Source organism: Ammospiza nelsoni, chromosome 6, assembly GCF_027579445.1.
Source record: "Ammospiza nelsoni isolate bAmmNel1 chromosome 6, bAmmNel1.pri, whole genome shotgun sequence".
Classification (NCBI taxonomy): Eukaryota; Metazoa; Chordata; class Aves; order Passeriformes; family Passerellidae; genus Ammospiza; species Ammospiza nelsoni.
This window is the reverse complement of record NC_080638.1, coordinates 14,163,761-14,307,939: the sequence shown is the minus strand read 5'-3', so window position 1 is coordinate 14,307,939 and position 144,179 is coordinate 14,163,761. Positions and strand designations below refer to the sequence as shown.

The 144,179-nt window shown below is 41.5% G+C and overlaps 2 protein-coding genes across 9 annotated transcripts; one reads left to right on the top strand and one right to left on the bottom strand.

Annotated features, from left to right (window-relative positions):
- The first annotated feature begins 25,861 nt into the window (after positions 1 to 25,861).
- Positions 25,862 to 99,985, top strand: TUB (TUB bipartite transcription factor). Of its 7 annotated transcripts, XM_059473693.1 has the most exons (14): positions 25,862 to 26,088; positions 53,305 to 53,356; positions 54,685 to 54,847; positions 65,820 to 65,957; positions 66,171 to 66,239; positions 74,305 to 74,472; positions 78,237 to 78,308; positions 79,225 to 79,346; positions 80,396 to 80,587; positions 81,163 to 81,275; positions 82,269 to 82,383; positions 87,125 to 87,223; positions 87,626 to 87,797; positions 88,212 to 99,985. In XM_059473693.1, exons 1-14 carry the CDS (start codon positions 26,051 to 26,053, stop codon positions 88,343 to 88,345), a joined length of 1,647 nt encoding a protein of 548 aa, XP_059329676.1. In that variant the 5' UTR covers positions 25,862 to 26,050; the 3' UTR covers positions 88,346 to 99,985. The 7 variants fall into 7 exon arrangements, with proteins under 7 accessions (XP_059329676.1, XP_059329678.1, XP_059329677.1 ...); XM_059473695.1 differs by lacking the exon at positions 66,171 to 66,239 and having other exon boundaries at positions 65,823 to 65,957; XM_059473694.1 differs by lacking the exon at positions 66,171 to 66,239.
- A 2,963-nt stretch (positions 99,986 to 102,948) lies between these two features.
- RIC3 (RIC3 acetylcholine receptor chaperone) lies at positions 102,949 to 120,101 on the bottom strand. Of its 2 annotated transcripts, none has more exons than XM_059475216.1 (6): positions 119,972 to 120,101; positions 114,114 to 114,337; positions 113,431 to 113,509; positions 111,888 to 111,981; positions 107,056 to 107,204; positions 102,949 to 105,943 (listed from the first exon to the last, which is right to left on the bottom strand). In XM_059475216.1, exons 1-6 carry the CDS (start codon positions 120,099 to 120,101, stop codon positions 105,456 to 105,458), a joined length of 1,164 nt encoding a protein of 387 aa, XP_059331199.1. In that variant the 3' UTR covers positions 102,949 to 105,455. The 2 variants fall into 2 exon arrangements, with proteins under 2 accessions (XP_059331199.1, XP_059331200.1); XM_059475217.1 differs by having other exon boundaries at positions 107,056 to 107,201.
- Positions 120,102 to 144,179: the final 24,078 nt, after the last annotated feature.

Sequence of the window (144,179 nt, the reverse complement as noted above, 5' to 3'; positions counted from 1 at the left end):
CACTTATTTTCAGTATTGTAAATTGAGAAAATTAGCATCCTGAAAAAAAAGTTTAATTACCTTATCTATGGAGAAACATTTAAAAGAAGGTACGTGAGGAAAATCCCAGAAGGTTTCTGCTGAGAAACAAATCAGAACTAGTTATCATTAGAAACCAGTAATAGGCAGTAGCACTGTGTAGGAATAAAAGCAAAATTCACTTACAAAAGCCTGTGTCTGGCTTTTCAAGATGCCTGATGCTGTTTTCTTTCCTTTAGTATGCTATTTCCAAAATCTTCTAAGCCTTTGGAATTAAAGGCCATACTTTGGCTGATAGCCAGATTTTTCAAAATACTGCATGTTTCTGAAAGTATCAATATTATGTGGCCAGTGGCACTTTACCATAGGATTATCTAGATGAGGCTCTTGCCACTTTAAACTGAAAAAGCATGAGAACAGCTTGGTAAAGTGATTCCTGATTTATGTATGCATGTCAGCACTTCACAAGTACTAAAATACAGCATTTGCTGATCTGCATGCTGATGCCTGAGCTGGAAGATATCAATTTAACTGCCACTGCTTTATTGGCTGCTGGGTCAAGCTTCTCAATACGTTTTATAAAAGTGAAACTGTTTTATCAGTCTGCTCCTTTTTTTTATTCACCATATGGAAACTAATATGATTGTTCTCTTCAGCACAGTGTCACTGTGTGCATGAGCATTGCCTGAAACACCCCACACCTGAATTTTGCAGCTGACTTGGCTCATCTTTGTGTCTAAATTTGTGCCCTTAACCAGCAGTCCTGCTGTTCAGAGTCATGACTGGGCAGGTCACTACTCCAGCTGTGTGGGTATCTTGTCACAGGTTACTCAGAGCACAGAGTGAGGTTTTCTTGCTCTGTTGCTCCCTTTAGAACTCTGAATACTCCCCAAGGAGGTGCTTTGCAGCAGTTGTGCTGCACAAGGTTGGGTGTGTAATGCAAGGGAGCTCCTGTTTGCTGCTTTTCCAGAAGAAGCCTCCAGATTTAAGTACTCTGCTGATTTCATTCAAGCACTAGAAATGCTTTCATCTCTTTGGCATCCAGCCTGTTTTTCTCTGCTGTGCCACCTGATGGTGCTTCATCAGGCGAAGGGCTGAGCTGAAAGGATGTGAAGGAGGTGCAATTAAACTGTGCCACAAAAGAGTATGTTCACTGGGCTGAAACCAAGACAGAGATTTCAAAATAAAATATCACCTGGGAGCTGGGGTGTTGCAAGAGCTGGTATACCTTTATTTCTGAGGGAATGCACGGCATCGTGGTTGCCAAAATAGTTTGAGTTTCAAACTCCAGAGTTCAGCTGAGCAACTCACGTGGTTAGAGGCTTTAAAAATGTATGATAGAACAAACTCTACTGGGTGTTCCTTATTTAGAGCTAATTAGGCTACCTTGACCTGCAAAGAAATTAGACTAAGAGTTGCTGGGAACAGAGAAAGTATTTTTGTTTCAGTTTTTGTCCTGGAGGGACAGTTTTTGCATGACACCCTTCCATAACATTGATCTTGTTGAATATATTCTTTTTATCATGCATTTATCATTCTGATTTACTAATTAGATTACTGTAGCTCTAGAAGGTAATCAAGCTGCCTGATTATTCACTTTTTATAGCCACAGTAGAGTTTGAGAGGAAGAAACAAAACCCTCAAGCAATCTGTAAAATCTTCTGTGCAGTCCACTTTTTCTCCTGCTCCTATTCCTCTTTGCAATGCTGGCAGTGATAAATGGGGAGCAGAGAAATTAATGAAACTGGGTATTTTTGAGAGCTTGTTACTCTCTGTTACACCCATCTGGATTGCTTAGTGTGGCAAAAAATAAAAAATACTGGGCTTAAACTAGACAAGTTTCAAAAGTGGAATCATTTTACAGTCAATGAAAAAAATCGGAGTGCAATGCAAAGGAGAAATATTTGCTGACACATTTATAAAACGCAAAAAACCAACCCACTAGTAACAATGTTGGAGACTATACATACATTTGTAGTGATCTGTTCTCGTGGCTAGTTGACCCATCTTTAAAATATGAATAACTTTTTGGCTTGGCAGAAGATGTGAAAATATTTGGGTTTGTGTGTTTTGGGTTCATTGCTTTGGTTTTTTGTTTTGTTTGGGTTTTTTTCCCATTTGTCCTTGCTTGGTTTTGTTTTCCAAATTACACTGACAGAGGACAAATTCTCCACTTTGCTTCATTGTGTCTTTTCTAAGAAATCCTAATCCATTGTGGCACGGATTTGCCACAAATTTATATTTTTTTAGCTGTCTTTCACTATTTTTGGAGGCGCATAACATCATAATGATAAACATTAAATTATTTTTTCTTAATCAAATTTTTAGAGACAGAGATCAGAAACAGGTTCTAGTGTTTTTAAAATCAAACATTTTTATTTTGCCATGAGGGCTTCCCTTCCAATATCTTTTCCAGTTTGCTGTGTGCTTTTGGAAACAGGAGAGCTAAGACTGAGCATGGTATTTGCAATATGGGTGCAACATATATGGGGTTATTGAGGTAATGGTGTTTGTACTTTCTAATCTATTTATTTTCTTTTAAATTCAAACCATCTACTGACTCCTTCTTTCACAAAGTTTCTTGGAGACTTCACTAATTTATAATCATAAATTGTTGGTGTAAGCAATGGATTATTTTTCCAAGTTGAATTCCTATTCTAGGGCTCTCATTCCTGGCTTTTGTGGGCTGTTCTGAAACCCAAGAGACTGCTACATCTTATCTTGTGCTCACCTGAGATTTATTCTGTGTCTAATGGATTTAAAAGCATGGCTATGAATTTATTTATTCCTGAAAGTGTTAGTTAATCCATAAAATTAGCATTACTTTACTTGAGTAACATAAAGTGACTGTTTTTAAGCAAAAAACAATTAAGTATTTTTGTAACGCTAATGCAAGCAGCAGAAACTCCTAATGAGTTTTTCACAGGAAGGTAACTGACCAGGAATGAAATTCTTGGCTTGGTGAAGGAAACAGTGATGTTTCCATTGGTCTCTGGGATGTGTTCCCTGTGAGCTGCTGAGTAATTTCAAAATACTAAAAGGGTTTCTGAACTTTGTGGTTGTCAAATGTACCTTTTGAACAAGGAAAAGACAAAATGCCCAAATTTGTCTGTCTCCCCCATGGGCCCGTGGTGAGGGCACTGACAAAGCCCAAGTGAAGTGGTCACAGTGCTCCCCCCTCTCTGTAAACTCAGTTCCCAAAAACCCAATAGCTGAGCATTGTCAGACTGAGCCAAACTGCAGTGATGGGGTGATATTTATTTAGGGCAGCTCTTGGCACCCTGTCAATTTATATGTTCTCCTACTTAAGGATATGCTCTTCAGTAGAAAGCAGCTCATTAGAACACTATGGGGAAGATTTTGTGTTCTTCTTTGAAACATGTTGAACATTTTGAATAAAAGAGTAATTATAGTTGTTAGAGTCGGCAGAACAATGTGAAGTCATTTTACTCAGAATGATATGCAAGCACTTGTCAGCTTGCCATTCAGAGGAACCTCTTAAAATGCCACAGTAGTTACTTTCTAATTGCATAAATATTAAGTCACTGGAACACAATTAAAACAATCATATTCAGGGAAGGATTCTTGTATTTGGGTTTTGACCACAAAATCTGTGGCAGAAAATCTACGTGTTTCTAGAAAAGCACTAAAATAACATTCTATTTAAGACAGATTTCTTTCTTAAATGGCTGTTAAAAAAAAAAAAAAATCTCATGCCAATCACCCTCTCCAGTTCTGCTATAATATTGTACTGTCCATACTAGTGCTTGACAGTAACCTATTTTAAAAAGTGGGTAAAATAGAAAAGAAAATCCTTATGTCAATGCATCCATTGTAGGAATGTCCACAATGTGTAGGAAAAGCTGTAGTTTGTTCCAGTAGTTTGAGGGTTCTCTGTTTGCAGTTTGCCACCTCTGATGGATCCCTGCACCACACTGAGCCAGCATTGGGAAGCCCCAGGGTACTGAGCCATGTTGAATGCATTGTGCTATTAGATTCTAAAATGCTTAAGTACCAAAATCACTGCTGGCCCTCATTTTCACAAGTCAGGTATTTCTGTGTGGTATTATCCCACTGATTGCTGCTGAGGGCACATAATACAGGAGGATGGATTTTTAATCCCCATTATGTCTGTGTAAATCCAGCCAAAGTTTATTGAATTCAGTGGACTTCCTGGTGAGATTTTCTCTTGTACAACAGGGCAGAATTTGGGTTATGTTCTCATTTCCTGCAGGCTTCTGTGCTGCTCCATGCTGGCTGTAAAAAAGGCACTGCACCGCTCAGGTAGTGCATCCCAAAGGCAGAAGTGCTCCTTGACATTTGAGCTCCAGCTCATGGAGGTTTTGCTGCCTTTCTGCTCTCCAGTTTCTGCAGGCTGACTGCATTCATCAGGATGCTGTATTATAAAAATAGACTGGTTACTAACACATCCATAAGTCACTTCATTTAGGAACAATACATGGACTTTTTTGGTGGGGATTTTGGGTGATTGGATAGAATTGCATGAGAAAACCCCAGGGCTGTTTTGGTAGAGTATCAGCTTGGCTTTCAGCCAGACACTCCTGAGACTGGAGATGTAAGTAAAGCTGCTGAGCTCATTTTTCTATGAAATATACTTGAGCTTGTTGGCTCTTAGAGGATGTTTGCCAAAGCCCACTACCTTTGGATGAACCCTTGCCAAACCCACCCTGTTCTCAGCTACACGACATCACGTGCAGTCTTTTCCCCAGTGAAAAAGGAAAATGTGCAGTTCAGACATCCAGAAACCTTTCAGCACACTGTCAAGGCATTGCTGTCATCAAAAGTTAAACCAGCTCCATATCCAGAGGGAATGTACCCTGAGAATGAGGTAGTTATTATGTTTAGTACAGTATTGTTTTTATCTTGAATGGTAGCACTGAGTTACTGGTCTGTATTTATGCCCAGGTGTGAGAGTACTTTTTGGGGGACAGGGTAATCTGTGGGTAGCACGGATAGGTTTGCATGCAGGTGTTAAATATTATTTCTTACAGCACACACACACCCCAATAAACGTTGACTGCAGGAATGAGGAGGTTCTTTGTGAAAACACGTTGAAAAACTGAAGAATGTCTTCCCATTAGAGAGCCTACAGCAAATTACCTGACACCCAGGCTGTTAATTAGGAGTCTGAAGCAAGGCACTATGTTTAAAATACTAGTCATGATATTACTAACCTATTTTTTCACACAAAAAGCTCGAGGATTTTTCCTATTCACTGAATAGATGAATGAAAAATCATGCTGTTTGAGGTTTACACTCATGCTTTTTTTTGCTGTTAATTAGAAAGCCACATCACACTTCAGGATAATTTTCATAAAATTCCCTGAAATTCAGCTTTAATGATTTAAAGTTCAACTAGGGCTTAGTTTAAATTTGTGCTTTTTGGGTCTCTGCAGGAATGTTGGGACTGATGGGAAGGGATATGAGAGCTCAATCACCAAAAGAAATAGAAAAAGTGGCTGTGGAAGCAAGAAAATTATTCACTAAAGAACAAAGCAGGGTCAACTTAGCAGGAAGGTCAGAAAAGTGCCCTTTGAGGGATTTGTTTGACAATGGCATGAAGACAAGTCCTTGTGAGGAATACTGAAACCTAAGTGTGGAATGTTTGTACAACACAGCAATTTCTTACATCAAAAGTGAAAATGGTGCTTTTATCTTGGGTGAATGTGTTTTGATTAATCAAATTTTTTCTTTACTTCACTGGCACAGTATCTTTCCACATGGTAAAACTTGACTGTGTTACACAAAACAGCAGGTGTGGCAGGGCATTGGGAATATTCAACTCTATAAAAGCAAGGAAGATCTATAGTTTTAAGCTTTATAAGAGTTCTATGGGGAAAACAGTGTGGCAAGTGTTTCTGGTTCTGGAAAGTATGTGAGACTCCACCATTTTATTTATTTTTTAAATGGAGAATGAAATAGGCAATCTCACAGGTGTAGTTTGTGATTGTATGTAGGGACAAAAAGTGTATCCTGCCACCAACAGTTCACCAACAGTGGTAGATTTATGTATTTAATGCATTGCTTTATCTGCCTCAGGGGAAAGAATATAATAAACCTCAAGAATATAATAAACCTCATGTCTTTAAAAAGAACATGCCTTTGTATTTAGCCCACAGACAATCCCCTGAGGTCTAACTTCATCAGAGGCTTTCAGCTGCTGGAACATTAATCAGGGCAGGAATGAACCCAGAGCAGAACATAAGCAAATGGGGAGAGTCTGAAATATTCAGGGTGTAGTTGGGAAAACAAGATCAATGCTGATGTCTGTGGCACTGTTAGCTTCCCTCAGTCTGTCTCTCTCTTTTTCATGTTTTTTGTTCTTATGGCTTCACTTTAGGTCAGAGAATTCTTTTAAAAAAAGAATCAAAACCTTGGCCAAGTTTATAAAGGCTTTATTTGAATTATTCCTTTAAACAAAATATTGTGCTTTAGATTATTAAGGTTCATGGCCATTCTTTCTTCTCTAGCCTGTGGAAAATTGTGCTGCCTACACTTATTGACCTGTCTGAAAGTGGCATCAGCTCTTTTGGGATCATGACAAGTAAATTCAGAAAGCCCTGAATAAAGATGAAATAGTCTGGTATTGAACATGATATTCCACATTGTATCTTTGCCACCAAGCTCCTTTTCCACTTGGTCTGAAGTGATAAAACTGTAATTTTGACAGAACACAGCTGGTGAATTGATTCCCAGTCCTAGCTGTGGATCCAAGGCACAGCATCACAGTGGGCCCTTGAGTCCCTGAACTGCAGCAGCAGCTGCTGCTAAAGGAGGCACAAATTCTTCTCCCTGAGCTTGTATGGACATTCCTTTCTGTAGTGCATTCAGTATTGCTGCTCCTCCTGCATATTTACAGCTTCCCTTAAATCCAGGTTACATAAAGCAGTGCGCACCTCATTAAATGCAGGAGGAACCAACCTGGTCCTGAGTGTGCAAAATGGGCACACAAGGAGTAAAAACTTGTTCAAGGTCAGTGTCAGCCTGTGGCAGAGCCAAGATGAGAATTCAGGTGTCCTGATGCACAGTGCAGTGCTTTTCCACTAGGATGCAACATCATTGCTGTGCAGATAATGCAGTGAGAAAATTAAAGAGAAAAGATGAATCACCTCTTTTTCAGCATTAGATGAATAGCAAGGTACTGCAACAAGGCAGTGAGGCAGTTGCCCATGCTTTAGGTGTGTGTGTTACTGCTGGTGCTTTTAAAATACAGAAGAGAAAGGGCCATGCAGACTTTTCTTGAAGCTTACATGAATATTTTATTTTAATGTCAAGTGCACGTTTTGATCTGTTACAATTCAGCATCCACTTGCTGATCTTGTCCTTCATACCTTCTCAAAGACTGATGGGAATACCTTTTACCACAGTATTGCAGTGGGATCACACTACCACAGTATTCCTGGATGATATTATGGGATCTCAATAAGAACATGGTCTTCCTTTCACTTTTTTTAAATAGAACAAAATTCAACAAGAGCAACTTTATAGCAGTGATGACATTTAGCCAACATTTTCTAGGCCTGTGTCCTCATCAACTTGACATGCCTCAATTTGAGCAGAAATTGCTCTTCATTAATGGGATTGTTTGAGGTTAACTAAGACAGACCAAAGTATTTGAAAATGACACTGTGGCAGCTGAGTCACCTGAGGATGTCTCTGTCTTTGACCATGTGTTTGTCACAAAGAGACACGTGAGGCCATGTTGTAGGTGCCCCTTATAGTTTTGAGTTTCAAAAGCTTGTGTCCTGAAATGGTCTATGACTCACCTGTATCTGCAATGCTTGCCCTTGTGACCAGAAGATTTTATTATTTTAATGTCCTTCTAAGAGAGCTGCCAGCAATTCTTCTTCAGAGTTTCTCATTTGTCCGAAATGCAGCTGTCTGCTTCCTTGCTGAAATCAGCAACTGTGCCTGTTGTGCTGTTACACGGACAGATTGCCTTTAAGCTGCCCCTTTGTTTTTTGAAGACCTTAATGGATATGCCACTTGGTTTTGTTTATTTTTCTTTGAGCCTTTTGCTTTGAGATTTGCCTTCTAGCGATGTCAGAAGAGTTAAGAACCTAAAGCTGTATTTTGTCTTCTGTAGCTTCTAGGAAATTCATTTCCCTTCAACACAAATGTTGCTGTATTCTCTCTGCTCTCTGCCTTACACTCTCCTGCATCTTTCCACACTGATGATTGCTGAATGTGCATCAAGTTTAAATGTAAAACTTGTGCTTTATTCACACTTCTCTTCGACAGGGAGGTGTTTTAAAAACAGTCATTACACTTCCTAATGGTAGAGTAGGCCAGAATAGTCCTTCAGGCCAAGAGTATGAAGTAACCAGAACTGTTAGTTTAGAAAATGGGCCATGAGAGTCAATTTTGACCCAAGTTTACAAGAGGCAGAGTGCAAATGTGTTACTAGATGTGGATGTTAGCCTCAGAACCTGGAACTTCTGGAATCATTCTAATCTTAGAACAATTTACCGTAATTTTAGAACGTGTAGCTCTTTAGGAGAAGCAAAGTTCTTCTGTAGTATTTTGGTTGACTGATTTGGTAACAATCTCAGGGCCTGGTTTAAAGGGGACTCCGAAATTCCTTATCCTAGAGCAGGCAAGAATTCGGATTCAATTGTCCTTGATTGTTCAGCAGCTGAGCAGGTGACAGGCGCAGTCATTACCACCTTTCAAGTTTTCTCACCATGTAACCATCTCAAGTGAGTACCAGAAGTGCCCACTGCCTTTCAGGCTGCCTTTGTCTCCTGCAGTTCCGCTCAGCTCCTGCAGGCTTCTCCTGAAGCTTGGAAGTGCCTCGGGCTTCCAGTACTGAGACTGTGCTATCGAGATAAGGAATGAGAGTAGAACAGCATTTGAACAGCCAGATGACTTCCAAGTTTAAAACAGGAGTGTTGAATGTCAAGATTGGCAACCCTTGGGAATTTGGAGGTGAACCTCTGACCTGCATTGCCTTTGGGGAGGCTGGCACCATCGCATTGGTTTTAACTAAAGCCTACCAGTCCAACGCCTGCCAGTGCCTGTGTTCTACAGAGCAGGAGCCCAGCTCACTTCTAATTAAAAATCAGGATTTAATCAGAGTGCAGATGAGCCAGAACAGTCTTCTTACTTCCTTTCTACCTTTAGTGCATTTCTCTTTCATTTACTCTCATGGGATCTGTTCAAAGGTGAAGCAGGTGGGTGGCAATCGTGGGATCCCAGATGTGCATTTTATTTGTAAATATTTCCCAGAGTTTTGTTTATTGCTTCATAGTTCTACTGCAGGAGTGCCTCCACTCGGTTTTCTCTTTAGGAAGGGGACAATCAAACTGCTTGGTGAACAGCTGAAGGATGCTTTCTTTGTCAGTGCAACTGTACCCACTGAGAGAACCAGAGCAGATTGAGAAGTGACCATATTTTGAACATGTTACCTATTTCTTTGAGCTGTGAGTAACCTCCTGAGGGGTGACACACTTACAAAAGTAGCTCTCCATCTTTTTTGCCACAAGCACTGTCTTGCTGAAAATAGAATCCTTAGGAAAAGCAGAAGACAGTGACTGCAACTGCTCGGAGCCGCCTCACGCCATCCACAGAAAATACAAAACCCACAATGTATGCTCAGCTGCTGGTACCAGCTGTCACATTCATTATAGTAATTGCTGCCATTAGTGTGCTATTAATATTTCTCTTACAAAATTGTTCAAGAAATCGAGTGAAAATGCAAAGTCTGCTCTGTCTGCAACCATTTGTGTTCTTTGTGGGTCAAATCTCACCAGCCACAACTCCTAGCAGTGCTGTCCTCCAAGGAAACAGTTCTTAGGAGGAACTTCATTTCCCTGAGTTGCTGGTGCAACTTTCATTTTGTGCTGCAGAAGAGAGGCAGCACAAAATGTACATTTGGGAGGGCACAGGGATAGCTGCTGCAGGATCTGCTTGTCTGTTGCAGCAAGGCTGTCACCTTGCAACAAGCAGCAGGGAGATTTCTGGGCCTGTTCTGCCTTTGGTGTAGCTTTTTACAACTTGAAGACCCTGGAGCTGGCAGCAAATGCAGCCTTTTACCAAAAGGGCCATAGGCAGGTCTGAATAGGTGGCTTAGCCTCCAGGCTGGAGAGCATGCCAAACCATCCTCAGATGTGGATCTGAGGTAATGTCAATCTGATCATTGTGAAGTACTCCTATTTAGCTCCTCAATATCAACATATTCCTAGTAGGGCTTTGTTGTGGATCAGGATTTGGCCCTTTTTTGGTGGGATTTTATCTTCCCTATCTCTGATCATTCTCATTTCTTTGGGGAAATTCTCATCTATGAAAGTGCCATTGAGTCAGCGCCTTTCAGCTCATGAGTGCTAGCACTTGACAAAAAGTAGCGGAAAAAAAAGTGTTCATTTCAATTTTCTTTTTTGATATGAAATATTACAATGGAGAAAATTGCTGACCTAAATGACATGTTCATCTGAACGATGAATGTAGCTGAGAAAAGACTAGTTAATTTTTCTAGTTCACTTCGCAAGAAAATGCAAAGTACTGGAGAAAGTTGCTATATTGGTGGTTTGTGGTCTGCGCCACTTTCCACTGCTGTGGAAAAAAAGATTTGATCAGAAGTATATTGGAGGTGAATATTAATTACTTTGAGATCAGTTAATGACTCAATTAGGTAATCAATAACTCAATCAGTAGTTAATGAATTGTCTGCTGTGGAATGCATGTGCTAATGCTGCATCCATGTGGCTATAACATGGCCAGTTCAGGGTGACTCTGCATTTGGGTGCACTTGTGCTCTCTTAAGCCTGTCCATTTACAGGGAAAATACTTCCAGCACTCCATGTTGTTCATAAAATGTGAAATGCTGAATTCTAAAAATAAAATCCAAGAGGCAGATCAAAACAGCCTCAGTTTATTGGGGAACAATAAAGTTTCCAAAGCCAGTGCTGCAGCATAGGAGAAGCATGGCACAGCTTAGGGATGCACGGGCTGCTTGGTGCAGCTGCCATTTTCACAGTGCTGCTTCCAAGCACTAAGAAGCAGTAAGTGTGATTTTATTTCTTTTAACTTCTAAGGATGATTGGAGCCTGCTTAAACAGTGTGCTTACTCCTGCACATATAGGTGTCCATCCTTTATTTGGCAGGGATACTGTGTCTCCAAGGCGTGTGAAAGTGCCATTCCCATGCTCTTTTCATTCTCTTCTCCTCTCTGCCTGGAGGGCAGAGGAAAGGAAAGGAGAGGAAAACTGGTTCTGGGAGTTACCTTCTTCATTATTCTGGATTTCCCCTCCATCCTCGCCCAGTCAGCTTGTTCACCCTCTGGGCTCAGTGAGAGGGAACTTGTTTGCCCATCAGATAACCCAACTCTCACAGGAATTTCATGCACCCTCAGAAGTGGAGGAAGGCTGTACTCAAAGAGACCTCTAATCTAGGACTAGACCTGAGTACATAATTTGTCCCAGCCAAAAAGCAATCACCTCAAGGAGAAGCAAAATATAAAATTTGATGGATTCGAAATGAAAGCAGTTTATTCCAGAAGTGTCATACATAGACCTGATTGAAGCAACAAGGTTTGAGGGAGACCCTGGTTGAGTTTTAGCAGCTCATCTTTAGTACTGCATCTGTCATGTTTTATGATGACTCAGTATTACAGAAATAAGGGACCAAGCTCTCAGCTGATGTAAATCTTCACTGCTCACTCCAATTCAGTGAAGTTCTGCTGGTCCCTTTGGAAATCTGGAGTTTTATTTGCAGTTTTATTGTTATACACAGTATTTTCCCTGCTTGCAGAGGCTTTGCAGTATGTATTTCAACTAATATAGACAATGTTGATAAATTCATCTGAATGCAGAATCTTCTCTGCACATTAATAACATTAATTTAATCTCACCAAAGGAGTAGTACCTCACCTTGCATTGCTAATGCAATTAAAAATACTGAAGAGATCTTGGTACAGTATTAGCTGTTAGCACTGCAGTTCTTCCATCAAAAATGTAGCATGATGTTTATGCTGCTGCAGAAAATTCAGTTCTATTAATTCCCAAGTTACATCCTTTCCATGTGAGAATGCCCATCAATTTGTCTTTGATCATCAATTTGATGATTTCTGCTTCCTACTAATATTTATGTGCAGTGTCTTAGATCCGAGAAGTTGAACTGATCTGTTCATTTGCAAAATGACATTTGATGTGACCTCTGCTTCACTTCTGTCATTATATTTTCATCCCACTTCTTCCTACAGTTCGTTGATCTGAGCCAGGATTGTAGAGCTTGATTTTCAGGGCACTCTGCTTCTGAGATGAGAGGGGACAGGGACATTGTCAGTCACCCCTAGCTGGGAGTAAAAGGAGGAAAAACTCAGCAACATTCACAAATTTGGCCTAAAGGAGAAACCTGAACATGCAATGGTGTGCCCTGGCAGCCTGTCTTCAAATAGATCACGCTGTCTTAAATCCAAATCCTGTGTGCCAGCATCTTAGACAAAGAAATTGAAAAGCTTTAGGCTTTAAATCTGATTTAAATTTAAACCATAATTGATTTTTTTTCTCATTTTGATTTTTATGAACAGATGGACTATAGCTAGCAGTTGCCCTTGAGGAGTCTTTAAAAATGTAGTTCTGTGAACTGTTTCCCTGAAGATTGATACAGCTGCTATTTCTTCAGCTATCTCTGAATCATCCTCAATTACTATATGTCTTTATAAAATAATTATAGGTTTTATCCAGGAACTGAGCTTGGCTCTGTACTTTTCATAAAACACTTATGCAGAGTTGGTTAGCAAAAGAGATGATTTAACCCAAGTTTTCAATTGCTTAGCTTTGAATTTTATTCTCTTATTCAATGTTTTGCTATTATGTAGAAGCTATATTTTCTTGAAGCTGAAATGAAAAGGGTTTTGGCTCCTCTATCCATCTCTTTACACTTACTAATTTGTCTGTCAGAGTAAATCACATACAGAATGAACTTTGGAGAGTTATTAGTTCAGATGAAGTTATTCAGACTCAAACGAATAAATAAATTATGATCTTACCCTGCAATGTCTCTGCTCGTGCAAACGTCAGTCCACTCTTCCCCTTTCCCTCTTCATGTATAATAGGGAAATGCTTTGTAGAAAAAGATCAGCTGTAGGAAAATGCAAGCTGAGAATGAACACAATGAAAGTGCTTGGCATTAGCTGTGGATGACAAGGTGATGGAAGCTGGGGGGCAGCCATGTGAAAATGTTGTACAAAGGTGCAAACTCAGTTCACAATTTCATCTGGTCCTTGCCCCTCTGTACTTCCAGATACATCTTTGACAGTGTCCTGGGCAGTGACAGAGGGGAGGGCAGCAGGTGAAGCCTCTGACACAGTCAGATGTCCAGGCAAGACAGCTGCTCGCACATTAAGGCTGGCAGGCCTCTCTCCCTGCAGGCACCCTAGGACATTTGGGCTGGAAAGCATTTTGCTAAGAAAATGTTTTGTTCCCTCTGCACCTTCCAGTTTTTTGCTGCCCTTAAGGACATCTTTTACACTTGGCAGAGATTGGGCTAAAGCACCAATCTTTCTTCTGGAGAAATGTGAGGAATTTGGGAGCCATATAGCTTCCATGAGCCTTTACAGAACGGCACAGTGGGGATTGTTCTTATTTCAAGGTGAGTTACAGATTATCAGAAGTGTTGTCAGTAAAGGAGATTTTCAGCTTAATAGAAGTTGTATCTCCATCTTTGTTTTCTGTATTATTTTGATGCACATAACCTGTAATTTACAGGCACTGTTAAGGAGGATTGCATGTGCTAATCTTTTGCCTGGAGGAATTTTCAGCGTGTATCTCACTGAAATGAAGAATGGAAGGAGTCTAATCCCTAGCTTGCTTTCAGTCCATTGTGCCCAGTGGCTGCTGCTGGAATTTTGCAGGGCTTCTTAATGGAAGTTGCCACTTCCATCTGTGTACAGATGTGTACAGAATAACCTCTGGATTCTGGTTTCCAGTATCTGCAGTCCATCAAGAGTGAGTGCTCAAAAGGGACATTAGTGATTTAGGCCTTCCTAAAAACCTCACAGAATTTACTTAAGTACAATGGCTTACAAGTTCATCTTAGCATAAGTGATCCAGTATATTTTCCATGTTTGCTTTTTGTTTGTTTATTTGTTTTGCACAGCTCCTCCTCCAGATAATGGCACTGCAAGGGTAGACAAACACATTTGGGGGCTGTCCTGCATCGCACTTTGGCTGCCTTGTGTGTTTATGCTGTAAACATTGCACAAGGAAAGAGAGACCTAAGGGTGAGGTGCCTTGTTCAAAGTCACATAATCAGGTCCTGGATTCATTCAGCTGAAATTCAATCTCATATGCTCCTGCAATTAAATTGCAGTTTGCTGCCTCCTTTGATGCTTTACTTTGATGCCTGGAGTTCTCCTACTCTTCAGGGACTATAGGTGTTCATAACACTACCTTTGTTCATTAGTATTTTCTTTTAAATAAAAGGGAGATAGATTGCTTCAGAGATGCAGCTGATCACAAGATATGAAATGTAACTCGAGCACCTTTAGAAAGAAATATGTGATGTTGAAAACTTGGCATTTTTCAAGACAAATATATTGAATCAACTCTGCTCTTGAGATTGCAATTGAGACAGAGGCACATCTCCCTCTGTACCTGCTTAGAATTCATTTCATGTCAGTGGGGAATGAAAATAAGTTATGTTCAGGGCCTCAAACCATTGATTGGTAGGTGTTAAAAGAGCCCAGGCTTTCCATTTTAAGTTTGGTCAGAATGTGCCTGTGTCATGTAAGCAGGCAGGAGTACTCATACCACTCAATAATTTTACAGCTGCTGCTCTGCAGGAGTAAAGTACACTGATCTCAGGGTAGGAGATATATGCACAGAGGCACCCTCTGTTTTACTGACACCCTAAAATCTCACTGGTGGACAGAGAAGTTTTGTTAAACAGGATGCCAATATGAAAACCTAAAAAATTTCCAGTATTCTTTTTCTTATTTTCATAAGCCAAAGGTTTCATTTAGAGGAAAATCACATTTGCTGAATCTTCCAAATATTTGAATTCATTAACAATTTTCTCTAAATGTTCAGTGTTAATTGCAAAAAATTAAAAATTGTATAAGGGAAAGATGGCACTTACTGATATTAGGAGAACATGGGGTAATATATTTTGAGTTGGGGTTTTCCTCCTCTCAGAACCCCTACCCTGATCATGTCAGGCCAACCACAGGCTATATTTGCAAAAATAATTCCACCAATTCCAGTGGAAATTCTGGAAATGTCTATTTATTGGCAATTATTTCCTTACAAAACATAATTGTCATCTGAGTCTGCCCTACAGTGTCTTCTTTCAATGTTATAATGCATTTAGGTCAGTTGAAATGCCTGCACACGATGTGAGTAGCAAAGGGAAAGCCAGGAACTCTTCAAGTGTTTTTTGACAGCTGGGGCAAACAGCAGGGAAACACGTGGTACTCTGTGGGGCTGGGAACTTTCAGCAGAAGTTAGCACCAAAATATATTTTTTTACAAACTGTTTTGTTTTTAGATGACAATCTGAAGTGAAATCTGCTGTTCAGAAAAATATGCAGTATGTTTCCTTTCAAGGGCTGCTCATTTACTGTATGACTGGCACGTGCTGTGCAACAAAATTCATTGCCATAAAGCAGTAAGAAATCAGAAAATAAGAAAAGAAAATATCAATACCCATCAGCTGCTTCTGTCTAATTCAGGTGCCACATCCCTTTGCAAAAGTAATCTGTGACACTTTTCTAATTGAATTACTTACTCCAAGATCCTGTATGTGGTGTTCTTGGAGACTTTTCATTGTTGTAGGGTTGTTGTGCATTTTTTTCCCCCCAGCCTGCTGATATATGGACCTTTTGTGTGTAGTTTCTGTATTTAGTCCATTAAATCCCACCCTGTCTTTTAGATCTGGGTCTCCTGTTTTCTGTGTTATTTTTATACAATTTCCCTCTCTGTCTTATTCTCTCCTTTTCCACAACAATTTGCCTATTACACCTTCATGAACTTTTTCAATGTTTTCTGGATTTGCTGAGTTTCTTTCTGTTTCTCCTTGATTTAACTTCCTCCACTGAGTCTTGCTTTTGCTTTAACATTTCTGTATACAGGAATGCTCTTCTTGTTGAGCTGGGTCTGGTAGAGAGTTAAATAGGAAAACAAGCCAAGAGGCACAGAAGAGAATTTCTCCAGGTCTGTGTGTCTCAATACATCTCTCTCACACTTGAGTACAATGCAGCACTGGCTGCAAACAGGCTGTTCCATTACCACTCTCCTCATGTAAAGGAAGACAGCATGGACAAGGATCAATAAATAGCAAATGTCAGAATGAGGAAACTGCTCAGCATTTCCTGAGGAAGAGGCTGTGCTTTGGGCACAGTGGGTTCTCAAGGACACTGTTAAATTTGCACTCCATGAGAGGGAGGAGAATCACACAGCAGGTATAGCAGATTACATGTGTGTGTATCTATCTATCTATCTATCTATCTATCTATCTATCTATCTATCTATCTATCTATTGATCTATCTATCTATATATATATGAATGAATATATCAGGTATAGCCAGTGCCATCCACTACGTACAACTGCTTCATTATGGCTGCTAGAGGTACAACATGTACATACATTGTATGTATATAGAACACAGCTAAATATACTACTGCTTTCTGGGAAAGGGTCCATCAGTGGTTTTTGAACAGTTTCTTAGTAAATGCAGAAAATCTGGTGGCTTCTGTAATGCCTTCTTCCCCCCAGCTCTTTGCTATTCCTTCTTGTTCCTCTTCCAGTCCAAGCCTGCTGACCTTCAGAGGTTAACTGTGCTGTGCAGAGACCAAGAAATCCCTTCCTAAAGACCTGAACCTCTGTCTTTCCTGAAGAATCTTAATTCTTTAGATCCAAGAAAACGGGAGAGAGCTGTGAAAGGAAGAAATGCAAACTGAGACACTCCTACACCAGTCATACAGGAATGGGAATGATGGGTGGTACCAGCAGGAAGGCAGTCAAGGGTTCTGATGTCCTGAGCTCTCATGCCCTTTACCTTTGTCCTCCTCTCCTCAGCTCTCTCACTAAATCCAGCCTTGTGGCTAAGCTTACATAATTATTATGTTTTTTTTAAGTGAATACATCAGATCTTTTCCCAGTTCAGATCATCTCCCTGGTTTCTTATTCTCCATCGCATGTATCTGTGCATTCACTGAAGGAGAGTTGCATTGTTCTGAGAGTCTCCTTTTGATCTAGTCATAAATAATACATTTTGTGTGAAGCTGGAATCATCCCTGCTTTCAGGCAGGGATAATTTGTAACTTGTTGCACCTGAAGGGGGATTGAAGGGCATGGCTGCCATCGTTTTACCAATGTTATGACCCAGGCTGGAATAACAGTGTTTGGTGCAAGAGTGAATTAGGTACATGAGCACAGTAGGAAGGATGGAAGGAAAAATGCAGAATCCATGCAAGGAAAGTGTAGCAGGATTTGGCTTGAAAGAAGAACAGAGAACTGTTAAAGGAGGTGCAAAGAAATCCCAAAGAGTCAAAGTAGCAATTCCTGAGTCGGATATTAAATAAAATATCCATAAATATCTATCCACAATAATTTTGGATAAAGTGGATGTTGTCTGAAAAGGTTCTGAGAGGCCAAAAAAAAGATTGGTTTATGGAAAGCAAAATTAAGAAATATATGTCACACATTCACCTCCTTGTATAATAATCTGCACGGGCTCAGATAATTTTGTATCCATGTAATCTTTTTCGGGTTTACTAGAAAGATATAAACTGTTTGCTTGACCTTTGGTTTTAATTCTAATCCCAAAATTACATGAGAAATGTTGCTTTAGGCTACCTTCTGCTATGGAGGAGAAGTCTCTTTGAAGAATATAATTTTTTAAAGTGGAAGTCTTATTTTAATGCATCTCTGGCCAAATGCTCTGGCATTCTCCAGTGGAAATGGGGGCTGCCCAGCAAAGAGCAGTTAAACTTTGACAGCCACACAGTTTATTTCAGTAAACACTGAAATAAAGCATTTTATAAAAACATGCTGAAACACAGAAAGAAAAGGGCTTTTTAGGCTGGACCACATTATTGAACACAGTGTCTCACATTTAGTTTCTGCTGAGCTATTTGGCTACTGCTTCAGTCATTTATCGAGGTAAAGTGAAAAACTGTGTGCTGAAATCAATAACATTAATAGCGTTTGCAAACAGAAATTCTCAGCCAGCAGTTTAAGTTAATTTAGTGTATCTGTGCATTTGAAATTATTACCAGTTCCATTAGATTTGTAATTTAGGGAAACACTGAGTAAGCAACGAGCTCTCATCCTGTCCTTGTTCTGGTGACCATGGAGGGCTCGGGAGGCGCCTGGCACGCGCTCCCCAAAAACTGATTTGCATGCACTGGGGATGGGCATTCTGGGGAATCAACTGATCATCCCCAGCCCATCCACAGGCTTTCTGTACAGCTGCAGCCAAACCAAATCATCCAGCTCTTGCCTCAGTGTGTCACCTCTAACGTGAATGTGGCATTTTATGGCATTGCAAAGATGATGTAAAGCACTCATATTACAAATAGTGTCACTGATTGGCCAGAAGTGCAGATGATTGCAGTAAGCCAACTTAATAAGTTGCATAAATTCTGAAGGAAAATCAGGTGTTTCCATGGCAAGATCAAATATATTTAGCCCATTCTACTAGAAAGACTGCAGAAGGACAATAATTTAAATACTTATTTCTGGTCCTTTTGAGAAGTTTTACCAGCCAGATAATTTTAAAGACAGAAAATAAAAATAATAACTTGATAGTATTTAATCTTAAATATAATCTGAAGACTTTGAAGACTGTAGAATGTTTTCTCACTATAAAAACACTCAGCTATTCTAGAGCTGGTTTCCAATTTTCCACCTGCTTTGATTCCAAACAAAACCATTCAAATCTTTTTTCTTTGTACAGTGAATTCAACCTCATTTTAATTTGATTGCAGCTCTGTGCTAAAATGTAACGGAAGGTTAATTCTCTTAAAATCTGAGGCTTTTTTTTTAAAAAAGAAACTGACTTCTTTGAGTAATCATGTTTGATGGAAGAAATCTAGAGGGTATAAAATGAGAAGGTCATTATCATGATGTTCCATCCAAACACCTATGGCAAAGCACTTCTGGTTCTGCTTACAAGTTCTGCTGGGAGCATTCCAATTTTCTGGCTCATTGTCAGGTGAAGTTAACAGCTTTTAAGGGCAGATAAGTCATATCTGAATTTGAACTATCTGTGAAATGGAAACATCCCAGAAATTAGGCAGGATTTTGTCTGCTTTTTTGTTTCACTCTCCCACAGCTAAATATGAACATTTAGAACTAAACTTTCAGCTGGGTAGACAGTTTTAGATGTATAATTTCAATGTTTGGGTGGGGGTTTTTTTTGGGGTTTTTTTTTTTTTTTTTAATAATAACTGGAAGTAATTCCTATGTATAATTTCATAGAATAGTTATGAAGGATGTGCTTAGCTTTAGGTTAATCTTGGGGTTTTGCAGTACTAAGTACAGATGCTTCCTCACCATGCTGCAAAGGGAGGAGTGTTTAATATGAAGAAACAGTCTGAGATGTATCCCTTTAGCAGGATAAATCATGCTACCATTTGCTAACAGCTTGCAAGAATTTCAGCATGGCTCTGCCAGTCTGAGTTGGAAGATCCTACTTTTGTCCTGGACAAGGACACCTCAGGGTCCTCTACACTTGGGACAAAGGGAGATGCAATATTTTCCCTCTTGCTGGCTGAGTGTAAAATAACCTCCAGAAATGAGATTCTTCCATTGCCATATATCCTGTGATTCCATGAAAACAAAACAAAAATTAATATGATTCTTGACTTTTGGAAGGCAGAAACCTACCCCAAATGACACAATTTTCATGGACAGTAAACCTGCATTTGGTTTCCTATGAATTTAGACCTGTCTTATAGGGAAGAGACATGTACTTTGGGCAGGAGGATTTTGTTAAAATACGTCTTTTTTGTTTGGTATTATAAGTGCCTTGATTGATATGTAAATAGTCTAAATGGTTCAGAAAAGTCCAAAGAGCATAAGTGCTAGAAATGAGAGCAAAATTACAGTGCAAAATTTGGTGTAATCATAAATAAAGGAAAAATAAACCTTTTAAAGCAAAACTTTAAAAATAGTATGCTGAAATGGCATAGAATTATCCAATTTTGTATTTAAGCACTGTCATAGAAAATTCATCCTTCATGAACAATCACTTTAGGTATCAGGATGTAAGAATTGTGTTAGAGGGCAGTCAAGCAGGGAGTCTGAAGGGAATATGAAACAGAATCCACTTCTAGTGGCCCCACTGGATTTAGGTAATTGTTCAATGGGACAACAATTCCAAAGATGACAGGAGCTTTGACTATGATGATACCAGATTCTCACTCAATGACTGCATGTACAGCACTGACATAGTTTGGTTCCCTCTCAGTAACAGGATTTTTTACTTACACTGGAAAACAAGAACACTGGATGTACCCAGTGCGAGGCTTTGAGAGAGATGTTGAGTGTGTTACAGGATGTGGTATCAGACTGAATTAAAACTTCTTTAGAAGGTGTTGAAAACAGGCCACCATTGTTGAAATCAGACCACCCACACAAGGACAGTGACATATGAGGTTTGATTTCTAGTGCTGGCAAAGGGAGCTTAACAGCTTTCCCTCCTCAAAAGTTAGCATTTTCTCATACTTTCCTATTCTATAGGAATGTGTAGATGTAGGTGTCAGCTTGATGTTTACAGTTAAAGAAACTGGTATTAGACAGGATCTCCTGGAGCTAGGCAAGCTCAAACTGAAGTGACTAAAGTGAAGAATTACCCTAGGTGGCAAGGGAACTCTGTTCTGTTATTGCAGAATAGATTTTATTTCAGGGTGTTACTGATAAGTATTTATACTTCACAGCCTCACAACAAAGAAGCAGGAATGAACTTATTGGAATGAGAATAGATGAAATACAATAAGAAAAGGTGAGCTTTTATGGAGAGATGGAGAAGATCAACCATGTAAACACTGGAATTAGTCTTTCATGTACCAATCTGCTTCCTCCCCAGAGTTTCATCTCCAAATTGTTCACCTTTACAAAAAAAATTTATTCTTACTATTATTATTATATTTGACATTAGGATATCAAAAATAATGTCTTTTTATTTTTTTCTTACTAGGGGAACAAGATCTAACCCGGGCTTCTTTCTGTTTAAGGCACAAATGACAGTGAACTTGGTGTAAGCCTCATCCAAAGACCACAACAACAGGCAGAATTACCTCTGTCATGTCTTTGGTATTACTGAAGTGTTTAAGGCCAAAATTACTACTTAGGGCTATGCTTTTTTTCATTTTTTGAGAGGATTTTCTTAGTTTTTGATTTGGGAAAATGTTAACACCCTTACTATCATCCCAAGGGTTTATTCTGTATTTGATTCAATGCATTTCAGGACTCATTGGTTGGGAAAAATTACACTGACCCTGATGAATATCAGCTTCACAAAACCTTCAGCTTTTGCATCTGGTCCTGGTTAGTTCCACAGTTTGATTTTCAAACAAGCAAACAAAATATCCTACATATTCTCACAACTAATCTGAGCTTTATACAGAAAAATCCATGAACATTTTTAGGAACTCTCAGTTTGTAAGGAGTACAGATAAATTTTATCTGGTGTGGTTTAACTTCAAATATGATCACTTGATACATTGGAATGGAAAAATCTAAACACAAGCACTTCTGTAGGCATGCCAGCACAAACACATCCTTCATTATTCCTTGTCAGTTGGAGCTTAAAATTAGAAAATTTCAAGCCAATAAATGAAAGCTCAGAATCTTTACGCATTTATGCTAAATCTGTTCTGTTTGTGCTACTACAAGATTAAAAAGGCTGGATAGAAGTGTTTCTGCAGTGTGCTTGAGCTGACCCAGAGGCAGCAAACTGGCACCTCATGCCCTTTTAAGAGACCTCAAAAGTAAAGATTGTTTTAGTCTCTTATGTGTCTCTTGAAAGGGTTGGGAACTGTGAGTTAGGATGTGTGTTACACCCCAGCTCAAACTGAGGGCAGGTTACTGAGTTCATTAATAACACTTTCCCTTTGCTAAAATCAGCCTTTGTCCAGGTCAGCTGAAAAGGCAAACAAGGCAGGAATTTAATTCAATACATAGCCTGAGTCTATTGTAGCAGCTCTGAGGGGTAGCGAACCTAAGGCACAGGACGTGCAGACCTTTCTCTCTGCAGCACACGAGCTCTGAACAGTGCCGTGCTCAGCAGTGCAGATGTAACAGTGGGCCTAGAAAGAAATACAAAAGACTATAGCTAGATAAAAACCACTCTATAAAAGATACTCTATGCTCTTTTTCAAATCAGTATATACATTTGCTACTTTTTTTAATGGGCTAAACAATAAAAAAAAAAAATTATTTCCCCATCATGGGAAAAATAGACTTAAAAGAAATGAGTCTGTGCATTTAGGAAAGAGCTTACATCAGTTTCTTATTTTACTGCTTTTTTAGGTTCTCCAGGCTTCCTTTCAACAGTGTTTCTGCTTTGATGTCTTACTCTCTACCCAGATTGCCAGAAGGCTTTCTGTTGCAAATGCAGGTGTTTTCAACTGTTAGATACAGTTGTGTTGTATTAATCTTCACCTGGATATAAAAATGTATTAGTGGGACACTTATTTTACACAGAGGACAAAACAGGGATAATTGGAAAGATGGCAGGCTGTATATAGAGGAAGATGTTGCTTAGTGAGACATGTTTGGCAGTGGAGGAGACAGGTTTGCATCTGCCTTGCTGCTGTTTCATGTATCAGTCCTTGAACCTTTAAAGCACAGCTTTTCTAACAGGCTGCCTTGCCCATCAGGCTGGCATCTCAAACTAATTAAATATGGCTTTTGAGAAGTACAGCTCTATTCACAGAGAGCACCTAGAAATCATGGTATGTCAGGGTTATTTGTTACATGCTGGTGCTTTTTCCTGGTTTTAGTGCTTGGTGAAGACCTGTGTGTGTGAGGCCAGGACTTCCTTGAGCTGCTGGGAATTACCAGAGATGCCAGTGATTGGATCTGCATGTCAAGGGCAATCTTGAGGCTTGTTACACAGTAAAATGAACACCTCAGTCCTGCTCCTGACAAGGATTTCTCTGTAACACTTGCCCTGCCATTCAGAGATAGCTCTGTGTGCCACACAGACAAAGCAGAGGGACATCCAGAGAAGGCTGGCGAGTCGTGACCCTGCTCAGAGTTAGAGAAGTGCAATAACCTGCTCATAACATCGTCAGCTGCAGAGGATTGGTATTCACCTTTCACTCCTCTCAGCTTCTTCAGAAATGGAGGCAGAATTTCTCACTCATTGCTGGTGAGAAAGAACCAAACCTGGACAGTGAAACCATATAAAATATATTTACCAGAGATGGTAAAGGGATGAAGGAGAATAAGGTGGGGAAGGATGAGGAAAAGGGCTGGGGGCATAAGTAAACCATTCAAAAGCAGATAAAATGCCAGAAAACTGTTTTCCCTTTCTTCCCATAAAATATTTCTTATCTTTTTTCTCCTCTGCCAGCTTTCCCTGGATGGACATTATGCTTGGTGCATGTCCATCTTTCAGGGCACCCTGGCAGTCTCATTTTGAGCACCTGGTAGCTCTTTATGCTTTGTATCTGTGAATCCAAACATGATCTTGGGCTGTTCAATGGGCAGTAAGGCACTTTCATGTTTTGTATCACTCCAAAGTTCAGAGGCATCTTTTTGATGTGCGTGCATTTGCTCATCTACCAACCTTTACACTTGCGGCTTTTTGAAAATAGATATTCTAATCATCAGTCCTGAGAACTTTTGTCTCTGAACACAGGGAGCTCTTCTTTTGTCTTTCATCTCTTCCGAAGAAGACTCAGTGCTTAAAAAGCAGGCAGCTTAGCACCAGGAGCTGGGAGTCTCTCCTCAGCCGCCTCCTCATGCTAATAGCACTGCCAGGTGGTGATGAAGCTGTTGTTTCACAGCTCCAGGTTGTGCCTGACTGCAATGGAGAGAGGGAGGTCTGTCAAATCCAAAGCAGCACATTTTATTTGTATGGATAGGAGAGAATTCTTCCTTAAAAGCAGATCTTGTTTGGACTTCTGGAACAGGTTGAAATTCTGGTTTCTGGATTTAAAATAGCCTCTGACAGCTCATGAGAGTGAGGAACATGGTAACGTTTGTGTTGCCAGCTAAGCATGCCATCTTCTGTTGACTCTGCTGGCTTCCTGGCCCTGGCCATTATCTTTGGTAGTGCATCCAACCCTAGAGTTGAGTGAAAAAGTATCTCCTTCAATCTGTTTCTAATTTTCCAAGCTATAATAGTCTCCTTGCTTTTTATGCTATAAACCCAAAATGAGGGTTCTTTTTCTGGTCAACTCTACCATTTCACGTACCTCTAAACTCCCCATCTCTATTTTCTTAGATGAAGCTTTTCTTTTTTCTTTTTTTTTTTTTTTTACTCTCTGCTCAGATGAGCATCTTTCCAGAGCCTTAATCATTCATCTTTCCTTTTAATTCTACAGTCCTTGTGATGGGATAACCTGTACTGTAACCTTCTTCCAGATGAGTTCACACATCAGGCAGAAGAGCAGTGTTGCAATTTGGGTATGGCTTAGCAGGTCAGAGCTTCACATGTTTGTCACTAAGGTGCCCCTTATTATCTAAGCCTTTCCAAGGTACAGTGAGTGCCACATTTAACTCTTTGGTTGTTTATTTCCCAACACCTGTTTTGGGAGAAAAGATGACTTCAGTTAACTTGTAAGTTGTCTTTAAATATCTCCCCCATATGCAGTACAAACGTTACCTACAATAGAAATTGTGAGATACTAGGGTCCAGACTGGCATTATTCAAAACAAATAGAGTTAGTATTTTTCATTAATCCTTATTTTTCACTAATTTTTTTGCTCAGGTCATGTTTCTTCCATGCAATCAGTAACTGTTTCTATAAGCTTATAATCTGACACGGGATTTACATGGTTTAAAAGGGTTTACTTCTGCTGTGGCTGTAGTGCTGGAGCAGAGCTGGTCTTGCTGTGCAGAAAGGATGGGGTGGCCTGTACTACACCCATCCGTGTAGCAAAAGGTGGGTTCCTCAGGGCGCTGGGACTGTGCTCTGCTCCCGCCAGCCTCAGCTTCCCACCATGGTTTTCCTAGGAGAGCTGCCGGCACTCTCAGCCGTGCCAGGGCCAGCAGGGGCGGCTGCGACCACCAGATCCCAAAAGCTCTCATCACCGCAAGGCATCCGCCCGCTGTTGGCAAACCGAAACCACGGATTCTGCCTTAAGGGCCGCGGTAAGCTCTTACTGACAGCCCCCAGGCCGTGCTTCCCCGACCATTTTGGGCTGAGTTGCTGCAGTTCATGCATTTTGGCGGTGGGCCGGGCTGAGAGGAGCCTGCGCACCGGCTGCGCTCTCCTCGCACCTCTCCACGCCCGGGTCAGCCGAGAGCCGCCCGGCCAGCGCCCGACTCATGGCTCGGTCTCTGCCGCTGCCAGGGCTCGCCGTGCCGAGCCGAGCGCAGCCCGTGCCCGTTCCCCGCGGCGGCGCGGCTGACGGGGCAGGGGCGGGCCCGGCGCGGAGGGCGGCTCGGCTCGGCTCGGCTCGGGGCGGCAGCGGGTCCCGCCTCGCCCGGGCGATGCCTGAGCGCGGCGGCGGCGGCGGCGGCGGCGGCAGCGGGGGGGCGGGCGGGTAGCGGCAGCGGGGACGCGGCGCTGCTGCCCTGCCTTTCCCTGCCCGCCGCTGGCCCTTCCCCCGCCCCTCCCCGCTCCGGTGCGCGACTCAGCCGCCGCTCCGGGCAGGGAGGAAGGGCTGGGAGCCGCCTCCCGCTGCCCCCGGCCGCCCCCTCCCCATGCAGCCCGGCCCGCCGCTGGCAGCCCTCCCCGGGGGGATGTTTCTGCGGCCGCTGCCGGGATAACCGGCGCGCCGCCCGCCCCCGCCCCGGACGGAGGATGCTGCCCGCGCCGTGGCGGGTTCCGACTCGGGCAGCAGCGGCCGCGTCCGCCTCCTCGGCTCCGGGCAGCGTCGCCGGGGAGAGATGAGTTCGCGGCACCAGGCGGACTGGATCCCTTACAGGTAGGGGGAGACCCCGGCGGGTGGGGCGGAGGTACCGGGGCTGCCCCTGGGCAGGAGCCGCTGCCCCTCGGGGGTCCCCGCCGGAGCCCGCGGCTCGGTGCTCGGTCGCGGGGCCGGGGCGGCCGGACCCTCCCGGGGCGCGGCGGGGCGGCGGTGGGTCCCGCCGGGGGGAGCGGATCGCGGGCCGGCCCGGGCGGGCGCTCCCCGGAGGGGCACCCGGTCCCGCCTCCCAACTTCGGGCCGGTGCCGCTGCGCGAAGTTCGGGGGCTGCTCTCGAGGCGAGCTGTCAGCCCCGCGGGGAGCGGGCGGAGCGCGGAGCTGTCCTGCCCTGCGGCCCCGGCGGGCGGGCGGAGCGCTGCGCCCTCGGTGGCGGCTGCCGCCCTCGGGCTCGGCCGCGCTGCCCCCGGCGGCGGCGGCGGCTCCGGGAGCGCGGCTGCGGGCGGGCGATGCGCGGGGCGGCCGCGGCCGGCGGTGCCGCCATGGCGGGGAGCGGGATCGCCATGGCAGCGCCCGGCCCGCCGCTGCCATTGGCTCCGCCGTTGCCATAAGCTACGGGAGCCGCGGCACGGGAGCCCCGTGCGTCAGCGGAGCGGCCCCGGTGCGCGGAGCCCCCTGCACCGCCAGCACCCCAGCCAGGGCGTGCAGCGGGAGCACCCGCGGCTGGAACGAGGGAATACTTGGTGTCAGACTTGCCGGACCGAGGGGAAACCGAGCCAAATATTTGTAACAGACCCCTTTCCGAGCCTGCTATCCAGAGTACATTAACATTGTGGGCTAGTTTGTTTGTTTTTATTTATAGTTTTTGTTAAAGTGTCTTTTTCAAGCTGAATTTTTACAGACGGAAATCACGCGGCGTTTAACAAGGCGCTCTGAAAACGACAGAAAGCATGTTTGTTTCATTTGTTTGGTTGTAAGTGAAACAAGGTAGATACAGTAACAAAGGAAACGAGGACAGAGGCTTATGGTGCGGCAGGGGAGGTTTAGGTTGGACACGAGGAAAAAGTTCTTCGCTAAAAGGATGATTGGGTATTGGAATGAGCTGCCCGGGGCGGGGGTGGTGGAATCACGGTCCCTGGAGGTGTTTAAGGAACGACTGGATGTGGCACTCAGTGCCGTGGTCTGGTTAACACGGTAGTATTCAGTCATAGGTTGAACTCGATGATTTCAGCGGTCTTTTCCAACCTAGTTGATTCTGTGATAAACCTTTTATTTTTGTTGTCGGTAGAGAATAATGAAATTAAAAATATGTACAGAGTGCGTTTTTAAAGAAATACAGCTGCTTGAGCAGGTTAGTTTAGTTTGCCACATTCTCAATGACAGTGTTTGTAGCAGAGGTATGCCTGCCACAACAAATGCAACGTGAGCACAAATGCATCACTCCTTAATACAGAGGGGAAAAAAAACCCCAAGACAGCTGCGCAAGTGAAAATCTGCTATTTTGGTATGTGCACATCATAGTTCAAATCAGTAGAAGAATTAGAAAGAAAGAAACATGATTACAATGAATCTGAGAATATTGCCACTCTCTCAGCAATAGCACTTTCAGCCTATGCGTTTTGAAAAGATGTAAGGAATTGGCAATAAGGCTTCAAAAATGACTAGTGGATGCATTCTGATGCAATTTGAAGCCTTGTAATGAGGACAGAAATACCAGAGGAACAGCTGTTCATGGCTCATCCTAGCAGCAGTGGAAGAGTTTTTCTGTTCTCTCACTGTACACAAGGCTCTGCAGAGGCCAATGCCAAAACTTTGCTGAGGGGTTTTATAGCAGTGGTCCCAAAGAAGGAAATAAAACATCTCTACTTCTGCTCAGTGCAGCACAAACAGAGGGAGGCAAAGCAGCAAATCTCAGATAAATACAGATTTAATGATACTCGTATCTTTTCTAATATGATGTTATTCTTGAATGTTAATGATGTGTTTATGGTCAGAAACTGCTGAAGACTGCTTAAAACCAAATGGCAACCAAACCACGGTTCTGCTCTGAAGTGTCTTTATTTAGGCTTCTAGCAGTGTTCTCTCAAGAAGCTGACTTATTTTTCAGTCTTCAGAGGTAATTCTTCATCTAGAGGTATATTGTTGCAAATCTTATTGGACTTGAGTGTGTAAAGCATCCTCCAGGATCCCCTAAACATGCTTGCCTGGGAAGCAGTGATTTGTGAATGCATATGTGACTGAATTTACACATGAAAGCACTGTGTGAGTAAATTAGGTCAAAGTACCATTTCGAGGGAAGGAAATATGCAAGGAGGAGGAGAGACCTGATGTGCACCCCTTGGAACAGATCATCTTCTCTCTGGGAGCAAAATGCCCCGTGCTTATCTGCCCTCTTGCTTCACATTCCTGTTACTGTGGTGAGTTCAGTGGTTGCTGACTCTCAGAGCCTCGAGGAAGGTTCAGCACCTTCTTTGTGGTCTGGGTGGCATGTGACAGCCAAGGGTGTCACTGCTGCTCGTGTGGGGGACAGAGCACGCTGAAGTCTGTAAAGATGTGTCCTTCTAGCAGTGGAACATATGTGCAGCTATATACCTGAATTAACTCAAGCAGAGAAGGATTGTATTTCTGCTAGTAAAATGTCATAATTTTCCTTTGAAGTGAAATGAGCCAGAGGGAGTCAGTTCCACGTGTACAATTCAGTAAGCAATCCACCTGCATGTCCACAACTCACAAACTTACACTTCCCCTTTTAAGGTGCTGAGAACATTTTGAGTGAGTTAACAAAAAATAGTAATAGTAGGCAATTTTTTCAGTGTCAGTGCTAGCTCGTGCTGAGATCAATAAAAGGTTTGTGAGTTTGTGATTTCAGTGTTTTGCCCTTATCTATTTTCATCCTCTCTTAAGTATTCTGCTTTTGACATACTGATAGTCATAAGATGAGATTTCAGTTCGCTAACATTATGAAAAATAGTTAGGAAGCTGTTTTTAAAAAGTAAATATATTGCATTTATTTTTATGGAACACATCATAGAAATTTAAGCACATGATTAAGCACTTACTGAAGCTACACATCAGGTACAATGAGCTAGGAATTCTTTAAATTGTACTCATTTTTAACAATGTCTCTGCTCTTTTATTATAAAGAGTCAAAATAGTTTAGACGCAATTAAAAAAATAATCATTTGCAGTCCATGTAGCTGCCCCCAGCCCAAAAGTGGTTTGCAATGGAAGTTAAGAGTAAGATGTAGCTTCTTGAAGAATTATGTTCTCAAGCACAGTAGTGTTTTCCTTTGGTATCCTTCAGCAGTTTCCAGTAGAAAATACAATGCAGAAGTGTCTGGGAATCATTACAAATTCACAGGAGTTCCGGTTTTTTATTCAAAAGTATGTTTTTGTTTCATATCTTTTTCTTGAACTCATTTTTAATTTATAGCATTTCTTAAATATAACATACTCATTTTTATTTTATGCTGGTGTGTCTTGAATAAGTGAAGACATTCCTCATACTATAAAACTGCAGTCAAATAAAACTGCTGCTAGGTAGGATGAAAGTATCAGTAAACTCAGTTACAGTAAGGCCTCTGTCTCTATTATTTATTCTTATGTTTTCAGCTGCTTCTTTAACAATAAATCTTGATCCTGTAACTATAAAAGCAGCATTTACACAACCAGCTAAACTGTTCCATGAGAAATATCTGAACACCACCAGCTGAACAGCCCAATCCACACAGGAATCAATTTAATACAAGTCCCCAGGGTTCTCTGTGAAGTGTCTGTGTGATGCTTGGTTTGTGTGGATCAACCTGCCATGGCCAGAGGGGACCCCATGAACTGTGCCCTGGGGGGGCTGGCACTTGGCACTGAGGGCACTGAAGGCACTGAAGAGAGCAGATCACACAGCCTGCATTTGCAGTGGCATGATATGTCTTGATATGTGCATGATGGTGGTAATAATGCACATTATTTTTGTTTGTGACAGGATTTATTATGCTCAATTTTTGTAGCTTTCATGAATTTGCTCTGAAGTTTTAAGGCTGTGCTTAGATATTGCAGCTATAAACAGTCACAAGTTATTTACTTGCACAGGGGAGGATTACAGTTGGAAGAAAATTGTGGAGCACAGCTGGGTTGTAAATTCATGAATCATCACAATTAGGGCAGATAAGAAGATTTCTGAAAGTGTGATGTGTAAACAAGTCCTGGAACAAGAAGAGCCTTGAACACCAAGGTATCCCACACTTGTTTCTGAGCATGTTGTTGAGGCAGTGGGATGTTAGAAACCCTGAAGTTTTGGCATTGTGAAGGCAGCAGTGCAGTGGAGGCTCACCTTGCTGCAAGGTGCATCTGTGACTGAGAGCATCCCACTGCAGGCAGGCTCTCTCCCAGCCTCCTGCCGTGGGGAATGGCATGGATAATTCACAAGAGCTGCTTTTTTAAGGAAAAGAGTTCAAAGACTGTGTCTGTCCTCTTCTCTGAAACAGGCTGTCTTGTCTCAGGCTATTCAGTGTATAAAATTAGCCTGGTCATGTGCTTTTAAAACATTTGCGTTAGAGCTCTCCTTTAATGGAACTCTGTGCTCCTGCATGGAGTGCTCCTGCAGAGATCAAAGGTGGTTTGCCCAGCATCAGTGTGAGGGAGATGGCAGAGGCAATTGCTACCCCGAAGCTGGTAGCCTAAATCAACCAGGCAGAAAGGAGAGGTGAGGAAAATAAGTATCCCAGACCCTGGATGTTGGGGGGTGTTGGTTTAAATGGAAATGGGACAAGGCTTAAGGGAGATGAGCTGCAGAGCCGGGTGTGAAACCTCGCTGTGTTGTGCTCTGCAGTGTGCCAGAGATGGATTTAGAAAGGGGCTGAAGGGGCCTTGCCACCCCTTGCATGGGCATTATGACAGTGAGTGATGCACCAGTTGTCCCTGAGCTCTGCCACCCCCCACCACCTTTGTGGTCTCAGCAGCCAGATTGAGATGAAAACTGATTTTTTCACAGGCCAGTGGGTTTCTGGTAGCAACAATCATTTGCAGGTTCCTGGCAGTGACAATCATTTACAAGCCATCTGTGCCAGATTTGGATCACAGCCGGGAAGTGGATATGAAATGTAATGTCTCTCCTCTTGCACCTCCCTGAGTTGGACAGTTTTGATTCTCATGCCTGAGGGTGTTTGGACATTCCCCGGAGTGGCATCTATTTAGACATGCAAGCAGCAGTTTTTCTGGAAGGTGGTACTTTTTATTTAGTAACCAAAAATTGCCATTCTAGAGAGCTGGATTCTTTTCACACTTCCTCCTCATTTTTCTTCCACTCACACTAATGACTTATTTTCTAATTCATGCTTTTCTGTTCTTTCAACTGATGAACAGATTTCTTTTTGCCATTTTTCCCTACATCAAGCTCTTCTTGCCTCTTTTTCTGTTCTCTTCTCTTTCCTACTTCAAGATTATTCACAAAAATAGAATTCTGTCTTGCCAGCTGTATGGTGCCTGCAGAAGATACCCTTCTCTGTAAACATTTGCTATTTAATTTTTATTTTATTGTTTGTAGCTTTTAAAGAAATCCATCCCAACTTCTCATTGTGTTACTTAAGTACTTAGTACATCTGTGAATTTTAAAAGCTGAAATTATTTATTTTGCAGATTATTGAGAATTAATTTCAGTGTTTGCAGTGGTGTATTCAAAGATTAATGCCTTAAGCATGGATATTAAAATTGGTGTTTATTTTGTATCTCACTTACTGTTGAACATTTTGTTCCTGTAGTATGTGAAGGCCAGTCACTGGGACTAGGAATGCCCTTCTTGGTGACAGGTCTGTGTCATGCACAGGGGGTGGCAGGGATGGAAGAACTGTTTTCCCACAGTTTTGCAATCTCTTTTATCTTGATGTAATGTCAGGGTGATGATGATACCAGTAAGTTCTGAACATTCTCAGCTGGGAATGTAACACCTCTTTGGGCCCTGCTGTCATTTACATAATGCTAATAATATGCAGGTATACAGCAAGGCAGCATTCAGGCTGGAAAATTTTCTGTTTAGGAGGCAGGCACAAGAGAGGGGCACAGAATGCAAATGGAAAGCTCAGGGGTTTTTGTTGCTTTCATTTTTGAAGCAAGCATATGATCATTATCTTCTTTGGACTATCTGTTCTTAAGAAAATGGGAAGTTAGGGGATATTGACTTAGAGAAGGAAATGTGCTCTCAGGGAAGGGTGTATTGAGTGTACAAAGGCAACAGTGGGAGAAGGTGGAAAGACTGGAATAATTATTTTGGATGAGTACACATCATAGAAGATGAAACTTTTTTTCCTGACATAGTTATTTTATGCCAGGTTGTTTCATCTACCACTTGATGGCAATGTAATTTTTGTAGTTTATGTAGCTTTTGTAGCTTTGTGACACTTTAAAAGCTCAGTTTGCTCCATAATTAAATTACTTTTTAGACGGTTTTGTATTTTATTCTTTTATGTTAATAAGAAGTGAAATGATATCTTTCCCTTCCCTTTCAGTGATTACAGCAGAAGTATGTTTCATACTTTTGTATTGCTAATAACTTGAGGGATTACATATTTATATATTTTTTATCCCTAAAGAGAAATGGTGACCCAGTTGAAAACACTTCCTCCTTCAGGGTAATGCAGTAGGCCCTAGAGAGCAGAGGACAGTAACTGCTTCTGCCAGGACAAGAACTCTGCAGCTTTGGGTGCTGATTTGGTGCACTGAGACCAGCATCCTTCTCCCTGAAAGCAGGGATGCTGTAGAGACTGAGGCTGCCCTCTGCCATCCGTGCAGTTGTGTGGTCGCTTGCAGGGAGCTGTCACAAAGAGGTGGCACCAGAGCCTTTCTAGTGACTTTAAAGGAGGTTGGATTGGTGCCATCCCCTTCTCTGAGCTCAAGTTTTAGCTGAGCAAATAAGGGCAAGCAGTGTGTAATGCATGAATATGCCAGTGTGCTTGTGAGTGACACACTTATCTTTGTTTCTGACAAAGCAAGTGCCCCAGTCATTCTTTCGTGAAGTTGAGTTCTAGCTTGGATTCTCAGATGTTTATGAAAATTAAGTCTTGAATTGCAAATTTCAGTGGAAACCTCGTGATCCCTGTTGTGATGCATGTTAACACAAGCCTGTGAGTATCATAATTCATGATTATTGTAACTCATTTGACACAGGTAATGAAACCACAGCATGAAGTTTTTAATGGTAATTTCAATTCCAATCACAGTTCTAACTACCGGCAGATGAGATATTACAAGATGAAGAAATTCCTTGATTAGCTGCAAATGATGACTAAGATGGAAATTGTATTTGCAAGTGAAATACAAGTACATTGGTATTTGATCTACAGTTAGGAAAGGGATCTGAAGAGTTCTGTCTTTCAAATTTGGTATCAGTTGGAAAGCAAAATGAAGTTAAAGGCTAGGTATTTGCATTAGTTATTCCTGTTCCACAGCAAGAAGCATAAGGAAAACAGGTCTGTTTTTTTTCAGAGCAGGTTGTTGCTAGCCCATATTACTACAGCAGCATTTTCACTTGGCTGCAGTGACAGCAGCAAATCAAATTACATTGCATCATGTAGCAATTCTCACTTCTGAAAATTTGAGGAAATTATTGAATGCACTGTGGAAATTAAAGAGTAGATAACTTGTCCAGACAATGACTGTTCAGATCAGGTTGAGTGGAAACCGAAAGACTAAGACACATACTGTACCCTGGAATTCATCCCACTATTTTTGGCAGATATAAATCCCAATACTCAAGCTAGGAGTGTGAATTTCCATTAAACAGTGTTTTGCAAACCTAAGGATTGCTTCAAGTTTTCTGTGCTGAAACTTAAGCTCAGTTGTATGGGTGAATAATGCCTCTTTTGGGACACTGCATCTGTAGAGCAATGTTAAATTACTTTAAAGGTGCCTCTACACACCATTGAGTCAGACCTTGATAATTGATTCTTCCAGGTTACTGAATCTTAAATCACTCCACTGGCTATTGCTGCAGATTTAGAAAGTAAAGTGTAAGGTTTTAGAGAAACTTTCAGTGCTTGCCCTAGAATAACATTGACATTGTTTTATTGTCTGTCCTTAAGGCAGAGCTCATGAGCCTCTGTGTGTGGCATGCTGTTACATCTCTGCAATCATAAAATCATTTGGTCAGAAAAGATCTCCAAGATCATCAAGTCCAATCATTTACCCCACATTGCCAAGTCCACCACTAACCCATGTCCCCAAGGGACACACCCACACAGCTTTTAAATACCTCCAGGGATGGTGACACCACCACTTCCCTGGACAGCCTGTTCCAATGCTTGACAGATGTTTCAGTGAAGAAATTTTTCCTCATATCCCATCTAAATCTGACCTGGCACAACTTTGAGGCTGTTTTCTCTCATCCTGTTGCTAATTACTTGGGAGAAGGTGCCAACCCTCACCTGGCTACAGCCTCCGTTCAGGTAATTGTGGAGAGCAGTAAGGTCCCCCCGAGCCTCTTCCAGGCTGAACACCCTCAGCTCCCTCAGCTGCTCCTCACAGGACCTGTGCTCCAGACCCCTCCCCACCTTTTCTGCCCCTCTCTGGACTTGCTCCAGCACCTCAATGTCCTTCCCAAACTGAGGGGCCCAGAACAGGACACAGCACTTGAGGTGTGGCCTCACCATGCCCAGCACAGGGGACAATCCCTGCCCTGCTCCTGCTGGGCACACCATTGTTGATCCAGGCCAGGATGCCACTGGCTGCCTTGGCCACTTGGCTCACGTTCAGCCTGTGTTGCAGCACCCCCAGGTCCTTTTGCACTGCGCAGTTTTCCGGCCACTCCTCCCCCACCCGCAGCACTGCCTGGGGTTGTTGTGGCCCAGGGAGAGGATCTGGCACTTGGCCTTGCTGAACCTCCTGCAGCTGCCCTCAGCCCATCGATCCAGCCTGTCCACATCCCTCTGCTGAGCCTTCATCCCTCCCACCCAGCTTGGTGTCACCTGTGAACTGACTGAGGGAGCCCTCAATCCCCTTTTCCAGATCACTGGTAATGGGCCACATCAGAAATGCACGAGTGATTCACTCCTTCCAGCAATGGCGCAGTTCAGTCTGGCAGGAGCTGGGGACTGCCACATTGAAATTGTTTCCAGTACATGTGTTAGATTGTTCACAGCTAGGAGTTGTTTACAGCTGGGAATCTGCCACAGCACAGTTCACAATGGGCATAAACCTTTTAATGTAGAATTCATTATCTGATCTGAAATAAGAATATTAATTTTTGGCTATTAAAAGGGGACCAGCCACCTATGAGCCACCTAATCTAGGCTTTGGCTTTTCAGAACACTAGGATAATTCTTGGATCTACCAGATATATTAATTAAGAAATACTTTATTAATACCCAGAGAAACTTGGCTATGGTATCAGAACAAAAAGATTATGACATTGCTAGAAGTCTGAGGCATCCTGGAAGATGCCTTTGAAATGTTGCTTATTTCAAATAATGATATACTGTAGTATTCTGGCAGTATTGATGCAGCTTGAAAAATTCTTAATTGCCTCCTTGGGGCTTGAATGTCATTCTCAGATTTTGAAGATCAAGAAAAACCAGCACAGGAGAAATTTAATTGAAATTAAAAGTCCTTCCTAACTTCCTTCCTTCCTTTCCTCTGTCCTTCCTTTCCACCCTTTTTCCTTCCTGTTATTGTTCCTGAGCACCTACTGGTTTTTATTAATTTAATGGTTTTTGCCTTAGGATTTGCAAGATGTAGGTTGTTCTGAGTAGTGTTGGAAGGAAAAAAGTTCTCCTATCCTGTGCACCTTGAGTCAGAGTATTCTGTTGGAAAAAATGTGAAGGTATCTTTGCATAAGATGGAAAGTGAGATAAGCAAGTTCAGGTGTTCAAGTCTCTGCTCTTCGTTTCATTCTTTAGAAAGGTATTTCTAATACCTCAGATGAGGGTCTGGATTTTCAGGTCATTTGTTGGTGTGTGCTGGGCCTGTCTCCCCAAAATTTTGGTCTGAAACTGTGGAGGTCATTAAGTTTATAAATTAGCATTCTTTTACAAAGACTTCTGGTAAAAGAATCCAGTGGACTCTAGACTTAGAAGAAAATATTTTAAAGCTTAGGAAATTAATTTTCCTTACAATAGCTGTAGTTTCTGAAAGCTGTCCTTTCATTGATATGGTATCAAATAGTGTAAGGTATAACCAAATTGAAGGAGATAGGAAGGCAACTGGGAGCTCACTGGGAATGACTATCATGTTTATTGCTTGTTGTATTCTGTTAAAATAGAAAGGTTATGAAACAGGAGGTTTTAAAGCCACACAGAATAGCTGTATTTTATCTTTAGGCCTTTCAAAGGATGGGATAATGTGAACCTGTCTATTGCTGGATTTTCAGGAATGCTCAGATTCTGTTGAAAATACTTAATGTGGTGGAATGAGAAGGGAGGAGGAGAAGGACTATTGTGCTGCCTATTCAAAATGAGAAACAGCATGTAACAGTGTAGTTTTTATGTGTTCTTTGGCAAAAACAACTAATTTTCTTCTGAAAAAGCTTATTCTGAAAAAAAAATAAAATGTAAGATACATTAGAGGCACAGAGATTTTCACTGCATTGTGTGATGGACTGTAAATATGCCCAGTTGACATTGTGAAGCATCCTCCAAGTCAGTGTCTGTGTGTTGGGGTGAAAATTCAGCCCAAAGGGTTTTAGTTTACAGCCAGCTCTGCAATATTGCATTTGCTGTGGTCTTGGATGAACAATGCCAAACATGAGCACATATTGCAATAAAGAGTGAACAGAAGGTTATTGTTCTGTATGGTTTTCTTTTCACTTTGTACTTGATGACATCTGTCTTGTTGCTAATTTTTCATGACATGGCTATGATACTGTTTCTGTTTTTTATTTTCATACCATTAGAATAGGTCTATAACTAACAGTGATCAAATCATTATTAATAAATCCCTGAGTTATTTACTTTGGGAAGTGAAGGCATCTGTTTTCTTTTTACACCATTGAATGCCTGCCTCTGTTTCCTAATGATACTCAATACTTAAGAACACTTGTTTTCCTTGTTTCTGTGGTTCTTTCCTTTTTTGTGTGTGTCCTCTGTACCTGGCTGATGTTGATTTTGGGAGAGCAGTTGATGTGCTGCTGGGAGAGTGCCTGGACATAGTGTGGCTTGTGCTAAATTTGTCAGTCAGTGGCAGTATTTTGTATAATCTTCCAGCTCTTCTTAAATTAAATCTTTTAATAATCACAAAGCAGATAAATATTTGAGCAGGATTCCAAGTCCCTGCTGCCATCCAAGAGCTGTCAGCAGCAGTCTTTCTGAAGTAGATTCCAAACTCGGGAGGAGGTCCTTCTGTCACCAGGTGGGAGAGGGGAGAGCAGAAGAGTTTCCTGGACAGCAGCCTGGTTTGCCAGCACACAGAGCTTCAGAAGGGTGGGTGAGCAGTCTCTGGTCACTGCTGTGGGCTGGCAGTCTGGACAGACACCCTGTGCACTCCCCAGTGTGACACCAGTGAAGATAAAAGAGTGTGCACTGGTAGTGTGCAACGCCATCCCACAATGGTAAACACATTTGGAGGCTCTCATACAGGAAGCTGTTCCTGTCTTATAAATTTCTAGCTTGCTTGTGCCAGCCAGCTTTCTTTCTGTAATTCTGCTGAATCTCCTCACCTTGTTCCAGTTTTGGTAGGTCCTGAGTGAGCAAGAAAATGGAGCCCTCTGAGTCTGACAGAATGAAGCTGAGTGACATTCTGTGGATGCTCCTTCAGGCTGAAATGGCTCACCTCGTATCTTGCAATAAACACAAACTCATGGGTTGTGCACTGAAGGATTAGAGCTATGAAAAATGTGCAAATAACAGTGATCACATGCTGCATCAATTAGACCTTCTGTGCAGTGGGCAATTAGTGTTTCATAAAGAAAGCAGAAGCTACACAGTCATATGTATTTATCAGAGAGGAGAAGAAAACATCTGCTGGTGTATGTTTTGATTAGACCCAAAGGGGAATCTCAGCTTCACTCCTTTTTAATGGTCCAATAGCTAAAATCATTCTTTCTGCCTTACTTAAATGCATTTGGAAATAGCTTCCCAGAGTGCCTGAAGTGGTTTAATTACATCTGACATGGTTAGAAGAGGTCTCCAGCTTTGTGTGACTGAGCTTCCTCTAGCTGAGAGGATGCGTGCTCGCTGATTACACCTTTGGTTGTCTCCTTTGCCTGGCTTGCTCCTGGTGATTTACAGCGTGGCTGTGGCTCAAGAGCTCAGTGGGACAGGTCCCTTGGTGTGCTGGATGCCCCTTGGCACTGTGCTGGAGTGCACTGCCAGGCTTGTGTCTCACTGCCTCGTGTCCTGCTTGGTGTGGAACTCCGTGAGAACTTGCAAAGACAGAAATGTATTACCCCTGTGTGACTGATAGGGACCCTGCACATACAGAAATGTGGGTTTTCCAGGATGAAAACTCAGCAGCAAGGTTGGGGAAGGAATTATATTCCTTTATCTTCCACCCTTCCTTCCCCCAAATATGATTCTCTTTTTTATTTCACTTTTATTGCTCTTTGTCAAATCCAAAGTGGGACGTGAGAGCTATGCATTAAAAAAATGAGCCCAGTCAATTTTCTTCACAATATGTTGATGGTGGAAGGAATCTTCTTATATATATCTGTAAGAAATGGCTCTAGGATCCATATGAAGACTAGGATCCCTGCATTTTAGAAAGCAGAATTCCTATAGGTGTCCTTTATAATGTTCCCTATGTGGATTCTCATTGCTCAAGTCATATTATGGAGCTGAGCCCCAAAACGTTCTCTTACAGAGAGACTGTTTAAAGCCTTTGCCTCTATCCAGCCACCAGCTTCATTATGAAATATGTTGCATTTAGAAATATTAACAGTCTTTCATTTTAGTTGAAATTAATCAGCTGAAGAAATTATTATAGGTATTATGAATGCATAAATCTTTCTTCATTGCAAAACCAGGCAGGACCCCCTCATTATATGAATTGTCAGTGAAGGAATTTGAAGTTTGAGTACTCTGGTCTAGTTTTATTTTACACGACCCACAGAAATGAGAATTCTTCCTGAAACTTCCAGAGGTTCCCTGCCTTCTACAAAATGTGACATTAACATAGGTGTTTCATGAGAGATAGATAACTTTAATCCTTCTCTGAGAAAGACCCAAATATTTTAAATTTAATTTTAGTTGTATGGTATGATCTGCTTCCTGTTCTAGGAAATCAGCAACCAAGCTGATAATCACATATTTCTGTTCACATTTTACCCTTTTAAACTGAAAATATTTCATAGGAGGGAAGTAGCAGGCTTACAGGTGTGTCCAGAGACAAGGCTGCACATCAGTCCCCAGTGGAGATTCCTTTTGCTGTAGTTGTTGCTAACAGGCATTCTACCAGGTGAAGTGGAATAATTAAAATGGCAACTTCAGCCAGGTATTAAAAAGATGAAAAAGGTGGTGGAAGCCCTTTCCTGTAATGGTTTGCTATGGATGCCGCAGCACCTGGACAGCTCTTTGTTCAATGAAAATGTGTTACATCTCATTCTGCCAGCCTTTGCTTTGCAAGTTAAACACAAGACAGCCTCCTGGCAAGTAGGCTTGTATGTTTTTGCTGTGCCTTTCATATCCACAAAAGGTGTTGGTAAACTTTTCAGTGCAGTTTGTCAACACAACCTTTCTTTAGCAGTTAATCTGATCTACTTCAGCTGTGATCTGCTTAGTTACGTTTTTAAATGGCACACGGGAGCAAATTAGATTAGGCTTGTTTTCTTTGTTGAAAAATGGAAAGTACAAAATCCAAGACCTGTAATATCTTGAATTACCTCAGGACCTGTTTCTGTCACGCTTAAACAAATCTGCCACAAGAGCATGGCTGCATCAGTGGTAGCTCTCTAAAGCTGTGCTGGTTTAGAAATCAGAAATTGAAGTGCATTTAAACAGATTTGTTTTTTATTTTATGATCAAAACATTTGGGCTAGGAAACAATTTGTACTTTTTCTGAATACATGAAGAGTGGCATTTGTTAAATTCTACATTCTGGTTATTCTTTCTATCTTGAAGCTTTTTTATTAAGTTGCAACCACATAGGAGGCAATCATTGTCACAATATAATTGCATATTGGAGATTTGTGTAAGCTCCATACCTTGAATCCACAAGTTGGAGTTCAAAGTGATACTATAGTTCATCTTCCTTTAAAAAAAAAGGAAGGGAATAACACAAAATCACCCCCAAAAGTATCCAAACCCAGTGATACCCAATTATGCTCAAACATTTGAATTATGTTTTAAAGAGGAGAATTTGTCTGTTCTATGCAGTGTGAGAGTCAGTTGGTTTTTCCTATGTTATTTCTTATCCCTGTCTTTGTGTGGGTTGATAACATGCCTGAATCTTAGAGAAAGAAGAAGAAAAAGACAAGGAAAACAGATTTTGTGTTAATTGGTAAGTGAACTGCAGTATCTGTATCTAGCATGAAAGCAGCCATTGGAATTGCAGATTTGGCTACCCATTTTGTTTCTAGGAGCTGACAAATGTACAATTTGCAATCCTATGTAATTATGAGCTGATTCTAGAGTACTGTAATTTCTACCAGTATCTAGAAGTATATAATTTGAGCATAAAGTTTTGGTAGAGAATGTGCAGGGATTAGTGACACAACCTTAATGAGAATTACACAGCTTAATTCCTTGGATATGATGCTGGTATTGTGTCCTTTATTTATTTTGAGAGGTCATGTTAAACTGAAAATCTGTAGCAGTACATGAACAGCAAAGGATACTTATGGCTTTGTGTGAGATCAGTTTATAGAACATGGTACCCCTTTTGCTTAGCCACTGGCACGTGGTGAGGGAAAAAATGGGTGCTTAACTTAAGTAAAAACAGTTTAAAAAATAGTAGATTGAATAGATGCTGAAGTATTTTTGATCTAGTTCTTTTGGATATTTTGTTACAGTCACAAATGACAGCTGCTTGCCAGTTTAAGAAAAACAAATACTTGGAACTGACACAGCTTTTTAAATCTAATTATTTTATGTGTGCTTTGTTTCAAAGACTAGGTTATTCTTTTTGCATGTAATATATTTGTGCAAATCTTAGGAGTTTTCAAAACAACAATAAAAAGCATCTTAGTGTCTTCTTTGTTTTTTTTTTTTTATTCCTCCTTGGTTACTGTTTGATGGCACTGTGAATATTTGACAAGCAGTTTAGAAAGCAAAGATAAAAATGAATGATTGTTTTATCAGCCATTTATTCTGGTGTTTAACATTCTGTGTGCTATAAGTTTTATTGTGCAAACACTTAGCCATTTGAGCAGGTCTAGATGGCAATATTTATGTCCAGCATTAATAAGTTATGTTAGTTCAGGATCAGAACCCTAAAAATTAGGTGGTGTGCATATATCAGACCCTATTTTCAGTCAGATTCAAATGAAGTGAAAATGATTTTCCAGAGTCTGAAATGCCTTGCCTGAGGGACTGACTTTGCTCTCAAGCTGTACCACACAGACTGTTCATGTGACAGCCTTTTAAAGCCCAGAACAATAATTTGAAAAAGGTGGTTGCAGTTAGAAATATGAATTAGTTGGGTCATGATCATTAGCTGTTAATTTTTCAGTAATTTGGTAACTGTATCAGCTATAAGCTGCATACGGCAGAGGAGGTTTTCAGGTGGAGACCCAAGATTTTTGGGGACACAGATTCCATGTTCTCTGAAGCTGTGAGTCTGGATGCTAGCTTGACTCCTCTGCCACAGCCTTTCTCATAATTCTCAATTCTTGCTGGCAGCACACATTTTTGCATTTTGTATACATCTCATAGAGCAAAATTGTATGTCCTGAAAGGAATTGCTCTATCAATTAACTGCCCAACGCTGAAAGAATCCAGATGTGAGTCATACCAGTTAATGATGATAATTTTCCAGACTGTATTAAAAAAAAAAGTAGTAGTTTTCCAGTTTTTCTTTTATGTGTATATATATACACACACACATATATCTATGCAGATATAGTTAAACATGAGGAAATAATGTTTCGTCTGGTTCCTGTTGAGACATCAAGCTGGATAGAGCAGATGATGTATCACTTTTCTCAAGTTATCTCACTTCTTAATAATGAAATGCTTTTAAAATATTTTTCCATTTATACATCACTGTAGCAAGGCATTTCACTTAGCTTTTTGCAACACCACACAATGTACTATGAAGTGTTTTCACTTAGCTTTTTGTAGCACCACACAATGTACTGTGAAGTGTTGAGAGAATAATCCTGAGTAATTATTAGACTAAGTGATAATTTCATTGGAGGCAGTTAAAGAGAACCAGATGAAGATGATTGTCAGATGTAACAAAAATTGTCACAGAGTAGTCAAAAAGAAGTATAGTTGGGATTTTGATAATTCATAATGAAAATGGAACTAAAAATGCCGCAACAACATATACCTGACCTGTTTTAAATTTCACTAATTTATTTTAAATACTTAAAGCTGATGTGCTAAGCTAGGTGTATAAATTCAAATCAGTGAGCATAGTTAATGTTTATGAAAAACAAAGATGATTGAATTTTGTGCAATGTACATATCTTAGTATGCTACAAAAAGAGGTGTGTTGCATAAGAATACTGAGACTGTTACTTGATGTGACACTTCCAAGTACTTGTAAATGTAGTGAGATCATTTTGCCATTAAAAGGGCTATTTTCTTCAATTTGAAACAGAAAAGGCATGCCAGTATATGTGGAGTTAAAGTATAGCCGCAGTAAGTAAATATGGGTTGAAGGGGTAAGTTAGGTTTTTCCCTGAATGCATCAAAAAGTAAGAAGTTTTTTTTTTCCTATTACAACCTATGGCATGTGATTCTGTATAGTATCATCCCATGTTATGTTGTTTCCCCTCCTGTTTATTTTCTCTCTGCAGTTGTTTTTACTAGAGAAAGCAAACTCCCTTGGCTGGGAGTTACACACAGATGTGGAGAAAAATATTTAATGTAACAAAAGGAAAGAAAAGCTGAAATGTGTTCAATGATGTTGGAAGGGGCCTTTAAAGGACACATTGGAAAACCGAGCTAGAAAATTGGCTTTCCCTGTACACAAACAAGGTGGGTTCACAGCTGCAGCAAACTCTGACTGTGTTGTAAAGTTTTTCTGCTGCTTCTTGGGTCTTGAGACTAGATTCTATTTACCACACTTGGTTGCACACAGAAGCAAAGGAAAGGGATTAGCTCAGTTTTGAAATGGAGAACAATGCTCTTCAGGTTGTTTACTCACAGGATCATCTTCACAGAAGGAACTGATAAATTGGAAGATTAAATATGTAACTTGTTTTGAAATTATCTTTGAATGCCATAGACATCACCAGAACTGAATACTTATGTCTCACTAAAGGGGAGGAAAATCACCATCCCAGCCTTATTATTACTATGGTTTTCTAAGATTTATTAAAATCTGAGAAAGAGTCTCTTTCTGTGCAGGCACTGTGTATGCACACTGTGAAAATAATCCTCTGTCTTCAGGAGTTCATAATTAAAAATCCCAGCCTGGAGGGATTTATACATATGCATCTTTATGCATGTGAAGTTAGTGGCACCATTCTCATGAGATTCAATTCATGGTTTTGGGGATTCAGGGCCCAGGAATAAGGATCAGGCTGTATGGAATACCTCATCTGCATAGAGTGCTGTTAGAAGCAATGACTTCGTTTTCATTGTAGGGAACAAAATAGAGGCCAAATGGTGTTTGCTACTTTTGACAGCCATCAACATCTTGCCAGTCTTGAAATCCCTATCCATGTACTTAGGCACCAGGATCTGAGAAACTCATTTTCTTCTGAAAATACTGTCCAGAATTGTCAATATTTGCTACTAGTGTAGATGGTAATACAGAGAAAGAACTCAAACCAAAATGAAAAATCTGCTTTCCTCAGTTCTAGCAAAAGAGTACTAGGTTGGATTATAAAGATAGTATGTGTGGGGGGGAAAGTGACAAAATATTTTGTTTCACGGTTAGTATTTATCATGAAATGACATGTCTTCCCTTAGAAACTGTATTCCATAGAAACTGTAAAACCACCTGTAAAAAGGAAAAGGGAGCTTAGCTGTTTCAGTTCACTAGCATCTATCAGAGTTACAATTCTTGCTGAATTTTTGTTCAGTTTTGATTGTTAGAGCAGCAAAGGTAAGCTAGGTAATCTCTTTCACCTTCATGTTTTCAATAAGTGGATAGCTTAATTTTACTATTGCTTTAAAAACTCAGTAAATACAACTCCATCTTTTTCCTAAACACATGCACAGGCAGTAGCACCCGTTAATACTTTGCTGCATTAGTGAATTACCTCAAATCTAATCCATTTCAGCAGCAGCATGTTTGATCTATATATCCATGCCTGTGTTTGCATGCCTGCTGCAGGGAGAAGCCTCACTGAACACCTGCCGCAGTGACCCTGTCGTTGGCATCAGTGTTTTGTTTGTTAAACACTTCACCATTAGGCTATTATTTTAAAGGCCAGCATTGTTTCTAGGTTAATTACTGTACCTGTGAGGCTTCATTCTTGCTTCACAAAGGTGTTTCCAAGAGGGGTTAAGGCTTGTTTGTTACTCTCCTTTTACAGGTGTCTTGGAAGGTTGGACTGTGATGTACAATAGGCTCAGTGGCTGCCAACTGGACAGAGCCATGTTTCATAGAACAGGTAGAGGACAGGGAGGGAAGGGAGCCAGAAGTTATCCTGTGCAGGTTTTCTCTTCATCACAGTGGCTCACAGTGTTTTCCACATCAAAAAAGCAGAGATCTGATCTGGGTGACACCTTTTACCTGGTCAGCAGTAATGGGATGGGAGAATCATTGTGGTCCAGGCAGGGAACTCTTGTTCTGCAGTGTATGTATGTGTAAGTGCTGTCTCCTTATCCAGACAATACTTTACCCTAGTTTCTGCTTATTTAATGTACTGTTTGTTGTGGTTGGGTGCTTTGTACATTAAGGGGTTTGGTTTGTTTGTGCATATATTTTACTGTTCTAACAGCTGAGATTGGCTGGGTTTGGGTACTGAGAGAGAAACCTGGCTGCTCGGGCTGGATCTTTCCAGTGCTGGCAGCGATGTGTTTTCGATAAAGGCACTTCCTGAAAGTCATGTCATTTGTCATCTGGATCCATCTGCATTGCAGGTACTGTATCTCCAGGTCACAGTGGGGTTTTTTTTTCTTTCACAATTTGCTTCTGTGCAGGTACTTCTCGTCAAACTACTTTAAATACAATTTTAGCATAGATCACCCAAAGGCTATTGTGTTTTACTGCTCCATCATTCATGTTTATTAAATTCACCTGTCTCTTTTGGGACATAGATTCCTTCTCTTACGTTTTGTTCAGAGTTTGTGTGTGTTGAGGAAGGGTGAGAAATAACCCAGCTCTTGCAGTAGGTGATATTTTCATTACCTGCATTTTACTGCCATATGCTATCTTGTTCAGTTCTGTGTAATTGCAGAGAATGAGTCTGTACAAATATTAGTTCAACTGATCTTTCCAGGGCAGTAGTGGCAGCCCTGTAGTTCAGTTATTTAAAACATGCAATGTGCTGTAGGGAATAGTTTTGCTTTTCATCTCACTAGATCTTTTCCTGGCTGCTTATCATCCTCACTGAAAGCTGTCAGCCCAGGCATTTCAGGTCCTAAACTGTAGTTTCTTTTCTTTCTGTGACTGCATTTTTATTCTGATTTTACTCAAAGCTGGATCTCATTACTTCAAAGCATATCTGAAATATCTGCAGAACTCCTGTTTTTCCCTTCAGCACTGAGAGTCTGTTGGGTCATTTGCTCAGTGAATGGTCAGTGTTAGTTTTAATATATCCTGTAATACATCTGCATCTAAAAATGTATTTTACCTGACTCTGACCCAGCTGCAGGACCTTGCTCTTGGCCTTGTTTAACTTCATGAGGTTCATACAGCCCTACCTCTCCAGCCTGTCAGAGTCCCTCAGGATGGCATCCCTTCCCTCCAGCGTGTCACACACCACACAGCTTGGTGGTGTTGGCAGATTTACTGAAGGTGTCCTTGATCCCACTGTCCATGTCAGAACAGCTGCACTAGTCCCAGTACTGACCCTGGGAATGTCCCTGCAGGCTGGTCTCCACCTGGACACCAAACCATTGACCATGACTCTTTGACATTCACCACGAGTGTGACCATCAAGCCAGTTCCTCATCCATGAGGGCTTTATCTGTTAAATCCATGCCACTGCAGTTTAGAGACAAGGGTGTTGTGCAAGACTGTGTCAAATGCTTTGCAAAAGCTCAGGAAGATGATGTCTGTGTCTCTTCCCTCATCCACCAGTGCTGCAGCCCTGTCACAGCTGGCCACCAGATATTTCAGGCATGATCTGCCCTTGCTGTTGCTATGTTTGCTGTCACCAACCATCTCCTCATTTTCCATGTGCCTGAGTTCCATAGGACCTTCCCTGGACTGCCACATCTCAAGTATGATGTGTGGTGGTTTAGCTACTCCTTCTGACAATTCTCTCAGGACTGAGGATGCATCTCATCTGGTGCTGTGGACTCCTGCACCTCTAGCTGCCTGAGGTGGTCTCAAACCTGGCTTTATCCTGTGGAGAGCAGTTCTTCATTCCCCTGGCCCCTGCATTTCCCTTCTGCACTCAGCCTCTGTGCCTGGAGCACTTGCTGGTGAAGTCTGAGTCAAAGAAGTCTCTGAGTACCTCAGCCCTCTCCATGTCCCAGGTAACCAGGTCTCCCATTTCCTTCTGGAGAGGGCACATGTTTTCCCTCATCTTCTTTACTCAGCAGTGTACTTACAGAAGCTTGTGTTGCTGTCCTTGACATCTCTGGCCAGATTTAATTCTATCAGGGCTTTAGCTTTCCCAACCTGATCTCTGGCAATTGTGTGGCCATGCTGAGGATTTGGCTGGAGTTAATCTTAACAATTATCTACATGGAATTAAGGAAAAAAAATATGAACGTGTTCCTGTTGTTACATTTGCTCTCAGTTAATCTGCAGCACTGTTGCCAGACATAATGAGTGTCATAAATCTTAATGTACAAAGGACATTTAGATAAACCTTACTGGAGCAAATAGTACCAACAACCTTTCAGGAAGGTCTCATTAATTTGCTGATTTTTAAACTAGTTTGCCATCCAGGATTTGAGAAGAAAATAATGTGTTTGGTTCTGTAATTATTTGTGTAACTGCAAATGCAGTCTGCTATCAGCCATCTGCCCTGCAGGCATTACTTTCAGTGCCATTTGGATCATCAGCACAGTGTATGATCCTCTGCATCTTCTGTTGTATGGCTGGCTTGGTGCTGATACTTCTTTCACAAATCTGTTTCATGTTTCTGCCTTTTTTTCCTTATCCTTTTCCTTATTATTTTCAGTCTTTTTAGGGGTCTTCTGCACAGGCAGAAGAGGTGATGCCGTACTCCTGGACTGGCATGCTTTTATTTATTATGTGAGAGTCACAGTGAAATACTTTATTCCTCTGAAGCTTTGCCTAAAGAAATGCAATTTCCATTACTCCAGGAGTTCCTGGTATCTGTAGTTTCCTGGTCAGTTCAGTGGTGACTGAGAGGTGGCCTGTAAGGGTAGGTTGTTGCCCTCTCTACCCTCTGAATGTGGCATAGGAGGAATCCAAGTACTGTTGTTGCTGATCTTTGCAGTAGAAGGGCAAAATAATATTCAATGTCCTTGGGTTGCTCCTCAATATCCAGACTTCTGCTGGTTTAGGTGACCCAGCAAAGCAGTCACTCATTTTACTGTAAAGAGAGGGCTGCAGGTTTTACTGTAAATCAGATGACTGAGCAGCTGCTTTAGGGTCAGAAAGCCTTGATGATTCCTAGCATGAGGAGAGCCCTTTCAGAGTGCTTTATCTCATTTGTAAGTCTTTGATTAGCCTATGTGCCTGATACAATAATGTTCTCCCAAGTGGCTTCTGGTGTGCTCAGTTTGTGGGCCAGCAGATCTTGTTTTATGTGGGGTCTTGCAGGTGTGGGGATTTGCAGGTGTTGACATTTCTGCTGACTTCACTGCTTGGGAGTTGGTTGAATTTCCCTTGTTTGAAGACCCTAAATGTGTGCCATTCCCCCCAGAGCATGAGTTCAGCCTGCAGGTCCCTAACCCCATTAATGGCATTTACAGCAGCATTTCATCAGTGCTGCAGGAAAGCTCATTCTTAAGGACTTAACAGTAACATTATTGAGAGCAGTTGGGCTTTATGGAACTGCAGAGACTTTACAGAGATTAAGAGAAGTGTAATTGGGTGAATATGACAGATGGTATCCAGTCAGATAAGTGCTACCTCTTTACAGGAATTTTATTTCCTGTTTTTGGAGACTGTAATATTCAAATGGCACATTACACCCATTCTTGTTCTTTTGAGTGTGTTGTGCTCTTAAGGATCCCATAACCTTTTTGTCTTGACACAGCAACATAGCAGCTTTCTTCACAGCAGGAGTGCATGGAAAAGATCTGAGTGATCTTGAATATTAGTCTGGTATGGTGTATTTTTTTTCTTTCTATCTGGTTTGATCATCTATTGTTTTTTGAAGTTCACAATATGGCAGAAAAAACTCAAGATGAAAATACCCCTTCTAATTTTCCATTTGCTTCTGGTTCAGTGTTCTAAATGGGAGGAAAAATTTCTTATCCAGTTCTTCATCTTTTATAATGTGGACTGTTTGTTTCAGGAATTTTCTCTGCTTATGTATATTCATTTTGCTTGTGCAAAGGTCCCTGATTTCACACAGAGTTTTTGGGTGCTGCTGTTCATAATAGATTATAAAGCAACAAAAAGAGGAAGTACAAGGGTGACACTTCTCAAACAGTGTGTTAAAGTTTAGTGTTAGTATGAGTCTGCTTGTTTGACCAGCTGCATGTTTTGGTGCTGGACTGTAAAGATGTGCTAGGTGAGATTTTGGACCTTTGTCCTGGTAAAAAAAGTTATTTTCATGAAAAATGTTCCTTAATGAAACAGTGTGTCAGGAAGGAACAAAAGCATTGCCTTGTTCATCAGGCAGAAGCAATAGAGCTGCTTTACTGTGGCAGACTTTTTCTTTAAAAAAACCCCTTAAATAAAAGCAGTGACTACATGCATTTTGGACATTCTAATTAGAAACATTTCTAACATTTCTTCTTAATTGTTTTTTCTTGCAATGGCTTCATGAAATACAAGCAGTTTGCATTTTCAAAGAGCAAAGGCGAAGTACTTGCTGTGAAAATAGTTATTTGAATTAAGTCTTCTCAGATTTTACTTTAACTGAAATGATCTCATGTGGAATTACAGTAAAAATTGAGCAAGATATTGACTTACAGAATCTTCTGCCTTCATCTCATCTCAGTGAAGTGCGGAGCTTTCTGTAATCATGAAGTTCCATCCTTAAAACCTGATTGGTCTTGGGTTTTTCATGAAATTTTTTTTAAGGAACAGACATTATTAAAAACTTAGAATACCAAAATCCGTTCACATGTTTTCATCTTTGTTATGACATGCAGTACTTTAGTAAGCCTGGCTTACTATAAATTGAATTCAGTGTTGAAACTGTTTCTGCAAAATAGATTTTGTGTCTTAAAAGGGTGGTATGAAAAAATTATACTTTGACTAAAATGTGATTTTACTTTAATGTTATTCCCTTTAAAAAACAGGAGTTGAGATGTTTGACTCAAATGCCTTTATTGAAATTTTAAAATAATGCTATCTAAAATAATACTTAAATCTCTGTGGGCCTTGGTCCAAGCAACTGATAGGAATCTTTACAATAGGCTTGACTTCATAAACCCAGCACTAGTAACTTCTAAATGGGTGGACTGTTCAAGTTCTGTATAGATGGATGTTTTTTTCCTGAATCTGCTTGGAAATATATCCAAGCTCTGAATTGTCAGCTGAATTTGGACTAGATTATTACTGCAGAGCTGAAAGGCTGTTTACAATATTATGTATAGTGTAAAATTGCTTTTTGTTTTAAGTGGGTCAGAGCTATAGCCAAGATACCAGGCAGATGCATGATCCTTGATCTAATAGGAGCAAAAATTAATCTTACTGGATCTTCAGGATACTTCAGTGTGCTGAGCAGATTGCTAATATGTATGCATGCTCTTCAATAATTCAATTTTCATGAATTATAAAGTTATATTTCTCTATTAAATCTGACTGAGTTTCATGCTGCTCCTGGGATTTTCTAGCATCACATCAAACATGTAGGCAGAATTGTTCTAACAGCCTCTCTCCCTCTCTCTCTGAGATTATTTCCTGCCACCTTTCAGTCACAGTTTTTCTGCTGCACTGGGCCTTTAGTTTCTGACCATCCCAGTTATTTGAACCAGAGTGCAATGAAAAGACTGGGCAGGACAGGCTGGGTCCTCACCATGTGTACAACCTTTCCAGAGGGATGAGCAATTGATTCCTGCTCTTTTGAGGAAGGGCAAAGGCTGTGCTTCTGCTCACACTCTTTTGTGTTTTCCAAAGAAATAAAAGGCAGAAATCCAGAGCTGGATTTCAGCTCTTGGACCCTGGAGCATCCGAGAGAATGCCAGGTGCTATGATGAGATGATCTGCTAAATCTTTCTGCAAGGACTCAGTGAAGTGTGAGAAAAAGGGTCAGTGGCACTTACACACTTCATCTCAGAGTCCTCTGCAGATGTTTTTCAAGGGAGCCAGAGCGAGGGCCTGATGGAATTGCTATGGAAACAGAGCTTATATTATTTATTTACTTACTTACTTACTTATTTATGCATGCATGTATTTAAACCCTGACTTCCCTTAATGGCATATCTTGGAAGGCACCCAGTTTCAGGAGACTTTGTTCATTGGAAATTGGGGAATGTGAAATGTTGGCTGCTGGTCAGCAGCTCCAAGGTCCAGCAGTTCTGCAGAGAACTCTGACAAAGTGCAGTCTGAAAGTGGAGTGCTCTGTTGTTGTAGCAGAATATATAGGCTAAATTGAACCCTTTTTGTATTTGGAGTTGCATAAGTGTTGTTGGACATGAAGAAAGGACAGAATGCAGCTTTGCAGTGATACTGGAACTGAGTAACTGTTAAAATAGATAGAGTTGGTGGTATTAATGCCTTTTTTAACATTATTCTGTGAAGGATTCAGAAGAGTGGTGGGGGCAAGGCATTCTTATACCAGTCCAGCATCCTTGGTGTCAGTGAAGAAAGCTGGAATTCAGTTTTGTTTGTTGAATGTTAAATGCGAGGCTTGTCTTTTATGCATGCCTAAAAAAGGTTGTGGAAAACTACTCAGAACTTTATTAAATATGAAGTGGATAAGGACAGAGCTGGAAGCTCCAGATGACATTGTCATCTGGTTTTCAAGGTATGATGCTCTCAGTCTCAGCTTTGATTGCATATATTCAGAAGCTTTAAGAAAAAAAAGTCTTGCAGTAAGAAGGACAATGTGGAGAGGTGTTTTAGCATTGCAACATCCATAGTTTTTGGATGGAGTTTTATATTTTTTTGGCAGTCCTCTGGTATATCTGATAGCTGCTTTGCATTCCTGGAACGCTGAATGCAAATCTGTTTGGTGTTATTTAAACTGCCATGTTTACCATGCTACAGCTGGGCATTAAGAGACATACAGGAGCTGTGCCTGAACCTGAATTTGCCTTGTTGTGGCTTCCCATGCAGGCACAGGACATTTTCCTGCCCCCATATTCCCTGCCGTGTGTCATGCCAGGACATGGATGCTGGGATGGTGTATGCATTACTGCCTCTGCAGTTCTAGGGGTCTCTGTTAGCATCACTGCATGGTTTTGGCTTTTTCTCAGGCATTGTCTGAAATGAGGAGGATTTGTTCAGGCCATTGAGCCTGAAACTTTACACTTAGGCATCTTTTACTCAATTTTTTGGCCGAAAATCTCCGTTAGGGTAGTTCTGCTTTCTGGCAGCCCAGCTAATACTGCTGCAGCCATAGTGAAACACTCTTCTGCAAACCTGATATTGTATACCATGGAGGAATGTGTGTCTTCCTTTTATAACTTCTGCAATTTATAAAATGAAGTATGCTTGGTGTAAAGCAGAACATTGTTATGACTGAGGGTTTTTTTTCTTTAATCTTTTTTGTGGAGTATGGGCAATGCATTACTTCTACAGGAGATGGTAATTTCATACCTGAGGTACTTGAATAGCACAGTTTCAATCTGTGGAACATCAGCCTTTTGTAGCATATAACCTAATAAAAATTGTAAAAGGCTGATTCCACCAGAAATGCTTAATTATAGGTCTTTGATAATGCTGGCATTGGAAAGGGGGCATTATGCATGCCTTTATTAGCTGTTCTAACTCTACTAGTGTTACTGTCTTTTAAAGACTGTGAATTAATACATGAGATTCACATTTTAATGCAATTTCCATTGCAGTACTGTTGGTTTGTATGTAGGTCAGAATCCAGGTTTGTTTGTCCTGGATCTTTTTTTTTGCTCTTTTTGATTGTTAAGAGTGAGATAAGAGAAGGGGCTAACATTTTATAAAAGTGTATTGTAGGAGAAAATTAATTTTCCTTGTAAGAGGCTATTGTTTTTGTTCTATAACACTATTTTCCCTGTAGATGACCTATTACTGTTTAAAAGATTCAATTATCTATGTTCAGTGTTTAACTATAGTGTCCTTACAATAGAGACCTTTGTTCTCCAGAAAAATAAAGCCTAGTCAGTAGTTTGCTAAAGTACTTTGCAAAAATAGCTTTTTGATTTCAATGCCAGTCTTTAATATCTAATTAATGAAAGTGATTGAATTCACAGGAGCATTCAGTGCTCCCAACAAGCAACAATTAGCAGAGAGAAATATGGCACTGAGCAATGCTGTTCATATTGCCTACCTCTAAATGTTGAAGTGTGTGGCACTAAGTGTGACTTCTGAGGAATAAATATCCAGGAATATTCAGGAATATATTATGGTTTTCAGTGTGCAAAAGATTAGGTGGTTAATTTTCCTACCATAATTTTAAATACTGCTGAGTTGCTAAGCAGTTCACTTACACTCCTCCCTTTTTCTAGGCTTTATATGCAGTTTTTCAATTTCAGTGCTCTATGCATTGATGTTTTGCAGGAGAAGAGAGTGGAAAAGAAACCAAGTTGTAGATCGTGGATTTTTGCATTTCTTTCTGAGCTGCATGATTATATATTTTTGTTGAAGTTTGTGTGAGCCAGAGTTTTGCAATTTTTTGTGGACTGCATTTAAATCCTCTGAAGCCAAGTTTTTTCCAGTTAAGGCAGAGTTATCCATACACTTTTTTATATGGATAACTCCTGTGAGAGTTTCCTCCACTGTGTGCTGTTAGGTGTTGTTTTGAGTGACAAATTTGTTCCAATTATGTACTCTTTGTCTTTGCAGTGTTCTGGATGATGAGGGGAGCAGCCTGCGTCAGCAGAAGCTTGACAGACAGGTAAGATTTTGGAGGAGGACTTTGCTCCTTAAAATCTGAATCCTGGAGTAATGAAAACACTGATAATTGATAGAAAATGGCATCCTTTGATTGGGAGATGCAGAAGAGAGATCTGTGGAGGCTGAAGTTAACAAGTCTAACTTTCATTAAAATTTGTCTTCTGACTGTGGTTTGAGTGATTTCCACTGCCTTGGACTTGTTTTAAGCTATTGTACAATGTATTTATTACCCCCTCTATGGAGCAGTCACACCAGCCAACAGAGGTTAACCACAAAGTTTTTATTCAGTGAATTTAGCTCTTGTGGCTGTAACCTAGTGGCCCTGTGTGCTATGTTGCCTATTTTCTGACTGCATTCCTACATGTGCAAGGGAGTCAGAACATGAAATTTGAGGGAATTGTGTCATCACATTTTAATGGGAGTTGAGGTTTCTGATTTTTTTTGATTTCTGTGGTCCCCTTCTCAAAAAATGCTGTCATTTTTATAGTTACACCTTGTGAGTAATTTTATCCTTTTCTATTGCCACTATTTCATCAGCTTGCATGTCTAACAGCATCTCATTTTCAAATTCAAGTACTATTTATGCCATAATCCTGTGCTTAATTCTGATTATGGTGGAGTCATGTTGAGGTGTTAACACAACTTAGGGAGCTGAAAGAGTTCACTCTCCATTTTTATTCCTCAGTTTTATTGCATCTCCTTTCTAGAAACTAAAGTATCACTGTACAGAAGCAAGGAAAAGGTAAGGTAATAGATAAGTAAAATTAACAGTTTAGTTCTCTGAGGTTGTGGAAGAGGGCTCAAATTAGGTCCCCATGGTGCCACTGGATGCCAAAGGTTTTGGTTTTCACCAGGTCTAGCTGAGAAATTTAAGTGTTTAATTAAAGTTCATCTATTATAGCTGTTAAATTAGGCTTGTGTCCAGTATTATCACTTGATTCTAGTTTGCAATTACCTGCTTTTAATTTACAGAAACTGAAATTGGCATCTCTGCCTCGTGCCCTTGCTTACCCTCCCATTGCTTCACAGCCAGTATTCTCACACTGTTGTTTTCCCAAGGGTTATTTCCAAGCAAGCTCTGACAGCTGGTGGGCTGCTCAGAAAGATGTATTTTAATTATTTGCTGTTTTCAGCAGAAGGTGTTTCAGCAGTGGGCTGGTTGTGGTGCTTTTTTGGAAAGGTTTCCTGTAACCCGACGTCCCAATCTCCTGCCTGCCAAATGCTGCCGCTGTAGAGCCGGGGAAGGGGTAAAGCTGACCATGGTTTTCCAGGGTAGGATGCTGCTGTTTGGAGGGCAGTAACAGATGCCTTTCTCTGTCTTTTCTCCAGAGAGCACTGCTGGAACAGAAGCAGAAAAAGAAGCGCCAGGAGCCACTGATGGTTCAGTCCAACGTGGACAGCCGGGCGAGGACGCGCAGGACGAAACATTCGGAGGAGCAGGCCCCGCTGGTTGAATCCTATCTCAACAGCAACAGCAGCACCATATATCATGGTACAGAATGCCACCTCCTGCAGCTGTATTTGCTCAGAGTCCTGGTGTGGTGCTCATTTTATGCTCAGGAGAACAAAAGCTCTTGTTTTGCATGTTTCAGTAAATCATTGATATCCTTCTCTTGTGTTTGGGGATAAAACCGTCAGAATTTGCAATTGTAGCCTAACAGGAGGGAGCAAGGTACCTAGCTGCCATTTCAGTGCTGAACTGGGAAAGAGATAGCTTGTCCCTTCTGCCACGGCTATTTAAGTGTCTTCAGCCTTGGTTCCTAAGTAGAGCTGATGGGTTCCACTCTGAATGTTCCTCTGCGTGTAATTTTGCTTAAACCTAAGAGAGGTAATGACAAATGTGAAACCTATTAACTAAGTTCAGCTAGGACTGAATATAGTAATTTTAAAGATTCTGTGTTTCTCCAAAGTCCATTAAAACAGGTAGAGAAGAACATTTCAAACTCGTACAATGTCTCCATTTTCTCATTAAAGATTACAGGATCTAGTAGGAATAGAGTCACTTAAGGCATCACACCCATAGGGGAAAAAAATTGTCATTTCTTTTCAAAGACATTAATAATCAGAAATAAATCCTAAGGAAACCAGGCATTATTTAGTTCTGTCCTCATATTGCCCATGCTTTTTGGCCCTCTAAAATGGTATGTACGTACTTTTCCTCAGGATTTCCTAAGGGGCAGCTTGGGTGATCCTTGTCAAAAATTTGACTCTTGTCAAATATCATATATTGATATATATATCATTCCAGGTTGGTAACACCTCCCAGATCTATAGAGAGCAGTAATTTTCCAGTTTTCTTGTTTTGCAGATCATTAAGTTGAATGTAATTCATAGGGGAATTCATAAGCTTCAATAGCAAAAGGCTTCCTTCCCTGACTATCGATGAGTTTGTGGGACAGAAGCTGAATCAGTATCTACTGATGTTGATTGGGAATGCAGCTGGCAGATTTCTGGCTGGCAATGGTGTTAGGTGGGAGAGTACTTTGGTTTTGGGGTTTACACATTAAATCTTAATATGCTTTTGTGAATCTAACTCTTTTAAAAGAACCAATAACAACCAGTATCCTTCTCTTATACAAACAAAAATTTAACCCAGCATTCAGTTCAAATTTCTGTCAGTTTTACTCACGTGCTGGACATTTTGTCTCCCTGTTGTTTGTTTTCACTTGCTGGTTTTGTTTTCCATAAAAACAAGGTGGGTATTTAGTATACAATAACAAATTCTGCTCTGAGAAGTGCAGGTTTCAGTCTTTCCTCCTGGTTAGCAATTGGTGGAATTTTTTAGCTGATTACAGCTACAGAATTTACTGTTAGAATCTGGAAATTACATTGTTTAAATGTTGAGATTTTGGTAATAATGGGCCTTTTAAATCTTTTTTCTATAAGCAAATAGGATACCATAAGTGGTTTCAGATGGAGAATTATTTTTTCAACTTAGTATTATTTTAATTATTTTTTTCTATTAAATAGTAACATTTCTCTTTACTGCCTGTTTCTCAGGGTCTGGGATGTAATTTTTAAAGATTAAACTGAATGGCTTTCCAGTCTAAATCAAAATATTTGATTTAGCACAAACATTTAGTGTGTTTATTTTTTAATCAGACAAAATAGAAATTTTCTCTTTTTCCTCTTACACTCAAGAGTTTATCAAAGGTAAAAGCTATTCTGAGAAATAATATAGCAGAGAGATAGTGCTGTTTACTAAACCCCTTATATTGCCAGTTGATCAAGGTTTTAATTTTCACAAATCTGAGAAAAAGATATTATCATCATCACATAATTGCTAACAAATTTCATATATGTACTAACTGAGCTAAATTGTACACCAATTTGCACCAGAGTGGATTTCCTCAGTATATGAGTGAGATTAACTGTGCTCTTAAGGTAAAAGTGACCCTTCCTGTCATATTATACCACACCATTCACTGGAATACTTAGATTTTTTTCTCCCTAAATGAGTTTGTTCTAAATTTGTCTCTCAAACCCTTTTAATATTTCACAAGGTTTCAGAGAAGCAAAGAAATATAATGTTTCTCATATTCAACATGACATTTGTTAATCCCTTGGGACAGCTCTCCTCGCAATAAACCATGCAGTTTGCCAGAGCCAGCTTAAAAGAATTTAATTACCTAGTAGGGTGTTTTATGGCCTTGTAAAATCCTTTGTTAGGCACGTTGCTTTTGAAAATATTACAAGAACTTTCGAAGTGTCCTTTTTTGGTGTGGCCTTCTCTGGGAATGTGCTTAATGTCTCCAATTCCCCAATTTGCAGGGAACATTTTGGGGTTTGATGACCATTTTTAACTGTGGCATTGAGCTTCAGGGCTGGCAGGTTTTTTTTCCCCCTTCAATGAAAACATTTGTATGTGGCAGTGTCGGATGCATGAGACAGCTGGGCTGTTTCTAAAGAACTATTCTGCTCTTTTCCGTTCATTTGTGGCTGTTATGGGCATGCTGATTCCAAATTGAGAATGGCTCTTTGATGGGACTTGATGCTCTACTGAATGAACTACAATGCTTGGATGAGCATGTTTGTGAAATCAATTCCTGTGCTAGCAAATGCTACAGAAAGAACACTTCTTTCCACCTATCATCCTGCTCCACTCTCTCTTTTAGCTTGCACTGGTTCTGTGTAGCACAAAAGTACTTGTTGATTTCAACAAATAATTGGGTGCCTGTGTGGATATATCTCTATGGTACTTTGAGCAAAGTAGGTCAGAGATAGCATCTCAGCAATTCTCAGATGCTGGGAAATTCTCCTTCATACACTGCCACTGCTTATTCTGATGCCATTAACTGTGCTGGGAAATTCTCCTTCATGCGCTGCCATTGCTTATTCTGATGCCATTATCTGTGCTGCAATGGTTCCCTCATGGGCAACTCTACTCTGCAGTAAAAACTCTTTTAATTCCAGAATAATTATCAGAGGTTGGAGTAGAAAGTCAGTAATTCTTGTTCTGGAATAGAGCATCAGCCTGGTGAGCTACTTGTGGGTAGATAGAGTAGAACACCTTATTTTGCTAGTTAAGCTAACTGTGGATTGCCAGAAATGCCATAATTTTTTTTCTTAGATGACTTAAAGGCAGAGAAATGACACATTGGTAGAACAAAATGGTATTTATGTTCCCTGCCAAGGGTTGCCAGCAATTCCTCTGGGTACCGTGAGTCTTTTAAGGAGATGTGTGCTCTTCCAGTGAGGAGGTGGCTCTGCAGAATTCACCATGCACGAGTCTCCACACAGAACGTTTCTTCTCATCTGTCCCATGTTTCACATACAGATAAAAGTCTTCAGCTACTGTACCTTGTAAATGACTTGAATATAGCGTATATTTTTAAACCTTTTTGTTGTTGGCATAATGCCTAATTAACTAATAACAACAAAAGTTACCTGCAAGAACTGAGATGAATTAGGCTGAAAAGACCACCATGATATAAAATCTCCCTGGCACTCAGGTCTATGAGGGATTGGTTTGAGCTGGAGTCCCGGCCAGTGCTAACACAGCCATCAGCACCTGCAGGTCAGGTAGGTAGGGTTAGGCCCCTCATTTGTCTGCCTGCCATTTCAAGCAGTAGGTATCCTTCCACTGACTTCCATGATGTTGTTCTATGGCTCTATTTACAATAAACCTTCTCTCTCTCAGCTCAATTGCTATTTCATCATTATAAACAGCCACGTAAGAACCAATAACAACTTTTTGTATTGCTAATAAATTTAAATTCTAAATAAAAGACAACAAAGGCATTCATTCACCAGAAGAAATTTAATCCTTCTTTGTAGGAGAGATCACTTACATTGTCTTCTCCTCATGTGTTCTGGTTTATTTTCAATTCAGTGTCCTTCATAAGGACATATTGCTTCATGTTTGCTTAAAGTTTTTTTTAAAATTTTATTTGCTGTTCTGAAATATGTCACAGTTACATCTACTTTCTTGTTTTCATGTATTTCTACTCAATTTTGTGAAGTTTGTTGAAAACCTGAACAAACATTTTAGCCTGATTTGACATTGCAAAATTCTGCTACAAATACAGTTCTTTTCAATCTGGATTGCAAATACTGAGCATTCCTGGAGCCAAATAGCATGCAGAGATACACTAATTACTGCAACAATTTAATTACATTATTTAATTACATTTAATGCAAATGCTGAAAGCCCATTTTTACAGAGATTTTACTTCTGTGAAAATGGTGAATTTCCACTGGGGAGTGATTTTTTCTTTTCACAGCACCGAGGAAGGCAGAGATTTGAATGAGTGCCAGATATGCTTTCATTAATATTGCCACACTTTGTTGCAGCTGTGGTGTTTTTATATAAGACTTGAAATTAAAAATGTTTTCAATTAGATACTCTCAGAGTAATTTCCATTGCAACTTCCAATTTAGATTAACCATGTGTAAAAAGGCAGAATGACTTTTTTCCTTTTTTCCTCTGGCATTTGGCAGCACATCTAGGTGTAATGGCTGTGTGGTGTGTTAAACAGACCTCTGATGACAATTCATAGCTTTGGTTGTTAAATTTGACGTGTCATTCTGCTATTTACCATGAATGATGAGAGTGAGTTTTTTGATGAGCATCCTTAGCTGTCAGCTTTAAAAGATGACATCAGTTAAGTATTAATTTAAAAAATCATATATTTGCCTGTTCATCAGAAGAGTGCCTCTCCATCCCTGTTTTCCACTGACCTTGGAATGAGCAGGTATTAGTTTATTTTTTGAAGATAGCAAGGAATGTTCTTTGCAAAGGGCTGTTAATATTGAGAGATCAGGCAGCACTCCAAACATCATGTGGGCTAAACACTTAACTTCCAATAAGCAGATATTCTGAAATCTTTATTTCAGCTGCAGTCTCTTCACCTTAATCTTTAAAGCATCTGTTTGATTTGTCAGCAGTCCTTACTGCACCAGTGCACTTCCAAAATAAACAAACTAACCCAGCAGCAAGGAGCAGAGGGCAGCGGGTAGCAAGTGTTCCACAGGTCTTTTTGTGGTTTTTGGTATTGAATTCTTTGAGAGGAAAGTTTAGAGGAAATGGCCTGAGAAACTCCCTTGTCTTTCCTTTGATGTCCCACTTGTAGTGTATTTACTTTCAGTTACTAGTGGATATTTAGCTGTTTTCTGTCCTGGGCAGCATCTCAGGAGCCAGGAGGGAGGGTGCCCCCAGCACAGGAAATGCCCTGGCAGGCAGAGCCCCATCCCAAAGGCTGCAGACAGGGCAGGCAGAGCTGCCAGCAGCATTCCCTGCAGCCCCAGACATGGCAAGGGATGAACCAGGGCCAGGGCCCTGCAGGGCACCAGGCAGGGTGGGAAAGAGATGCTGCAGTGCACACATCTCCGTGGGGCAGGCGAGCTGCCTGCAGTGCCAGGATGCTCCCAGGAGTCAGGCTGGGAAGCAGCACCTCCAGCACAGCCCTGGGCTCAGCTGGGGCAAAGCCCATGGGCAGGGTGTGGGTGGAACCCCCCAGGGAAGCTGGTCAGGGCAATTGAAGCCTAGTCCTGCCCTCAGGGCTCCAGTATCACAAAGTAATTATGTAATTTATCACTGTCTTTCATCTTCCTGGCATGGGTTTTCCATAGATCATTTTAGCTTTCCTCATTAGTTGTCTGCTTTCCCAAAGTCTGGTTCATTGCTATCAACTCTCCATTTCACATGCTGCCTTTGCCTTCCCCGTCCCCAGGATTAGGCAGCAGGTATGTGGGGGGTTAGAAGAATCTTTTATTTAATTCCTTCTTGTTCTCTCTGAGGAACTCTTAGACCAATGAGCTTTTAATAATGTCCTTAAGCAGCACCAAGTTCCCAAGTACATTGATTCCTTTATTGGAGCACTAAAAAACCCATCCCATTGCACTTCTGAGCATTTTCAGCTTTGCAGCATCAGCCTGGTCATCACATCACTGTTGGAGGCATAAACTGCAAGGAGCCTTAGGGAATTTGCTGTCAATACGGTTTTGGGAATCTGGAATCTGACTGTAAGTTACTAGCTGAAGGAGTAATGCCTTTGATTGTAAGCATTTTGAGGCAGGAGTCAAATCTTTGCATGTGATTAACCAGTAACTAACACACCAAAGTCCTTGTCCTTATTCAGATTCTTGTATTTAACTATTTGTGTGGTCTAGGTAAAACTAATAGAAATATTTAGTAGCACTGTAAATGGGTTTGCCCATCTTCAGAATATTTCTGATAGACTCCAGTGTCTTTTAAATTATTGTAGAAATTCTTGACCAGTGCAGAATCTAGGTTGATTAAATAAACTAAGAATGAGCAACAGCCCAAATAAGCAGCTAGAATGACCAAGGCTAGAACTTCACAAAGAAAAGCAACAAGTCATTCTTACAGTGAAACACAAGAGCTTCTCAGGCAACAATAAGAAAAAGACATCTAATTCCCACTGAGTTGTTAAGGTACACCCTGACTGAACTGTAGTTCATCTTTCTTTGCATGGTACTTGTTCTGGGTTTCACTTTTATTGTTGAGACAATGTTGGTAAATAGAATGAATATTTGCCTTATACTTGCCTTACATACCTCATTGTCTGGTTCAGTCTCTTTCTACTTAAAGTGTTTTCCAGACAGTCTGCACAATTTTAGAATTTTTTTCTTTTTGTGATTTTTCATTTACTTCATTCTTTGCATAATGTACTGTTCAAAAGCACCCTTTTTTTTAGCACATGGCATTTTTATGTGATAGAGATTGGTAAGTTATGATTCATAGATTTTCTTTTCCTTCTCTAAGATCATAAGAGTGTACAAGCACTCATATCAAGAAATATGGTCATACAAATGGCAAAAAGAAATCTGCATTTTCATTCATGCTGCTTTGAAACTCATTTCCTGTGTGAACTTCTCATCATGAAGGCCAGATGGAAAGACATGTTTTACATTTTCATCCACTCATATAAATATGTGTGGGTAATTTACAGAGTTGAAAAAGAACTTGGGTTGTCTCACATGTTTACTCACATGCTTACAAACTGCATCCTTTTATCTGGCTGTGCATTGTAGCTTTATCCCTGTAACCTGGAGTGTTGTCTATCACAGAACTGGTTCATGGAAAGGTTTCTTTGTTCCCTTTATTCTGAATTAGGACATTGGTGCTGCAAGGCAAAGCTGGGACACTGCCCTTGTCAGCCTTGACAAAGCCCTTCCATACTCACCTGTATTATGTTAACAGACTGTTTGCTGTTTGTTCCTCTTTCTTTTCATCTCAGATCCTGAATTAATATTGCACTGTGCTCCCTTCTGTCTCCTGAAAAATACTTTTTTAATACTCTGTTGAGGTTAGTAGTCAGTACTTAATTTAATGAACATGGATGAATAATACTGAAATTAAAGTCACATAGTTGTTTTATTTGTAAGCATGGCATTTATCTCAAAACCATTTCTTTTACAATTTACTAAGTTCAAACTAGAGTTAAATACCAGGTCTGAGAGTCCAGTGGATTTTTCTGTTTGGAATGCTGACTCACTACAGTACTTGCTCCTCCATTTTTTTCTTGTCTGAATGCAAATTCTATTACAAACAAATAATTCTTATGGAAAAGGAAAATCTCTGGGTTTTTAAGTGAAGATGTTAATAATCTGGGGTGGGCATATGAAGTATCAGGATAGATTTTCAAATCTAGTTTCCTACTGTTTAAGATAACATCAGTAGGGATTTTTAAAGCTGCCTAAATGGGTAGCTGTACTGAAATTAAAGCATTTTTGAGTGACAGTCTCTGAAATTTCATCCCCATATAGCTGCATTTAATTTATCCTCTGGTGCCGCCTATCACTGTTTTTAACTTTTTGATGTCCAGCAAACGATGTAATCATATGGTTGTATCAATGACTATTATTTAGGGAGCCAGTTTATCTCCTTTTCCTTATTCAGGCTTTCTTGCAGGGAGCTGTAAATTGGTTTATGGGCTATCTAGAGCCAGTGGAGAACATAGGCTAGAGTTAACCTGAAGGTTTCCATCCTGCTGAGAAGGGAAATTGTTGTCAGTCTGTTAGATAATGATCCAAAGATGCAGCAGAGGGCAGAGGGGAGGACATTTGATCCCCTGACAACGTGGCTGTGGATAAACACTGCTCTCTGACTTGCTTCATCTCCACAAAGGCAGCCTGGAAGGAATGCTGCTTGGAGAAGTTCAAAGCTGCACATGCTAATGACCAGCTGCAGAGTGAGTACACAGCCCTTGGAAATGGTCCTTCTTCCAGCTCTCCCGGGCAGGAGAGAGCACTGGAGACAGAAAACAGGATTTTTCACTTTGCTCCACATCCAAGGCTGCTGGACCAGCTGAGCAGGGGAGGCTCACAGAGCTGTCCCTTTGGGTTTGCAGGCTGCAAGGATCCAAATCCTGGCTGGCCTGTTGACAGGAGCTGGCCTAAATGCAAGGCTGTGCCCTGAACTTAATTTATACAGAAAGCAAACTTTGGTATCTTCACTTTTGGTATCTGCAGACAACACCAGAAAACACATGAGTGAGTGGGTGAGCCTTTGCCGAGGTCTGCTATTTGCCAAATAGCTAAAAGCTAAGAATGAGGTGGTTTTGTGGTGGGGATGGCATGCTGGGATTAAATTTGGATTTATTATAGAGGTAGTACTTTAAATGTAATGGTAATGCTCAGAAATGTATCCTTTGGAAACAGGACATTCTGTGCCAATTCCTTTCATGAACCCCTCACAGTATCATTACCTTTATGATTTGAATCTTACTTTGCAGCCTCCATTACTTGTATCTGAAAGACCCATTTAGCACATACAGCAGCCAAGGTCTCAGAATGGCTCCTGGGCTGAAATCCTGCTCTCTGCCTCACAGAGTAAAGCAATGGAAATATTCTTTTCTCTGTCCTTTGGAGCTCCCTCACTGAGCTTACAATCAGATGCCTCTTGCTTGAAGTTTTGAAGCAAAAGTAACTCAAAAAACATCATGGCTTTACTGGTAAAATGAAAGAATGGCTGGCAAGGTAGAGAAGATAAGTCATGAACTTTGCAATTAATAATGTCAGAAAACTTCATCCTTTTCTAATTGATAATTGCTTTGGACCAAGTAAATGGTGCTTCTTTTGAGTGAATGAATACATCCAGATTTAAAATGATTTAGAGAACTGCCTGGCCATTTAATATAGGTCATTTGTAAAGTACTGAATTTAATTATAACATGGATTACCATCTTCCAAACAATTAAAAGAACACAGCTTAGTTTTTAGAGAGAGACTGAGGTAAAAATATAGCAAAAATGCTGGGTTGGCAAATCACCCCTATTTAAAGACTGTGGGGAGCTGACTCTGGTTCCCTGCACAGTCTGAGGCTGCCATGCCCATGGCGGTAGGACCCAGTGTACTGTGTCTTTTATGTGCCATTTCCCCTGTGCACTCACTCCTTTGATTTTGCCCTACTCATTTCCACTGCTCCTTTCCACTCAGCAGAGGGATTGCAGTCCTCTGATTAGTGTTGGACAAAGGCAGACATGAAAAATTGGGTGGTGACAGGCTGTTTCTTTGGACTTCAAGTCTCTCCTGTAATAATTTAATGTATATTCTCTGTGGAAGGGAGCCCTTCCTCTGCACAATGAGAGAAGGAGCGTGTGTTTGAGTGCCTCAGGTGCCTGCTGTGAATGCAATGCTACTCATAACAGATTGCTGTGCTGGGGAGGGTAGCAGCGGGTTTGGGAGCTGCAGTCTACACAGACATGACTAAATCTGTTTCATCTTTCTCCTCTGAGAATCTCCCTGGTGTTTCTATTTCTATTCCTGCGCTTGAAAGATTTGCTGAAGAGGAAAGTTGCTTCACAGACCAGAAGCTTAGGGAGAATTTTCCCCTTCAGAGAGAGAAAAGTGTCAGTCCACATGTCATTGAGAATCATTTAGTCTTTGGGGAGTTTAAGAAGTTTGTCTGGATATTTAAAAAGTAATTTTAGGGGAACCAGTTCTTTCCCATAATGGTCCTTAGTGGACTTTTTTAATCCTTTTAAAGAAAGTATTTTAGTTTGGGGGGAAAAAAAAAGGGTGGGAAGCCCATGTGCCAGGGAGAGAAACTATGGCCACCACATAAAGCCAATGGGCTTAGCACTTACCAGTGACCAGCAGCCACCCCCAAAAACTCTTGGTGCCCACTTAAAGTATGGGGTGTGAGGTTTGTGAAGTTTCTTTATGCATTTCAGGAAGGCAATTGTGATATTTATCTAACTTCAAGGTTTGGTCTAGCCAGGGAAAAGAGTTATGGTGTGTGTTGCTTTCAGAGACTCAAATATTACCCTCAAAGTGTGTCATGCTTTTAGGAAAATGATAAAGCCTCTTTTTACTTTGAAAACAAGGAGCACTGCATGAATTATGGTGACACAATTTATGCCATGCATGTTTTGTAGAGAGTCCTTCCAAGGAGTTAATTAATTTGTGTATGCTACAAAGTAGGAAGAGTTTTTAAATTCAGCTTGTGTATAGTTTCACCATAAAATGCATGGCCAATCTACTCATCATGCTGTGTTGCAGGACTGTGAAAGATGTGCTTTGAAAGTAACCTTCAGATGATTCCTTGTTTAGAGAGTTAGGATGTAGCTTTAAACATGGATGCTACAAAGTCAAAATAAAATTTTTCTGCCTTCATGCTGCAACTGTTGACGATCATTCTGGCAGAGCTTTACTGTGAGGAAAAATGCTTCCTACAATAGCTCAGTAACACAATAATATTCTGATGTCACTTTTGGACTGGAAGTTAGGAGTTGATATATTATTGTGAGCATGAAAAATGTAAGGGAATATATCTCAGCTAACTTAACACTTTCAGATTTTTACTGTAGCTTTGCAAATTCTGGTTTACTTGGCTCTCCTCACTGCATGAATTGTCTGAAATACCAAACTCTGCTATGTTTGCTTTCTCTTTTATGCCTTTGCAAAGTTCTCAATTCATTCTCTCGTCTCTCTCTCTCTGTTTCTCTCTTCTCTCTCTGTTTATTTTCTTTCTTGCTGGGGTACCTGAATCTCTGAAGCAGTGCAGGAGGCTGAACAGGAAGATGTAAAGGTGGTAGTGGACGCCCAAGCTCCGAAACCAACTAAAAAAGCCAAGGCAGCAGCTGCGAGCTGTCAGAGTAGCAGCACCAGAAAGGAGAAAAAAGGGAAGCACAAAGGTTAGCTGCATGCAGCTGCATGTCAGATGTTAAATTCTTTATTTTGCTGTCCATTCTCTCTCTTGTTTTTTGCATGATTTATTTGAAAATCTGAAAATTGTCTAAAAATAATTTAATGACATTTTTCTGAGGTTGGAAAGTGTATGTGACTTGGTCGTGTCTGGGCACGTACAGCCTTGGAGTCAAAAAATTTGTAAATGGACTCTTTTCCAGAGGAGAGTGTTCAAACTGCAGAGGAGGAAGAAAGTTCTGAAGGAAAGATGATGGTGTTTTCCTGCAGTGGTAAAAAGAAGACAATCATCTTATAAGAGTGTGCTTTTTTAGATGAGCTGAAACTAATCTTGTTTGGAGAAGCAGCCTTAAATTGCAGCTGCTTCTGTCCAGACTCTGAGTGAGGTTTAAACTATACAAATTAGAGGTTAAGGGGACATTTTGAAAATCACTTCAACAAAACTGCGATAACATCCTCAAAGGGATTTTTCGAGTTATTGCTTCAGTGTTACTTTGTCCCACCTGGCTGAAAATGGGAGGTGTTGGTGTGAAAAATTTTCTGCAATGACTTTGTGTACGATGAGGTAGACGAAAAAAATGCACGATTGGTAATGACAAAAGGGTAGGTAGAAATGACATTGCCACTCTTAGATTTACAATTTGAGCTAGGTACAAGAAGTAATGAACTACTTTATTGGTAATTAAATATATATATATGTGTGTTTACACACACAGAAAAAGAGAGGCTGTTGTACCACATACAGTTACTTTTTATGTGGTACTGAATGACTAATGAAATGAAATAATTATCCAATAAATTGCAGTTCTTGAATAAGGCCACTGTAACACTGTGCTGCCTGGGCTGTTCTGTATTCCTGTCTTGTGCATGTCCAACAGTTTCTCCACTGTTGCTTCAGTGAGAAAGTAGTGTATATCCTTGACAAGTCTCTGTAAAGATAGCAGTGACTAATAAGGTTAATTATTGAGGTCAATGTATTGGGGCTTATCTGTAGGGATTTTGCAGGACTTGAGCCTACCTTAGTCAAATCCTTTGCGTATTGCAGCTTAATTCTTGAGATCTGAATCTTCAACATCTCTCTGTAGCTCTGACTGCAAGGGAAGCTCCAGGTTATACAGGCTTTAGAGCCTGGCCCTGAGCTAAAGGCTGTTCATGTATTTGAGAAAAGATGCTGTGTGTCAAAGGTAAAATTAACTCAGTGTAAAAATTATTGGCAAAATAAATGAACAGAAAGCGAACGTTTCCCAGTTTAATGTAAAAAGTAATGACATTCCAACGTGGTAATACAAGTGCCAAGTTTTATTTTGAGGTACATCTTGCTGAAGAGTAAAAATTCTTTTGCTGGTTTAAAAGAAAACCTGAAAGGGAGCATTATGTGAGCCAATACTTAAATCATGGTTATGGCATAGCCTTGAGGCTCTGTTTTATCTCATATAATACCTCTTTTGACATACCTGTGTCTGTACTGTGTTCAGAACTGAAGATATTGTGCTGCACAGTTCTTTTATTATCCCACAGCAGGTAACACCTAGTATTTTTCTCACATGCCAGTTATAATTTAACTCATCTTCTGAAAAGTCCCCCAAGCAGGCAAACGTTAGCCTATGTTAATAAAAGCAAGTTGTGTCAGTGAAAGTGAAGTCACTTTGTGGAGACTGAGAACTTTGGCATGCTGACACTGCTCCTTGTGTTGGGAACTAATATTTTTAGCCCTACAAACCTCAGCCTCTGCTGCAATTCTTACTGGTCATCCTGCTCTGCTATGGGAGCTTTCCCCTGGCCTTCAATATTTGCCCATCAGTTCCAAGTTTTCAGGGAGTGGAGGTGTTATTCATCAATTATATGTCAATTATAGCAGAGAAAATGCTGAGTATCTCCTCTCCTGAAGTTCATGTTGATGATAGGAAGCAAATAAAAGCCAGACAAAGTACATTCAGAGCTTACACATAGCCCCTCATCCACCTCATCTACTTTTTCTGTACGCTGGGATTTAGCTGTTCATTCATGTATAATTTTACCTTTGGAATAATATCTGGTTTACCTTTGACAGTATTGTAAACTTGGGAGGATTATGGCTGGATTTCCAGTTTTCCATCCTTATCAAAGGTGCAAAATATTTTTTTGTTGGATGTAAAAGTAAAATCAAATGCATCCTTAAAATTCCAGAGGGATTTTGCTGATAAATCCACTACAGACATAGCTAATTTTGAATTTAGGAATGAAGAAAATGCAAGTGGTTACAGAACCCTATAGTAGAACTTGTATTAATTTTCAGTTACTTTTAAAAATAGATGTGAATATTAAGGAAAGATTTTTTATAACAGTGTTGAATGGATTTGCTAATAACATGAGATCTAACTATAAAAATGGATGAAGGGGAAGTGGTTTTATGCCATGTTTTAGCACAAGAGATTTTGTTGGGGGGAGTTCATTGGTAATTAGAGTAAATCTTGGGAAATTTTAGATTGTGCTTTTAGCTTTGCCATCACTTCAGGTTTGTCTCCACTCTGAGTGTAACCTTTGTATGTCCTGTAAATGAGCAGGATGAATGCTGAGGGGTAAGTGCACTTAACCTGCTAAAATAGCATTTTAAAGGTTTTTGTTAGTATTTAGCTGTAGTGGACCTTCCCTTTATAAGCATAGCCCAGCTCTTTGTGTTTTAAGAAAAAACAGCACTTAGAGCAGATCCTATGAATAAGAAGCTAATTCAGAGCAAAAATTGTTGAATTATACATGAGTAGCTGTTGAAGCTGTAGTGTAATGAGTGCACTCTGGGTTTAGATGTGTAATGCTTTTTTAAGTGGCTTGAAGAGTGATGAAGCTGTGATCAGAACAATGTGCTGAAGACAAACGTGAGAGAAATATCAGGTTTAATGAGGTTACACTGGCAGAGGAAAAGGAATGTAGCTAACTGCTCATGTCAGTGCACTTTGTAATTCTCTGATGGGTAACATGGTATTCAGCAATTTTTTCTAAATCTGTGATTATTACTGGTATTTCTTAATGGCAGTATGCAGTGTGCACTGTGCCTATTTTTAAAAAGAACCATAATTTTTGTGGGACAGAGCTTGGAACTGCAGTAAATTGATGACATTTTGTAGTAGCTTAGCTCATTAAACTGGTATTTCTGAAAGCTTCAGTCTCACAGTTTATTGCTTAGCAAAATATTCAGTATTGGAAAAAAAAAACCCAGATGTAACAAATGCAATGTAAAATTGTTGTCTTTCAAATGGAGATGATGGATCAAATTCTGGTTTGATTTGTGGCAGATTGGGGTAATTCAGGATAACAGTGAACCCAGTGTACAGCATCACTGGGTGGTTCAACAGAAAAATCATGCAAATTAGTGAAAATATTTGCAGCAGGAACCTATGAAAAGTATGCACCCTACATAAATTACAAAACCAGAGCATGTGTAGCTATCAAAGATCTTGACGAGTCTTTAAAAAAGGAGATTCATGAAAGTATTACAGGTACATAGTGGTGTCATTGCCTTGTTTGGAAAGCTTTACAAAGGAGTTAATAAATATATAGGATAAAGTGAATTTTTTGGCTGTGTGCAGTGAATGGGGCAAATCAGGAAGAAAAAATGGAACTTTAAAAAATCCCAGAAAAGCATAAGAAACCAGGAGTCAATACAAAGTGAAATCTGATATGAAAATTCAGGAATCATTCAGTGAAAAGTTATTGGTGGTTGGTTGGGTTTGGTTTTTCTTCCCAAAACTCTTGCACTTAGACTATGTGAGTACATTCTAGGAAAATTCTAGGAGATTCTGCTCTGAACTGCCATAGACAACATAAATGAAGATTTCTTTCTCATCAGTGAGACCAGAAACTGGATGTGTTTAAAATACCAAAATAAACAATAATTTCACAGAAATTTTACCTTCAATGTAAGTGGTACATTGTGTATTTCCTGCTGACTTTCTGGGAGCCGGGAAGCTGAGGAGCAGCTCTGACACACAGAGCTTTTCCTGCCAGGGTGGCTATTCCATGTTTTGATTTGGTTGGCTTCTCCCATGTTTCCTCTCTCTTTTTCACGCCTGAGTGTTTTGATTTGTGCATCCTGTCCCCTTTTCCTGTGTAACAAGCAGCTACATTAACACTGGCTGGCTCAGAAAGCAGCAGCAGTTGTTGGGAAGGAGCATCATTTCTCACTGTAGCACTTCCTTTCTGATGGGAGAGGGAAGTTCATGTAAAGTAGATTTATCTCAGCTTCCCTGGGCACTAAATAAAAAGGGTAGGAAGAAAAACAAGTGAATTCCTGTAATTTCTAGATCTGACAAACCTTTCAGGTTGTGCTTTGGCAACACATAAATTTAATTGTGAAGAAGTAATTTTGACCTCCTAAGGGTAAAGATTTATGAATGTATAGTTCCTGGTTACTGTTTCAGTTTGCATCAAAGTAAGTATGGCACTTAGTGCTCAAGTATTTGCTTTTATTGTCCTGATTTGGTGCAAGCAATAGTCCAGTGGAGGTTTGGACTAAATCACCTCTAGACATCTTTCAAAAAAGAATTTCTATTTACTCCCTTTCCCTCTGAACAAACCCCTTTGTAATTTTGCAGTTGCTTGAACCCCTGTCAGTGGATGGACAGCCCCTAGGAGAACAGGAATATAATGGGAAGTGGCTTAGAAAGTAATGACAGCAGGGTTTGCTTTAAGCCAGGTTCTCTAAAGGATGAAAACTATTTGTTCTGGTGTCAGATCTCCCTGGGATTCCCTGTCCTTGACCTCAGAGCAGGCCATCCTTAGAAGGGCTGTGCTGCCATCCCCCAGCTGGAGGGACAGCTGCTCTGCAGAGGTCTTAGATAGCATTTGCACCCACACCATTGGGTGTTACCCACGTGGATGTGACTCCTTTGTCAGAGCAGTAACTGAGCTCAGGAAATGTGTGTTCTCTTCCAGAGGCCTCTGCCTGACCTTGGTCAGTTCTCCAGGTCTGATCTGCAAAGGGCAGATCATTTTATTAATCATACTCTTAGTCTGTGAGCTTCATCCATCAAACTTGTGCCTTAAACGCTCTATGAAATGAGAACAAGAACTTCCCTGTCCTGCAGCTCCTCATTTTTAAAGCAGTGACAGAATTACTTGTTTTCTATGCTATGTTCCTTCCCTGATACATAATCATTTTTCCATCCAGGAGTTTAGATTACCAGCTTTTAACAGATTGGTGCTGTCTATTATAAATATTGTCTAGAAGATTTAGGTCTAAGAGAACACAGGCATTGATGAATAGTAGTTTGCAGGCTATAAATGCCGGCGATGCTCTTTTATTGATGCTTTTCTTTTTTCCCCAGTATTGCTTTGTTTTCATTTCTGGTACCTCTGGTTTTCATCTGAGACATGATCATGCTAAAGTGTACCAAAAGGCCTTTTCTGAAGGGACTGGTATTCTGAGGGTTGTTCCAATCTTCTTTCCTCTCTGCCCTCCTTCACATTTGCCTCTAAAAAATTCCCCTTTTGTCTTAGCAGGTATTCAAGGCCGTCTCTGTCAGACTTTTATCTCTACCTGATTTTAGGGAAGCACTGTAAAAAAGTGCTGACCATAGCAATAAAAACTCTTTTGGCACAACCCACTCAGCTTCTTTGCCTCTTTTGGCCATGTCCTTAAGCACAGAAACTACAGATGAGTGGTTTGTTTTATTACACAGAGAACCAATCTTCTAGGGAGTGGATGAAAAGCAGTCAGTGAGGCAAAGAGGGGGAGAGATGCCCCTTGAATATCATGGTTACACAAGCTTGGAGGTGTTTTCAGATGTTTTCAGACTTTTGGTAGGTGGTGGCAAAGCTGCCTTTTGAGCCATGGCTTACAAAGATGCACTTATACCTCATGATATAGAAAAATGTGTATGTATGCCTCCATTTAATTTTACACATGCATGTGTAGCTACAAAGATTATGCACACACACAAGTATTAACTAGCTAAAGCTGCATTTGCACCTACAGTGTTCTAATGCAGCAGAGGCTTTTTTTTCCTCTTTTTTTCTTTTTTTTTAAGAAAAAAGAATGTCTTGCTACATATTTCATTTCCTTAAATGTGCTCACCAGTGGAACCATTCCTAATGCTTAATAACACACTCTACCAGTGATGTACTCTTCAGAACACTGAAATTGATTTTTCTTCTCTAAAACTGTAACCTGCCAGTGCAGCCTTTGTCCTGACTCCTAATAATACACGATGTTCCTGACAGCATGGGATGTGAGTGCAGATGTTCTGCAGGCCCTGGGGAAAAAGCAGCCTCAGTGCAATCTCCAGTGCTGCTCAAGGCATTTCATTTGCTGCAGATCAATGTCTACTTTGAAGAGGAATAATTAAGGTGTTTTGTTCCTTCTCAAAAGCGCTCTCAAAAATAGGTTTGTATCATCCAGTGCTTAATAAGGGGCTAGGTATGATATGCATGAAGCATCTTCTTAAACTCATGCATGCTTAACACTTTTGAAATTCAGAGTATTGAGGTAGGGACCTATCTTTAGGCAGCAACTGTAATGATAATGGTTAATATTGTAAAGCTGTTAAAAATACCACAGAGGATCTGAGGAGCTACCTGTCTGTTCTAGAGCACTTTTGCAGTGGTGCTTCTCCTAGGGTAAATTTTAAGAAAAAATGCAGTTCCTTCACTGCCATATTCTACCTGCAGCACAGAAGATGATACTGTTTATTCTGTATCATGCAGAACTACTTCTGAAATTGTCATCCTAGCAAGGTCACAGAGACATTTCCATGGATTTTATCTAGCCCTTCAAGGTTGGATGGACAGATTATTTATTTGCTGTTAGTCGTTGTTGTTAGCTTTGCTGCAAGTAAATCAGAATTTGTAGGCTTGGTGCAGAAATTGCCAGGGTCTGTGTAATGCAGATGAAGTAATAACTCCTTGTGGTCTTGAACTCTGTGGGTTTAACACCTCTGCAGTGTCAGACTGCATCTCTGTCAGACTGTTGGGTGGTTGCACAGCCAGTGCTGTTCCTGGGCATATGAACCACTCTTCTTCCCACTTGTGCTTCGTATTGCAGTGGCAGTGACAGCAGATATTGCAAAGTACAGTTCAGCATGCTAAATGTATAATCCAGCTGTCTTTTAATGCAACTTGACAGCTGCTGGCAAAGCAGGATGAAATGGTATTCTTGGAGATTTCTGCTACAGATCACAGTCAAAAAAAAAAAAAAAAATCCCAGTCCCTGCAGCTCCTTCTCAGGGTTTATTCAGCTCTGTTTGGTGTGAGAAGCACCACATTCCTTTACTGAATTAGCTTTTTGTAGTGCTTGCTGACTCTCCACAATGTTGCTTGCTTATTAACAAAAATTTCACAACAGCAGCAGTATACAGCTCATGCTGTTTATTATATCTATGAAATGAAAATATCTATATCATGAAAATATTACCATTTTTATAGATACAGAAGTGCATTTTTATATGGCTGATTTAGTAACATATTCCAGTTCTGTGTCTTCACTGAGAGCTGAAGTACATTTGTAGTCTGATGTTTTACCTTGCTGTCCTGAAGAAATAAAATGAAGTTGGTTTGTGGTAAGAGCAACCCCCCTTCTTGTTTTCTTTTTCTCTCTTTGGAGGTGATTTACAGCCATAAGGAGGTAAATAAGTTCTTTCTGGCTGTGGTCAGGAGTCACAGGATCACAGCATGGGAGGCTGGAGGCACCTCTGGGCACTGTGTGGTCCCTCATCCCTGCTCTCAGCAGGTTGCTCAGGACCTGGTGCCTGGTTGGGATTTAAGCATCTCAAGAGGATGGAGGTTCCAGGGAATATGTAATATCTTCCTTATGGTTTTGCTTTGATGCATTAACTGTATGGCAATTTTGCTAACTCAAGAGGTGTATTTAGGCTTGTTAACATGCTGCCCCTCTGTTGGATACACTGCCAGATCTACTTTTTTTTTTTTTTAAGCTTTAAAGTATTTCATGACAGCAGTGGTGTTTATATAGGGATACGGCATAACCCAGGGCTCAGGTTCATCTGTTTCTGGATCCCTTGTGTGCCATTATTAAAATTTTATCTGTTTTCTTTGTCAGTTTTCTCTAGTGTGTTTCTTTTCTGCTTAGTTTTCAGTGTTTCTGGTGCATGGGGCAGGTGTGCTTTGGGGTGAGGAGGGCACCAGTGAAATCCTGATCCTCTCCTGGGGATTCTCCAGTGCAGTATGTGGGAAGTAAAGTGTTTGCCTTGGAGGCTAGTTTAGTCTTGTTTAAGTCTAGAAATATTATTGAATGTGAACATCCAATTTGTGGCTCCTAGAAAAGCTGCTGGTTTTGTGAGTGAGAAATTCTCTTTGCAGTAACTTCTGGACACAAAGACAACTAAGGTTTTTGCTGCTGTCTCACAGGGATTGATGGCCCAGCTGCTTTTCAAGATGATGTTCAGAAGATAGGAAGTCAAGTGCAGATTCTCACTGTTGGACAGTCTAGCCATGATGAAGATGATGGTGACAAAGTGGCTACTGGCCAACCACAGCAAAGCAAGCAAGATCTTAGAACAGCAATGCAGAAGAAAGGTAAGTAGCTAAAGCTTCCTTCATGTTCTCACTGCTTGCTTGATGGCCATTGACTCAATTTCCTATTCTCACTGTCAGCCCTAGCCTAAGCACAGTTTGTTAGTTCTGGATGTGTTCTCCTCAGAGCCTGTTAGGTTCTGTTCTGTTTCCTTAAAAAATACAAAACCCCAAACCTAAAAAAATATAAAACAATGAAGCTCTCTCTTGTCCCAGGGAACAAGAGCTCTGCAGGCTCTCAGGGATGACTTCCCCATCTGCAGTGCAGTGCCATTGTTAAGGTACCAGGCAGATGCCAATGCTTACATCCATCTGTTCACAGTTTTATACTGCACAACTCTGGAAATCACTTACTTGATGGTTAAAAACCAGCATGAAATAGCAAAACTCAAGCTAGAATATTAATTTCAGTGGTGCAGTCAGTTACACACTGTTCATGTTTTTGTAGTGTTAGTTCAGGGATGCAGAGGTGAAAAGTACACCACATTCTGCAGCATTTCCCATGCAGAGTCCTCAAATGTTCTGGAATTTCTTTTTCTTTTTCCAGAGGCATGCATGCTTTGGGAGATATACTGTGTATGTACACATTCATGCATCTGCCTCTTCCTTCCTGCACTGTTATCTCCCCTTAGACACCAACCGTAGGAAGGAAAAAATAAAAATCCCCAAACCCTCACAAAGCCTTTTCTGAAGACATTTGCTTTGGAGTTGTTCTTCTTCAGTGTACAGCTTTTGAAGCAAAGATGGCTCAAGCCAAGAGTGCTCTGATGCTTTAAGAATAACCTCTTTGTGTATAAAGAGCAAAGTGTAAGTGCAAACTTGACTCGTGTAGAATGGACTATTCATACCTAAATGCTGCCTCTTGTCTGCAGAGCAGTTCTCACTAGGATTCATTTTTTCTGGGACGTTACCCTGCAGATGTGAGCAGCTCCAACTGAAATGGGCAGATTTTCTCCAAGTGTGGTATTTCCTGGGCATTTGAGTCGCAGGGGTGTTGGGCATGACTAACAAGTTCTGATCTGTGTGGTGATTGTGTTGCCTTAGACCATGGCTCAGAATATTTAATCATCAGGCACACTACTAAATTAAAGCTGATTGACTTAAAAAGTACCCACAGACTTTGTAAATTAGGTCACAGCACTCAGATTTTTACTCTGGGGGACACTTCTCATTTTGATGGCTTTTTGCCAGGTTATCATATATTTTTATTCTCCCTAAATTTGTGTTTATTTTTAATAGAAGCAGAGAGTGGAAATTTTTTTGTTTGCATTACTTCTGTATATTCTCAAATAGATGATACAATCTTTTTTACCTGGTCTGAGTATACTCCTCTCAGAACACACATTGCCAAGAGTGAACCACTAGTGTGTTTCAAGTTGAGGAGAGAAGGACACTTTTATTTAAATGTAAATACTGAGGTTCATTCATTTATATTAACAGCAGAGCTATGCTGGGTGAGACACAAAGACAGGTATTAAAATAATGCCAGCAGCATCTCTGTAAGTTATTTTTATTATGTGTGTATTGTTTGCTGCTTGATACCAGCAGAGGATGCTTGTTTTGAGAAAGTTTTGAGTATCCCACCATTCATGTGTTACTTTATACAGAGATAAAGCTCTTCATGTGGCTTCCCACTGCCACTTCACTGCTTGTGGCGTGTCCTTATGGCATGTCACCTGAAAAGTGTTCAGAGTTGCTGTCTCCCATCAGGGCTTCTCTTGCATGGAACAGGAGCAGAAGGAGAAGTTCTTCACCCGGAGGGTGCTTGGGCACTGGGTACAGCTCCCCAGGGCAGTGCTCACAGCACCAAGCCCAACAGAGTTCCAGAAGCATTTGGACAGTTCTCTGGGACACATGGTGTGACTCAGGGTGTCCTGTGCAGGGCCAGGAGTTGGACTCCATGATCCTGGAGGTTCTGTTCCAACTCCGCTTATTCTGTGATTCTGTGAAATGCTAACTGGTCTCGTGGCAAAAGCTGAGTCCCACTGGATTTGCATAGCCCCAGTTTGTGCCTGTTCTGCTCTTTGGCACTGACCTGGTGGAGAGAAACTTCTCTTAGCACGTGTCTCTCCTTCCCCAGTGAGTCAACCTCTGTAACAAGACAAGAGGTTATAGGCTACTGAGTGTGAAAAGAATATGCCACTTGCAAGAAAATGCCAAATGTTTTATTTGATTTCTCCATCTGTTGGAAATTGCCATCCTAGAATAATTTTCCTCCTGTAGGAAATATTCATCCTTTTAATTTCCAAAGTGTTAATCTGTAGTGTTCCTCCCTGGCAAATGAGTCACTAGGACAGAGTCAGACTTCCATAAGTTTTAACGCTGAATAACTAACTTGTAGTCCTCACACTTATCAGTTTCCAATATGTCTCTGTAAAGGGCATGGAATGAGCAATTGGTTCTTCTTTGCCACCTGAAGTTTTGAGATTTAGGGAGGGGATCAGTTTCATTTCTGGATTCCAGAACAGGAGCTCCCTGAAGCATTTTTCCCTGCAGGTTGTGAGCGCAGATGTTTCTAAGGCTGGCACAGAATTTTCCCCACTAAAGTATTGGTGGTGAAATAGTGAGCACAGGTGTGGAAATAAACCGGTTCTGTCTGTGGATATGAATTATGGCTTTATTGTGCAGCTGCCAGCTGAGGAGATGGACTGTGTCCATTACCCATGCATAGAGCCTAGAACATGATTGTCCTTATTAAGAAATAATGCTTGTGATTAATGAGGGTGTGATTAATAATGAATGAATTCTACAGGCTTTGAAAATATCTGTTGACCTGTGAACTCAGGCCTCCCTTGCATAACCAGGTCCTATTGAAAGGTTTTGCTGTCGTGCTCTGTGGTGTATGTCAGCACTGGGGGAGCTGAAGAAGGGGATAATGAGAGCTTCACAGGGCAGCTGAATGCAATGCAAGCGTTGCTTATGCTCCTGGTTTACTTTTATATCCTCACTCTTATTACTTTGATGGTGTTTCACTCTCCAGTGTGCATCTGGATATTCTAAAGGGATATGCACTGAAGTTACTGGAAGCAGCAATAAAAACAAAAAGTATTTTAATACCTTTTTTGCTGTCTTTTTCTTCATCTGTTCCAAAATTTGAACTGAAGAAAACCATTACTGAGTCTATGTCTGCTGTTTATATTTCTGTACATCAGTTTGGTTTCCTGTCTGCTTGTTACAGACCAAGTTAATATTTTAGAAGACTAAACTACAATAAAATAAAATCTTTATGCATATCCCTGGAGCTCCCAGAAAAGCAGTTCAGAGAGCCTGATTTCATCTTTTGATGATGAGGACGCAGTAGGCACAGGGACTGAAGCAGAATTTAGGCCATCTGAATATGAATCTGAATACTTCTTACAATGTTACTGACTCAATATTGTGTAGAATCTGTGTGTATCACTTATGTCAGTCAAGTCTGAGGGTTTTTATTTTGCTGGAGTTCCAAAGTAGGCCCAAGCCCCACCATGCAGTGCACATCACGCACAGAAGCACAACTGCTCAGCATGAATGGCGTTTGCTGAAGCCTCAGCTCTGTGACCCAGGGCTTTTTCACTTTATTCAAGGTACTGAAAGCGAAGATCACAGCGGGCATAAGCAGGTAGAAGGTGAATTTGATGGTGCAGTGCAGAAATTGTGAATCCAAGCAGCAGCTTTGTGGCCCTGTCCCAGAAGCCTTTAGCCCTGTGTGGAGTCCTCTTGCCAGGTTACGCTTGTTCACTCAATGAAGGGTTTGCAGAATCAAACCCTTGGATTTTTTCCTTTCCCAGATCCCCATGCAAATACATCCTGGTCCTCTTCCACCTCCCAATCCAGTCTTGTCGCCCTGGATCATGTTCCTGGTGAGTACAGAAGGAAAAAGTTAATTATGTCCATGCTGCTTGCCTCTGGAAATCTGCATTTCATTTATCCTTCTAAATCGGACTTACCCATAATGGGAGTTCTGGACCAAGTGATGTTTTTTTGGTTTTTTTAAAGGATAGAATATAGCCTGTAATATATGGAATTTAGAGAGCTTGAACTTGGATATGGGGTGGCTTCATCTGCATGATACTCTTTGAAAAACTAGGCCTGGCAAATGTCCCACCATTGATGCTTTTTGCTGCTAAGTTCTATTTGATGTTCAAAGTTGTGTTTCCCTTTGAAATGTCTGAGGTTTTGAATTCCTGTAAAGTCAAATTTTCAAGTGCTGTAAGGCAGTTCCTTTGGCCTGGGCTGATACTATTCTTTACATGAAATAAGATGCAGGAGAATATTCCTTGATGTGAATGTTTCTTCTTGGTCTGGTCTAAGATGTGCTCTTCAGCAGATCACACAGCTAAAAGTGTGCTGTGAAAGGACTTGTATTTTAATTGTGAGGGTCTCCAAGTGGCTCTGCCAGGTTGTCCTCTCAGCTCCAATTTCAGCTTTATGATTTTGTGTTGTGTTTGAAGTACTTGATTGGATGCAGATGATCTGAATTTAGTTCTGGATCTAAATATCTATCTGGAGATATTTGCTCCTGTATCACTGGGTAACTTGATCCTGTCTGTGGAATGATGTTTCCTGTCTCTTTTACTTGAATGTTTGGGCTTCTCAGGAGAGCTGCTGTCTGACCCATGTGTTCATGCTCTGCCTCACACAGTGAACCCCTCTCACACACCCCCTCACTCACCTGTGAGCCTCAGGGTGCAGCAGCCTGATAAGTGGTGTTTTACAGCAGGTATGGGCAGCTTTAAGCTATCACTATTTCATATAAGTGTGCTGTTTTCTCCTCAGGCATTTCAAGTAGCATGAATTTTGATGAGGAAGAAGATGAGGAGGATGAAGACAGCTCCAGTTCTTCACAGTTAAACAGTAACACCCGGCCTGGTTCTGCCACGAGCAAGAAATCCAATAAGGTAAGGGGAGAGTGCTGAAGAAGGAGTGTGCAAGCTGCTATGAGCTGCACAATTTCAGGCTGCACTCAGGACAGGCCTGACTCTCTTGTTCTGTGTTTAATATGCACTAGAGTCTCTCCAAGGTGATTTACTGTGATACCTCTCAGGCTTTGCAAGAGCAAGCAATGAAAATAATGACTTGGAGAAAAGAATGGCAAATATTGCCTGAACTTGAATGAAGAGAGAGGGAAACAGTAAATATTTACCTTTCTACCTCCTGCAGGTGCTCAGAAGGATCTTTTGTTTCCATTGACTTTTTCTGGGCATTTTCCCACCCTGTTCTCTCTGCTACATAAAATAAGACTTTAGCTGATTCAAATATTCTAAATCACAAGCTCTTCCTAAACCACTTGATGATGTCCTGCTCTTTTATATACTGCACTGACTTCCCATCTTTGTTAGATCTCTCTGGAGCTTAAATTCTTGCTCCCTATCCCATACCTACCTACCTTCCTTCCTTCCTTCCTTCCTTCCTTCCTTCCTTCCTTCCTTCCTTCCTTCCTTCCTTCCTTCCTTCCTTCCTTCCTTCCTTCCTTCCTTCCTTCCTTCCTTCCTTCCTTCCTTCCTTCCTTCCTTCCTTCCTTCCTTCCTTCCTTCCTTCCTTCCTTCCTTCCTTCCTTCCTTCCTTCCTTCCTTCCTTCCTTCCTTCCTTCCTTCCTTCCTTCCTTCCTTCCTTCCTCCCTTCCTCCCTTCCTCCCTTCCTCCCTCCCTCCCTCCCTCCCTCCCTCCCTCCCTTCCTTCCTTCCTTCCCCTCCCTCCTATCATTTCTGACAGAAGGGATGGGAAGGTGTGAGCCAGGGTTTGCTCTGCAAGCCCTGTACAGAATTCTGTCTGTGCAGCCACCCTGTTCTGCTCCACCACGTGGGTCTCTACACAGAGCACCAGCAAGACAATATGACCCTTGGTTTCACTTTTTAAAAGTGCACCTTCTATCAAATGCTGTTCCTTTGTGCTTATAACCTTGTTGTGAATGGAAATTAAAAAGCCCTGAATTTTGCTTGTTGTTTTAGGAAGCAGCCTCAGCCCCCAGTCCTTCCACAAATGAGCCTCTCATAGATGTGGATGACCTGGAGGAGTTTGCTGTCAGACCTGCCCCACAGGGGGTCACTGTCAAGTGCAGGATCACAAGAGACAAGAAGGGAATGGACCGAGGGATGTACCCTACTTATTACCTCCACTTGGAAAGGGAGCATGGTAAAAAGGTCATAACATAACTTGAATGGCATACCAGTTGCATCTGAATATTAAAAAACAAAATTAATAAAAATCTGGAGAAGTCTTACAAATAAAATGTAATCTTATATTTTGAATACATTTTTGCTTTCTCTAGATTGACCCTACAGGCTTTCCAAAGCCAAACAACATTACCACTTTCTTCCACTGCCTTTCTTCATATGTGTAATTATTGGCGTTAAATAATCCATGCATGGCACCTTTATGTGACTGCCAGCAGTTGGGGCTCTCTGCATTCTGTGGCCTGAAAAACATCTACTTTCAATTCAGCTGGAAGAGCCAGAGCAAACTAGAATGAAACATTTAATAAAATAGATCAGATTTAATTATTTAAACCATAAATAATGGAATGAGTGGTTGAGAAGTCATTTTCCCTTACCAGATTTTTTTCCCCTGGTTTTGCTAAATCCCAGGAGATGATCTTCTACTTCGCTAGTGATGCTTGAAGACAGAAAAATTGCTTATGGTTTGCTTCTATCCAAGCAGGAAGTGGTGTGTGCTAACCCCTTTAGCAATCTAGAATGTGTTTTTTTGCATTGCTTAGGTGTTTCTGTTGGCTGGAAGGAAACGAAAGAAGAGTAAAACCTCTAATTACCTCATCTCTATAGACCCAACTGACCTGTCTCGGGGTGGAGAGAGTTTTATTGGAAAACTGAGGTAAACACTGACAAGTCTAGGATATAAAAATAAAGATAATTTCTTTATATAATGCAAAGTTCATTTGATATTAAGAAGCCTGTAATTTACTATGTCTTCTTAGTTAGAGGCTTGACTACATCATGTGATCATGGTCTTAAAGATCACCAGTATCCAAGGCATGTTTTCAAAAATTTCACAAGTACTTACAGGATCACATTTTATTAAAAGTCAGCAGGACTGAAGCTCTTAAGTGCTCAAAGACCAAATTCTCAAGGGTGTACCGGCACAACTTATCTTAATGGGATTTTCAGAAGTGCATGAGTACGTTGTGTCTAGCCTCTATTGATATAAATACTTTGGAATGCACTGTTACACAGTCTGAAAATCCCTTTGGTTTTGCCTGTTCCTCAAGATCCAAATTAGTTATTTACAGGTAGTGGAATTATTCAGAACCACATGTTCCTTTTTTGTCTTTCCCCACGTTGTACAGCCAGTCTGCTGTTGATCCCTCCATGGAGCCTCTGGGTGTGTGTTCACATCATCTGTGCCTGCACTGTATTTAGCACTCCTTCCCATTGCAATAGGAAAGATTTGATCTCACTAATGGCTTTATAAAAGTCACTCCCTGTATTCTTACAGAGTTTGGTAGTCAGGTAAGATAGCAGATGGGTTTTTAGCTAATAAGAATATTTTAAAAACCAAGCAGACCCACAAAATAACCCCACCCAAGTGTTTCCTTACAGCTTTCTTGTATTTCCTAGTTTGCAAGATGTTATCAGAAATCTCCAGCATGAAGATAAGGGACCTTTAGTATACATTTCTCTACTGTGCCTTTACATTTTTGTCATTTTGGCCTTTAATCCAGGAATTGCCATGTAGCTGGGATTAGAAATAACAACTCTCTGTACCCAATATTTGCCTTTCTTCTGTGGCCACAGTGCAGTAAAGGATAGATGTCTTGGGCAACATTGCTGACAAATGGTGATTGGATTTTCCATTTTTTTTTGGTAGATCAAATCTTATGGGAACTAAGTTTACAGTTTATGACAATGGAGTAAATCCAATGAAAACAACATCCAGCCTGGAGGCGAGTACCCTGCGTCAGGAGCTAGCTGCTATTTGTTATGTAAGTACTGCTCACAGGCACGGCGTGCAGGAGGGGCAGCTCACTTTCTGAAGCAGCACACTGAATTTCCTTCTCACTTATGATTATGTAAATCAGCATTCAGAGTTTGATGTAACCAGGCAGCTGATCTCCACCAGAGAAACCGGGAGGCTCAGTGCAAAGCAGAGGTGAAAAGTGTTGTACACTGAATGGGGTTGCCCAGTTCTCACCTTTGGTGAGAAGGGGATGTTGGAGCTCTTACATAACCCTCTGGAAAGGGTAGGATCACAGCCTGCTGGTACCACCTGAGGGAACCTCCTGAACTGGAAAGAGCTGTGCACATGGCATTACTGCTGTACAGTATGATTGTTTGTTATGGTGTTTTGGAGGAGGCCTCCCTGATCCAAACCATTGGTAGCTGACAGCTAGGCCTGCAGCAGCTGAGATTGGGATAAAAAGTCTTAAAATTCCTTTTTACCAGGAAAACCTCAAGTAAAATCCAAAATTTGATTGAATGAGAGAAGCCAGGCTCTTACAGGGGAGTAAGTAGCATTTGTCAGGAGCAATGCAGACAATCAAGACTTGAAACACAGTTGCTGGATGAATAACCTTTTTGGAGAGAGTATTCTTTCTGTCCAGAAATATTTGGGCCCAAGAAACCCTTCCAGTGAAAACTGGTATGTTGGCTGCTACAGAAAGTTTTCTGGTTTCACAAATCAACAGCTTAGATAAAAATATCCAAGAATGACTTTTCTGAAGAGTTCCTGCCCAGATCTAATCAAGGATGCCTGGAAATCTGTAAGGCTGAGGTCCACCACATACCCCATGTATGCACAGAATGTGTTCTCAGAAGGGTGAGCTTTGGGCTGTGGGGAGCAATGCATCTGGAAGATTTCCATGAGCAAGGAAGCTGAGAGCCATCCCTTCCTTGCAAAGTGCTGGGAGCTCTGAAGGAGGGCAGTATTAGCTGCCAGCACATTCTCTTCCTGCTGCTTAGGATGCAGTTTTAATGTGGCAGATGAGCAGATACATATCCATCCCTTCCTGTTGGATTTGAAATTCTGAGAATTTCCAAAAATTCAGCTTGCAGGATTTGAAATGAGACTCCAGGGTTTGAGGTCACTTTGAAGGTCTCAGTAGAAGCCTAGCAGAACATACATGTTTAATAAAGGTAGTTTTACTGGTTTATATAGGATGGCATTCCCTGGAGCCAGGCAACTAATTTGGTGCAAACTGGAAAGGCAAAAAGAAAACCAAAGCCAATTTAAAAAAAGTTACATATTGAGAAGTGTAGGCATTGCTTAAGTCAACAACAAACAATACTTGAATGATGAACAATACCAAATAAAAAGCTGTTGTGGTCAGCAGAGGTAATTAGAAGTGTTGGAAAGAACCAAACCATAGCCACTGTTTGGAGAATGGGGCTGAGATAAGCTGCTTTTGTATGTCTGTAATCAGCAGTTTGAAACGGGTACATTTGTATAAGAAAATTACTTGTTCCATTGATGCTTTGGTACTAATGGAGAAAGGCAGCAGGCTTGCAGGTGTGCTGTGGCCGGAGGACAAAAGGAAATTTGAATTGTATTTCATTTCAAACTAGCCAGGTTTGCTGAAGTGAGATTATTGTTCCTGGCTGCAGCAGGACCAGAGCAGAGAGTGCCAGGAAGAGCAGAGCTGAAACACCCTTGTCCTAAGGCAGTCTTTTAATTCCTGCCCTGAGATTTCCCCTGCAGCAAAAGCTACAAAAACAATACTTTGAAAGCTCCACTATGCCTCTCACTGTCCCTCAGCTCGTCTGAGCAAGTACCTATGTGGAGATCAAGCTGTACCCAACTTACTGAGCATGACCTGCTTAATCATCTCAGCAGGTGTAATTTATATAGGCAGAAAGTGGTGCTCCATCTGTGCCTGACTGTGGGATAAATGTGGTGAGGGCTTTCTTTGGGAGCTCACCTTAAGATGCGTTTGAAGCCACAGGAACAGAGCTGGGCAAGGTCAGAGTTTCTTTGGGTGCTGTTGACCACTTATACTCCCCTTGTGTTGGCAGCCCAGCCTATTAATAAACCTGCAGCAGCACCTAATGGCTGATTGCAGAATCGTTGGCAAAATTTATCCAGGAGCAGTGAGGAGCAGCTGTGCCACTGGTAGCAGGGTTTTCTGTGAGGATTTTCAGGATTTTCTGATCCATAGGATCTCTCAGTTCACTTTGTGTAAGATTCCAGGCAGTGAGCTCAGCTGATAGATGCTCTGAGGTGTTGTTCAGGTTTCAGTACAGCAGCAAGACTCTGTGTTCCTACTCAGGCCTCAATCACTTGCATTGTGCTCCTCCAGTGTTGTGAGTTGAGCCTTCCTTGGAATGATAATTTCTACAGAAAATATTAAGGACAGGGCACAGCTGTGTGAAACAAGCCCGGGAAGGGAAATGGCTGCAAGAAATTGGGGGTGATAAAATTATAAAATCATGAATCTCCTGGGAGCTGCTATTCCAGAATATCCCTATTCACCTTGCTGCTTTTATCACAGCAGCTATTGCCACTAAAGCAACGTGCTTACATAATTATTTGAAAGTATGCAGTATTCTAGAGGCAGCCCTGGGGAGAGGCTCTTGCCGCCCAGTTTATTGTGAGGCTGACTGGATGGGCTAAGGCAGGGAGTGCAGCAATCCTGGGCTAAGTCCTGAGCTGATCAAAATCATTGGTGTCCTGGTTGAGTCAATAGGCTCAACCTATTTGTTGAGCAATATTTGTGTTCCTGTGTAAGCCAAGACTGTCAGTGGCATTAAAATGGTGTGAAATCAGAATTTGGTTTGTGTTCCTCTAATAATAGCCTTTGTAGTCTGAAATTTCCACACACAAAAGAGTGGAGGAGGGAAATAAAAGAGAAGCAGGGAGTGAGGCAGGAGGTGAGGTAATTTTAATAATTTTCCTCACATATTCCATGTTTATATAATTTCAGTTTGGCACTGTGAGTTTAGCAAAAGGGTAGCATTTGCCAGTACAGTGTGTGATAATTGGTGATGGTGGTAATGTGCAACTAGTAACCATTCTCTTATCATGTGCCAGAGGTACCAATTTCAGTGTTTCTGAGTAAACCCAAAGAATATAGTTCTGTTTTTTTCCTCTGCTTGCTGGGAGGGAAGTGATTCAGCACTATTATTTAATTTTACCTCCAACAATGTCTTCAACCAGTCAGCATCTAAATTAATTATGTATAGCAGAACTGCAGCTTGAGGAGAAGAAAAGCTTGTAAGGCATAGCAGAGAAGCCCAAAATTGTCAGTACTTAGTGGAAAATAAGCATAAGCATGAATCTTTTCTTAGAACTTGTCCTCTGCTGAGCTGAGTCTCTCCTACTTATAAAATCTGCTGGCAGTCATATCAGTTTTCATCTTGCCATGATGCAGAACCAACTGAACTGATAACACGTTTTACTCTGCCAAAGGAGGGGACATAAATGATTCAGAACAGAGGCAGAATCTTCCCATTATTGTGTAGTTAGGAAGATACATGGATATGCCTGGATTGCTTCAGGAGCATGCAGTAAAATAATCCAGTAGTATTTCTCTTGCATGCATGCAAATCTTTAATGAGTTGTGGAGAATCTCCAGATGATTTGCTGGAACAGGCAAAGTTATTTCAAAAGTCTGATGATGGCAAAGCTGCAGGTATTTTAGGTGGGTATTTTTAGATGTTTCCAGTGGGTTGAGATGCATGGATTTTTGCTTGCAAAAGTAGAGGTGTTTTAATAAGTTTAGTGTTCCATGAAATCAGGACATTTTAATTAAAAATGCAAAAGCAGAGACAGCTGAATTTGTCACTTTTAAATGTCCCAGGGGTAAAGCCACAGCAGCTGCAGCCTTGGGGTGTCTGGTTCTTGGCATCCTGTGGTATGTTGTTGGGAACATTGGGAATGTTCTTCCTGAGATTCCTTAGTGCATCTCTAAAGCCCTTCATTTCAGTTTGGCAGATGGAGAAAAAAATACATGTGACTGAAAAAAGCAATCACAAAACATGAGGAGATGGACTTCAAGGGGTCACTGTTTCATTCACTGGGTTAATGCTAAAATCAGGTTTTACTGGAAAATATTGCTCTTTACTTTTCCTGGTTCTCTTGAGAAAAGCTGGTCAGGAAAGCATCGGATCACTTTTAATGGAAGAATTTGTATTTCCTGTGGGTTTATTTTTGCTGCCCATGTGGTTTCTTTACTTTCCCTGTCTTCATAGCTAGAAAATTTGCCTTCATGCTAATGTGTTTGGTTTTTTTACTGTGGTCATCTCTAAGCAAACTTTGAAAACCACAGCACTGCTATCAGATGTTCTGACTAGCATTTTGTTTGCTTTTGTGCTGGCTCTGGAATAAATGGAGCTGATCCCATATATTTAACTTTGTCTCACATCAAAATGTGTGACTGCATTTTATGATTTTTAAATTGAAACTACTTTATTTTGGGATCTAGCAGTAGCCAAGCAATCTGGTTAATTCATATCCTTTCTTAACAAAGGGATTTAAAAAAAATTATATTAAGGTTGCTGGCAGCCAGTGTTAGGAGTGTTTTTGGAAAGCTCTCTATTTCCATTTTTCCTGTTGTCAGAGCTTCTAAGACAAAGCTAGAGTGTTTGGCAGTGCCAGTGAAGGTGGGAGTTTCAAGATGTTTTTTGAGTTGACTAACAAACAAGTTCCCTGGGCTGACACAGTGTCTCTCTGCTGAAAAGAATAACTTTAAAAATAAAGAGCATGATGAAATCTTTTCTAAACATTTTCAGGAAACAAATGTCCTGGGGTTTAAAGGACCTCGTAAAATGAGCGTGATCATACCAGGAATGAATATGGATCATGAAAGAGTTTCCATCAGACCACGAAATGTAAGTCTTACCAGCAGCCAGCACTAAAAATTACTTGAATTCTTTTTGAGGTAGAATTGGGGTCTTTTATTTGCACTTCTGAAGGTCTAGAAGTTAATCAAACAGTATTCAAACAACTGCAGAATAATGGGATGTGAGACTGCTTTTGTGACTCACAAAAGCTCTACAAATAAAGTATGTTGATAACAAAAGGTACAACTAACATTTATCAAACTGTGGAAGGAACTCAAATACACATTTGTATTTAGATCCTCACAGCTCTCAGTTTCATTCATTGAAGTTGTTTTGAGGGTCAAGGGTTTAGTCTTTGGGCCAGGATTGATGAATTTTTTTCTTCCCTGTTAATGCATTTTTTGCCACATGAGCATGTTAAGCTGAAGTGTGTATCTGTGGTGTGTGCAGGAACATGAGACTCTTCTTGCAAGGTGGCAGAACAAAAACACAGAGAGTGTCATTGAGCTGCACAACAAAACCCCAGTCTGGAATGATGACACCCAGTCCTATGTTCTGAATTTCCACGGTCGAGTCACCCAGGCCTCGGTGAAGAACTTCCAAATTATCCACGATAATGATCGTAAGTAGAGCTCTCTGCCTTTCAGTGTAGGAGCAGCACTGTGTGCACAGTCTGGGAGGGATTCTGCCCTCACAGCTGTCATCTGAGCAGGTTTAATTGAGATCTGTGTAAGAGGCTTCAACAGTCTATACAGAAGCCATCGTCTCCCTGTTCTTGCAGAAAGCACTTTTTATATGTGTCTTTTTTTTTGACATTAACAAGTCTTGCAACCCTTTATCACTCAAGCTGTCCCTGCTTCTCGCTCTGCTATCAGCACACCCACTTGCATGAATAAGTGCTGTGAAGTTTGATGAGTGAGCATGTTTGGGTGGTATTTCGTTGCTCTGGGACAGAGGGTAGGGTTGGATGCCTATTTATTTAGTGAGGGCTGCAAACAGCAGTAAAGCCTTTTGCCTTTCCTGACCTTTCTGGCAGCTGACTACATCGTGATGCAGTTTGGCCGCGTGGCTGAGGACGTGTTCACCATGGACTACAACTACCCAATGTGTGCACTACAAGCCTTTTCCATTGCCCTTTCCAGTTTTGACAGCAAGCTGGCTTGTGAGTAAAGGGGTGTGGGTGAGCATCCTCTCGAAGGAAGCAGTTTGCCATATGATTCCCAATTCCTGCTGGTGTCGCTTATGGTCCATACTAAAAAGGTCAGGGAAAAATACAGCTGTGGAGGACCACTCTGTTGCTGAAGAGAAAGTTAAAGGAATCTTCTAAAAATTCAGGACATTCAGGAAATTGTATTTTCCTTTTTTTTTCTTTCCTGTCATATTTTTCTGGAAGTGACATCAAATTTTTGTAAATAGGAGTTGTCTCTCACGTCCCTGGCTGTGTTATGGATGTGTGCCATGATATACTGTACCGTGGCTCCAGTAGCACCATGACAGTGGTGTCTTTTTTAAAAATCCAGAAAGGGAGTGAGCACTCCAAAAGTTTCTTTTTACATTTAAGAATCATTCCAAGGCTGCAATCGTACCTCAAGGTTGCATTCCTGCATCAACTAATCAGAGCTTCACATCATCCAGCACAAGAGAAAGATGAGGAAAAAAAAGATGCACCTTTTTTTTTTTTTTTTTTGATTGTGCAAGGATCTCATGTAGTATAAAGCCTGAAGGTTAAAACCTGTACTGGACTGAACTTGATGCATTGCTATTGTACATGTAGTAGGGCATGATGAATTTTAATTTCAGTAGGAGGAAATGGAGAAGTGGAAAGCACAAAATAATGTTGCACAAGTCACTTGAATTCTAAGCTGTCATTATGTTTTAACATCTACATGCTTTTTAATTTGTTTCAAGTGGAAATGTATTTGCAGTACAGAAAGGGAAAAGGAAAACATCTCGATGCCAAGAAAGCATAACTTATGTTGAATTTGGCATTTCATGGGCTGGGAATTTATATCCTTGTATTGCTGTGGTAATTCAAACACATATTTTGTATGAAGTGATATAAACAATTGGATAAAGGCACTCTGCAGAGAGTCTTATTATTTTGAACAGGCTGTGTAAAGCTGAGGAAGGTAAATGGAAATATTTTATTAAATTTGTCTGGCCTTTTGAGCTTTTACGATTTGTTGATCGCATTTTTTGAACTTTGAGCAACAACCACTTTTCATATTTATTTCCCCTTGTAAGAATGCTTGAAATCGATTGAAACTGTGTGTGTTGTTCTCTGATGTAAACGTGCCAGCTACTGAGCTAAATCCTTCTAGGCAAATCTAGTGTATGCTGCATACAAATGAGAGACTGGCAGGACACAGAATAGCTTAAAATAGTGCAGATTTTGCGTCTCCATTTTTCTGATCTATCTGGAATAAACAAACAAATACCATTTCAAAACAAAACACAAGCAAAGAACAAGCCATGGTTATCTTCTCTCCTGAGCATTTCAAAAGGCAGGAGCTGCAGCTCTTGAAAGCACATTGTAAAAATAATGGTCTTGCTGCCATTTTCTGTGCCATGTTGTCCAGAGTGGCACACAGAGTAATAGAATTTATATGTTCACCAGAAGGGTGTGGAAATGTGAGTGAAGTAGTAGCTTTGTTTTATACTACATGTATTCAGGCCCTCCTTTTTATTCCTTATAAACTCTTGCACTGCACAACCAGAGATTATGTAAAGCTGCAGCAGTAAAAATGAGATCAAATCTGATTGTCTCATAGTTGACAGGCCCTTTTTGACTGCAGGGGACAGGCCATAAAGCTCTCCTTAAGGTCGTGCCATTTGGACAGTGTCATTTCAACTAACAAAAGAAATATGCTCTCTTCACCTTTGCCTTCAACTCTCCTTCCCAGTATACAGACAAAGGAATTTCAGATAAGAGATGAAAATAAATAATTACCAGCATTTTTTCTAATCTTTTAAACAATCTATGGGAAGAAAGTCCCATAGTGTTTTGTTGATAGACTCAGCATGTCGAATATTCTCTTTAATTAACAGGAAGTTCTCTTTCTTTTTCCCCTCATCTTTTTGCAAGGAGCTTTTCCATGCAGTGGTATAAAATGGAAAGACACCTTTTGTTTGAGAGAAAGGAGCATCAGTTCCCTCCATGAATGATCCAAGTGCTGAGTCATGAGCTGCAGGGTGATGCTTTGGCTTTGCACATGAGTGCTTTGTTTGTAGCTGGTGGTTTCCCACAGTTTCACATCCCCATCTGTCATCCCACTTTGGATTTAACAGAGAAGGCCCTTAGGCCTTTGCTTACCTCATCTCAGCCTTTAAAAACCAGCTCCAGTGACCACCAGAATTTTTTGTTTGGGCTACTGCAAAGCCAGTCAGGGATTCCCAGTGCTGTTATTTAGGTGTGATGTGATCTGAAGAACTCTGCAGCATGGGATTGGCTGAATCTGCATGGCTGGAATTCTGTGCCTTGCCAGTCACACTTTAGAGCCTGAGAAAGTGGCACCTGACACAGTTTTCTGCCTCTGTCCCTGCACAAGACTGTGTCAAAGGAGCTGAGTGTCTCGTGGTGCAAACACACAATCTGCTGGCTGTAGTGTTGGAGCTGCTTTGGGAAGGGTTATTTTTAACCCAGATCATAACAATGGTCTGACTCACACCATGACCCCCCAGGGAATTGGCACAAAAGGAAACTCATGTGCACTGAACTCCTGCACAAGGGTGAGAATGAGGGGCTGGGGAAAGGCTGCAAGTTCAGCTTCTTGGGACAGTTCTGCTGCCAGCACATTGTGTAACTTCACTCTCACTGCATGTTCTTCCCAGCCAGGTATTTTTTTTTAACCTGTAACCATGCCAGGAGGAAAGTGGTGACTCAAATTCCCATCATCTTAACAGAGTCTGACAGGGCCATCAGCCAACGAGCTGCTGAGGGAAAAGCTCCCCACGATAAATGGAGGTCACTAGAGGGGGATGTTAACCTGGGACTAGGAATGAGGAACTCTCATTAAATCTGGTTCAGTTGGAATAGGATTTGCTCCTAATGCCCTTTGCCCAAACCCTAATTCCTCAATATTGGTGAGCATGGTACTGGGTTTGATCCACTTGGCCTTCACCATCTGCTCTGGAAGCAGTTTCAGCCATTAATTTTGAATCTATAGAATTTCTGATGGACAATTTTTGCTGGATATTTTTTTGTAAAGGTCACATGCAAGGTGATGCCACAAGCTTTCCAGCTCATCTCTAAATTTTGTCCTCTTAACTTGGAAAAGTCAAACCAAGTTCTGTCATACCTGAAATTACATTTTCCTCACAAAGTTACATTTTCTTCCCCATCAGTAATAAAATCTTGGCACTAGTGAGTATTTTCAGAGACAGATGCACACTGAAGTAACCAAGGAGTAATTAGTGGTGCACTCCTGTTAGTAACTTCTGCTGGGCCTGCATTCAGTGTGCAGCAGGGCATAACCTTGTTTATTCAGTGTGACAAAGAGTAGAATGGCCCCGAGCTGTGTATTTCCTTCACACAGTCTTAGTGAATGTTTGGATATGGTAGATTTAGTGTTATTTAAAATCCCAATATTGATGATTTTTTGCATCTGCTGTTGATTTTGGCAGAGTTGTAAACAAACTCCTTGCCTGAATTGCTTATGGGCAAATGCTGCATGCTTTAATGAGAGTTCTTAATCTAACTTGTCACTCTGTTTACATCAAACAGTTTCTTCCTGGCCCTTTATCTAATTTTCTTCATCTCTGATGTTCTGTTCCTTCTCATTCTCTTTACAATTCCTTTATCTGCTCTTCAAGGATGTGCAGCTCAGAAGTGTTTGACAATATTGCTCAGTGATCTCTCCAGAGATGAATAATGCCTTTGGTGCTCATTCAGTGATGCTCCTACAATAGAAGCCTTATCAGAGGGGTGAATTTGGCCCTTTGGCTTTTCAGTAGAGTAAATTAACACATTAAAAGGTAGCAGATAAAAAAGCTTGCCTAAAATATAATCAGAATTTTTCTCAGTAAACATTCAGTTTCCAAAGCATTGGTTGCAAATCAATGAGCAGAGCTGTCCACAAGCCTCAAGGCAGGCTGTTACATTCCCTTTGTAGTGCTGCCTTATTTTTCCTTTTTTTTTTTTTTTTCAAAAGGTTGGAAGTGATTTTGTGAGCTGAATTGTGTTGGTGGCCTAAAATAGTTTATTTTTTAGAAGCTAGGCTTCTCTCTGTTCCTTCTGTAGGATAATATATGACACATAAATCAGTAATGTCATAGGCTCTTGTTACAAATTCTGCAGTTAAGAAATCAGTGAGAATGGTTTTGTAATAATTACTGGGCAAATCTGTTGCTATTCAAGTTGCCTTACAATAGTGCTGGAGTTCCCAGCTGGCTGTCCTCATGAGGTCCTAGCACTGAAGGGGCTGGAGTGAAAAGGGCTCTGTAATAAAATCTGGTGGCTGCACAATTGAAAAATAACATTGTGGAGTCAAATGACACCAGAGCTTTATCAGTCATGGGGAACCAAGGCCATCAATTCAAACTTTCTGAGGTTTTGCTCCCTTGTGGTGAACAAAGGAGGGGCTTTAAACAAGCAGAGACATCAGTGAGTTCTCTAAAAGTATTGGGCATTAGACCTACTTTTCTGCTGTTAAAATCTTACCCCTGCCTGGGTGGTGCCCTTTAAAAGAAATCGGAAAATCAATCCAGTCCTTACTATGGAAAATCATTCTCAGTTCTTGTGTCATAGCTTTTAACAAATTTTATTATTAATTAATTTGTGATTTCACATAAGGATAAAACAAGGATGGGGAAAGAAGAGTTTTTGCCCTGAAGGGATGATGAGTCTAGACCAATATCAGATTATTTTGTCTTTGTTTATTGCAGTAGGACAAGACATGGGGTTGCCTGGTGTTCTGGGCAGAGGAGGTTTCTCCTAATGTATTGCAGGTGTCAGAGAGAAGATTTTGGGTTTGATCCTGTGACACTCCAACCATTTGCCCCATACTATCCCATTGCTCTCCTAAACAATCATTTGTGAGATTTTTTTTCCTGCTTTTACAGAAGCCTGTGCTCACCAATCAGATATCTTTGCTTGGCAATTAAGGACAGCACAGCAGTCACCTTTATTAGAATTATGGGCTGATGACTCAGATTTCTCAAAAGGCCTCCTTTTGATTACTAGAATAAAGTAGTTTTATAAATCTTGCAGTAGAGGTAATCTAACTGTAGGTGCAGGCTTCTCTTGTATGTGCTACTTAATGAAATCAGGTTCCTGTTGTTCCTCATGTACAAAAAGTACCTTCCAGGGTTCTGTTCTGTAAGTGTTTGAAATTAATTATGTAGTTATTCTTCAGTTCTTTTTGTTGCTCGCCAAGGAACTAAGAAAAGAATTTGCACAACTATCTCACTGCTTTGGTGTTTTGCTATGAACTATAGCTCAGTAGCTGATACTCACAAATGCCTGTATATTGGATGAAAATGCATTAAAACTTATTTTGTATGTTGTATTTTATTTAACTGCCTATCCATTTTCAATTCCCCTTTTTCAGTAAGGGTATGTTTATCTGTACCTTTACTGAGAAGATTTGAATTGAGTGGCTTTCCTGAAACTCTTTAATGGAACCACCACTCTGGTTTGCTGAAAGGCTCTAGGAAGAGGACACTGTTCAAAAAATTATGTGTACATTTTTGAGAAGAAACCTTCCCTATTGGATTATAAAATAACACTGGAAGCTTATCATGTTTTTATTTAAGTCTGCAGTGGCAGTTTGAAAATTACTCTGACAAAAGCTTGGTAAGCACATGGACTGTGCTTACAAAGTCCTGCTTGAGAGTCAGAACCTCACAAGTACCTGGAATACTCATGATCTATTCTGTGCTTGGGTACAGGCAAAAAAAGTCCTGAAGAGTCAAAATCTGTGTTAAAGTCAACACAGTCTTCTAGGCTGACAGCACAGGCCTGGGGATTGGGTCACCTGGGCTTCTACCCCAACAGAGTGTCTGACTTTGTGCAAATCTTGGAACCTCTTTGTGCCTCAGTTCCACTGAGTTGAATGGAACTCCTGGGTTTTGGCCTGGCTGTGTCCATCTCTGTTCTGCTGGGAGGATTTCCAGGAGTGCTTTGAGGCTGCTGGGTGACAGGTGGTGTTGCCATGCTCAGAACTCAATTTAATGCTCCCTGAACCAAAATATGAAATTTTCTGCTGCCTGTGTAGAAGCCACGTAACTAACCAATCTCTTAGGATCAAATCTTGACACTGTTGAATTCCTGTCAATGATTTAAGTGAGGCTTCAATTTTTTTTACCTTGTGTTATTTTTGGTCCCTAAAAGTGCAGAAAAAACCAGTAAGGACAAACCATTTGATACACTATTCCTTCTTGACAGTGTGTGTTGTTGGTTGTGTTTTACTTCCCAGCATCTGTTGTTTTAAAACTATTATTCCTGAGCACATTACAGAGATTCACTTAATGCAATCACCTATTTATGCTTTTGTGTAGGAAACTGAGACACTTGGCAGTTGTGCTGCAAATTGCCTTTTTGTATTTTTGTTTGCTTTTTTCCTTTCCCTTGGATGTGACTCAGTTGTTCAGAAGTATTGTTACTGCCCACTTTGACTCTGTCATGCACATCTGATTTAAAAACAATGAGCCTCATGATTTCTGACTGCCTTTATACTCAGCTGGGATGTTTACAGTGTTTCTCACATTTCACCCTGCATCTGTGGCTTCTCACTGAGGCTGTCCCAATTGGCACAATGCCATTAGAAGTGTCAGTAATTTATGAAGTGTAAGAGTAATTCTCAAAGTAACAGAATGTAGTTTATAAACATTTTTATAAATTTTAACATTAAAATCTAGCTAGGTTTAATGCCTACAGTTTGGATGAAATTGCAAGGAGATTATTTGTTTAAAATTTTCTTTCCTTAAGCTTGGTTTGCAGCTTGAGCTGGCATTTAGGAGATATAGGAAGCTTTAGGAAGCTTCTGATCCTGCAGCTCCATGCAGATTGCCAGACTGTGACTGCAGCAAGCTGCCAGTGTGATGAGGACACACTAAGTGATGAGAATTCCAAAGTCCTGGCAAGAGTGCACTTCTTAATTCTCTCAGGCACTCTTGGACATCATGTAGGAATAATGTACCTTTCCTATATTGACTTACTTACCAAATAACAGCAGGAATATTTTCACTCCCTTTGAATTTTTATTTTTTTTTTAAGGCCTAGTATCTAGGTAAGTGTAATCTTAACATTTAGTCTTGATGTGCTGGAAAATTACATCATGAGATCACTTATTCTGCCAGTGCAGAAAATCTCACTGGTACAAAACCAGATTGTGTTGGGTGGGCTTTGGCCACTGCTCATGGAATCAGAAAGGTTGGAAAAGATCTCCAAGGTGATCAAGTCCAGCCTTTGATGTTCAGTGTTCAGACGAGTTTATGAGCCCTGGCAGCTCATAGCAGGAGGGCTTCATTCCAGTCTGGGTCAGCAGAAGATAACCCAGTATTACCATCCTGTTCTCTCCCCTAGGGAGAATCTCCCAGCCTTCTAGAAGTAGAACTTTGTTGATCCTGATGTGTCTTTAAATATTACAGCATTTTTTAGCTATTTTAAAACTGTTTTCAAAGATGTGGTTTAAGCTCAAATAAAATAGTCTTTCAAGTAGTTAGAGGTGTACCAAGTGGGCTTGGTTGAGAGGCAGCTGCTTTCCCAGCAATCTCCTCAGCTGTTGTATGAGCAGAGCTTGATAGTCCTGCTGGAAAATGCATAACATAGCTATTATATTATATATCTATCTATCTATCTCAGCATATTATATAATAATATGCTTTCCTTGGGTTTTGCCCAATGATGCTGCTGGTTTGTGCACCACGACATTTCTTTCTGAAGGGCAGAATTTCCAGTACTAAATACAAATAGAAACCTGTTTTCTGGTAAAGGCTCTGCCTCATTTCCTGCTGCCTTACATGTGGTTTGGTATTTGTTACTAAAAATATAAACTTTCCATCCAAGAAAAAAAACAGGATTTCTAGACAAAATCACTGACACTTAGTGCTGTATGCCTGGATTGGCAGAAGACTTTTTTTGCCAACCAGAAATGTTATTATTCCTTACTGTTCCAGCTGTTGCCATGGGTGAGCACTAGGAGACAGAGGGTCTCCATTTTAATCTTCATTCTGAAGACTAAACTGTTTCACTCTAGAATTACTGGAAAATCAAACCATGTTAATTACAGAGTTTTCATCAGGCAATTAATTTGCACTGAAATTGAGTTTTATGCTGACTAATTTATGAGAATGACCTCAAATAAACATGGGAACACTGAGCAAATGTCAGGAACTGACAAGTTGCTCAGCAAAATATTTAAATCAAGTCCACTGAGTTTTCCTAAGTAAAAAATCCCCAAAACAAATGAGGCTCTATTTCATTCCTAATTGTATTTAGTTGGAGATTCAGTGTTTTGTAATGTGGGCTGAAGAGAAATTCTGTGTACTGTTAATTCTAACTTCTGCTTTAAAGTAGGGCTGCAGCAGTGATGTGTACTCTTACAAGATTTCTAACAGTGTCACCTTAAAAAGCTGATTGTGGAATATAGCTCTAACTGAAGCATTTTCAAGAGTTACTGAGTCCAGTGATACTATCACAAGGTTTTTGTTGGTTTTCTTTTCTTTCCAAAAATACCCCTAACCTGTTTTCAAAAGCACCATTTATTCTGTCTTTTGGACTACATTGCACAAGTCCATGGGGTTGAATTCCTATTTGGTATCACTTCAAACACTTTCTTGCAGGTGGTAGATGCTTTTCAGCTTCTTGGTAATCTGTGTTACTGGAATTCCTTCTTTTGCTTTAAGTTCCCTGATTTATTTTTTTTTTCCCACCCCATCTATAACCTTCTCTTCTTTCAAACATGTGGAGGTTTTTCCATATGGGGACACTCCAGAGCACTAAGTCAGTGAAAGTTCTATAAAGTCAATATCTGTGAATTAAAGTGTGTTAAATCCCTGTGTATATGTTCTCATTTTGAAATAGGGTGGCCTTCAATGCTGGTTGCATGATCTTCCACCTGGGTATTCATCAAGTTGGGCAGTTCAAGGTCGTTGGGGAATTTTAAAATGCCAAACAGGTTTCAGACCAAGCCCTGGTGAACATGTGAAGGGATTCACCCCTCTGCACTCTCAGGGTGGCTCTTAGGACTTACTGTACCACATCTTTTGGCTTCTTGAACTGTACCTCAAAGCTCAGCACCTGCACAGTAGAGGCCACATTTCCCAAGCCCTGTTTTCCTACTGCAGCAGTTTTTAGCACTCTCTGATTTATTGCCACCTGTATGATGAATTTAGGCTTCCTGACAACAGTGTGCTTTCTGCTTGGGATTTTGTGGCTGCCAGGATGCTTTACTAGTGTAGCAGAGCTTGACTCTGGGAGTGTGATGTAAATGATGCCTGTAGAACTAGGTTTATTTTCAGTGCCCATCAGAGGGTACACTTGTTTCTCAGAAAATAATCTTCCTTTCTCTTTTTCCTTCTTCATTTCTGTCTGCCTGGATCTGGAGGATGAGAGCCCCTCTTAGCATTCATGCAAGCCCTGTCAGAAAAGCACACAGAGCGGGTCTCTCACGGAGCCATGCAGCTCTCACAGCTCGCTGTCACCCTGCCCTGTCACACTGCATGTCTGTCCCCGTGTGCTGTCCCCTACCCTGTGTGTCTGTCACCAGCCTGAGGACACGACTGCAGAGACGTGCATGGAAGCTTAGCAGAGAAAATGCTGAACCGAAGCCATTAAATCACAGCTCTCCCAATCCTGAAGAAAGAGCTCCTCCTGAAGGCAAAAACTGGGACCTGAGGCTCTTTCAGTCACTTGAACTCTCCTTGTGTTCACATTGCATTTCAGAAGAGAACACCTTTCTGTTATATTTGCACTATTTTGAGCCCTAAGCCCAGAAAAAGGCAGCACAGAATCCAAGGAGTGCAGTTGCAGAGAAGCAAAGCAAAGTGCAAACGAGCTCCATGTGCAGATGGAGGGAGTCCAGCATGCAGGCTGGGCAGGGGGATGGCAGGAAGATTATTTTCTGCCAGAGGATGGATGGGCACACTGCTTGGCACTGCTTGGAGGGAGTCATGGGTTTCAGTGTTCAGTGATAGACTGATGGTCACTGCTTATGTTGTGTAGTATTGGTAAGAGCTCCATACTGTTTGTTTCTCATCTAAACTGCTCGATTTCTGTACAGATTTCTTCATGATGTCATTTTCACCTATTTATATCCATGTCCTAACCCCAAGCCTGCTGGTGTAACCAATGTTTCTTTCTAATTTCTGTTGTGTCTCCATAATGCCACACTTGTGTGTCCCTGCCAGAGTCCTCATGTCTTCTTGTCTTTGTTTAAATGTGGGCTTAACTGGATCACAAAAATTGGACATTACTGGCATGAACACTTCAGGAAATTGGATTTGGAAGGGAGGCCAAAGTTTGCTCTTACATACATCCCATGAAGACCTGTTGACACACAAAGGGGGGATCTAGAATATCTGTTGGTGAAAAATGTTCACCTTTTCCATTAAATGTGCTGCCAAATTCCCTGATGTCAAATGCTGCACAGAGCATTTAGAAGAACAAAACCTTGCCCATGATTTAAGGGTGGAACTGAACCTGCACAAGAACTAGCAAATCACAGGGAGTTTCCCTAAGAAACAAAGTCTACAAGGAACAAACCTCTTACAGTGGCTTACTGAAAACCATCTATGAAAAATAGAAATATTGGAGCTTTAACAATTTTTTATTATCTTAAGAGTGTAAACATCTTTTCTGCTGATTGGAAATAAGTTTATTTCAAATTAAAATCCTGTGCTCAGTGACAGGAAAATCAGGTCCTCTATGCAAAGTATAAAGGGGACATCCATACATGCCCAGCAGGATTGTAAGTTTCAAGTGTGGGATGGGTTTAGTTTATGACTTTCCCAACATTTTCTAGGTTTAGATGTGCAAACATTTGTGCACACACATATAAATGTGGATACAGCCTTAAGAAAACTCCGTTGGTGGTATCTTCCTTCCCCTCTGTTCACAGTGACAGCACAAACCATGTTATTAATTTGCCTTGGGGTTAATCATTGCAAAATATCTCTAAAAGAGTCACTTATTTGAAACCTCTTCTAAAATAATTTTGAGCAAGTGATTTTTTTCTGCTAAAAAGATTACAAAAAGTTGTTTTCTCTCATCCTTTCCATGTGAGTGTCTGTTACAGAGAACCATCTGCTTTTCCTTTGAGCAGACTTTTCAGCAGGATTCATCCACACTGTGAGCCAGTCTCTACCCCATGATCACAAGACTGGGGCTTTTGTTTCTCCTTTTTGAACAAATTCTTACACTCAAGAGCAGGGAAACAAAACAAAAAAATGACTGTGGAGGGTGTTTGCAATTTGTTGCACCTCTGGAAGTATCTCAGACAGTACATACTCTAGAGGTGGTTCATTTCTGAGAGTTCCTAGTAGCCACTGAGCTGATTTGGCACTTTCCAACACTGTCTTCATCCAACTAAAGACAGTCTGAAAGATCCAGTGTTTGGGAGCAGCTGTAGAAATACTCATTTTAGAATATGTTGAGATTATATCTGCCTGTAAAGAAAAATAACCTTTGTTTCTGACTTGTTTACTTAAACTTCAAGAAGTAGAAAATGTGCTACATGAATGTTTCTGTCCCTAGAAAATGATGAAGCAGATTAATTATTTTTATTTAATTTTTTTTTTAAATTCCCACAGTAAACATTTTCTGATTCATCTCTTTGCCTTTCTTAAATAAACCGATATTATACAGTAGAATTTGAATATGTCATGGTCTGTATTTTCTTTACATTATATGGGGTTTTAAAGAATGGAATATATCAAATTTGACAAAAAATGACCTAATCATGACAACTAACATTTAACCAGACATGTTTTCTCACCATAGCTGTAACATGTCAGGCATGTTTGCACACTGCCTCGGCGTGTTTTGAGTAGCCAGGCATCTCCCCTTTTGTTCAGACTTTAGAGAGTTTTAGATAAACCTGCAAGAATGGGCTTTTGCAAATTATTTTTTTTTTAAAGAAACTCTTTGGTATTCTGGAGTAAATGTATTTATTTACCAGTATGTAAGTGACTGATTTTAGTGTTTGTGAATACAGAACACTGTGCAGAAATATGAAACTTACTTTGTTTGAAACAACAATGTCTTTCCCTACCCAAGGTCAGAAACACCTCAATAAATTACTTCCACTGGATATGGAGTTATTTAACATAAGGAGTTTCCAGTGCCATTTAAACTGTATTTTTACAACTTCCTCTGTCAGGAACAATATAATTTGAGTAATCTTGCACTTGGGCAGGTGTTTGATCCCAGCAGAGAGGAGGAGTGGTCTGTGAGCACTATCTAAGCCATCCCAGGAAGATCACTGAGGAAATGGAGGGGTGTCTGTTTGCTTTTAGGATCTATGCCCCCCAAAAAACTGATGAAGTTCCAAAGCTGAGAAAAATCACTTGAGCAGACCAACCTTTCCAGCTGTGTTTGGGATGCTCAGTCTGTCTGATCTTGCATTCATTTGCTTTGAAATACATGGTCAGTATAAAACCATTGATATATAGATAATTTTCTAACTCTTACCTGGTTTTTCTTCCTCAGTGTTTGTAATATGTGAGGTTAGAAACATAGGATTTTATTATTTTTTATTAGAATATGCAAGTAAATATTATTTAAATAGAAGATTATTGCACTAGATTGATCTGTGTTCTCAAAGGTAAGCGTAGTTTTCTTATTCTTCGCTGGGAAATCAAAAATCCAAGATATGGACACTAATTGCTAATGAAAAGAGTTAGGTCATAAACTTCTAAGATATTTGTTTTCCAAATACTATTTGATAAATAATCCTCTTTAGAGTATTTTTGGGGCCGGCAGGGATCTTACTTTTTGCTTTATCCTGATCCCATGGATTGCCTGAAACAATGTGTAATGATTCTCAGATATGTAGGGAAAAGCCCATTTGTGAGTTTTAAAATCTAGTTTTACCATAATATTTTGTTTTAACAACACATGTGCTATTTGTTTTAGCTTTAACAAAAAGTACAGCCATTTCATTTGCCAGGTGGGAAACATCACATGTGCTTTTATAGAGCCTGACTGCTTCCAGTGGGCATTCACCTGGGCTTCTGTGACTTTTTCTCAATTTCCTAGCTTTGCTGATGTTCTGACCTATGATTTTGATTTATTTCATCAAAGTTCTCTGAGAATCCTCATTAGCTAAGCTCTCCTTCAAATTATGAGTGTTCTCTAGTAGAAGTGAGCAGGTTGGAGACACATTTGATGGTCCTTTTCTAAAATGCTCCTCTAAACAGACATTTCTGTTCAGAGGGGGCAAAGCTGAGGCAAAGGGTGGAAAGGAAATATTATTCAAACAGTAGGAATCCCAGTTTGAAGGCTGCTGGTGAGCTGCTACAGGAGGCAAGGTTGGCTACGTTCAGAGAGCACTTACTGGTCCCTGGGGAGGGGCTGCCAAGGCCATTGACACCTCAGGGATGAGCTCTTGAGGCTCTCTGGCACCTTGCTGCAAAGAAACAGGAATCCTTTAGCTCTGTCACAGGTGTTAGAAGCAGCCCTAACAGCTCCTCATGTGTAAGGGATTAAAGCCCTTGCAAGGCACATGTGAAAGGGGAGTTCAGTTCCTTTTTTTTCCCCATGTAAAAGGAGGGTTCAATCCTTCTTAGTGCTTGAAACGATGGGAAATTGGCATTGAAAAGGGGAATCCCTTTGCTGAGGTTTTGCAAACCTGGGAGAAAATGTCTGGTACAGCATAATTATTCTAGGAGCACACAATAACACTGTGCCAAGGAAACTGTGAAACTCCCATCTGGAGAATGATGGTCATCACGAGGAGCTCCTGATCAACACAGATCCACTTTCCTGTGGTGATGGCAGCTGGTGAGCCAGACCCATAATTTAGGGGCACAGACACTCTGGGGGCTGGGCTGATGGGGTGGCACGAAACGGGGCTGGGTGGTGACTCTGTGGGGCACAGGCCCTTCCCGTGGGCTGCCCCAGCTGTGGTGGGTGGCATTGCCATGGGCACTCCCCCCACACCCCATCCCAGCACTGATGTGAGCAGTTCTGTGGGAGCAGCCCCAGGCTGGCACCCACCTTGATGGGCACCCAGCATCTGGCTTGGAGCTGGTGCAGAGCAGGGGAATCCAATTTATTTCATTAAAAAACAGTGTCCCAGAGGCCCATGGTGGGTGTGCAGATGCAGTGGGATGCCTGCTCTGTGTTCCTGTCTGCCTCAGAATGTCACAGCTCTGGTGACACCCAGGGAGCACTTACCAGTCTGGGACAAGCCAGGGAAAGGGTGTCAGCCTCATGCTGGGCTGTGTGCCTGTATCCACAGCAGAGCTCCAGCACATCTCCTACCTTTTCCTTGGGAGTACTGGGGAATGATGTAAGGGCTTGGCTGAACACTGGAGTGAGGCTGACACTAGACCAGGTTGGTGAAAGCCCCCGCCAACGTGACCTAGAATGTTGACAAGGATGGGGCATCCACACTTTCACTGGGCACCTGCTTCCCCACCACCCCACCCTCGTGACCAGAGGCAGCTCCCTCAGCCTCCCCTTGTGTGCTGTGGGACTCCTCACCATCTCCAAGGCCTGGGCTGGGCCTGTACCCTACACACCAGTACCTTTCCAGGGCTGTGGAGACCAAGAGGGGACAGAGGAACCCATAGGCACACACCAAATCCCAAAAAAGAGAGGAAGAAAGAAATTTTCCTGTTATTTTTTTGGTTTATTGGTTTGGTTTTTTAAAATTTATTATTTCCCAACGTCGAAAAGAACTTCCTATGAAGCAGCTAGAAGGGACCTCCATGTGAAGGCCAACACTTCTTCCTGACATCTGTTGCTTCTCCAAAGAAACAGCTGTCTATGTTCTTGGCTTGGTCTGCTAATATTCTTCATGCAAGGCTGACTTCACTCATCCATCAGGGATTGTTGTTGCCCTCAGACTGAAGAAACCCCACCTCCAGACCCCAGGAACCTCAGTGGCCCTCTTGGGGATAACTCCTGTCACCCCAGCACAGTAGCCTGGTGAAAGCCAAGTCAATTCATGTCTTTCCCTGAGGAGCTCCAGGAAGGGTTGGGTAGGGGAGGAGAATGAAGGGCTCATATAATGCATAGTAATCAACAAATGAGGGTTGATGCCAGGACATGAATAGGTGAGCTAGTAGGACAGGCCCTGTGTGGAGGCTGGGACTCTGTAATATTCCCTAGCATGTTTGCAAAGAAGAAATTCTTAGGGCTCCATGCTTTCATTATGATAACTTTACTCTTTAAAAAAATTGTCTCAAACTGTTGATGTCATAGCCTAAAAACCTCAGGATGTCAGCTGGCACCAGCAAAGCAGGACGTGGGCATGGAACTGGAAAGTTTCCAAAAAACACCTCCTACTTAAGGGGTCGTGGGAGCACAGGTGCTGTCACCGAAGTACCAAATAAGGAGGAAGGACAGGATTTTCATCCTTGTCTTGTTGCTTATTTTTCAGTCAGGCAGGTGCGGACTTTGAGCCGCCAGAACTCCTGGAGGCAGGCGCTGCGCGTCGTTCTTCGCGCGTTGGCAACGGCTCTCATGGTGCAAGGGCTGATGCTCCTCCTTCTCCTCCTCCCCCTCCTCCTCCTGCACCGTGGATTGTTGCCATTTTTCAGGCCCAGGGAAAGCGAGTCCCCCTTTGGGTGCTGCCGGCCGTGTCTCTGTGCTGTCCCTCGCAGGGGTGGGCCCGGCTCACTGCTCCAGCGGCTCCCCGGCAGGCCGCTGTCCCTGGGCCGCACCCCGTCCCCTCCTGGGCACAGAGCCAAGCTCTGCATGGCCATCACCAGGGAACTGAGGGCGCTGGCACTCATGGCAGAGGGCGGATTTTGTTCCTCCTCTTCCTCCTCTTCCACGGCCTCCTCCTGGCACATGCCTTCCTCTTCAGCCATCATTGTAAGTCCCTTACAAAGCTGGTCTGCCACCCGCCTCGCTCCTCTGGCTTTTCATTCTTCCAGACATTCATCAAGGGCCACTCAGAGCTGGGTGGATGGGGTGGATCTGCTGCAGAGGGCCCTGCTTCTGTAGTGCCAGAGCACTCAGGGGACAGGTGACATCACAAACAGCCTCTGTGACTGGGCCATGGGTGTGGTGTGGGTTGGGTTATGGTGGGCCTGAAAAGTGCCCAGGTATGGGAGAAGCAGGTCAGGAGAGCTGAGGGAACCTTTCCTGGAGCCCATCCCACCTGCCATGCTGCTTGTGCAAGAAAAGCTGTCCCTTGGGCACAGGGGCCTCCTGCCACCTCTCCTCAGGAGCCCTTGTCTCCAGCACCCTCCTCACCCCATACTTGGAGCAGCCTCAACATGACCCTGGCAACAGCATTCCAAGAGCATGAAAACCCCACAGGTTTCTAGGAAGAAGGAAAAGCCTACCTGCTACCTTCAGTCTGAGGGTCCCCCTCATGCTGTTCTCTCCTTTACAGACAAACCTTAACACTGCTTTTTTGGTTTTAATCTCTAGGGATGTTTTTAGTGCTCTCACACATTGTGGTCCACTTCCTGCAATCATCTGGGAATTTCATCACAGCTAAGGCAAAGTTAAAGCACAACTCACAGAGCTTCAGTCTTGCTCACACAAATAACACAACATGGATTAGGCTACTGTTCCAACAACATGGAATAAATGGGAAAGGTGCTGTGGAGTAGCAGAGGAGCTTGGTGGACAGCAGTTTGTCAAGAGTAGAGAGCAATGACAAAGTTGAGAGAGTCATGCGTGTGACTATGATCTGCTCTGCTGAACAGTTAACACTGAGCTAAGAGAAAGAAGGCATATTTTGTCCTTCAGCATCCCAGTAAACTCATGTATATATAAAGATTTGATCAACTCTCCTAACTGGTATCACACAGATGGTTTTGGAAAAGTCAGAAGAGACATTTGATTAACTCTGGGATGACAAAGGGCAAAACCCAAGACAACTCCTTCAGAATTGAAAAGGAGGGAGTCACAAATATCTGCTCCAAAATACAAGGCTTCAAAAATCAAGGGCAAAGCACTGTTGGCAGCATCATGGTAACCCATGATGAGTGCATGAAAGAGGGCATTGGCTTCCAGTTCAGGCAGATGATGTGACTGGTACCATGAGAATGCAATTAGGTACAAGGAGATGAACACAGAGAAGTCCTCAGTGGGAACAAAAGCCACATGGATGACAGTTCATGACCTCCACCTTTACTATCCTGATGGTTGTCCCTATCAATCAAGTACTTTGGTGTTGCGCTTTCTCAGTGTGCCTGTCTGCTCTGAATCACTGGGCTTTTGCTTTTCCAATGCAGCATTTTCATTTTCTGACTCCACAGACAGGTCCTCTTGGCTTGTCTCCTCTACTTCACTGCAGCTCTCAGAGTGGAATCCAGCATTCTCTGCTATGACAGCAGGATCATCATCACAGCAGCAGCAGCACTCCCCAGTGCTCTGGCTGGGAGGAAGGTCACTCTTCTCCTCCTCAGCGAGAGTTACATCATTCTTTTTCTGCATTAAATCCTGACCATCCATTCCTGTGGTGAGATCACTTAGCAGGGTTTCATCATAGGGATACTCCTCATCTTCCATGCCCTCCATTCTTTCTGCCAGCTCTTCTGGAGAGGGCTGGCTCAGGTCAGGGTAATCTACAAGGATTGTGTCCGGCTTGCGCTTGAAGCAATCAGAATTATCATACACAGGATAGGTCTCTTCTGGATAACCTTAGGAATAAAGGGATATGCAGCTTGGAGTATTACAGCATTTAAAAGGAGTCCTGACCTCAGTGGTGGATGCAAAGTTGGCCAGGACAGTTGTTTTTCCTACTGCCAGTGCAAGTGTCAGCTCTTTAATGCCATGTACACATCACACTATGAAATCCATGGCAAGAGTGTGCAAAGTGTGTCTTCTTGGGAGATGATAAAAAAAAATTCACTTACTTTTAGGGAGCCAGGATATCAACCCTGACTTTCAGGAGTGAAACCTGAGTTTTGCCGGAAGCTGTGGGGGCTAACAGGTAAAAATGGTGTGTCTTAGATCTTTGAATGGATTCTTCTTTTTTTTCTGCTTACAGATTGGCTGATGCATGGTTTGAACACATGCTATAAGCAGCATTACTGAGAAAGTTGAAAAAACAGATATATCAATGACTTTGTGCATTTCATTTTAGAAATAATATCATAAACTTGGCTTTATGAGCAGAGCTCAAGGCCACTGTTTATGCTTTATGTTTTGAATAATTTTTGAAGCTTTTTAAAAAGCAAGAAATTAAGTCTACATTTAAAATTATGATACAGAGCGGCTCAACTAAGATGTCTTGAAAACACATTTATGTAGCAGGTAAACACCAAGGAATAGAAAGGACATTAAAATAAAAAGTTTTTAAAAGACTTCTTGGAGTTGACTTATACAACATTGGAGCTAACAAAGAGTGACTAATCAAAAGTAAAAACTGTAAGTTATCTAAAACATGCAGATCTGATTTCCAAGGGTCTTATGATTGTCATGAAATCCAGCTCAGCACAGAAAAGGAAAGATATAAACCTAGAGCAGCCAAGCCCCAGCAGCAGATGGAATATATGTGAATATTCATATGCCACTTTGGGCAGCACATAGTGCAGTGTTTACACTAAAAGAAATGTTGGATACCTCAAAATCTAATTTTTTCTGTTATGGTTGGGGACAAAAAAGCCAAGTAACCTCTTGCAAAGTTTTGAACACTGGCTTCTGGAAAAGGAAGGCTAAAGTTAACCAAAATTGGAAAAGGTCTGGAACTGTGAGTAATATTTATCCAATTTTTTTTGTAAGGGTAGTGGTAAGAAAGGCTCTCGCTTACCTTCCCAATCCGCCATGTAAGGAGCTTCCTCAGCTTCCTTCTCAGGAGAGATGTCATCTATGAATTTTCCTTCTTTCATAACTCTAGTAATTTCTCTGAGTTGTTGAAGTAACATTTTTTCCTGGTCTGTTGTAACATTTTGAGTCCTGCTAGAAAATATTAGACATCAGAATTTAGTCCACTGTTATTGCAAGTTATGAGAAGAGGTTGAACCCAACTGAGCCAGTAGCACAGTCTGATGAAACCTATTGAGGACTGTGATCCTTCCTCACCATCAGCATGTGCTCAGCTGGGTATAGTTTATCCCTTTATCCAAAAAGCTTCCAATGTAAACAGGTAAAGGAAGGCAGGTAAAGCCAATGTGAGAGCAAGATAAAAGTGACACACAAAAAAGAGTTATGATACAAAAGACATTACAGAAATTTCTTGCCTGTAAAAGTGTGTTAGGTAAGAATTAGGGTGCAGTGCCTTGTATTAAATATTTTAAGGAAATTAAATTCTGAATCAGTGCTACATGTGTAGCTTGTGAGGCTGATCAAAATTTCTCAGAGTGATTAGTCTCAAGACTCTAAAATCTCTCATTATGACCATTAAATGTGCAAGTTGGACAGATCATCATGTCATTATAGAAAGTCAACAATGCAGCCTGGTGGGGAGGTGGGGGGCAGAAACAGGAAGGAAGATTTAAGAATGGAAAGAAGGTATTACAAAAGTGTCACTTGCCCTTTAGAATTACAGGGACTGAGATTTTTATCAGATGGAAAGCAAACTTTTGACTGGTTCTCCACTGCTGGATCTAGTAATTATTACTGCTTAGGTAATACAACTACTACTGTAACAAAAATGCCTCCAACAGATAAGATCATGTAGTCCTTACATGTTATTTTCTCTGCAAAGAAACAAGGCTTCTAAAAATCTTATGGACAGAAGGGTGGTATTTGGAGGGGGTGCTCTGCAGTCTGCTAACTCAGTAGGCCAGAATGAGAAAGGCCCTGGCTGCCACCAGGGGTGAAAATGGTTCTGACCACTGGTGCTTGTTTCATCTTGAGTTTGAAATTATAATATCTTCAAGTTTAAGTCATTCTTGAGCAGTAATGCCAGTTCAAGGCACTCCTCTGGAGCTCTTTTGGATCTGTGTAGGAGTAAGGAGCTGCTGCCTCCAGTTACTTGTAAGGGTGGTCCTTGGCATGCACAGAATGCTGAACTGCAGGTGGGATGTGAGGTCAGACAGATGATCTCTGGTGATCCCTCGTCTGGAGAGCAGACAGACAGACAGACAGATAATCTCCAAAAGCAGATTCACTGAGTAGGCTGCTCAGTGAAGCATAGGGAAAAGATGGGAAGAGAGGAGCTGGAGGCAGATTTTGGCTTTAGGTCATATAAGCCTCATTTTAGTTATCAGAATTCTAATAAACTTGCCATGTCCTTCTTCAGGTTTTCCTCTTACCAGCTGCTGGGAGTGGAGCAGCACTCCAAGAGGTACTTTGTGCCACTCTGCCTAAATGGGAATGATGGTGACACAATGGCTACTCCACTAAGGGCAGCAAAGTCACACTGGTTCAAAGTAAGATTAGCATCCTGCTGCTGGTTGGTGTGATGATGGTGGAAGTGCTGATCCTGGGCTAGATATTGTACACAGCTGTAACTGAACTTAACTCAGGAGCTGGTTTGATCAGCACCTACCTAGATTAAACTGCTTCCCTGAGATCACTTTTCTGCATTTACACCAAGGAGCACTTTGCCCCACAGTTTGAAAAGCTGATCCCAACACTATACATAGGTTACACTGATTTGCCCCAGGCAGTGATCCACAAACAACTGAATGTGTGAGACAGCACCTTCCCAAAAGCCTGGCTTATGCAGATGTGGAATCTGAGATGTGAATTAAGAGGTCCTCAAAAAGAAGTGTTTTCACAAGCCTTTGACAAAGCAAAGCTGTAACCGAATTGCTGAACTAATCCTCCTTTAACAGACAAAACGGTACCAAATTTGAATATATATCACTTGGCTGAAGACAGAGAGGCCTATCTCTTTAGCACATTGGGCAGATAAGCTGGCTCAGATAACAGGATCAGTCAATGCAGCTGCATCACTGTGGCATTTCATACAGGAAAATTCCCAATATGTGGGATACCCTCATTAGAAAACACTCCTGTCTTATTGCAACACAAGGGCTCTGTATTTCAGAGTATTCCTCCTCCAAATTCCTTGCTTAAAAGGCAGATTTCCCTGCAGAGAGGGAGAAACTAAAGCCCATGTGTTATTTTGACTTCATTTAAGGCCTCTGGGAAGACTTACTGTAGGTTGCTGGCAGTGTGTAAGACATCTGGCTGCCTGCACATGGGAGATTTACCAGGCTATAATGCACTTAGGAATACTCAGAGGATAACAGATGCAGAAGGTTTACAGTTCAAGAAAAGGTCATTATTTTTCCTGTCTGTATTTGTAGCTCCAACACAAGTATTATTTTTCATAATGGCAATATTTACACTTTGTAGAGTCCCAAAGAGCTCACTAACAGGTAAAGTAAAGACTTCTTATTCTTACTGTGAGATTAAAACATTTCCTAAAGAGCCATAATGATTGCAGAGAAAATAATCTAAATAATCTAAAATGGCATCTCAGACATGTTAACTGGTATTTTTTTTTAGCTTCATGATCTTAAGGTAATCACTATCAGAATGCAGCTACATCCCAAAAAATGGCAAATGGCACCCCACAGAGCCTCTCACTCTTCCATCACCTTTACTCAGTTTATCATAACAAAGAAGTTTTTCCAGTAGACAGCCTGGTAAACAAGACTTTAAAAACAGGTAGGGGATCTGCATTATTTCTCTTACCTAACTATCAGAAACAGAAATTTTTGGTTACATTGTTGAGGACCTGGCCAGGCAGTTCTTCTTTTCTCTTGCTTTCCTTACCTTGCTTCTCATTTTTCTTACAACATGCTAGGCCTTATTAAAAGTACCTGTACTTGTACTTTTTGATAGTTTTGCATTTCTGGAAGGTTGTTTCTCTACTTAACAGTGTAGTAATTCCAACTGGTTTGCTGATTTGGAAGGAAGTCCCCTCAGTTGGTTTGGAGGTTGGTCTTCAACTCATTCAAAAAAAAAAGGAAATCCAAGTTTCTGGCTGCTGCTTTCTACAACACAGGCTGGCTGTTGCTTTGCCATACCTGGTGTAAAGGGCCATGGTCTCACCTGGGGTCTTTCAGCATTAGTTGAAGCTTGATACCAGTTATTTCTGTCTCTGACTTTTCTGTGTAAGGGTTTCTGTTTAACTGCAGATCAATAGATAAAGCTCAAGTCATTTTTACTCTCTTATTCTTTCCTTTTTATTTAAATCCATCAATATCCAGATTGAAAAGCCTAGCTCAGTACTCTAACTACACTTTCTAACCATAGGTTTTATTTTAATATTTATCCAATATTAGTGAAATTAATGAGTAGATTAAGAAAGCTTCAGAGTGTTTGAAAACATCTATTTGCTCCATCAAGAGGTGCCTTTCCCCTTGTCTTCAAGGAGGCAACATACAAAATTCTTCATTAAATTCAGATTCTCATTTCCCCTGAGACCTTTAGACCCATCTATATAAATAGTCTGGTTGAACAAAGAAGGGAAGTTCTACTAAATAGAGGCTTTGGGCCAATAACACAGAGTAGAACAAAAACTGGATCAGACCCTAAACCGATTTTCTCAGCAAAAAAAAGATTCCATCCTGAGAATCAGCACAATATCTGGGCAGTTCCTAAGCCTATTTCTGTCAGCTTAGAGGAACGTGTAGAGCATTGTGTCAGCTCTCCAGCACAGGGATGAGTGGCAGTCAAAGCAGGATCCTTCTGTTCCACTGACAAAACCAGGGCACTTTAGGGGCTCTCCCCCTGGGACCTGGCTGAACATGGGCAGGTTGGGCACCTTGTCTGCCTGAGACTGCACAGGGCACAGCCCAAAGTGGGCAGAACTGCACTCAAAGACAAGTGGTTTGAGCCACAAATGAACAAAATGTGCATGTTCAGCACAGAATTCCTACAGGATGGGTTAAAACAGGCCTTGGTTGATCCAGACAAAGTTAACATGATTTACAACCAGAACAGTTCTCATTTTTTGCAAACCTCACCTTCATAGTTATGGTATTTCAGTTTTTACACTGCAGTTAAGCAGTGTCCTATTGATCTATTCTTTTTACTCCTTATGAAAAACATAGACTTGTTTCCAGTGTTTCTTTGTAACATAGACTGGTGATATCAGATTTGTAGGAAACATTAATAAACATAATAAAATTTTGAATGCTGATTTTACAACCCTTTGTCTTTCATATTTAGAAGCAAATGCATGAATTTAGAGTGGAACTAAGTTATGTAATCAGATTATTATACAATTCTGCCTTAAAGAAAAATGTTATGGTTATTCTAAAAGGAATTTACATAGATTATAACAGCATTTCAATTCAGGAAAATAATCCATAGAACTGGAAAAGAATAATTCAGGATATTATTTTGGTCACATAAAACAGGCTGGTTTATGTACTTTAAATGTAGATGGTTTATCTTCTTTTTACATATATCTGTTATTTTCTTCCACACACTGTACAAAGGGGGGAGATAAGGATAATTGCTTTTCTAGTTAAGGAAATGAAGTTGGAAGAAATTATTTATTTTATATATAGATACTGAAAAGAGAAAAACTGCAGAACAAGAATTGGGATGTGTAAAATCAAACTTCTATAATTTGAAGTAGCAACAAAAATGCTATTTTAATATAGATAATGAAAGAAAGTTGAATTTCCAATCAGAGTGGAACCTCTCCTTAAAATACTCTAATTTGAAACACACCTGTCATACGTAGGTCCTACTCTGTTAATTAATTTTTCCATTGCTTCTTCTGTCTCTCTCAGTCTTTCCTGGAGTTGAGTGAGCTCATAGTCAGCTGTAAAACAAAACAAAAAAAATCCCTAGGAGTCTTGAAAATGTATCCCTGTCCCATTATCACAGGTAGCAAATGCTGTACCAAACCAAACTGCCTTTTAGGAAACTAAAACAGCTTAGAAAGTTCTACCTACCCTTCCTGGCCTAAGAAGGTGAAGAATATTACCAATATTACAGCCATTTAAGCAGCACAAAGGCATAATGGAACTTTAACATAGTAGGAATGGAGAAATCCATCAACAAACATCCTGCTTTTACAAAGACCTCTATCCTGCACAGGTTGCCATGACTTAATGCAACACTGATGTAATTATTTTGCATGTCTGAGACTTTAAAAGAAGAGGAAGGGGAATTGGCAGAGAGAAAGGAAGTTACTTCCTCCAAGTCACTATGTAAGTGGTGACTCAGTCTTCAGGTTCCTAATCCAGTGACCTGTCCCCTGCTCTGCCACAGCTTGCCATGAATGCTTTAGGAATATAAATGAAGAGCTCTAGAAAAAAGGCAGAATAATTTTCACCATTGGTTCTTTGGGATATAATGATGTCAAAGTAAACTTACTGCAAAGTTACTTTCTCTCACCAAGCATCAGAGAAAAAAATATAATTACCACTGCTAATATATTGCCCAAAATTGCCAGGCACAATCTACAGCACTAAGTACATTAGGTATTCCTAATATGTGCATTAATGTCAAGAAAATTACAGCTATGTTAAGAGAGTTGCCTTCCTGCTACCACTTTCTATAAAGCCTTAAGTACTTTTCTTTCCTATTACAGTTTACCCAGCTAAACACAACACATTTAAATGCTGTAATGATAACTACTCTTCCAATCCTCAGTAGTAAACTTATTAATTTATCTATTAAGTGCCTATAAATACTTGAATCTATCTCACCAATGTTTAGGAAAAATCAAATTAACATTTCAGAATACTGCTTGCTCTCTTTATTGCATGCATGAAAACTCTGCATTGCAAAAAAGGGACAAATTAGGGAAGCGCCTGATGATGGCTAAGAATTCACCAATTAAAAAAAATTAAACTAGCTTTCATGGTATCTTTCTATGCTCTTACTAGACTGTTAGGGATTATACAATAATTATAGCTGGACATCCTATTATCCATTTTTAATCATTAGTGACACAGCTTTTCAGCAAATCTGTGCAGTTAATTCAGCAAACCTCATGAAAAGCCATTTCTTCCAGAGGGGCTTGGGATCAGGCTGCTATCACAGCCTCATGGGCTGAATGGGATTAGAAAGTGACAGTGCAGTAATTCTTTTGAACTCTTGCTCATTCCAACACAGAATATCCTGGCTTGGTTTTGGATTTGTTTTTTTTTGGGGGGGGGGTGGGAGGGAATATCAGCTTTATAGTGCACCCAGAATTTGAAGAGCCCTGCTGGACCATTACAGAGTCAACAGCTACACAGCTCCAGCTCAGAGCCATACTCACTGATTTTCCTCTTCATGTTCCCAGGTGTAGCAGGGGGGCATTTCCGCTCTGCAGGAGTAGTTCTTCCCTTGGAAGCCAGCTGATGAGGACAAGAACATGGCCCTTCTATGAGTCACAACAATAGCAACAGACAAGCCCCAGAGGGAATGGAAAAAAATACAAAAAACTGAAATAGGCCAGAAGGCAGCCAGGGAAAAGCACACCCACCAGCAAAACCATTGAATATGCCTGGAAGATTTTGCCAGCTGAAAATTCCTATCAGACTCTTGGAACAAATAACAACATGTGACATATAAAGTACATATAACATGTAGCCACATATAACAGGGAAAATAATACTACATGTATATTCAAAATTTATCTAACATTACTCTAGATGTGCACATTTTCCAGGAGGAAAAAAAAATCCTTTTTTTTTAAAGAAATTTTTCTTTTTTTTAAAATAGAAATTTTAAGAAGTCAGAGACCAATGCAGGATCAGAGAAATCCTTCCCTGCATTCTTAGTTACAGTCTTTGCAATAGCAAAACCCACAGAATACTCCAATCTTTTGACCACCAGGCAAAGGTCCAGCATAAGCATTTTTCTGAGCACAGCTGAAATGGAACAAGGTGCTGAAATGAGTGTATAAATTTTTTTCCCAAGTTTTTTATTTCCCCGACTTTTCAATTTATGTTGCCTCACCTTAAATAAAATGTACAGAATATATAAGAAGATGCCAAATCCATATATAGGGATAATCTGTCCCACAAGGCCTCTTCCACTTCCACCAGTGCTTCCACTGCCACCTCCACCTGCCTTGGCCTTGGCAACTGCTTCAGTGAGGTGAGACCTTGGGAAATGAGGGACAGCTCGGCCGTCGGGAGTGCCGTGGGAATGCATCCTCGGGGGAAAGCGACCGAGCTTCCCTGCAAAAAACCACACTATGGTCATTTCCCTTCTCTTCCTTTCCACCCTTTTACACATAGCATAAACCTGCTGCAGGTGCAAGTGACCTATTTTCTCTGCTTGTTAATTCACCAGCACAGAAGAATAAGTAACTTGTTAAGTAAGTCTGTAATCTCAGCCCTCAGTCTCTTGTGATGTGCAGTGCTGGGAGTTAGGTTTTACTTAAAGCCATTTACTCATAGCAATTTTTCTCCTACACAAATAGGAGTAGAATCACACAATTAAAATCTCCTGATTTTAAGCAAAGAAAGAGCTGGCAGGGCAATTAACAAAGCAGGAATTTTAATAGGTATATTCTTGTCCAAATACCCAACAGATCAGCATCTCCAGCAGGAAAAAATGCTAGGTTCCTACTTCTTTCTCTCTTCATGATCCCCACACAACATATCAGTTTTCCACTGTGAGCCTGATCTTTCAATACTGCCTAAAGGCATTTAATGTATAAATGTATTAATGTCCAAACCATTATCCACCTAACACCCTGACACATGACTGCAGTGTTTGCTCAGCATAGATTTTTTGTTATTGCCATAAGAAATAGTATTTTACCTGATTTTACCAAGCGAGTAATGAAAGATTAAGAAAAGTGGTTTTACCTCAAGCTGTTCTCCTTAAAAAGGTCTAAGGTAAAGCAGTGTGAGACAGGAGATTGAATATAGCCTGGGACGTATTATCTTTGGCATTTTAGAGGGAAATGAATTTAGAAGTTTCTAACCTTTCTAGGCAGAGCTAATTTAACACAAGACAGGAGAGCAAGCATAAATGGATGTACAGATGCCAGAGTAAGACTGCAGAGAGCCTGAAATGGTGCTGCAAATGATTTCATGCAACTGAAGGGCACAAGAACCTCAATAAATTTAACCTCATGCATTATTCTATTTTCTTGCTGCCATCAATTCAACAGTTTTGCTGTGAAATTCACTATTTTACTCCTCTGCGTAGTTGATATCCTGCTTTCCAGCCTGGATGTGCACCTGCACTCCCTTCCACTGACTGGTGTTGGGCTGAGTTACTCTGCCACGGGATCTGGTGGTAGGAGGGGTGGATGGAAGCAAGGATGGGGATGGCCAGGCTGGGCTGCAGCTCAGTCCCTGATCCCAGCTGGAAAACTCCCCCTCCCTGGCACACATGGCCTGGACACTGCTGCCTGGTGCTGGGACAGGCTGCCTGTGCTTGCAGAAAGAAAATGAAAAGCAGGTTTGAAGTGGTGCTGCTAATAACTGACTTTACTTCTGCGAGTATGCAGCTGCAAGTGCTTTTATGAGACACAAGAGAAAAATTTAATTAACATTTGGTCTTGCTAGGAAACACCATCACAGGCAGCTAAATTCCTGAGCACAGAAAATTGCAATAAACACTTACTAGGAAGTGGTATCAATAATTCATGAAGTTCCACTATTAAAAAATATTTTTCTTGTAGATGATAGCACACATTCCATGAGTTCTTTAGTGTAACTGCCAGGGTACCCTACCACTGACCAAAGCCACCCTCAGATTAGCTTAATTTCGAGGAAGCTGTTATCAGGCACTTAAATTTTAGTGAATTATTCAAAGTCTGTGATGGAAAGCACAGCATCTTATTTACAAGAAAGTCCCCCTGCTCCAGCAGCAATGCCCTGCAGCAGTAGGTCACTGTGGAAACAAGTGTGATGTCGTGCAGAGAGCAGCAGCACCAAGGTGGGGATGAAGCAGCAGGGTAGGTAAACACTTATAAAATATCTTATACTTATGTAAATATTGTTTATTTTTTAAAAAGAGAAATATTAAGAAAGCAGAAAATAATTGACAGAGGTGAAACTGTATTTACAGCGGATAGTTTTCTAAATTATCCACAAGGCCTCATTTGTGCTTTAAAAGATTCAATTCAATTCAATATATTCAGGCCAAGAGGACAGACACTAGACATTTCATTATTAAGATAATTTTAAAAGGGAATTTCATGACTCCTATTTCTAAACCTACCCTATTGATTTTACACTTCTATAATTATTTCCTTAATAAACAAATACTATCTTCCATAGTTTTTTACTGTGAAGAACCCATGCAAATTACTCAGGAAATTGAGGGCACAAGCAACTTGAAAGCAGCATATGCACAAGGCTCTTGAATGCACAGTCTATAAATGGTAAATGGAACAATTTGGGTGCACTGTGACCTGAACAAGACTCCACACTTCCAGGGATGAAACACACCACTTTCAAATGGAGACAATAGCATGTAGGAACAATAACATCACAAAAATCAAGTGACACCTGATGAGCACAGAGGGCATGTCTTGTGTCCTTGTTTGCTGCCCTACCCAGCTGCCAGTGGGGCTGGTGTGTAGTTCAACAGGACATTTTCCTGTTCTGGGAATGCTGTCGGACCACCCTGGGTAGCTTTGAAGGGTGCCAAAGTGCTGCTCTGCTTCTGAAATATTTCTCAACTCCCCTGTGACAGCCTGAGCAGACTGTGGTAACTCCCACCAAGCACACCCCACCTGGCTTTGCAATCTTTTAACCTAGGACTTTTCCTACACATTTAATAATCTTGTCAGCTTTGATGCTTCAAATCAACTTTGCAAACCAGCTACAGGGCAAGCAGAGCATGTTTTGTTTTGTTTAACCCAGTCCCCTCTGGAGCTTGAAGTCCAAAAATGAAATGATACCCTAGAAACATTTGTGGTGTTTAAAAATCTGTAGTTTCTGAATGTAGACCTTAATGGCATTTTCACATGAGAATGACTGTGGGGTTTTTAATTTTGTAACAATATTAACAGCTGAAAAGAAGCAAATCTTAAGAATGGTATTTACAACACAATGAATACAGCAACCAACCAGATGATGATACTCAGATCATTTAAGCATCTTTTTTTCCAGGAAAGCTGTTATGTGTTCTACTTAATGGGTTTTAGGAATTGCTGCTGAGCTCAACTCAACTATTTATAATTTATTTAGACTTATGTCACTGTACTATTCAGCAACTCTTAGTGTAGGTAATATGTGTCTCTGCCACATCATTTTCTTTGGGCAGGCAACTGATGTGTGCATTGCACAAATTCAGGTTGAGCAGAGGGGTTACCTGAACTGTCATATATTGTTTTTATAAAGCTGATGCCACTTGATTGTTTGCAAGAAAGCAGAGCCTGCTGCTCTCAGGGAGTTGTAAGGTTTATCTGAAACTCCCAACTCAGAGAGTGGCTTTGCAAAATGTGTGGCATTTATTTATGAACACTAGACTTAAAATGTACTTTTAAAACTGCTAGTAGGTCTCCCTTTTGCTCCTCTTTAACAAAAGATAAACATTCCAATGCCTGTCTAGGAATGTAATACAAACACATTTGTATTACTTACTTAAAGAACTACATAAGTTCTTTAAGTAAGCTGTTATATATGTGAAATTATTACTGTGAAAAAGAACAACATTCCTATCTGGAAGATATTAACTTCCATAGTCCAATGCTCACCATTTTCCTAAAAGAGACCTCTGAAAATGACTTTATTAGAGAAAGTTCCATTCCCATGCCTAAAGCCTGTTTTGATAAAAAGCCTTCTGGTAACATTGAGTTCTAACAAACAGTACTAAATTTTAAGCATGTTTTATTCAGAGACATTTTGCCCCCAAGACTACCAGAAGCACTTTATTAACTTCAAGAATGACATGATTACCTCAAGCCCCTGAAACTCCTGCAGTTATGAGTGCACTGAGGAGGACAACTAATGACAGAGATATGAATTGAGTGGTTCAATCAAGATTTATTCTTCCAATAAAAAAATAACTTCAGGTGAAATACAATTTGGTCTGCAGAGCAGGTGTAATGAAATCCTTGCCATCAAGTTGAAAACACGGGCTATAAACTCTCATCTGAAACCGACCAGCTGAGGTGAGTTATTGCACCCTCAGCCAAAGGCAGGTGCTGGGCTGCACCAGGCACACACAAACCTGTGCTGTCCTGTGATCTCTGCAGCAATGATGGGGAGTATTTATAATATTGAGGATGCAGAGAGTATTTATGTTACCTAATTTAATCATTTAACTGCAGCTGCAGGTGGCTAAGCCACCCCATCACAGCACTGCTCAGAAACAGCTGTGCTAGAGTAGGTACAAACATCATTCATTCAACACATGGAACTGAAAATAACTGGGGGGCACTGAAAATCATTGGAGGGCACTGAAAGTTTGTTGTCAGGATTTTTAAAGCTATTTTCTGTCAGATCAACCTGCAGCCAAAGGAAAGAGCACCACAACATTTACTGACAACTGCTTGACTGCAGTGCTGTGGGAAAATGGAGTGTCAAATTCCATCATCTGGTACCACTGTGGGATCTGTTGGAAGATGTATAGGGGCAGAAGTCAATGGGGAGCCAGGTTCCACCTCCCAGAGCATCTGCTCCCACCCCTGCTTCAGGCAGGTGACTGCACAGTCCTCACCTGGGCTGGCTGCTGGGCCTTTATGGTTTTTCCATCCTGCAATGGAGCTACACACCTGCAGATCTACAATGATGACCAACCTACTTTCAAGTTCTCAAAAATCAAAAATAAACATGGTAACCGTGAAAGGGCTGTTGTGGCATGGAAATCCTGTATTTGGCTTCAAGGTAACACTGTTTTAGCAGTAACTTCAGCCTGAAGGTCCTTAGAAAACCCTGAAATGGAAAACTAAATAAAATCCATGTCACTGATGAGTACAGACATGGAAGAACCAGGCTGTTGGAAGGATGCAGAAGGCACTCAGTGAACGTGAGTCCCTGTGGGACAGCACCCTGAAGAACTGTAAGTGCTCTGTGCTCCCACCAGCCTCATCTCTGGCTTGTGGGCAGCCCTGGGCATAACTCCTCTGCCAAGACCAGAGGTTATGGTACCAGCTTCTCTTGTGAAGTGCCTTGAGCAAAAATAACCTCTACAGTACAAGGCAATGGGCATGAAAAGGAAGGGAGATGTTTGTACGAGCCCATTCCTTGAGAACTTAAAGGGAGGACATGCAGAGTGGGAGGGCAGGCACGGGGACACAGCCTGGGGGGCACATGGACAGGACTGAAATAATGAGCCTAAAACAATGCATCACACGGCCACAGCATTGCGAGGATGTGGTGCATGAAAACTAAAGTTTAAAATGCTGGCGTAGGAAACTGAACAATGAAGACGATTCAAATGAATTTTTATTTCATATGCAACAACAAAAGCATTCCATACACAAAATAACAAAATAATGAAGGGATGTATTGCAATGAAAAAAAAAAAAAAAAAAAAACAAACGGAAAAAGTGGAATGAAGATGTCACTTTTCGGGAAGCTTTAATACCCCGCACAGAAATAAAACGGTATTTAGAAGTTTCTAAACTACTTAGAAAAACAAGAAAGTAGATCACAGCGGTAACCACGAGTGACTCCTCCGGCACTGCACGCGTCGCTAAGGGATGAGCACGGGGGAGAGACGCACCAAGAGGGAACCACGCTACGTTTCCAGTGCGGGCGGCGGAGCTCCCTGCGGGCAGCCCCGGCCCCTCACGGAGCCCCCACAGCCCGCCCGCCCCGGGCTTACCCCCAGCGGGACCGCGGCGTCCCGGCCGGGGACTGGAGGACAAGGAGGGGCGGCGGCGAGGAGCGGCCTCTTACCCTCGGGCGGCGCGGCGCCGGGCTCCTGCCTGCCGCCGGCCCGGGGCAGGAGGGTGCGCGGCAGGAGCAGGGAGACGCAGAGCACCAGGCAGGACACGGCGGCCACCCGGCAGCACGTCCAGGCCGCCATGGCGGAGCGCGGCGCAGGCGCGCGCAGGCGCCGCGCGGGAGCCTGAGGGGAGCGCGGGGGGAGCGCGGGAGAAGGCGCTGGAAACGTGTGGGGATGGCAGGGAATGGGCTGGGATGGGCTGCGGCCCTGGAACGGTGTGGGGATTGCAGGGAATGGGCTGGGCTGTGGCCTCGAAGGACCCCCTGAGCCTCGGAGAGCGGCGGAGGGAACACGGAGCTTCTCTTCTTGTCCAGTGCCTGAAGGGAGCCTGCAGGAAGGATGGAGAGGGGTCTTCTACGTGTAGTGACAGGACCCAGGGGGAATGGCTTCAAACTGAAAGAGAGTAGGCTTAGATTAGATATGAAAGATGCACGATGTCTTTAAAAACAACTTGATGGGTGTTAATGTCTTTAAGACTCGTTTCAATGTCTCCACTGACTTTGGACAGCGGGTTTGTTGCAGTGCAGACTCGACAGCAAGGGAAGGCACAAGCCTCAACTTCAAAACTTTGGGGTAAAACAGTACGGCCAAGGTGGGATATGTGGGAGGCGGTTCAGGAAGGCTGTGCCTTCCTAGTACCTCAGCCAGTGGGAAAAGGAAGAGGGGAACATGCAGCCAGGAATTGGGATAAAAGGCCGATCCTTCCAAAATGGAGAGGAGGAAAACCCTGCAGGTGTGCCCCAGTGGATTGTCTCCCATTATTCAAATAAAGCTATCTAATTCTCAGATTCTAGGACAAAAACCTTTGGTGTTTGTGCATTTTCCTCGAAACAAATGCTCTCAAGTAACCCCACCAGGGACTCAAATGACCTCAAGAAACCCCAACTGACCTCAAGAAACCCCGGATTCCGGACAAGGCCAGGAGTGGAGTCGGCAAAAAGAAAAACCCAATCTGGATTCCAGCTGGAGCCCGGAATGGAGTCAGAAAATTGGAAAATCCGGACTGGATTCCAGTCAGAGTCCAGATTCTGGCCAGAGTCTGGAATGGAGTCGGCAAAATGGAACGCCTGGACTGGATTCCAACCAGATTCTGGAATGGAGGCAGCAAATTGGAAAACCTGGACTGGATTCCAGCCAGGGTCGAGAATAAAGTGGGCCTTAAAAGGAAAACCCGGACCAGATTTTGTCCAGAGTCTGGAATGGAGTCGGCAAAAAGGAAAACCTGGATCAGATTCCGGCCGGGGTCCAGAATGGAGTTGGCAAGAAGGAAAACCCATTCCAGACTCTGGCCAGGGTCTGGAGTCAGCAAGAGTTTTGTTTGTTGTTTTTTTCCCCAGGGTGTTTATAGCATCATGGTCTTCAAGATCTCTTCCAACCGAGACTGCTCTGTGATTGTTCCTTACCTCCCATAACCATTTCCCAGGCTCTGGTCCTTGCTTGCTTGTAGCACTTGGAACTTTCTGGGGGGAAAAAAAAAGATCTCCACTGTGCCCTGTTTTTCCCTGCTCTGCAGTGTCACAGCTGGTCTCTGATGGAGGCAGTGATGGGGTAGGTGGGCACAGGGTGCACAAGGCTTGGAGCATCCATGGGAGCATGGTTCTCATTCTCCCTGGTCTGACATGAGGCCAGGACCTTTCCTGTGGCAGGACTGCTGCAGTTAGGGCAGCCAGGCTGCAAGGGCAAGAAGGCAGTTTGGGTAAAAGCACTGCTTGAGGCCATGGCTAACCTGGGTTCTCCTTGTGCATTTGTTTCCTTCCTTCATGCATATGGGACAGATGTAGAAAAGTTCACACCATATTTAAACTTAAATCAATTTACTTCAACTATCTTAAACAACAAAAATCAGAAATGTGCATATATGTTCAAAAGAGGGTGTGAAATATACCTCTTGTCAGTGCATTTGTTTAGGGTGCTGCTGTGCAAAGTCATCCTGAAACCAGCTCCCTATTGCACTAACAATAAAAGATCAAAGAGGGAAGTTCAGTGTTTGTACTTGTTCATTTTCACCGACTTAAGCAAAAAACTGTCAGTCATGTCAAATTAAATTATATGGTTTTGTATTTCCATTATATTTATATTACACTGTATTACTGCAGTTGAATTAGACTATTTTCCATGGGGTCTGGGCTGTGACTACTGAATTTAACTCACTTTACGCAAGAGCTACCCTTAATTAGACTTGAGCTGAGAGCAGAATTGCTTTGACTAACGCTGCAGACCACTATGGCAGCAGAATACCACAGGCTCTTAAATTACTTCAAAAGAGATATGAGCAGCTGGAACTGGATGGACAATTCCAGAAATCCTTCTTAGTGAGCACCTTCACTGTGGGAAGACAGCAGTCCTTGGTCAGCCCTTACAAACCAGCCTGGCTGGACTGTGTCCTTTCTGCACCTTCACCCATCCCTCATTCACCAGGTTTCAGGCTTCCCACAGCAGAATTGCTGGGAGTCCCTGCACTGTTCCTGGAAATGGGAATTGTGGGAGCTGTTGTTTTGGTGTCCATGCCTCTTTCCTAAACTTGTCGGCAACTCCTGATGCCTCCAGAGGCCAAGTCAACAAGTGAGGGCACCAAAAGGAGCGTTGCCTTGATCAGAAATGTGTCATCAGTTCACTAACAACAAACAATTCCCTCATTCCATCATGAAAAATACGTTGTTGTTCTCTAGCAGTTTACAATATTCAGAAACAACGCTTATGTAGCAAAATACCCTTCAGCCAGTAAAATAGATATTCAGCAGGTACCAACAGAAATTTCCAAAAAATTATTTTTAACTTCTGGACAGGAATGTTAGAAAGTAATTTAATTTTATTCCTATTTATTTAACCCTCTTGTTTTCCCACCTACCTGTCTCTCTGCTATGACATGCTTACTGACTCTTCCAGTTTCTCCTTATTATGGGACAAAGCTTGAGAGGCAATTTAGCGAGTATGAATCAGAGGTGGGGTTTTTTTCCTTATTTGTATGCTTTTTCCTTAAGGATGTTCTTGGGCTATTTTATTTTGCAAGACAGCTCAAAACCCAGCAAATGAGAGTGGGATTTGTGGAAATTGTAAACGTTCATGCTGCTATCCTGGCTGGCAATATCAGCAATAAAGCAACCATCCCTTTGCACAAGTATTTGTAACTTATTTTAAAATTTTACCTTTTGTGGAGGAAGGGTCATCTTCAGAAGGCAGAACATTTTCCACATGTGTAGGTAAGGATCTACATGAGCCATAGGAAAACCAAACTTTGGATTGGTATTGAATAAAGCAATATTCAACTGTTCTGAAAAATAGGAAAAGCATGAATGCTCAAGAATGATGGCTGATAATTCAGTGAAGAGAAAATTAATGTGAAAGAACTTGAATGAATCATTTAAAACCTGTCTTTTTATATTTTCTTTTTTTTTTTGGTCTGCTCATTCTTGACTGGCCACGTATAAATTGCTATAAAAATGAACAATCTCTGATATAAATGTAAATCAGGAAGAAATTTCTTAACTTAATCAAACTAACAAATGACTCAAGAGCTTCCTCATTTGTCTAGGTTTTGTCAGAAGCTGTGCTACCACAGTTCCTCACCTAAATTAGGGGCATGCCTATGTGCACGCTGCAAGCATTCTCACTGCGGAGTATCTTAGTAGTTGAGAGCCAAACGCTGCAGTAGTAGGCAAATGCTAACACCAGTGAGAAGCTGGGGAGCTTGTTTTGTGAGGAAGAATGTAATTCCTTGGCAATTCCCAGAGCTGTTGATTAGCTGCAGAGCAGGCAGAAATCGCTGGCTGGGCTGTGGAGGCAGAGCTCTCTGGGAAGGTCTCAGTGGTCTGCAGCAGGAACTTTGTGCACAGCACAGGAGCTGGCACAGCAGCAAAAATGGGTCATGTCCTCCGTGCCTCTGGGGGCAGCCTGCAACAAGGATGTGGTTTCTTGTCTTCTGTGCGTGAGCAAACCAATCTGGCGCCTCTTCAAGTCTTCCTCTTGCTGAGAGCTGGAGGATTTGCCCCTAAATGAGCAGTGTGGACTGGCAGCCCCTAAATGAGCAGTGTGGACTCAGTGTTCAGGTAGATCCGGCAGCAGATGGCATTGCTTGCACAGTGTGGTCAAGAACACATCCTGGCACCTTTCTTGGTGTTACTGATCAATGCTCTGATGAATTCTGTGGCCATTCTGTCACAAAAAAAAAAAAAAAAAAAAAAAAAAAAGAAAGAAGAATAAAAAAAGCATTCTGCTCCAATTAATTAAACAAACTGATATGAATTCCGTGCTAAAATCGCACTTTGCATATCCATAATCTCTGCACTACATTTTATGTATACTTTACCCTTGGGTAAAAATTTGTGAGCATATAAATGCTTTCTCATATAATCTTACTAAAGCACGCTCTTCCCAATAAATATTCATACCACTGCCAAAACATTTGCAAGCTTTCCCCAAAGGTGAAATATGTGTAATGTACTTTGCCTTCTGGGTATAAATATTATCCAATACATTTTGGTTAATATGAATACACTAATTATTCTTGTAACCCTTTTTAAAAGGGTCATCCTCATGATGTGAATTTTTTAAAAATGTAATTACAGTAATTGGATACTTAATCTAATTAAAATTGGCTTTATCTTTAATGGGAATTTTTCTAAAGAGGCAGAATGACAATTGACTTTCTGATAATCACTGTTTTCTTTCAGCTGGAGGATGCATTTAGTACAGTAGGAACCAGAGAACATGGCCTTTTTACCACATGCCAACCACCTTTAGGGCCAGTTAAACTACAATTTTATCCATTACCAGAGAAAACTTCCACTTTTCTTAGAAATAAAAGTTCTCAATGATTTCATTGTGGCTCAGGTAGAGATAATTTAGGGAGTGTTTATGGTGCTGATTATGATGCAAGGTGTGCCTTAGAGAAGATGTTGTACAGGGGAAGGTGCCAGCTTCCCAAAGCCTGGCTCTGTTCAGGTATGTAGGCACAGTCATGCACAATGAGCTCCTCTGTCTTTGGGAGGTGCACCTGCATGGACCCCAGCACGCTTGGGGTGCATGTAAATTCTCACTGACATCAGCAGAACTCCAGACAATTTGGATCTCTTTATAATTCAGATCAACATTTCTAAAGTGCTCTCTTACAGGCACTTTCCATGCAGAGTGACAGGCAGGACTGCCACTGTTCAAAGGGGGAAAATTATTTTGAGTCCACACTTGCATCTTTTACTGTGGGAACCAAGCAGAACAAGTTAGGAGCTGTATAGGAAAAAGTGGGTTCATGTTGCTGCCTTCAGACACCTGTGACATAAACATTTATGTCTGCTATAAAGCTGCTGCACCTTTCAGGGCCTTTACTGGAAGCCAGGCAAGAGAGAAAGGCCTTCAAGGAAAATCAATCAACTGTTTTGTGGGCTCAGCTTGCCAGTGGTGTGTTCATATAACTAAAGACAGACATACATTTCATAGAGGAGTAAATCATAATCATCTACATCTACAAAGTATTTTCTAAAGAAAGATTAGGAAAAAAAAGATAGATTACATAGAATGGGCCAAATCATGACCTAGTGCAAGGAGACACCCCTGATTCTGATATACCTGTATTTGACTGTCCTCAGTGTCTGCTGGGGGATGATCTGATTGCCAGAAGAGCCTTTTGGGTTTTGTCCCTGCAGCCTGGTCTGTGCCACAGTGAGACCAGACCCCCTGCAGGATGGCTGTGGCAGTTCTGACAGGAAATCTGTGCCCGTGTCTGTAAATGCTCTCTGTGCCTCTCCCACGGGCCCGGCTGCTGTGCCTGGGGAGTCACCTGGAGCTCACAGACCAGAAGCACCAGCATCACATTTCCACAGGAAGCTGTTCTGTGTGCCCAGACATTTTCCTTAGGAAGCTGTTCTGTGTGCCCAGAGAGCTCCTGCTGATCTCAGCCCTATTGCAGCCCCCTTGGGCAGGCAATCAGCTAATGAGCAGAGAGAGAAGGTTGTAATACTCTGCTACTTTTTGGGTCAGGGTGAATAAATATGTGTCTACTTCTGCTGAGCATGTGAGGTAGCAGTGACTGCAGAGCTGCTGAAGGAAAAGAGTGTGGAGGTGATGCTATGATTGAAACACTGTGTTTCAGCAACAACCTGTACCTGGAACACATGATAGCAAGGAGACTTCTAAGAGAACTACGTATGTACTGTGAAAGAATCATAAGTTTTGGAGTGAAATTAGCACTGATTAAAAGAAGCATTTCAATTTAAAAACAGGTACCAGGAAAAGTTGATCATAAAATGAGTGCATAAGTTCAAAACAGCATCAGATGTACCAAGGAAGCCTCAAGTTTTATCTCAGAACTGCAAGTAGGCTCAAAGGCTTAGTTTTCGGCTTATGAAAAACATTTGCCATATGCCAAAATGTTGATGCTGAAAATACTGAAAAGCATGTCATTCCTCATCAGTTTGTTTTATCAAAGTGATATCTTTGTGCAAGCTGGACATTGGATAAAGAAATAAGGATATTATCAGCTAGCCTTCACTAAGCTTGAAGATTCCATGTTGAAGTTGAACATGGAAGCAATATTGAACTTTCCAGTGCACCTTTAGTGGCAAAACCCCAGTGCCCTGGCAGGTAAGTGGCCCTGTACCTGAGACACACAGACATGGTGGTGTGGGGACGTTCTGCTGCTGTTACAGAAAGTGCATTTTTAGGCCTGGCAGTCCTGCAAAAATGCTGTGGGAGGGGAGGACAGGGAGCATTTTGGTGGCCAGCAGTGTGAACTGCCGTTTTTCCAGACCTGAAGAACCTTCTGGTTGGTGCTTTTGTTTTGAGGCCATTATTAGCTACTCAGTACAAAAGAGCTGAAAGCACAACAACTCACTAGAAAAATCTGAGCTCTTCAGAAATAAATTTTTGGAGTGCCATAAGAATTCCTGTCCCTATTTCCAAGGCCAGTTCAAGTTACACTTGCAGTAGCTTGTGGCTGAGGAATCTTGGCAGATGCCCATCTGAATACTTAGAAAAACAGAAGCAATGTGGATTCACAATCTGTCTTGGGTAAGATCTCTGCTCTACTGATGTGGTCTCCAGATAGGCTTATTGTGAAACTAATATCAAACACTGCTCTAAGCATGAGAGAAAGTTATTGCTGGCTGAAGGGAATAGATGTGTCCAGGGAGGGAAAAGAGTCTGTTGTCTCTCTTCTCTTTGCAGACATGCAAATGTTCCTCATCTATCAGTGGTGCAGTTGCAGGAAGAGACTGCCAAGTAACCAACGTGACATCCATTTATCCTACAAAACCACAGGAAAAGTTTTCTTGCCTAAAAGAAAACTGCTCATGTCTAAGCAAAAGTCTATGACAAAGTGTGATGTAAAAGTCTTGCAGAGGAGATCAGGTGTTTCTAATAAAAGGAAGGCCAGACATGACTTTTGCTTTGACCATAGTCAAAAAAGTGGTTGCCACTTTCCAAAATCCTGCTATCCACAGGATTATTTAAGAAAGCAATTGAACACTATGCACAGCGAGAAATGAGCAGACTGGGTAGGCTGAGTGCTAGCAACTTCCTTTACAGCAGCTTTGATATCCTACATGCATCACAGGCAGAAAAAACCATATCAGAACCCACAGGACTAGTGAAAGGCTGTGCAATTTTTGGATGTCTCTGAGGTCAGCATCCCTGCAGCACACAGAGTGTGGTGGGAGCAGGAGCTGTGCAGCTGGAGCTGTGTGTGGCTGGCTGACAGAGCAGCCTATGTACCTGTATTCCAGCACTGTGGAGAAGGGAATGAGCCCTGCTGGGTGTGGGTAATAAGACATGAATAGTTCCCACATGGCTTCTGCCCAGCAGAGAGACAGCAACTGGAAGTGAAATTTGAGTAAAAAAAAAATCCACTTGGTTTTGATTGAAAATATGAAAATATCCTGAAAACAAGGCATGGAAAACCATAACATTTGAATAAGAAAACTAACCCAGCACCTAGACACATGGGAAGTGTGCTTGGAGGTGGGGGAAATCTTTCAGCACAGCCAGAACCACTGCTTAGTAAGTTGGTTCAATGCTTACTATCACAGGGTGGCTCAGAAAAGGCCAGGAAAGCAGACACAAATCTACAATGCCGTTTCCTTTCAGATGAAAGCTGCAATAGAAACTTCTTTACTGCTAAAATCCTGTGGGCAGAAAGCAGCTGTTCCTGGGTAACTGAGTGCTGGGGGCATTAATAAAGGATTAATCCTGCAAAATTCCTTGGTGGATGACCCATTTTGTGTTTAGGGTTATGTTTTGTAAAGAAACACCAAACTGCTGGAGCACTTGGTCATTCCCACCATCTCTTTTTGCTAGGAATAGGCCACAACACTCCACACACCACATCCATTCTTGCTCGTCAGCAAAATCCTCTGATAACAAAGAGCCATGCAGCCATTTCTGCACCAAAACCAGGCATCCCAGCAACACCTAAAGCCTCCAATTTAAGAGCTTGTTGGTTTTTGTACTTAACCTCTCTCTTGCTCTTGAAAAGTTTCTTTCAAGGTGAAAAATTTGGGAGAACCATTTCAGTTTTTCCAGGAGATGGCAGTGCCACTACAGAAAATAGCTGAGTGGTTGAGCTGCTAAGGTGACTGTTCTGTAATTTGCCAGTTTAAAACTCATATATAACAAGTTTTGATTTTTTTTCAAAAGTAGATGATCAGATAATTATACTTCAATGACTGTCAAAAGCAATAATGATAGCACTCATTACAAGTTTAAAGTGTGTCTGAATTCCCAAGGGCTCACAACAAGCATTAATTCATCTGAATGGAAACAGGAGACATAATTGGGCAGTAACTCATTTCTATCACATATAGTATATGCTATAATTAATTTTCACCTCACGTTTTCACGCTGGATGTTGAACTGGCCTCCTTACACCCATCTCCTCTGGCTGGGGCAAGTGCAGGTGTTGCAGGAGTTGCAGCATCAGGTGCGTAGGCAGCAAACTCTGGGTTCAATCTGAGGAAATGCGATAGCACATCTGGCAGCACCCGGCAAATCTGAAGTAAAAAGCAGGTGAATAAATGTATTGAAAATTAATAAGGAACAGAGCACTGCACCAGATGCAGTGGTATGCTAAGTACATTGCTAAATAGACTGCAATATGCTAACTAAACTGTCTAAAATATATTCTTGCTTTCATGAACTCTGTGAGCTTATGCCTTTAATTTTCAGGTTGAGCTTGATTTCTGATTATTTTTGTCACATCATATTTCAAGGATTTTGTATTATGATTACCTGTGATTTACTAAAAATAACAGATCAATGAAAAGATGCAGAACTTACTGTGCTTCTCTTTCCATTCATTTATTATATTTTTCATAAGTCTTTCATTACAAAAAAAAGGCCTCTATTCACACTAGAAAGGCTACCTACCAGTTCAGTGAGAAGAAGGCAAGCAAAGAGTTATTCTACACCCTGCTAACATATTCATATAAAACTCATCCAATTTTGCTAAGACCTTTTGTGGAGAATCAAAAGTTAGCTAAGATTGTATTGTAATTCCTCTTTCCTGACCTGAAAGTCACACAGCTGGATTCAAGTAGGCCAGAAATATGTGCTTTATAGAAGCACCTTGTGGCTGGGGCCTTTTTTGAAGCTCTGAAAGTTGATGCTGCTGACCCTGCCCCCCGTACCAACGACCGAGTCTTCAGTAGGACCTCATGGCAGAAGACAATTTCTCACAACTGTCAGGTAGCTGGCAGAAAGAAAGATGCTCCTTGTTTCATCCATGTCAGCCCCTACCTTTCCCTTGTAGCAGGGCAAGAGTTGCACACTGCTCATTAGACCCCAGAGATTCCGCTTCTGTGGGACACATCGAAATTTAAATACCCTGGAGGAAAATAATTTGCTGCTTGATCCAACAGCACCTTTTGAAGTCGGTGTAAAAATGTTCATTAGCATCAATGAGATTCAGATTAGATCCCTGTTTCATAGTCAGCAGTAATATAACATAATTGGCTGCTCAACATCATATTTTGCAAATCATAGGAATTCGTGGAAAGCCATGTCAACAGCAGTCTCATTTGTTAGAGCAGCAGCAGCAGCAGCACATCCAAGCTTTTTACAGCCTGACAGGCACAAATGTTCTATCATTTGCATCCCTCCCAGGTGGTGCTGAACTAGGTCCCAACCTGTATGGGAGCACCACTTCACTGGGGGGTGCTGGTAGGAAGGACTGGTAATTTGTGATAATGGACATAACTAAGATACAAGAAGAAAATTAAGGCATGGCATAGTAACATTTTATATGCGTAAATTTTAGATCTCGTTGTTAATGATGGTGGTGAAGTAATGATGGTAGTGGTACTTAGCATTACATACATGACAAAAACATCAGGAAATTAATGTACATGGCAGCTAATCTCTCCATTATTTATGCCTTTTAATTTACTGCTTGGTCTTTACAAAAATAAACCCCACATAAATAAGGTATTTAAATGATGATTTTTCAAATATAGCATTCCACTTATTAAACTCTACATCAGATGAGTAGGACAGGATGACACTAAGAGCTAATCAAACAGGAGCTCAGGTCCTACAGCTGATAACTCTCATGTTAGGGAAAAGGAAATTATCACTCATCCTGATTTCTGACCAAGCAATGCTTCCACCAACCTCATGAAGATCATGGCATGACTCTGCACTGGTGGGCAAAAGTATGGCTGGGCAGGGCTTGAAAACTGCCCTTTGGTAGAGCCACCTTGATTTATATCCACTCAGGATTTAATTCAGCTCTTTCAATGCAGCATTTAGCACAAGCAATGCCAGCACAGGTGTCACAGACCGTGTTATTCAGAGGTGTTACTCTACATGTGAACAACAATGAACACCAAACAGGCCAGGTCATTGTGGAGTGTGGGGCACCAAAACCAGCAGAAGGAGCACAGCAGGTTGCTGTCACGTATGAGAAACAGCCAAGTGTGTCAGAGGTAAGACATTTCTCATGCACAAACCTGATAGCATGCAAATGTCTGTAAAACTCCAGCCAGATCCTAGAAGAACATAACCCCCCAAAAAAACCTGATGGAGCTGGAAGCAAACTAGGTGAATAAGACTGAGAGCATGTTCATAGTCATCTGTTGTCAGCAAGGTAATTTTCAGGAGTAAAACCCTATGCCTTTGAAGGCACATGCACCTCCCACACAAGCTTAAATGCAACTTGTTCTGGGGTGTGATTCAATGCCATCCTTCTAATGCCAGAAATACATGTGCAGCCCAACTCCATGCAGCACATCTGTCCCTCTGCAGCCCCAGGTAGGGTTAGTCACCAAAGGACAGGCAGATCAAAGAGCAGAACATTTACCAGGCTCTCAGGGGACTTGTTATTTCTGGGACAGTTACTCTCCATGCATCTTTACTGAAGTCATTCAATCTCTCTTGTCTTTAATTTCTGCTTGGTTGGAATCTTCCAATTGCTACCAGGACTTCCGCTGTAGTCCCCATTTTATGTTTAAAGCTCAGTTGAAGCTTCTGGGCACACCACTATTGCTACTACTGACAGATGGCTCGCACAAGTGAGGAAAAGAAGAATGCTGTGAGTATGGCTTGGTTTACAAAGTCCCATTCTCAGAAACTGAAGAAACACCCTCAAAGAGAGTCACTGGGCCTACAAACACACCAGGATGAAGGAAGTTTTAAGGGCTTGGCAAAGAGGGTAGAAGTGATAGGTTGTGAATTTTCAGCAATTGGCTGAGAAAACATTCAAGTTTAAATAATCTCTGGATGTGCAGCTGTGGGGACAGCTAATACAGAGTTCCCATTAAAAATCTCTCAAGAGATCTTGCAAGATTAAATAAAATTAGCCCAAAGGCCCAAATTCTGTCTGCAAATCAGGCATCATGAACTGAAATGAAAGAGCCCCTGAAGTGCACAAGGCCAGCCCAGCCGCATGGGCTGGCACTCACCCCACGGGTGTCTCCCTGCCTGGCTCCTCACCAGCACCTCTTGCCTCTCCTCCCTGCTCCCTTCAGCCCTGCTCCCTGCCACTCTCACAGCCCCCTCTGAAGCTCATGGCTCTGCTGACACACACAGTCACACATTGAAAAGTGCCTGGAGAAAGGGCAGTTGGTTGATCCCACAAGGACCAAGGCTGGATGTGCCTGATACAAGTGCCACTGAAAACCTGGAGGGCCTGGCACCTGCCTTTGGGGTTTGTGAGGGGCTGTTGGGCTGGTACTGCGGCTCACACAGCAGTGACAAATGATGACAGCATGGAAAAATATAGGGAAAATAAAACCAAGAAAGTGAAAAAATCCCAGAGTTATTAATGGGTGTGAGCTGATGGTGCAGGTTTGCCTTTTCCCCATTACACCCTTAGGCTGTGCAGCAGACTATGACATTGTTGCCTGTGATACAACTCTGGCAGCAAGGCTCTTCTGATGGCAGACAGATCTCTGGTGGAACTGCTGCTGAGCTGGGGGCAGCAGATCTGTGAGCCACAGCTCTGCAGTGTGCCCAGCTCATCTAACACACTGGCAAAAATGTTTATGCCAGTCATTACTGCTTGCATTTGGCAAACCCCGGCATTGCCAAGTACCTGCACCTGCAAATAATTCCCTGGGAATTGCTGGCTGCTGGTACAGCTTGGAGCTCAGCAGCCTCTCTGCTGGTCCATTAACTCCAGGAGATGTTTATTATGAAGCAAGAACTTATTCAACCAAATCTCACAACAAATAGAAAGCATAAGAGAAATATTAGGTCAGCACTTGGTAAAACAGTAAAGAATATGCTGTTTAGCAGGGTAGGTCTCAGTGCTGTTTAAGTGGTTGCACAGCTACAAGGCACTGCTTTAAGCAGACTTTTCCTCTCTGATCCTCAAGAATACTTCTGTGGGAGTTGCTCACCTGTGCTTCAGTCACTGGAAATGCAAAGCTAGGTCTCTTAAACCTTACCAAACCCCAGAGGGATTCAGGCTGAGGAGTCCTGTGTGCTTGAGGACATTCAGGCGCCTCAGTCTGTCAGTCTGTCTGGGGTGTGGGATGCAGTGCCAGGCACAGATCCATCCTGCTGCACTGGCACACAGTCCAAGATGTGCTGCAGCCTCTCCAGGAGTGCATCCATACACATCCATCTTCACTCAGGGACAGTTTATAGATCTCACGGAGGATAATGGGAGGACGGTAATTTAAGTCAGAGTAGTTAATTGCACGTAAGGATTCCTACCATCCTCTCAGTTTCCTAATTGCTAATATACTTAACACTGATTTTATCAATAGTCCATGATATATAAAATTACTTCATATCAGCTCATTAGTTAATTAATTATAGGAAGGACACACACATCAAAGCCAAATGTAGACTGAGGACCCAAACTTCTCCTTGAGCACAAGGAGCGGCTCTAGTGCAGTGGTGCCAATTCCCTCTGGACTGTGTGTTTTTTCCAGACACTTATTCACAGCAATGCAGTTTTGCAAAGGACAGGTAAGGAGGAGATGTGGCCGCCACGCCAGGACCAAGCCTGTCATCTCAGCTCTTTGGGACTTTACCTTTAGGCACAAAGAAGCTCCTGGGTAAACCACAGCTCAGAGCTGCAGCCAGCAGATCAATGGCTACGAGCAAGTACAGAATTAAAATACATATATATATATATATGTACCATTTTTGAACCTCCTCCAAATAGCTGAATGAGTATGCTAAGAAACGGGATGTAAAGTTAATTTTTCTATGAGAGTATCTCACTAAACAAACAGAGAAAAATATTTATTATAATTAGACAAGCACTCTAAACTGTGTCCAGTGACTGCCTTCTCTATGGCTGGTTTTGGTGAGAGTGAAATACTGTACATTTTTCCTACATTACACAAGAATTGGGTGAACTGAATGTTTCTGATTGACCAACCCAACAAACAAAGCCATTTCAAGCCACCACATTCTACTTCTAAAATAAGTCTAGAAAGGGACAGGCAGCTATTAAACTGATGTGCAACAATGCTCTAAGTGATGGTCTGTCCACAACCTGGAGGTCATCCCACTCCTTTATGAGTAAGGATAGACAGGATTGTTCAGTAATTTGTGGGTTTTTGCCTTTTAGTCTCCTGGTCAAAGTGGAGCAGGAGATGGAGGAAGGTTTCTGCTCCAATAAAGAGTTTTTATCACACAGCAATCTTCTCTTTTATTGTCCAGCAAGTCAAAATTTGACTATTTCTCTATTTTAAACATCATTGACAGAGCAAAACGATCACACTTTCTTCTCAACACTGGCAAATGAATGGTTTCAATTTCCTCATCTAGGATCCCTCCCCTTTTATGGGGCTGGAGACCCCTCTGTCCAACCTACTCTCACTCTTCTTCCCTTCAGCTTCTGCATGCAATATATATGTATATAAAGAAAGTATGATCAGCCAACTAAAGTGAACAATATGAATTTTAGATTTGCAGCCTTTCAATTTATTATTTACAGAGAAACCCAGACTCCAGTGTTTGCTTCATGCTGATTATCCTTCTGGGGATTAAAAAAAAAAAAGTTGATTTTTCTTTTACCCTAATTTCCACATTGCTTCTGTGCACACAGTCTGTACACCCCCTTACATGATTTTTTTTCCTCCTGTTGAAGACCAGACTGAGGACTTTTTGCTTTTTGGAGCCACAGGCTCTTTACGAGTGCCTCGTTTGTCCCATTTCTCACCCCAGCCTGCAGTTACCCCTCCGGTTTCATGTGCTGATTTATTGCTAAAGACTGTATTTTCCATTAGGGGAGAAGAAGGGAGGGAGTACCAAACAAACTCCAGTGGCAGCATTCAAAGTGTAATGCTTCTTATCACAAATAATTTAAAAAATGCAAGAACCCCAATTTGCAGCTAGGAGGCCCACTTGAGGGATCAGTTAAAATTTACTCCTTTATACGCATGCCAACTTTGACTTCAAAAAGACTTTATTCCCAAGGATAAACAACCCAATATTTGTGTAATATAATTAAGTGAAGGCATCTTTAAATGTCATACCAGCTTGTGCCATGCTTTAAATTGTTATGCATCAACAGAATTTAACGAGATGGCCAAGGATCCTGCTTCCTGCGTGAATGCGATAAGCCACAAATACTGTATAGCTCTTTAATAGATTGCCAAAATAAAGCATTTTGTATGCAAATTATTCATGGAGTGGCAAAGCTAATATAGTGCCAAAATTACGCCCACTGGTCCCCTGCAATTAGTAGTTAAGTTGAAGTATCTTCAAACTGCAGAATTTCTTTCAGTGTCTCCCAATACTTGAAACATCTTTTCATTTGTGAAAATAGGAAATAACAGCTTTTATTTTCTCTTTAAGGTTTAGGGTATGTGTGCTATAGCAGAGAAGTGGCAAGAGGGATCTAATCAGAATAATTGCACATAGGCTACCCAGGAAATAAAATGAAAGTCCGGTGACTTGCAAGAAAGTTGAAGGAGAAAGGAAAAATTTGATTTCCCCCTCCCCAGCCTGAAATGAAGTCTGTGAGCACTGTGAAGTGGGTCTCAAAAAGCTAAGGGGAAAAACCAGAGCAGGGCTGAAGAGAAATTACAAGCATTTACCAATAGCTGGGAGTGGATTTTGGTGTGCCCCCAGGTACAGCACCTTCCCATCTCCTCATGGAATATCCCTGTTCAAAAAACACCTGCATTCTCCTGGAAGAGAAAACTTCCTTGGGGTGCACCAGGCACAAGAGCCGCCACCATGAGGCCCATACCTGTAAACCATTTAAGCTGTGGCTTCACTGGCAAGAAATCACCTGAAATGTTCTTTTCCAGTAGGTTCAGGGCTAAGCCAGCCATAACCAGGAGTTTCTATTTTCAGGTTAAGTACACAAATAACCGACAGCCACATCACCTGGGAAATACTTGCAAAACTCTAATTTTTTTTTCTGTGAAGTAATAATGTTCTGCCTTGAATATTGGTTACAGGGATCCTTTGTCAGAAACAGAAAAAAAGAAATAAACAGGATTTCCCAGTCTCCACATTTCCAGTGAAAAATCTCTTTCCCTCTTTTTCTGCTCTCTAAGACAGACATAGGGCTGGTGAGGGACCCATGGCAAGGGGGGAAAGCAGCATTGCTCCTTGAAGGACAAGTTTTTTGAGAAACCTTAAAGTGCAAAGTATCCAGGCTACATTTACCCTCTTTGGTCACTTGCAGCAGCGAGTGGAAATGCGGCTTGCTGGAGAAGTGGAGGGGCAGGTAGGTCCTGTAGATCAAGTCCCCATTCTGCAGAGGGAACTCCAGCTGTATTTTCCATTTACAACCTAATCATCAGAGTAGTGAGGTACATGCCAGGGGCCTGGGATGGTGATTTAAGGAGCCTGTGTCAAACTGCTTGGACCTAGATGGCCTTTCCGTGCTAACCTGGAGGATTTACTGCCAGCTAAACAACAAATGTAATTTCACTCACAAACTGTTCCATGAAATGTTGTGGAATACCATAAACAACCGTATTCAGTCCAGTGAACTCCAAAAGCTGTAATCTACAGCACTCCCATCACCTGGGGGGCAGCGGGGACACCCAAAGCCACTGGACCCACTTCCATATTTTGATATTAAGAGAGGGAAAGGACAGCAGGCCTTACAGCAGAAAGCTGCAGTCCCTTGGAAAAATAAATAAAAGCAGCCACCACCTCCACGACTCACAACATAGATCTTGCATTTTGTCATTTTTTATAGCGAGGCAGGTTTAAATGTGTCCTTTTTTATGGCCATGTGGGTTTTAATGTCCGCCCCACCGAGGGGAGCGCTCCCAGAGCGTCTCTGCCGGACAGGATTTGGCAGAAGGCACGGGGAGAACACTGCCCCAGCACTTCCACGTGTGCCTGGCCAGCAGCACCCCCCGTGCCATGGGCAGCCCTTGCCAGATGCTATTGGTCAGGGTCCCACTCTGACAACTTGTCATCGATTCCGCCGGAAAAAAAAAAAAAAAAAATTTAAAAAATGACAACCAATGAAAATCAATCTTCTGATGCTCCGCTGCCTTAAATACCACTAGAGCAAACAAACAGCCCTAAACAATACAGCAGAACCCATATATCAATTACCCTAAATGCTCAAGCATTTTTACTTCACAGGCTGCAACATCCGAGTGTGGTACCCGCGCCCGCTGCGCCGGGATGATAATGGTGCCGCATTGTTCCCGGGCGTCTGGCGGCCTGATAAGGGCTGCCTGTGCTTAGATGATAATGAAAGTGGGCAGGCTTAACATTGTGATTGGAAAATTTCTTGGGTCTCAGAAAAAGGTTCTATTAAGCCCACTGACCCCAATTGAATATTAATTAGCTAATTAACAGATTTATTGTTCCACGCAATTTCTGGAGAGGCGATTTTTTTTCAAGTGCCATTATTTTTTTAAATTATTTTTTGCATTGTGTATAATTGAATCTTTGCAGCTGCCAGCATCTTCTGCATGATTTGGCAAAAAAAAGAAAGAAAAAGCACTTATAGCTTTCCCTTTTTTTTCAAGGCCCAAATGTTTCCAATCGCTTTAGCGAGTGTTTGGGGGTGGGGGAGGGAGGGAGGGGGAAAGACACAGCTGATTTATGTTACATTCTACAGATTTATTTATTCTTAAAAGCTTAACTTAAAAATGTCCACACTTTTTTTTTTTTTTTCTATTATGATTCACTGGTCTGTCTTTTAGCCTGAGGTTACCACACAGTGCACTGTTATTCCCAAGGAAGACACTGAGGTCCATACCCTGCCTTTCATACACATCCTTTTAGGCATTAAACATCTTTCCTCTGCTCTTACCTGTTTGCTGCTGCTCTTTTCTGCCATGCAGGTGCTTTCTGCCCAGCTGGGGAGGGCAGGGGACTTGGGCCAGCCTGGCTCTGCCCTTCCTACATTCCCTTCCATGGACCACATGGCTCCACTTTTTTTGCAAAGTATTTTCCTAAATACTAAATTATTGGTGAAGAGGGGAGAGGTGATGTTTTAACATATGGATGATTTCTGACCAATTCAAAGAATTTTATTTGGCACAGACTGCTTCAAGAGCTTCACATGGAAGTGAGCAGGGGCCCACAATGATCTGTCACATTAATCTGTTTGTTGGGGTGTTGCAAATTTCTTACAAATAATTTACTGCATCATATCTTTTTCTAAAGGAGAAAGATGTCTTTTAAATGCTATTTTTGCTGTTCAAAGACACTAACATAAGCACTTTTTAAAGTTTCAGCATTAAAAATCCAGATATTCTTATAATGTTACAAGCTGTAGTAGAAAATGTCAACAGAGAACAGCATTATCCTGTTAAAAGTAGAAAAGACAGGAATAATCTTGCATTAGAGAATAGAGAACTCAATTTATATGGTGCAAGAGGGTATACAGATCTCTGCAGTCCACATGCCTGGACTTTGGGCTACTTCTGATGCCCAAACATAGGATTTGCATAATCTGCTGTAGCAAATGTGGTTCAAAACCTGGACCTGGATCTTCTAACAGTGTCTTCTTTTAGGGCCTTCTATGACCATTGTGCAAGACCACCAAGACAACTACATGTTATGGTTAAAAACTGTAACAAGTGACACCTGATGGGACGTGTGAAAGACCCTCAGGCACTTACAGAAATTAAACTCCATTTGCCTTGTGCCCCACAGACAGAAGACAATACAAGAGAGACAAGTTTATACCTGCCACAGCTACAGGGGGATGCAAGGATGGTGAAAGCTCACAGATAGCTCCTCCTTGGTTTCTTTCTCAGACTGATGATTTTTCTTTCTTCTAAATAAAGCTGCCGGTGTTCAATGAAATAATTGATTCGTAGCTTTTAAGCAGTTCATGTTTCTACAGCTCACAGTCATGTTTGGAAACCTGTGAAACAGGTCCTTGATAACTCAAGACACTTTTTGTATCCACAGAAATGCTGCCAGATTAAATTAGTTAAAATACACCCAGTGTCTTGACTGCTGCAGGTGACACCAGTGCAGATTATGGACTGTACTTGCAGCATAAAACCCAGCTTGTTGTTTCTGATGGGAAAATTGACACTTTCACTCAATGTCCAGAACTAAGTTGTATGACCCAGAAGAGAACAAGCCAGCAGAGGCAGCTTTGGGCCCTGCCTAAATTTGGATGCAGCCAGTTCACCCAGTGACGGGGAGAAGTGCAGCTGTTGGAATGAGATAACTGAACTGAAATATCAAATCACAGAATCATGGAATTATTAGGGTTGGGAGAGACCCCTGGAGATCATCCCCCTTGTCAAGGCAGGGTTGCAGGAGGAACACCTTCAGTTGGTTTGAATGCCTCCAGAGAAGGAGACTCCATGATCTCCCTGGGCAGCCCTTCCAGTGCTCTGACACCCTCAGGGTAAAGAAGTCGTTCCTCAGTTGAGACGGAACTTCCTGTGTTTCAGTTTATGGCCATTGCTCCTCATCCTGTCCCTGGGCACTGAAAAGTGTCTGGCACCACGCTCTTAGCCCACCTTTGTGATATTTTATGCACTTAGGAGATCCCCTCTCAGCCTTCTCTCCTCCAAACTAAACAGGCCCACAGTCTACTCACTGGAGAGATGCTCCAGGCCCCTCATCACCTTTGTGGCCTCTTCTGGACCCTCTCCATGGCTCCTTGTCTCTCTTGTGCAAAGAGCCCAGAGCAGGACACAGCACTGGAGTGGGGCTGGCTGGAAGGGCAGGATCAGCTCTCTCAGCCTGCTGGCCAGCTCTTCCCAGGGTCCCACTGGCCCTGCTGACAACGAGGACACACTGCTGCCTCATGGACAGCTCATCACCACCAAGCCTCCAATTCCCCCTCTGCAGAGCTGCCCCCCAGCAGGTCACCCCCAACCCATGGGGCCATTCCTCACCAGGTCAGGACCCTGTTGAACCTCATCAGGCTTCCCTCTGGCCAAGGTGAATCACAAGATTTTCATGAAGTGCAGCTGACATAGACTCCTTTCTATTCAGATTTCTCTGCCTTTTTTCACAGCTGTACCCAATCCTGAAGTATGTTAGTGAGGGGGGTGGTGTTTAAACCACACGATCATTTACTTAAAAATGATGAAATAGTACTGGGGCTCCAAATAAAAGCACCACAAAATGGGATTTCTAGTTAAGCATAAAAACACAAGGAACGGGGAAAGAGAAACATAAAGCTTGCACTGGTCTTATGGAAATGTGTGAACTGTGCAAGCAAAGAGCCTGGACAAGACTCATCAAAAGGTTGGTTGATACTATTTCATATTGACTTTGACCTTCTACTCTAATGTAATTACTAGGAACAATTTAAATAACTTTCCTTTTTTTTTTTTGTTCCCAGAGGGGAAAAAAAAAACATTTTCCATTGCTTAAAACTGGAAAACAAAATGTTTGATTGAGGTCATCTTGACATCCATTAGTGTGATAAATGAAGTGGAATTCAAGGCTGCTCCATTATCAAGGTTCATTTTCGTTGTTCAGATCTGGTTTCCCCCTCCCCTCTCCCTTCTTTTTTTTTTTTTTTAAAACAACATGGCCTCAGACTCAAGGCTGATTACAATAATTACATTTTCTCCCCATAATAGTACAAATGATTCAAGGAGTTATTCAGAATGTTTCAATGTCAGCACTTAGATAAATGCTCCTTCTTTCCCAGGGATTGCATTTTTTATGCAGAATGTTAGTTAGCAGCAGCAGTAACAGTGCAGTTGTCAGAAAACCGTGAATTTACGTGCCCAGTAACTATATTCACAATTGTTTGGTACTCGGCCTGGCAACGAGGCTGAATGGGACACCAGATAATTTATAACTGCTCCCCAACACAAGAAGAACAATTATATTGTGTGCAGTATAAAATGGCCATTATTTAGCTCAATTTTTAAAAATTATTTGAACAAAATGCCCATCCTTTGCAGGGCTATTTTCTTCTTGGATCTAATTAGATACCCGAGGAATACAGGATGTATAAATTTTAGCCAGCAAATATATTTATGGAATTTTAATTCGCTTCTTGTATACCTCTGCCATAAACTTTGTAAGCCTTCCTTGGGAGGTTTTTAATCTTAACAAAAAAAGCAAAAAGACCCAAGAGCTGTACAAAAGGTAGCTGCTGTTTTTCTGATGAGCAGCAAGATGCTGGCTGTACATTTCTCCTCTTGCACCATAAAATTACTGCTGTTTTATGAGAACAAGTTTGTTTCTGCAGGCTTGACAGATTGCCAGTACTGGTGGGGAGGAGCTGGGCAGAGCTTTGGAGGAGCCTCAAGCAGGTTGGGATCCATGGGATTTCCATTTCAGCACTTGAGCTGAAGTTTCCATCCCCAGCCTTCACCCCCTGCCCCGAGCCTCCCCTTGGCTTTCACAATGAGCAGGTTAGACTGCTGTGGAAGGAACCTCTCAGGCAAAATTATCCACATAGCTGTTCTGACATCTCACAGAAGAGGAAACAACCCCCAAAACAGTTCATAAGCCCCTGACTGCAAAGATCAAAACTCCCTTTTTCACATGGAGAAGACATGGTAATGGCTACGAGTTACTCCTGGCGATGTTCCAGATAGACACAAGAGGAAATTTTTTCACGCTGAGCACAATCAGCCTTTGGAATAATCTCCACAGGGAAATAAATGGTAGACTCACAGACACTTCTAAGATTCAGCTGGGCCTTTTTTTCCAGGTCATGCTTTTGCCTGGAAAAAAGAAAGATTGGACCAGATGATGCCTGAGGTCCCCTATTCTACAATGCCATGAGTGTGTGACTGCTCATCTTCCTCTGAAGGGGGCAGGGGCAGGAAGGCTCCACAGCACTCAAAACACCTGGCTCTGGTACCCACTCTGCTTTTCCTTTGCAAAACATGGAAATTTTGGTCTAGATGGTAAAACTGATTTCCATTCACAAGGATGGCACTTTTCCTTACTTTGCTCCAAAGTATTTCAGGGATGAACAAAATGCATGAGTAGGTATTGGAGGAAAGTCAGGTTTAAGCAGCCTCTGCATAATTTATACCTAAACAGGAATTCAGGTAGAGAAGGAACAGACAGATATAAGAAAGCTCAGGTTTGTTAATAAACTGGGCCCAGTTTAAGACATCATCGAAACTTAAATTTTACCAGTTTTGAAAGGAAATTATCCATGCTGTTACCATGACGGTCATTCAATCAAAGTCTAAAATTAGGCTTTCTCCTGAATGAAACCTTAAAATATCTGACATATATTAATCTAATCCAGCTGTCTGGGAGTTGATGTCACCCTTCACTGTAGAGCCAGGTCACAAAACATTGCATTAACCCCTGCCTTGGGAAGGAGATCTTTCATGGAGCTGCCTCTGCATCCATCTAACTAAAGCAAATCCAGTCATATGTCTTGCAATGGAAAAAAAAAAAAATAGGAGAGAGCAGGAAGGCAGCAGGCAGGGGAAGGGCTGCAGTGGTGTCCTGCCAGTATTCCAGCTGCCACAGCTCCCACCTGCCCTTCCCTTCACAGAGTCCAAGGGTACGGATGCAGGAGAGAGCTGGGATGAGAGGCTGTGCTGAGTGCAATTAATTTATATCTCCATTTAAATAAAACCCTCTCATAGACGCAGCTTGGGAGGAGGCAGCGCCACTTGGCAAACAAAATTGTATTAAGTGCACTCCACTAGAAATGTTTATACTTTGTCCCTGAGAAATGTTTATGCTGGAGTACAGTATTTAACTTATCAATTTGAAAGTGAATGACGAGGAGAGGAGTACAGAGGTTTTCTTCTTTCAGAAGCATTTGTTAAGTGCCTTTCATTCGTGGCAGCTCCAAAGTCAGGGTAAATCATCTTTGCCTGCAGGAGTCTGCAGTGACCAGAGCCTGTGGGGACACTCCAGCAAATGCACACACACAAAAAATGAATGAAGGTTTGGGGAAGTGTCTTCCTTTCTGATTAAATTCCTTTCTTCTCACCCTCTTCTGGTGCTGACTTGCCTCAGGAGCCCAAAATTATGTTAGAGCAACTGGACCAGGTCTTAAAAGAGAAGACTGTATCCATAAGCATGAATTGAGCAAACCACTGCCTCCAAGTTTGAGCAGGCAGCTGATTCCATCACCAGAGAGGCTGCAGTTCTCTGCCTTTTTCTAGGGAACCTGCCTGCAATACTCTGCCTTTTTCCAGGGAACCTGCCTGCAATACTCTGCCTTTTTCCAGGGAACCTGCCTCTTAACACCTGGGTGCAGGAGGAGTGTGCACACTAGGAAGTGCTTGAACCCACTCTCCTGTTTGCTGCTAACTCAGATTCCTCACTGGAGAGCCTGTAGGCTTCCTAAGATGAATGTTTTTTTGAGTCCTAAAGGCATTCTGGAAAGGCAGTGCAATGCTGCAGAAGATACAGTTTTCTGTAGAAAAAAAATTCCCAATTAAATGTTGTGTTCTGCAGAAGGACAGTGCAGAAGTTTTGAGTGTTGGGCATCTTCAGGAGTCTCAAAACCAGGACTATCTTATCAGCTGGCAGCTGCTTCTCCTCCACACCCTAAAAACACCACAAAAGACTGTGCTGCCAGCCCCAGTTGCTTTTGCTTGGTGCAATGTGGAAAAGATCAACTAGAGTGGGGGGAAATAAATGTAAAAAAAAACGAGCAGGAGGGGAAGGAAGATTGCTCACTCTACCCATCATCCATAACATCGTGTTTGGTCATTACGTCAGGCTCCCAGGGAGGCAAAGAGGCAGTGGAGGTCTGAATCCAGGAATAACAACGTGCACTTAATAGTTCTCACTGCATGATGGAGTGTATGACACTGACATGTTACCAATGCATCTTCAGGGGTTAATGAGGGAAAACCTGCCTGGAGCCGACAGCCCAGGACTTGCCAAATGGGAACAGGTCCTTTCTGTGAGGAGAAGAGACCCAAAAGAGGGAAATCAGGCACAGAACAAACCACCTGGTGCAACTACATGATATTTCAGCAGCCAACAATAAAGAGCAAAGGGAGGGGAACCTGGTGCCAGAGGGGAGGCAACGAGTGGAGTTGAGCATCTCATGGACAGGGAGTAGGAAGAGCAGAAGGGCCACAAGTCCTCATGGCAGTCTCAGCACAGAGCATAATGTCCAACAGGCTCTCCATTGTGTCCCTAATGTATCTGTCTCTGACATTTTTTCCCTCCTCCAAAGATTTGCTCTAGAGTATACATGACCTGGGTGTCTGAATCAGCTCAGAATCAGCAGCACTGTGATGATAATGATAATTATAATAATAATAACAATAATAATACCTTTTAAAAGCCTTCATGCAGAGTGGGAGAAGTAACCACAACCTCTGAGAAACCCAGAAAACTCTGCACCTCTTGGGT

What these genes read in the sequence shown, in the direction of transcription:
- TUB (XM_059473693.1), top strand. Translation starts at nt 26,051, where the DNA reads ATGAGTTCGCGGCACCAGGCGGACTGGATCCCTTACAG. An exon ending in GCGGACTGGATCCCTTACAG is followed by an intron (nt 26,089 to 53,304) that starts GTAGGGGGAGAC and finishes TTGTCTTTGCAG; the next exon opens with TGTTCTGGATGATGAGGGGA. An exon ending in AGCAGAAGCTTGACAGACAG is followed by an intron (nt 53,357 to 54,684) that starts GTAAGATTTTGG and finishes TCTTTTCTCCAG; the next exon opens with AGAGCACTGCTGGAACAGAA.
- RIC3 (XM_059475216.1), bottom strand. Translation starts at nt 120,101, where the DNA reads ATGGCGGCCTGGACGTGCTGCCGGGTGGCCGCCGTGTCCTGCCTGGTG. An exon ending in CGGCGCCGCGCCGCCCGAGG is followed by an intron (nt 114,338 to 119,971) that starts GTAAGAGGCCGC and finishes GGTTTTTTGCAG; the next exon opens with GGAAGCTCGGTCGCTTTCCC. An exon ending in GTAGGACCTACGTATGACAG is followed by an intron (nt 107,205 to 111,887) that starts GTGTGTTTCAAA and finishes AATATTTTCTAG; the next exon opens with CAGGACTCAAAATGTTACAA.